General features: G+C 40.8%; 3 protein-coding genes across 7 annotated transcripts; 2 read left to right on the forward strand and 1 right to left on the reverse strand.

The window, feature by feature from the left end:
• Window positions 1-27756: 27756 nt before the first annotated feature.
• Cibar1 (CBY1 interacting BAR domain containing 1) lies at window positions 27757-50907 on the forward strand. Of its 4 annotated transcripts, none has more exons than XR_007835361.1 (9): window positions 27757-27989; window positions 28514-28748; window positions 30852-30920; window positions 31511-31612; window positions 33997-34017; window positions 35567-35671; window positions 44853-44966; window positions 49685-49758; window positions 50715-50788. XR_007835361.1 is itself a non-coding variant. In XM_051198073.1 (9 exons), the coding sequence occupies exons 1-9, from the start codon at window positions 27757-27759 to the stop codon at window positions 50793-50795; spliced, it is 1080 nt and encodes a 359-aa protein (XP_051054030.1). In that variant the 3' UTR covers window positions 50796-50907. The 4 variants fall into 4 exon arrangements, 3 of the variants coding, with proteins under 3 accessions (XP_051054030.1, XP_051054039.1, XP_051054047.1); XM_051198073.1 differs by having other exon boundaries at window positions 49639-49758; window positions 50715-50907; XM_051198082.1 differs by lacking the exon at window positions 33997-34017 and having other exon boundaries at window positions 49639-49758; window positions 50715-50907.
• Window positions 50908-55599: 4692 nt separating this feature from the next.
• Rbm12b (RNA binding motif protein 12B) lies at window positions 55600-61327 on the reverse strand. The gene is made up of 3 exons (XM_051198104.1): window positions 61279-61327; window positions 58617-58666; window positions 55600-58124 (listed from the first exon to the last, which is right to left on the reverse strand). Exon 3 carries the CDS (start codon window positions 58094-58096, stop codon window positions 55619-55621), a length of 2478 nt encoding a protein of 825 aa, XP_051054061.1. The 5' UTR covers window positions 58097-58124; window positions 58617-58666; window positions 61279-61327; the 3' UTR covers window positions 55600-55618.
• Window positions 61328-66089: 4762 nt separating this feature from the next.
• Window positions 66090-106818, forward strand: Tmem67 (transmembrane protein 67). Of its 2 annotated transcripts, XM_051198108.1 has the most exons (28): window positions 66090-66312; window positions 67721-67809; window positions 69336-69429; window positions 72659-72758; window positions 74745-74814; window positions 74906-74980; window positions 76931-76993; window positions 80256-80407; window positions 80528-80636; window positions 81362-81439; window positions 82401-82466; window positions 84087-84243; window positions 84738-84861; window positions 86001-86106; window positions 89090-89146; window positions 90257-90355; window positions 92680-92778; window positions 92979-93065; window positions 94028-94127; window positions 94218-94357; window positions 95884-96024; window positions 99666-99746; window positions 100227-100343; window positions 102149-102265; window positions 102370-102474; window positions 103089-103191; window positions 105526-105668; window positions 106507-106818. In XM_051198108.1, the coding sequence occupies exons 1-28, from the start codon at window positions 66090-66092 to the stop codon at window positions 106585-106587; spliced, it is 2976 nt and encodes a 991-aa protein (XP_051054065.1). In that variant the 3' UTR covers window positions 106588-106818. The 2 variants fall into 2 exon arrangements, with proteins under 2 accessions (XP_051054065.1, XP_051054068.1); XM_051198111.1 differs by lacking the exons at window positions 94028-94127; window positions 94218-94357.
• The last annotated feature ends 37361 nt before the right edge of the window (window positions 106819-144179 follow it).

Consider the following 144179-nt stretch of genomic DNA (forward strand, 5'->3'; position numbering starts at 1 on the left):
GGGGCTCATTGAGGGCAGGAGGACCAGGGAGGGTAATGATGCAGAGCTAACCTGAGCAGAATGCAATGATAGAGCTGTAAGGCCAGGACCTAATGGAAACCATTGTCTTCCAACCAAAAGTCACCGAGATTACAAAATTATTCTAAAGACTTCTCTTTGTCTCTTCTTCTGTTGCTTTGCCTTGTCCAGCCTTGATATGGTGACTTTTGCTTTATCTCATCGTATTTCCTTTTGCTGTTTGGCTGTTATCTCTTTTCCAATGAGAGACAGAAAGGGAATGGATCAAGAGGACAGGGGTGATGGAGATGAGCTAGGAGGGAGAAACTTTAATTACAATAAATTTTTAAAACAAGAAAAGAAAAAATGAGATTGTAACTTGGAAAAAAAAGTAGGAAGAAAAAAATGTACATATCCTGGCATCTTAAAATAATATAAAAGCAAAGTGGGAAGATATTAGCAATGTTGATATTTAGATCAAGACTCAGACTGAGATTATGTAAAGTAAACCATAAAGATATAAAGTAGTAAAATAAATTTATGACATTAGAGCAATCATTTTAATTGTTTATATTAGCACGAAAGAAATGACTGTTAATCTAAAGAATAAGGAAGACATAAATTGAACATTATTTAGGGACATTATTTACTATAACTAAACAGGTTTTGTGGGTTGGTTTTTTGTTTTGTTTTGTTTTGTTTTGTTTTTATAAGTCATCCTTTATGAACAACTTCTGTTCAAAACCAATCTTTTGCTGCCCCCTACCTGTGAAAAGTCCTTATTATTTTCAGTGAATTTGCCTTCAAAGGGAAAGATTACTATACACCAGATATTTAAAAACTGAAGAATCTGGGGAACTTATCACATCCTGCAAACAACATAGTGCTAATTAAGAACCTATACTTATAGATTGGACCACCTGGGTTCAAATCCAATCCCAAGTACAGGTGTGTCTAGTCAACTTAGATAACACATTTGTTTTCATTTCTTAATCTATTTAAAGATGATAAGACGAATAATCCTCATCTCACAGAGCTGACCTTGGCTTTAAATGGGTTCATCATTAAGTGACTGAAGTTTGGATGCCGTAAGTGAGAGGATTTGACGCTGTCCCTCTGACACCAGCAGTCCTGGATTCTTCCACGCTGCTCGGTTTTTCTGTTTGCTCTTTATAACACTTTACAATTTCTAGAACACTAGAAGTGGATGAGTTGCCTACATTTGTCTATCATTCTCTTCCCGTATCTCATCACTAAAAAGAGTACAGAGATTTTTGGTTTTATTCGTTAATGTATGGTGGGCATCAGGTTAGATCTGGCACACAGGAGATACTTAGCAAACATTTTCTATCGAATGAATTTACTGCCACAATTTCCTCAACACCTACAGAACCCAACTTTAAACTCTTATGGTCCAGGACCTTCATTCAACCTCCTTTTGTGCAGATTCATCCTGCTGTTGAAAACATATGGTGCTCGAAACAACTAAGGTGCAGTTTGTGATCAAGGAGCAAATGGGGCACAAAAGCAAATCACTTAACTGTAATAAACGCTGATAGATTCCAAAATAAAATGTTGAGCACTGAAGTCAGAGGGTGCTGATCCCTTCAGGGAGTCAAAGACAAATGTGGTAGGCTGAGAGGTGTTTTCTGAGTAGCAAGTGCAGGGTGCATTGAAGTCCTGGCTTTAGCACTCTGGACAAGTCCTTTCCCATGTATCTTAGAATGTTAATTATATTCTTTCAAGTAACTCCTGCTCAGCCTCCCTCCTCCAGGCAACACATTTGTTAGTTCATAACCAGGAAAAAAATAGCTATTTGGTATACAAAATAATGCATTTTTATTGAATTTTCCAACTTTAAAATTTACTTTTTGGTGTGGTATAAAACAGTCACAGCAAAAGGAAAGAGATCATGTTTTAAAATCATGTTGAAGTGTCCTACTTTATTTCCTGTTGCTGTGATAAACACCACAAATCAAAGCAACTTTCATGGAAGAAAGGGTTTACTTCAGTTTACAGTTTACAGTTCATCAGGAAGGGGTCTCAAGGCAGAGAATGCAGGCAGAAACAAAAGCTTGGGTTCACTGGCTTTTCTCAGCTCGCCTTCTTATACAACCCATGACCACTTGCCCAAAGGTGGCACTACCCACAGTGGGCTTGGCCTCTCCAACCCAATAGTCAATCACGAAAATACCCCATAGGCATGGCCAGAGGATAATCTAATTGAGATAATAACATGAAGGAGATTGCCTCTTTCCATATATGTATAGATTTATGTCAGGTTGACAAAATTAACCAGAACAATAAGGTATTCAGAATCTGTTAGAAGAAAAAGTAGGGAGTACAACTGAACTTATAGGCATGTGTAACAACTTCCTGAATAGAACTCTGGCAGCACAGGAATCAAGACCAATTAGCAAAGAGAAATCTCATGAAACTTAAAGGTTCTATAAAGCAAAGGGCACAATCAATCAAGTGAAGAAGCCTACAGAATAGTAAAAGTGAAATCATTACCAGGTATAATCGGACAGAGTATTAGTGTCTGGAATGCACAAAATCTAAAAAACTAAACACCAATTTAAAAACATTAAAACTAGGGCATGGGATCAAACAGTTCTCAATAGAAGAAATGTAAATGGTAAGGAACAATTTTTAATGCTCAAATGGAGAAATCCAGATGGTACTAATCTAGAGCTTCACCCCTACTGGCTAGCTTTCATAGTGCTACAAAGTGCTGTGCACACTACTCAAGGAGAAAAAGTAACCAACAGTCTTATCCAAGGGAAAGGTACACTAGCTTGCCTGTCAAGATGAGTCTTTTGGTGGAAAAGTAACACAAGTACTATAGGAGTAACCAAAGACTTTCCAACTGAACTTCAGGCCATCTTCACAAGGTGAAACTCATGCCTGGTAGTGGCAGCTGAGTCAAGAAGCTATGGATGTGTAGGTCATAGGCTATGGTAGCAAAGCTATTATTATTCTGATAAATGGATGCAGTATCAACCTGCACCCTTGGTATATATTTCTTCATACCCATAGACTAGTACATCTCTCAACCCTCATTTAAGAAACGTGTTTTTCTGTGAATGGTGATTAATAATACAGAGACCCACAACTGGTCAGTAAATAGGGAATAGATGATTGAGGAGTATTCAGCCCCAAGTGGAACGCCTATATCATTCATCCCTCTTCCTAAGGCTCAATGATCCTTGTGGAGGGGGCAGTAAAAAAAAAATTGTAAAAGCTAGGCGTAGTGAATGACTGCTACAAAACTGTTTTCTCGGTGTGACAAGGGCTCTGCACACAAGAGCTCACAACAGCTGCCATTGCACACAGAAGATCTACACAAGATCAAGTTAGGGAAAACCCAACCTGGGTGGAGGAGAGACTTGTGAAGTCCCACTCCTACCTGAGGAGCTATGGGCAATTCATGGCTGCTGGAGGAGGGGATGTGTATGTTTCCTTCAGGGATATGACATCTGATTGGCTGCCCATGCTGTAGCAGATGACCCTACATGTCCCATGGGACCCAGTGAACGTAATGAGCTTTAAAAATAGTACATGAAATTGGGAGGAAAAGGTTGGATACTGGAGGAGCTGGAGGGGAGGAAGGGAGAGGCATATTTGATCAAAATTCATTATATATGTGTGTGTGCACATATATATAGATATATATGTGTGTGTGTGTGAAATTTTTGATTTATTTTTTACTTTTAAAAAGAAAAGAATGAAGCTGTAAAACATTAAAAGACATGTAGAAATATATCCTTGATTTTAATTTCAACCTCCTTAATGCAGAGGATATCAATAAGTATGCCATTGAGAATATTCTCAGGTTTATTCACAGCACAATTGTGTGTCCAAAGTTCATTTTTCTAATTGCTTTATATATTGTCTTAACTAACATTACATAACACAAATAATAGCAACTAAGGCTCACCACAATTTTTTCTACAGAGTCAGATAATAAATATTTTCTATAAAAGTAGCCATAACTCACATAGACAGATCCAGGTAAAAGTAATAATAATAAAAATGGGAGAGGTTGTGCACCAATAAAACTATATTTAAAAAAAATAGGCAGTACATGCTTGCAATCCCAGAGCCTACATCAATGTATCTTATTTTATCTTATTTTTTTCTCTATAAACAATATTAAGCAATATATGCTAGAGTAAGTTTTATGTAAGTACATGATAGTGTCTCAGTTTTAAATAAATATATTGTAATCTACTGCAATGTATCATTAATTATTTAACCTCATTCTACACAGTTAGACATTTTGATCATTTTCTCATTCTTAGTATTAGAATCATTAATGTGAAACTCATTTACATAATTCTCTATTCACATGCAAGAATATATTTTAAATATTAGAAATTAAAACATACAATCTAAATCTACATTGCCCAATAGCTCTGTAATTTATCGCCCACTGCCAATGGCCCACACTGGTATAGTAGTAAATGAGAGCTCTAATTGTATTGTTTTATAGTTATACAAGTGGACACTCACTTGGCCTAAGATCATTTACCATTGCTATCTTTACCCACTAACATGATATTTCAGCTGACTAAAGCCTTCTGCCTTTATGAACAGCCCCAAAAGTGTTTTCTGCTAACACAGCAAATTAAGAAGGAAGTTTTTTGTCAATAAAACTACTTCTATTCCTCACTTGCTCAATCACTTAGATTTCAAATTGTTTTGTATCAATCTATAAAACATATGGGATTATTTTTAGATGAACACATTACCTATTATCTAATTTTTGAAGATATCATAACTAGCTATTGATAACACAAGCCTGAAATGCGAACTATGCATATTTTCAATAAATATGCCACCATATTGCCAATTCCAAAGTTCCACAATTCTGTGTAAGAGCTATATAAAAATCTGAATTCATAGTCCTGAGGTTATGTCTCATGAACTAAGAAATCCCTCATTGGACATTTGCTGAGTAGAAGCTGGCATTGAACAATGCAAAGCAAGGAAGCTGACTGTCTAGGGCCATATTAGATCACCTGTATCCATCCAATATACACAAAGTGTATCAGAACACATGGCGGCTGCTAACTACAGATAGGTGTAGGCACCTGAGGTTGGGAAAATGGAAATCATAATGAACTATTAAATATATTGAATGCACAGCAGACTTCTAAGACTTAACAAATATACTATAATTATTTAAAGCTAAAGTTTTAGATGTGTTCATTAAATAAATTTTTTATAAAAATGACTTTATTCTTTTTTCTTTTTAATATAGCTACTACATAATTTATAAACATAAACATGGCTCATGTTGCAATTCTGGCAGACAGGGCTACTTTAGGTAGTTCGCAGCAAGAGACTAACTATATAATTTCCTTATGTGGTCTAGAGTGTTAGCTGTGAGTTAGAGACCACAAATGGGAAGTGTGATCACAAGGCTTGCAGTTTGAATGAGAATGGCCTCCATAGGCTTCTATGTTTGGATATTTGGTTCCCAACTGGTAGAATTGTTTGGGAAGAGTTAGGAGCTGTGGCCTTATTGAAAGAGATGTGTCACAGGGGATAGGATTTGAGGTTTCAAAAACTCATGTCATCCCCCATGTTTCCTATCTGCTTCCTGCTTTCAGGACAATCATGCAATCATGCCTTCACTGTGCCAACATACACTCTAACCCTCTGAAACTGTAAGCGTAATTTAATGCTTTCTTTTATGAGTTGCCTTGGTCATTGTGTTTTGATCACAGCAGTACAAAGGAATTCCTAAAGTTCACAGAAAATAGCGGGAAATGACACAGGCTTGGAGGAAAGAGCATCATTCATTTCATAAATGTGGATTAAGCATCATATACTCTCAGGAAAATACTTGCACTGAGTTTCCACAAAACCCCCTAAGGCCCCTGAATTCCAGCTGTGTCTTCCCATTCACTCTCTCTCTATCCCATTTCTGCCATGTAATTCCTCAGCTCCCACTATCACCTGCCCCCCATTCTGCCTATAAAATCTATTCATTTCCCCCCTCTAAGGGAGATACATGCATTACCCCATACAGACCTCCTTTTTCTTATAACATTTTTTTCTATTTAAATGTGAAACAAGCTTGTTTTACATGTCAATCCCAGTTCCCTCACTCTCCCCTCCTCCCCTGTCCCACTCCCAATCCTCATCCCATCCCCTTTCTGCTCCCCAGGGAGGGTAAGGCCTCCCATGGGGGATCTTCAAAGTCTGAGACCTCCTTTTTACCTAATTTCTCTGGGCCTATGGAATGGAGCTTGGTTATCATTTACTTAACAGATAATGAACAGAGTTCATACCATATTTATATTTTGGGAGTCTGGATTATCTCACTAAGGATTTTTTTTTAGTCTCATCCATTGGCCAGAAAATTTCATGATTTCATTTTTATTAACTGCTAAGTAATACTCCATTGTCTATGTGTACATTTTCTTTATCCATTCCTCTGTGAGGGACATCAAGGTTGTTTCCAGTTTTTTTACTATTGTGAATAAAACTCTAATACAAATGGTTGGGCAAGTGTCATTATGATAGGTCCTTTGGGTGTATGCCCAAAAGTGCTATACCTGGTTCTTGAGGCAGATTAATTCCCAACTTTCTGAGGAACCACCACATTGATTTCCAAAGTGGATGTACTAGTTTTCATTCCTACCAGCAATGGAGAAAAATGTTCCCCTTCTCCTACACCTTCTCCAGCATGAACTGTCACTTGGGTTATTGGTCTTAGCAATTCTAATAGGTGTAAGATAGAATCTCAGCTCAATTTGATTTGCATTTCCCAGAAGGCTAAGGCTATTGAACATTTTTTAATCTGTTTCTCAGCCATTTGAGTTTATTCTGTTGAGAATTCTTTGTTTAGGTCTATACCCCACTTTTAATTGGATTATTTGGGTTTTTGATATCTAGTTTCTTGACTTCTTTACATACTTTGTATGTTAGTCTCCTATTAGAAGTGGAGCTGGTAAAAATCTTTCTCTATTATGTAGGCTGCTGCTTTGTCTGAATGATGGTGTCCTTTGTCTTAGAGAAGCTTTTTAGTTTCATGAGGTCCCATTTGTTAGTTGATGATCTTAGTGTCTGTGCTAGTGGTGTTTTGTTCAGAAAATCATTCCCTTGTGCCCAATGCATTCAAGGGTATTCCCCACTTTCTCTTCTATCAGGGCCAGGGTAACTGGTTTTATGTAAAGGTCTTTGATACGCTTGGACTTCAGTTTTGTACAGAGTGATAAGTATGGATCTATTTGGATTCTTCTAAAAAATACAGTCATCCAATTGATCATCACCAATTGTGGAAGATGCTGTGTTTTCCCCAGTGGGTGATTCTGGCTTCTTTATCAAAATTCAGGTGTTTATATGTATGTGGATTTATGACTGGGTCTTCAATTTGATTCCATTGATCAACATGTCTACTTTCATGCCAGTACCATGTGGTTTTTATTACTGTAGTTCTGGAATTTAACTTGAAATTGAAATGGTGAGATGTCCAGCAGTTCGCTTATAGTTCAGGGTTGTTTAGGCTGTCATGGGTTTTTTTTTTTTCTCCAAATGAAATTGTTCTTTCCAGGTCTGTAAAGAATTGTGTTGGGGTTTTGATGGGGATTGTGTTGAATCTGTAAATTGTTTTTGGTAGGCTGGCCATCATTACTATGTTAATCCTACCAATCCATGAGCATGGGAAGCCTTCCCATCTGCTGGTATCTTCTTCATTTCTTTCTTCAAAGACTTGGAGTTTATATCATACAAGTTTTCACTTACTTGGTTAGAGTTACCCCAAGATATTTTATATTATTTGAGACTGTTGTGTAGATATTGCTCCTCTAATTTCTTTCTTAGTCTATTTGTCATTGTGGAATACTATTTTAAGATGTGTTACATTTGTTATGCTGTGGAACACTTGTTTTAATGATGCAAAGATATGTATTGCATTTGTTTAATTGTGTGAAGCTGTGTCGCTTTGCCTGTGTAAAATACGAGATTGGTCCAATAAAGACTCAATAGCAAGGCAGAAGAAAGGACAGGTGGGGATGACAGGCAGGGAGAGTAAATAAAGGAGAGATCTGGGAGGAAACGATCTAGGAGCAAGAGGAGGAAGGCGACTCCAGGGACCAGCCACCCATCTACACAGCAAAGCATAGAAAAAGAAATAAAGAAAGGTATGCAGAAATAGAGAAAGGTAAAAGCCCAGAAGCAAAAAGTAGATGGGATAATTTAAGGAAAGCTAAAAACAAGCCAAGATAAGGCTGGACATTTAGAACTACTAATAATATTCTCTGTGTATTCATTTGGGTGCTGGGTAGCAGGCCCTCGAAAAAGCCAAAGAGCAATGAGTAGAAAGAGTAGAAAAATAAAAATACCAAATACAATTTGTTATTTGTATATAGGAGGGCTACTGACTTTTTTTTTTTTTTTTTTTTTTTTAGTTAATCTTAGATCTAGCCACTTTGCTGAAAACGTTTATCAGCTGTAGTCGTTCACTAGTGGAATGTTTAAGGTCACTCATGTATACTATCACATCATCTGCAAATAAAGATACTTGGTTGAACTTATTCCTTTTTAATTTGTATCTCCTTGCTCTGGCTAAAACTTCAAGTACGAAGAAAGTGGACAATTTGGTCTTTTTCCTGATTATTACAGAATTGCTTTGAGTTTCTCTCCATTTAATTTGATGTTAATTATAGGCTTGCTATATATTGCTTTTATGCTTAGGAATGCCCTTTGCATCCCTGATCTTTCCAAGGCCTTTATCATGAAAGTCTGTTGGATTTTGTCAAAGGCCTTTTCTGAATCTAATGAGATTATCATGTGGCTTTTGTCTTTCTTTATGTAGTGGGTTACATTTACTGATTTTCATATATTGAACCATCACTGCATCTGTTGGGTGGTGGATGATCTTTTTGGTATGTTCTTGGATTCAATTTTCAAATATTTTATTAAGTATTTTTGATTCTATGTTCACAATGAAATTAGTCTAATATTTCCTTTATTTGTTGAGTCTATGTGGTTTTGGTATTAGGGCACCTGTGACCTCATTAAATGAGTTGAGTAATGGTCCTTTATTTTCAATTTAGTGAAATAATTTAAGGAATACTAGTATTAACTCTTCTTTGAAAGTTTAGTAAAATATTACACTAAAACCATCTCGACCTGAACTTTTTTTTTAATTGGGATACTTTTAATGACTGCTTCTATTTCACTAGGGATTATAGGTCAATTTAAGTTGGTTATCTAATCTTGGTTTAATTTTAGTAAGTAGTACATACCAAGAAAATTATCCATATTAAAAACCTGGAGTACAGGTTTTTAAAGTATGTCCTCATGACTCTGTATTTCTTCTGTGTCTGTTATGTCCCCTTTTAATTCCTGATTTTGTTAATTTGGATATTCTCTCTTCACCTTTTAGTTAGTTTGGATTCTTATTTTATTCTTATCTCCTTTGCCAATCTTGTTTGATTGTCTAAAAGAACCAACTTTTTGTTTCATTGATTCTTTTATTGTTCTCTTTGTTTCTATTTTGTTGATTCTGGCCCTGAGTTTGATTGTGTCTTACCATCTACTCCTCTTGGATGTGATTACATCTTTTAGATCTAGAGTTATCAGGTGTGCTGGTATAGATGGAAGTTTCTGTCCCACCTGGTCCTACAGTCATTTAGTCCCAAATAAATACACAGAGGCTTCTATTAATTATAAACTGTTTGTCAGATGATTCGGGCATCTTATTGGCTAGCTCTCTCTTAATTATAAACCCATTTCTATCAATCTACGTATTTCCCCATGGTCTTAGCTTACCAGAAAATGCCCAGCATCCTATCTTCCCAGTAGCTGCATGGCACCTCCCCTGAGACTCACTCTCCATTCCTCTCCTAAGAATTCTCCTAGTCTGGGAGCCCTGACTATACTTCCTGCTTGGCTGCATCCTGCCTGTTCATTGGCCAGGCTTTGTTCATCAACCAATAAAAGAAATATATTCACAGCATACAAAAGGACATCCCATATCATGCTGGTAACATACCTATTCTCTCTCTCTCTCTCTCTCTCTCTCTCTCTCTCTCTCTCTCTCTCTCTTTCTCTGTAGGAACTTGTTGCTTTGTATTTTCCTCTTAACACTGCTTTCATTGTGTCCCATAATACTGGAATGCTGTGAATTTATTTCACTGAATTCTAGAAAGGTTTTCTTTCTTTATTCCAGTCTTGACCTGCTTTTCATTCAGTAAAGAGTTGTTTAGTTTCCATGAGTTTGTAGGCTTTCTGTTGTTTCTGTTCTTGTTGATGTCTAGCTTTACTCTGTGGTAGTCTGATAGGATGCAAGGAGTTATTTCAATTTTCTTATTTTTAGACTTGCTTTGACTCCCAGTATTTAGTCAATTTTGGAGAAAATTCCATGAGATGATGAGAAGAATGTATATTCTTTTGTGTTTGGGTAAAATGTTCTTTAGATATCTGTTAGGTCCATTTGGTTCATGTTGTCTCTTAGCTCCATTATTTCTGTTTAGTTTTTGTCTGGGTGACAAGCCCATTGATGAGAATAGGGTATTGAAGTCTCCCACTATCAGTGTGTGAGGGCCAATATGTGGTTTAACTTGGGTGCCCTTGTGTTTGTGGTATAGATCTTAAGAATTGAAATGACATCTTGGTGAATGCTTCATATGATGGGTGTGAAAGTTTGACTGTAATTGGTCCCCATAATCTCATAGGGAATGCATTATTAGGAAGTATGGCTTTGTTGAAGTAGGTATAGCCTTGTTGGAAGAAGTATATCACTGTGGGGGCAGGCTCTGAAGTTTCCTATACTCAGGATACTTCCCAGTATTTCAGTTGATTTCCTGTAGCCTGCAAGATGTAGGACTCTCAGCTACTACTCCAGCACCATGTCTGTCAGCACACTGTCATGATGATAATGGACTGAACCTCTGAAATTGTAAAAGCCCCCAAATGTTTTCCTTATAAGAGTTTGCCATGGTCATGGTGTCTTATCACAGCAATAGAAAGCTCTAATTAAAACATAAGTTGGTATTAGAAGTATTGACCGTGTTTTTGTTTGGAGGATTTAGATTTGGTACTTTGGGTTATGAGAGCAGTATGGTGCTTAAAGCACCATACTAGAAGGATCATGGAAGACAGAGATGCTAAAAGTTATTTGAACTGTGGGAATGAAGAGGTTTCAGAAGAGAAGAATGTGGTGTATGGTCTTGTGATATTTTAGTGACGAAAATGGCTGCTGTTTTCATTTGTCTGAGGAGTCTGCCTGAGACTAAAGTGAGGAGTATTTAATTAATTCCACTGGCAGAAGAAATCTCAAAAAGCCCAGTATAGACTATCTCATATGGTTATTCGTGGTAACTCTAATGAAGATTTATAATGAAAAGGAGCAAGATGAGCAGGGTACATTACAAAATGCAAACTTTTGAGGCGAAAGGGAGCACCAGAAAGTGAAATGGAGCTAAGTCCTCTATTCAAGGAGATAAATGGATTAAAAAATTGAGTAAACAGAGTGATGACCCAAGGGCAAGATCCTACCCAGCTAAGTTTTCAAGTTGTGAAAAGGTGCTAAAGAAGCATTAGAGGCAGGTGTGGCAATGCCCAACTTTAATTACAGCACTGGAAAAGCAGAGGCTGGCAGATCCCTGAGTTTGAGGCCACACTGGTCAACAGAGCAAGCATCAGGACAGTTAGCCTTAGGCAGTAAATGATAGAAAGCTGGTGAAGATGTATTTGAATGAGGAGGCCATGCTCCAGCCCACGTAAGCACAACCTTGGCAGTTTCGGCCATGTGCTTCTGGCTTCAGAGTTATGGAAAGAGGAAATGGGTTATGGAATGTGCTTCCATGCCTAAAGAAAGTCCCCGAAGGCAGGCATTTGTCAGGGGTGTCCCTGAACAGAGACCTAGTTAAGAGGCTGTTGTGTGGAGCTATGAAGCCTGGATTGCATTGGAGAACCCAAGATGTTAGAGATGCCAGAGTCATGGGATACCTGGTTCCAGCGAGTGGAACCAGCCCAAGGCAGAGAATGTGTTGTAGTCAACAAAGATGAATGTAACTGGAGATCTGAAGAGTGTTTTGACATCAGACATGAAGATGTAGAGTTTGGAGTTTGTCCAGCTGGTTTTCAGTCTTGCTTTGCTCCAGTATTTCCTTCACTACATTTTAGAATGGCAATGTGTAACCTGTGCCATTATATGTTGCAAGTATGTGATCTACTTTTGATTTTACAGGGGATTACAGTTAGGAGATTGCATGAATCTCAGAAGAGACTGGACTTTGAGCTTTCACACATTGTTGAGACTGCGGGGGCTTTTGAAGTTGGACTAAATGCACGTTGCATTATGATATTGTTACAAGTTTACAGGGCCCAGGGAATTGAATGTGGTAGTTTGATGTAATTGGCCCTTCATAATCTCATAGGGAGTGGCACTATTAGGAAGTGTGGCTTTGTTGGAGGAAGTGTGTTACTGTGGGGGTGGGCTTTGAGGTTTCCTATGCCCAGGATACTGCCCAGTGTCCCAGTCGACTTCTTGTTGCCTTAAAGATGTAGGACTCTCGGCTACTCCTCCAGAACCATGTCTGCCTGCATGCCACCATGCTCTCTGTCGTCATGATAATGGACTGATCCTCTGACACTGTAAGCCGCCAGCTCAATTAAATGTTTTCCTTATAAGAGTTGCCACAGTCATGGTGTCTCTTCACAGTGATAGAAAGCCCTAACTAAGATAATGGGTATGTAGTGTTCTTTCCTATCTCTTTCAGTTAGTTTGGGTTTGAAGTTTATTTTGTTGGATATTAAAATGGCTAAACCAGCTTGCTTCTTTTTTTTAATTATATAATTTTTAATTTAAATTAGAAACAAGCTTGTTTTACATATCAATCCCAGTTCCTTCACCCTCCCATTCTCCTCTGTTCCCACTTGCTTCTGAAGTACATTTACTTGGAGTATCTTCTCCATTATGTGGAGGTGATGTTGCAGAAGAATGGATCCTATTTGTGCATCCATTCTCTTAGTCTGTGTCCTTTTATTTGGGTGTTGGGACTATTAATATAGAGGGAGATTAATGACCAATGATTGTTAACTCCTGTTATTTTGTCATTGTTGCAGCAGCAGCTGCTGCTGCTGCTGCTGCTGCTGTATATGTGAGTGTATAAGTGTGTAAGTGTGTGTGTTTTCCATCTTTTTGATTTTGCTAGTGTGAGTCTGTTTCCTGTGTTTTCATGAGTGTAGTTGACCCTCTTAGGTTGGAGTTTTCCTTATGATATCTTCATAGGGCTGAATTTGTGGGTGTATATTGTTTGAATTTGACTATATCATGGAATGTCTTATTTTTCCAAACTATGGTGATTGAAAGTTTTGCTGGGTACAGCAGTCTGGGCTGGCATCTATGGTCTCTGAAGCACATATATCTATGCCCTTCTGACCTCAAGAATCTCCACTGGAAATTCAGCTTTAGTTCTAATATGTCTGTCTTTATAAGTTACTTGGTCTTTTCCCTTGCATCTTTTCATATTCTTTCTTAGTTCTGTGTGTTTAGTGTGTTGATTAATATGTACTGAGGGGACTTTATTTTCTGGTTCAGATTTTTTGGTGTTCTGTAAGTTTCTCATACCTTCATAAGCATCTCCTTCTTTAGGTTAGGAAATTTTTCCTCGTTGATTTTGTTGAAAATATTTTCTGGCCTTTGGGTTAGGATTCTTCTCCTTTCTCTATTCTTACCATTATTAGGTTTGGTCTTCACATAGTGTTCCAGATCCCCTGGATGCTTCATGACAGGAATTATTTTAGATTTAACATTTTCTTTGACTGATGTACCATGTCTTCTATCCAATATTGCATGCTTGAGAGTCTCTTCTCCATATCTCGTGTTCTACTGGCGATGCCTGTTTCTATAGCTCCTGTCCTAGCTCCCAGTGTTTCCATTTCCAGAATCCCCTCAGTTCGTGTTTTTTTTTTCATTGCTTCTATTTCCCTTTCTTTCAACTCTATTTTTTCCTTGGCTTTCTCTAAGGGGTATATTTATTTCTTCCAGTTTTTTACTTGTGTTTTATTTGCTTTCTTTGAGGGATTTATTCATTTCCTCTTTAAGGGCCCCTGCCATCTTCAAATAGTTGGTTTTAAATTATTTTCCTTGTATTATAGCAATGTTTGAGGATTCGGGGCCTGCTGTGGTAGGATAGCTTCACTTTATTAAAGACATATTGTCATGGCTATTTTAATTGTGTTTTTATGCTGGCATCTATATATGGGTTTGGGACATTGTAAGTCTAGGTGCTGATTTCTGGGTTTGTCTTTGTTGGGTGGGTGATTTGTTCATTGGTTTCTTTTTCATCCCTGGATTTTTGGAGAGTGTGATGGCTCTGTTGCCTGTTTTCCTAGCCTATTTGGCTGTTGTTTTCACAGGGAATCCCTGGTGGTGTTGGCGGGTAGTAATACTGGGTTGATTTGGGAAGGAAGGTCATTGGAGAAGGTCCTTGTGATCCCTTGGGATAGAGTTAGAGAGGAAAGGGAGACCACAACAGATTTCCTGCTGCAGTGCTGGGAATGATGACTGGGGTTGTATCTCAGGAACAAAGATGTGTGGGTCTGCCTTCAGTCTACTTTTCTCTGGGATGAGTAGCCCTTGGGTTATCAGGGAGTGCCTGCTGGGGCCAGGATCTGGAACAAATCAACCACTGTGGGGAGGAAGGTAATGAACAGAAGATCTGTGGGATCCACAGGAGATGAGAGCAGAGGGGCAGGGAAAGCTGCCAAGAATGTTCTACTGCAGAGCTAGAGATGAGCTGGGAGACTGAGTCTGAGGAGACAGAGAGAGGCGAGGGTCTACAGGCAGGTGTGGCCTGTGGGTTATCATGGAGTGCCCTACCAAATGGTATATTTTAAAGAATGATTGCCTTCACTACCATTTAAAGACCTTTTTAAACATATTTGTTTTGTTTACCTTTTTTTATTTAAATTTGAAACAATGTTGTTTTACATGTCAGTCCCAGTTCCCTCACCCTCCCATCCTCCCTTATCTCCCCCACCAAACAGCAGCCCATCCACTTTCTACTCCCCAGGGAGGATGAGGCCTCCCATGGGGGGGGGGGTCTTCAAAGTCTGTCATATCATTTGGAGCAGGGCCTAAGCCCTCCCCTGTATGTCTAGGCTGAGAAAGCTAGCTGACCAAAGCAGAGAGAGCAAGCCAGTAAGCATCATTCCATTGTGCTTTATGTTTCAAGTTTCACCTTGTCTTCCTTTTAGTGATGGACTATAACCTATGACTATAGGCTAAAATGAACCTTATTCTCTCCAACTTGTTTTTTAATATGGTGCTGATCAAAGCAAAAGAGAAATAAACTAGAATCAAACAGATTAAACCACGGGCAATATCTTAAAGAATGGATGATATTCATAAAAGAAAGGCTACAGAGAAACTAATATTCTCCTAATATTCTCTCCTCACACAAACACTGATGGGAATACAAACCTGGTTTTTTGTTTGTTTGTTTGTTTGTTTGTTTTTTGAGAACAATTCAGTACTACAAAGCTATACCTTAGATCTTTTAGACTAGCAATTTAATGTCCCACCAGGAGCATATGAGTGTCCACACTCAGAACAAATTAATGTAGGTCCTGTCTGTAGGCCAGGTCCCCCAGGTTAATAGAGAAGAAACATGTGCTGATGCCTGGATCCATGGGAACAAGAAAGGACACCTCATTTCAAAACCTCAAAGGCAACAGTATGGAATAAATCATGAGCCTTTCCCAAGACTCCCTCAGCTAAAGAACTAGAGAAGAAACAAATGCTTCTCTAACCTCATTAAAGGTAGCAATGAAGAAGAGAAACTTATTGGAGAAGATATTTCCTTTGTAAGAGTCAGTCAGCCATGACTAAGAATGACTTGGAGTGCAAGCCCATCCAGAAAATTTCATTGTCTATATTTGGAGTCAGAGGCTTCATTCTGGAATAGCAACAGGAGCTCAGTTGCCACATCAAAGTCAGTAATGCCCTCATGAACAGATTTAACTGGCCTGGAAGGGAGAGACAAAAGGTAGAAGAGGCATGAGTTGTGGACTTCCAGCCTCAGAGCATGGAAAAGTTGTTGCCATACTAAAGTAAGAACAACTATCACTCAGGGGAGACACACATTGAGTTTATCAACATTCCCTCCTAGGACATGGGGAATCATCAGGCCTTCATCTGAAATGCCAACCATTTAGACACACATACCCAGCACCATGTAACCTGACCCATCTGTGAATGGTGTGAGGGTAATGCTATATAGGAGTATATAATATATAGTGTATAGTAGGTCAAAGTTTGACTGGGGATGGGAACTCCAACAGTGTAGCTTTCATGAGTTGTCACCTATGTTGGGGTGGGCTTTGGAGGAATGCAGCTAGTTTTGAGTAACCTGTATTCATTTAGGTAAATACCCTCACTGTCTTACTTTATTAGTCAGAGTTCTCTAAAGTTAACAGAATATATATATATATATATATATATATATATATATATTGTGTGTGTGTGTGTGTGTGTGTGTGTTATGTATGTAAGGTGATTTATTTATTAAAATGACTAATGGCTTTGGTTCAGCTAATCCAACACTGGTTGTCTATATATGGAAGGTCCAAGAATCCAGTAATTGTTCAGAGGCTGGATGTCCCAGCTGACCTTCAGCATACACCAGAATCCAGAATAAGAAGGCACTAATGCCAGTGAAGGAATAGATTTTCCAATGAGATGAGAGCAAGAAGGCAAAGAGCAAACACTTTCTTCTTCCATGTCTTTATTTAGGCAGAAGATGTGGCCCGGGTTAGAGGTGTGTCTAACTCCCTCAAAAGATCTGAATTAAAGATGTGACTCCCCACCTCAAAGATCCAGATTAGTAATAGATCTTCCCTCTTCAAATTAAGCAAAAATCCCTCAGAGGTGCACCCCTCCACTTGTGGGGTTTTAGTTACTTCTAGATGCAGTCAACTTGACAACCAAGAATAGTCACCATGTTCACACATGTTGTATAGATGGAAGTTTCTGTCCCACCTGGTCCTGTAGCCATTTAGTCCCAAATAAACACACTGAGGCTTATATTAGTTATAAACTGTTTGGCTGATGGCTCAGGCTTCTTATTGGCTAGCACTCTCTTAATTATTAACCCATTTCTATTAATCTGTGTATCTCCATGTGGCCTTGGCTCACTGGTGATGCCCAGATCTCTTGATTCATCAGCAACTACATGGTGTCTCCATGGAAATTCACTCTCTTTTTGTTCCTCTTCCCAGAATCCTCATAGTCAAGTAGCCCTGCCTATCCTTCCTGCCTGGCTACATCCTGCCTGTCTGTTGGCGAAAACAGCTTTCTTTATCAACAAATGAGAGAAACATACATTCACAGAATACATAAGGACATTCCCCATCAGTTTTCCTGTAAGTGAGAACAATAAACTCATTGTTTTATCAAACTGAACTTGGACAGAATCATTTCTTTGATCTGCCATTGGACTCTGTCTAGTTGAAGAGGTGTTCATTCATATCATCTCAAGAAACACAATGGTTACCTCTAAGAACTCTTGATAGTCCTAGAAAAGAACTCCAAGTAAATGTAAAATTCCCTACACAACAGAGAAGTCCATGGGTTATAAAGCCTTCCAAGGACTCGGCATACCATTGCCCATGCCAAGCCACATGCCCCTATTTATTAATAGAACCAAATTCTTACTCTGATAATTAAAGTTCTCTGTTAGATCACAGACTCTAGTGTTGCCTGAATCTTGGTGTGGCCACAGAGTCAACATTTGACTGTTGACATGTAAGCCAGTTGTTCCGTGAGACATATTTAAAGTCCTTAAAGGGGAATAGGCCTTTACAGAAAAGCTCTAAAAAGCAAACTATACTGTTTTTATTATTTTCTGTGAGTTGCATACATGCTTATAGGGTGTTTTGGTCATATTCCAATCATACACTCCCCTACTCCTCACACTAACTCTGCCCATATCCACCACTGCAACCTCTCCTAACTTCCTGTATTTTAAAAGCTTTTTTTTTTTTTTTTTAAACTCTTCCACTATTCCAAAAATTGCCAGGAACCAAAAAGATCTGTATGTAGTGGCTGAAGTGAAATTCTGTCGCAACGTCTGAAAGAAGTTTTCTTTCTGTAAAGTTTTGTGGAGCCTCTACAAACCACCACACAGCCCACCGCTTCACAATCTCTTCTGAGAGACAAAATTGAACAATGACTCTTCCTCCCATCTACACCTGGCAAAGTCGGCATTCCTAAAGTCAGCTGTGCAATGGGGAAGAACAGGGTCAAGAAAAACATTAAATCTGGTAACTATAGCAACAGCAGTGTATTTCTAAGTAAGCAGAACAGGGGAAACCACTAGAAAAGAAGGGGGGCAATAATTCACTAAATTATTTTGGCACAAATACCTTACATTGTACATAAAAACACATTCAAATTAGGACCTACAATTGAAAACTCCTGTTCTATAAAACGTATTACAAACAACATAAAAATACAAGCTGTATGGATACTCTGGAGAAAATCAAGGCAACTCGTGAGGAGATGGGTATGCTAAATAAACCAAATTGATCAGTATACAAGGTACACATGTTCAAAGCATGGCCCTGTACCCATAAGTATGTAAAACTATGTATTAGTCTAAAATAAAATAAGATGAGGGATACCGAGGTGGCTCAGCTGTGGAGAACTTGCCCAGCATGTTTGAGGCTCTGGGTCAGGCACCAGCACCACACTAACCAGGCATGGTGGTACCATGTGACCCAGCACTCAGGAGGTAGAAGCAGGGGGCTCAGAAGTTCAAGCTCATCCTTGGCTATACAGGGAGCTCGAGTCAAACAGGAGCTAGAGAAAACCTTTAAAAAAAAGCGAAGCGAAGGGGGGGAGAGACAAGTAAGTAAACATAAGTCTATGTAAAAATCAAAAGTTAAGAATGGCATTTAAAAGAACCGTTTTGAAATATTTAAGATTCTTGTCTTATTTCTACGAATATTTAAGATTCTGGTCTTATTTCTAAGAACATATGCTCCTCCTCTCTAGTGACTTTAGAGGAATCTTTTTGAGACCAATAAGAAATACATGAAGCCACAAATGTTCTAGAAATGTACATATTGTTTAACCAAGAGTGCAAGGAAAAATGAGGAGTTAGGAATAAAAGTGTAAGGACTGCTATTACTTAGACCAAACAGAAGCAGTGAGGTGAATTGCATACAGTGAAACCATATGAAAGTCAACACAGGAAAAGGAGGGGAAGGGCTTCCTAATAAACAAAAGTAAATTCCAGAAGCAAATGCCATTAAACATACCACAGAAATGCACTTACCTGCTTGAAATATAAAGAAGCAAATAAAAATTTCATACACACACACACATATTCATATATATACACACATACACAAGTACACACGTATATATATTCACATACACACACATATTCACACACATATATATGTTCACAATCATGCACACACACACATATTCATATATATACACACATACACAAGTACACACGTATATATATTAACACACACACATATATATGTTCACAATCATGCACACACACACACATGTATGTATGTATATTAATGCACACGTTTATTCACATTCTAGCAAGTGCTCCGAGTCTGAAAAGCATAGCCACCACTCATTATACCTAATTCCTGTGTTCTCAGGGTGAACAACACAGCCTTGGAGTCTGCAAAGATGGATGCAGTCCACCAACAAGCCTGGCAGAGACACAAACTGTTCATGAATCACCCAATTCCTAGGACCAGGGCTACGGAGAAGTGGAGGCATTACATGGTGTTTGCATTTTCTGTTTTTATTTTTCATTTTCGTCAAAAGTATAACTTCCCTAGTAATAAAAAAAGGAACAAGTAAAGGGAATTTTAAAGAAAATAATTGACATTACATTCTCTGAAAACAAATCTCTTTTTGTATGATACTATTACATCTACACTGAGAACAATGTTTCTGAAAAGTATTTGACTATTTGAATTCCTTCCAGAATATAGATCTAGACACAATCTGACAAATGAAAGAACTCCCAACTCAATGGCTGGCACCTAGAAGCAGAGTGTTCATTCAAATCTGAAGAAATACTGAAATTTCTTTAGGCTGACCCTGTCTGTAAAACCACATAAACTTCTCAAGTATAAGCAGTGCACTATGCCAAACAGATCACTTTAGAATTTTAGTCTTTAGGTCAAAAGTATGAGAGCAAAGAGAGTTATGATTGAATCAAGGTTTTCACCCATGATGCTGTGTTTTCAAAAAGCTAAGTCCAGGCTGGAGAGATGGCTTAGTGATGAACACTGGCTCCTGATTCCATTCCCAGTACCCACACAGCAGCTCACAACTGTCTGTAATTCCAGTTCCAGCCTCTTCTGGCCTCTATGGGCACCAAATATGCGTGTGATACACAGGCATCCTTGCAAGCAAAATACCAGACACATAAAACTAAATAAAACTAAGAAAAATAATGCTGATTATCTGGTCTCACTGGCCATTTACCAAGAGGAAAAATAGATACCTTCAAGCTCCTTCCTCAACATGTTCACTATTCCCAAAGCAATCTCAGAGTGGATGACTCCATAAGGAATTTAGAGGGTTTATTTTGCTTTAAAATGGATCTCAGATTCTTTGTAGAACTGGGAGACTCCACATCTTGAGAAGAGACGGTGCAAAGTGAGCCTGTCCTACATTGTAGTCACTGAAGGCAGCGTCACTCATTTTACAAACTCCAAACAAGTCTCTCTCGGTTTCAAACAATTTAATCCATTCAGAGTGTTACATCTACAAGTAATATAGTTTGGTATTGGCACAACAATAAACAAACAGACCGATGTAAAGGATGCCAAAAAATTGGCCAGCCTATGTCTATAAACTTGGTAGATGAGAGAAGTGGTAATGGAAATCAGTTGGGGGATGAATAATTCAATACATTAATTCGGAACAAATGGTTAGCCATATTTTTAAAAGATAAAATTACATCCCTCCCTAAATATATATATATATATACATACACATACATATATACATATATGTGACCTACAATGGAATACTCCTATCCTATAAAAGTTATGACAAACAACATGAAAAGACAAACTATGTGAATACCCCAGAGAAAATGAGGTACATATATGTTACACACAGTTCATTGTGTGCCAAGGAAAAATACAAGTAACCAGTATCTTGTCAAGAACACAACCACTGTGATTTCATCAAACAACAGAAATCTAGAAATCTACATCACACTAAGTATAATATGCAATGTTGTGTTAAAGGTGTAAGTTATAAAAGGTTTGCAAGTGATTGTTATACAGAATTTTGATGCAAAAGCTACTATATTATAAATGCATAAATGAGGCAGAAATGCAAAACACAGATGGGAGGAAAAATAGCAAAATTTTTGTGGTTTTTTTCAAGGCGGGTTTCTCTGCATAGCCTTTGCTGTCCTGGAACTCACTATGTAGACCAGGCTGACCTTGAGCACCTGCCTCCACCTCTGCCTCATAGGATCAAAGGTGTGTGCCACCACCACCCAGCATGAGATGGACCACTTTTAAGATAGATGGAATGTTGTGACTGTGAGAAGTGATCAGCATGGTGCACTCATTCAAGGAAAGGGAGGAGTTACCTTATCTGGAACTTCTGATTATTAACAGTATGAGAGACAGCTGGGAAGATGAAGTGGGAAGATAGCATGCTGTGGATAAAGCACTTGCTGTGCAAGTGTGAGGAGTGGAGTCTGGATCCCCAGGGCTCCCATAAAGCTGGGTGTTGCAATCCCAGCATTCCTACTGTGAGGTCGGAAGTGAAGACAAGAAAACCCTTCTCAAGCTCATGGGCCAGCTAACCTGGAATACACAGTTTCTAACAACAAAACCCTGATCCAAACAAAGTAGAAGGTGAAGACCAACACTAGAGGTTTTCCTGTGACTGTGTGACTATCACCCACTCTCTCTCTCTCTCTCTCTCTCTCTCTCTCTCTCTCTCTCTCTCTCACACACACACACACACACACACACACACAAACACACACACCTCTCTGCTCACTGTGTGTGCACACACTTGTGGCAGCGTTGAGGGTAAGCTTTGTTCCTGGATTCATCCAGGATTTCATGCACTTGTCATGTCAAATGTTTCATTGTAGATCTTATTTTCCTCAGTTTTTGATGCCCTTAAAAGTTGTTGAGGGGTGCTACTCAGGAATACTGTAAATATCCCTGTGCTGGGATTTATTTGATGTTTTTGCAAGATTACAGTGGAATTATCAGCCTGGAAGTCAAGCACCATAAGTGTACACCGTTCCTACTGTGGGTTGTATGGATTCTTTAATGTGTATGAGTGTCTTGCCTACATGCCTACATATGTCTATGCCCCATGTGTACATCCGGTGCATATGGAGGCAAGAATAAGACATAAGACACCCTGGGAATATAGTTACAGACAGTTGCAAGTCATGTGGGTGCTGGGAATGAAATCCATATCCTATGGATGAGCAGCCGGTGCTCTTAACTACTGAGCCACGTTCCTTATCCTATTTTCATCATGTTATAAAATGTTTATATGTGTTACATACTAATAGCACTTCCTTTCCCTGTCAGTATTGACACAGGACACCTGGTTGAGGCAGTCCATCATGTTTCTCTATATAGAAACTATATATAGTACCATACTGATTTGTATGTCCGTAAGGACAGGCAATTTTACTCAGCCTGCTTGAAGACAGTGTGTCTATATACATCATATGGGAAATTTCTATTTTCTCCACTAATCTCAATACTCACTCACTTAAGCATTGTTTTATCTTGCCATAGATTCAGAGATATTCATCTTTTGCTTTGGGTTATAATTCATAACTACTTTATTTTGTTGTTCAAACTCTTTCCAATTTAACAACTGAAAGACCTTTAATTGGTTCTTAATTCTTTTGCCATACGCCATTCTGTACTTTTAACAAACATTCAAATGATTAATATACAAATAAAAGAATGATAGTAACTATGCTAATAATGTTCACACTATTAGACACAAAGGCCTCAGTGATAAGTAAAATTGCCAACTAACAACACAACAAACTCCATAATATTATTTAAAAGTTCTATTATACTTAAAATTTTTTAAATGTTAATAGTTTTTTTTACAGTATTTGTTCACTTGTTGTATTTCTGAGAATGGAACCCAGAGCCTTACATGTGTTTTTATTTTTTAATTAAAATACAATTACATCACCCACCTCCATTTTCCTCCCTCCAATCATTCTATGTATTTCTATGTATCCCTACCTCCACCCCCACATGCCTTGGCCTCTGGCCTATTTTTCATTGATAAATACGATGTAATAGGAGCTACCTTTATGGAGTGCTTACAGAGCAGATATCATGGCAAGCACTTAACAGTGCATGTTTCTAGTAATCTTCACAACAATCCCATGGCGAAGCTGTAAGAATGCAAGGCCATCCACTGTTCTCAAAGCATGGTCCCTGGGAGCTTATGTGGAGGTTCTAGTAGGGAATACAACTCCTCATACAGCCTTGACTGGAAAGCAGCCTTCCTCTGTGCTGTGTCAGGGAGGAAGGAGGGAGGGACCAGACAGACAAGTGAAGAGAAATGAATGTTCCACCTGCCTACTCAGGCAGGTCAACTGAATCAGCCTTGGATCAGTGAATGATAGAAACCCAGTCAGCCTCACATCCAAACTGTGGTCCCTGCCCCAGAATGGTCAGAGTCACCCTAAAGTGCACACTCTTGGCCTCACCACAGACCACTTTAATCACAAATTCTGGTGCTTGAGAATTTTAACATTCATTCCAGGAGAGTCAGGCAAACGCCAATGCTTGTGAGCAAGGTGAAACCAGAACTGAATTCCTTGTCACTGAACTGGGAGCTCATCAACTTCCTTGCACTTGATTACTTAAGCACGCCCCTACCCACTGTTCTTAGAAGAAAGCCAGTTTCAGGTCATTTCTATTTAAAACTCATCATGAAGGAGTATCCAGTATCCCTCTTCCTTCTTGCCTGGTCATATTGAACCAAATAAATTTATGTACTAAACTCGCCACCAGAGGGAGTCCCTATATCCTTTCTTAGAACAAGCCATGTGGAAATTACTATCTTGTAATTACATTTTAAAATAAATAAACTTTTTAAGGTATTGGGTAAAGGCTGCTTCTAGACAACCAAGATGATTAAAAAAAAAAAAAATGCCTGGTGCCAAGGGTGAGAAACCTCCTTACGAGTCATTGATCAATAAAATTCCAGAGACAATACCAAACAACATACAGGTTTTTTTGTTTTTGCCATTCCTCTTGGCTTCCCCCATAATGAGAGGATAAGATCTTATTGCCATAAGTAGCTGCACAGTAGACAGAAATCAAGCTGGAACTGAGCTGGAAGATTCCTCTGTGCCACTTAGCTTTCCTAGCCCCGGGGGCACTGAAGAGGCAACCGGAGGATAAAAGCATCAAAGGTCTTACCCAACCGTTACCCATTAGAACCACGAGCCCAGCCTTCCAGGCAAGGGATGCTCACTGTACACAGTGGCGGTATTGTCATGGAACTACCAGCTGCTCTCTGATCAGATTTAAGTTCCATTCCAGAGAAGGGAATCCATGCCTGGTACTATAAATGCCTGGTGGATGAGTTCATAGGACCCAGAGAGGAATTGAATACTGCTGTTTAGTTAAATTGATATGGTATCAGATTGCTTTCCATATATTGATGCTTTAGCCAGAGACAAATGCTACCCTCAGCCTAATCAGAGAAGCATCTATTGTCAGTGAATGCTGATGAGTACAACTTGCTTCACAAGATTCTGAGAAAAAAGGACAGATAAGTTGTCAGCCCTCATCAAGACATTTATACTGTCCACCTAAAGCTCAGTGAACACTGCAGAAGAGGGTATGCAAAGAATATGAGATCTACATAATAAGGAGAAGGACCGCAACATACTAACATATACAACTATTACAATCGTGAAGTCACAAAGAACGGGCCTGTCAAGAATCGGGCATGGATGGAGAAGCTCAGGAGACCCTACCTCCAGCTGCTGAACTACGTGACAAATTCTGGAAGAGAAGGAGTCACTGCCTGGATCACCTACCCACTGGTGAGCCTACCATGTTTTAGTGGATACTTTCAAAGCAACAGTCACACAGAAGACCCTAGTTAAACTGGATATATCAATCACAAAACAAAGCCAAAAGTCAGGAATATTTATATATGTATGTATGTCTCTGGTATGTTTAGCCTGCCGCATTGACATTAAAGCAATTTGCTTAACCCACTGTACAAGGACCCATGTTTGGGAAGTTATAATTATATATATAATTAACCCACTGTTGGCAGTTAAATAAGATCTAATTGGTCATTAAACATTTGTGTTCATTTGTTTTTCTTTGGTGAGAGGAATCAGGAGGATGGGCATCAGGGTCTGGCGCCTACTCTCCTGATATTGTTCACTCATAAAGTAGGAGCAGGGAAGTGAGAGACAAAACTTGGGTTAACAATGTAGTAACATTTTTAAATCACAAAAATTCTAAGTTAAAGTCTATTATCGCCTCTGAAATCCAAAACGGGGGATTAAACAATAGTTTTAATAATAATCCATTTGTGGGTATGTTCTGTCCTACCACCTTACTTAAAATGCTTGCATTTAGGAATAGAAAGTCCAGGATATGGAAAATGACTATTTCTCCATAATAGTGCTTATTAATAATAGTATGACCTAATTAACCATGTCCCCATTGGGTCCCTCTTCAGTCCTACTATATAAAATGGGACTCATTAAATGTTTTACAAAATAATGTTATGCTAGCACACATTAAGGTGCAAACCAAGCCTCTGCATCATGTACTACTGAAGGGCACACTCAAACCATATCCACACCACAGCATCTAATGAGATTATGCAGCTAGCAGACTCGAAGCCTGGAGAGAGGCAGAAAAGAGTCCAGTTGAACAGAACCAAAGAACTACCATCCATCCCATTCCTGAACTATCTAATAGGTCTTTGCAAAGCACTTAGTTTCATCACAGTTTCATAACTGTTATGAAGTAGCACTTTTCTGGGTTGTGTCTGGGTTGGTGAGGTAGTTGGAATGTAACTGCCCCCATAAGCTCATAGGGAGTGGCACTATTAGGAGGTGTGGCCTTGATGGAGGAAGTGTGTCATTGTGGAGGCCCGCTTTGAGGTCTCCTGTGCTCAAACCACTCCCAGTGTCTCAGTCTACTTCCTGCTGGCTGCAGATGAAGATGTAGGACTCTCTGCTCCAGTACCACATCTGCCTGCATGCTGCCAGGTCCCACCATGATGATAAGGCTCTAAACCTCTGAAACTATCAGCCACCCCATTAAATGTTGTCCTTTATAAGAGTCGTTGCGGTCATGGTATCTCTTCACAGCAGTAGAAACCCTACGACATTTGGCTAGCTTTATCCCTCCCCCAAGGCTGTGAGCTCTGTAAGAGCAAAGACTCTTCTGACCTTTGGTTAGGACTCTATTCTCAGAGACGATGGGCATTTGGCAGCTGGCTTCTGCATAAATACAACAGAGGAGGGAGGCATTTACAACATGAGAGAGCAGGGGTCTCTAAACAGAGGTAGTTACAGGAATTACAAGGTGAGAGGATGGGGGATTTAAAGCTAAAGTTACACCAGAGTGGGGCATCCATGTGTGCTAAATAACCCTTCACACAGTTGTAGAGGGCTCTGATGAGCACAGGACAAAAATCACAACGCAAAATCAGGACTATGCTGGTCAAGTATGGGAGAAACCCAGTGAAGCAGATAAAGCTTGAATTTGGACCCTGAATTCATTGGAAAAAGAAATTTCTCTTTCTCTCTCTGTCTTTCTCTTCCCTCCCCTTTATTAACTCCCCCCACCCACCCACCACACACACACACACACACACACACACACACACACACACACACACACTTGTCTAGGCCATGGGTGTTCAGAAGTCCGTGTGTCTTCAAAGCAGGGTCTTTGATTCAGGTCCACACCCTTGCTTCTTTCTTTGACTTATTCTCTGGGTCTAACATAATCTGCTGGGGGGGGGGTGTGTGAATCTAAAGATGAGGCAGTAAGAATTGTTTGTTTTGCTATCTAAATTCACTTTGACTGTCTTTTTGTTAGTCTGGTTTATTTTGTTGTTGTTGTTTTGTTTTGTTTTTGGTCAATTTGACACAAGCTAGAGTTATCCTAGAAGAGGGCCCTGGATTCAGGCAATGCCCCCATTAGATTGGCCTGTAGACAAACTTGTAAGGTTTCCTTGGTTGATGATTGAAGTGGAAGGGCCCAGCCCACTGTGGACAGTGCCACCCCTGTTCCCGGGCTCCTGGGGTGTGTAAGAAAGCCAACTGAACCAGACAGCAAGCAGAGCTCTTCCATGGCCTCTGCTGATTCAGTCCCTGCCTGCAGGTTCCAGCCGGCCCTGAGTTCCTCCATAAACTGTCGGGATATGTCAGCCAAAGAAACCCTTTCGTCCCCAACTTGTTTCTAGTCATGATCTTAACACAGCAATGGAAATCTAGCCCACTCAGCTGCTCAGCTTCTGGGAGAGGCCACATTGTCACCTTCAGCAGAGAGGGGCAGGGACAAGCATGGCATTAAGTCGTCACGTCCAGAAGCAGATCCCCGACGCCATTCACCTTTGCTTTCACGCCCCCCTTCCGGTTACTGGTGGGTTGCTTTTCTGCTTTGCTTGCCGCGGCCCGGGAGGGCTAGAGAGCAGCACGGAAGGAGGATGCTCTGCGGTCCCTCAGCCCAATGCCCTCCGGTCTCCCTTGCCCTGCTCTTGACCGCAGGGGCGCGCGCCGCGTTGCCACGGAAACGCTGGGCAGGCGCGGCGGCGCGCACTGCGCGCTCTCGCCTCCCGGTGGAAGTGGCGGCGGCTCCTGTGCCCGCGCGCCCTGGCGGCCCGGAGCCGCGCTCGTTGGGCTCCCACCCCGGGTCTCCGGCGGGGAGCAAGGCAAGATGTTGAGGCGCAACCTGGAAGACCGGTAACCGCCCGGGGCCCGGTCCTGCAGGCCGCCCGAGGGAGAGGGTCGGGTGGGCCAGGGGAGCCGGGCCCCGGGCTCGATGCCGGCCGGCCGGGTGGGAGGAGGCCGCACGGATCCCCGAGCGCTCTGCACCCCGTCCCGCAGGCTTCAGCGAGTACTGGGCCCAGAGAGTCTCCGGCCGGCACATCCCACTGAGCTCGGCCGGCCCCGCCGAGGTACGGAGCCCGGGAGGCCGCTGGGCCCGGGCCAGCGCTCACAGCTGCCGCCCCTTCCCGGCGGGCCCGGCCGGGCCTAATCCCGGGCCTGCACGGTCCCAGGCGTGGGGTCCTAGAGAAGGACGGCCTCAGGGGGAATTGGGGAGGTTGGGCTTCGGGATGCCCCGGGAATATTTGCATAGGACATTAACGGGACATCATCTTAATGTCTTTAAAAACAGTCTCTCTCTCTCTCTCTCTCTCTCTCTCTCTCTCTCTCTCTCTCTCTCTCTCTCTCTCTCTCTCTCTCTCTCTCTCTCTCTCTTTTAGAGACGCTCAAACAAAACAACTGCAGGATGCTGTCACCAATGTGGAGAAGCATTTTGGAGAGCTTTGCCAAATCTTTGCTGCTTATGTACGAAAAACTGCCAGGCTTCGAGACAAAGCTGACCTCCTGGTCAATGAAATCAACGCATATGCCTCTACGGAGACCCCAAATTTAAAGCAGGGTCTGAAAAACTTTGCTGATGAGTTTGCCAAACTTCAAGATTACCGCCAAGCAGAGGTATGAAGTGCAGTCATGGTGGCATTATTATAAGCCGAAGAAGTAATGTGTAGGAATTGTGGAGACCTTTGCATGGTAACTTATCATAACAGCGGCAAATGCACACTTGATGAAGCATTTCCTGGCCGTGAGCCCACTACAGGGAAGCTTTCTATGAACTCACAGCTTTCAAACTAAACTTTGGGTGTGTTTCAAGTCTTGAAATTCCCGATGTATTTGCCAACTTTGGTTACAGAGGCCAAGTGTCCAGAAAAGGTGGCAAATACAGCATTGGTAGGGAAGGAAAGCACCTGCATGCCCGGGGCGCATCGCGTGCGTTAAAGATGAGAACCCTGAAAATGACAAAAATGAACAAAGTACTAATTACTGGGCAGCAGAGAGCTGATATTCCCTTGGTTTGAAAGTTGAACAATCCGAAAGCTGTGGTTTATAAACGGAAGCAACCCAAGTGATATATCTGAAACTTGGCTGTGTGGTTGCTTTGAGTGGCCCGAGTCTTGCTTGCCTTTGTGGGTTCTTTCTTAAAAAGCAAAACCAACAAAAAAACCCACATGTGCTCTTCCACATACTTCTTTTAAATGCTAGTTAACTTATGAAATTTGCCAAGTTCAAACTCCATTGCTCTTTTACTTTTTTAAACAAGTGCCACTGTTCTTTGTTTAAAGCCTAAAACAAATTTCAGTTACCAACCATTTTTGAACCTATCGTGATTCTGCATACAAAATTTGAGTCACTCTGGAATACTGTAAGGAAAATGTTGAGTTCTTGGCATACATTTCTTTTACAACAAGCAATACTCAAATTACACAAGGTTTAATGTTTCAGAAGTAATGTTTAATTCATTGATAATGCTAAGGTCCCAGTTTGCCAGTACTTTTCCCTTTCTAGAAAGGTTTTGTGCTACATACCAAATAGCAAAGTGAATTGATTTGCATCTGCTCTGCTCTGTTTCCCTGCTTACCAAATGGTGGAGATGCTAATGAACATGACAAAGGTAGGCAAGGGAGAGAAATGGACACCTCAGAACAGGTCTGAATAATCCCCACTGTGCCTGCTACTGGCAATGGTGTAAACTGCCCTGAGTACTCAGAACTCTGATTTTAGAATTCTGAATGTTTAAATTACTGATGCGAACTTACTTTTTACAGTTTACATTTCCTAAAATCTTTTAAAATGAAACATCCGTATAGCATCACTTTCAGAAACTAAAGAATACATATGAAATGAAATTTCATTGATTAGGTATGAAATGGAATGGCATTGATTAGGTAAACGTGTATTATTTTTAAAAAGCATTTTATTTGCTGTAAATATGCTTGTTTTAAACAATAGATGTCATCTACTTGCCCACCCTGACAAAGTTTCGATTCCTCATCATTTTTGTGTGTATGTATGTGTAGAAAAGATACTTTTTCAGTCTCTTTTACTAGTGTTAGTAAGAGAATTGCTATTATTTTTTTTATGAAAATTTAAGTAAGTATGAGAAAATGTTTAATTCTAGATAAAAAGAGGTCTGCTTGGCAGATCAGCATCGCTAAGCCCACTTACCTTGTTCTCTAGGCTTTGATACGTCATAAATGGCTGTCTTAAAAAATGCAGCTAATACAGTAATCCCTAAGCTGTTTGCTTTTGAAAGTCATGTTTCTTTAGTGTTCCTAGTAACACTGTATCTTTCTGAAAAGTTGAGCTATAGGAATTAGGAGACAGATATCTGACAGTATCTGCTTGAACACCTGATGAAACCGGTAACAGTCCTAAAACTATAGATGTCTTAAAACATCCTGGACACTGCAGCTGTAAGGGAAACACTGCTTATTCCCGGATGAGCACTTTGAAGTGCCAGGCACATTCCTGTCAGGCTATGTCCCAGGTGCTTGTGACTGAGGCTATTGCCTTGTGGTTTATGCTTTTAATGTTTGAGTTTAGATTCTGAGTATTAGCAGTAGCCAGATGATTATTACCTGTTATAAAAATGTCAGAGGGTATCATCTTAAATTTCAAAAGTATTCATCTCTACAGTATTTATTTCAGGTTAAACAGTACTGTTTAAATTTTGATATTTCTATGTTTCTTTTCAGTTATATTTTATATAATTTTCAATAGGTTGAAAGGCTTGAAGCCAAAGTAGTTGAACCTTTGAAAGCTTATGGAACCATTGTAAAATTGAAACGGGTAAGTAAATCCATCTTCTTATCTATTTGATAGTCTGACAAGGTATGAATTTTTGTCTTTTTATAATGAATACAAAATAACATGTAGTTATTCTTTTTACATACTTTGGAAAATTTTTGGAACTTTAAAAATAATATAGCACATTTATCAAACATCCTAAGTATTCTAATATTCTACTATAGCAGTAAAAGTCATTATTATGGAAAAATTTCAAAATAATGTAATGGATGTATTTATATATTTTTGTTTTAAAGTTGGTGCCTTGTATCTTTAAAATCTGACAAACTTTAAAATCAAATTGGAGTAAAATTTACAAACACTAAAATTCTTATTTTTTGGTGTTTGTTTTTCATAAATATATATTCTCTTAGAAGCATCACCTCAACAAAAATTATAGTCATGTTTGTATGATTTATTTTTCATTCATATTTTGTCTTCCTTTGAGAACACATCAATGAAATACGTGCTCCCGTGTGCACACACATAGTACTCATAGTGCCTAGATAAACAGGAAGTAGTCTTCTATTCTTAACATAAAGTGTTTGGTTCTTAAGTTAGAAAGCTTATTAACAAAAAATGCTTATTTACAGGATGATCTCAAAGCAACATTAACAGCAAGGAATCGAGAAGCCAAACAGTTATCACAGTTAGAAAGGACACGCCAACGAAACCCATCTGATCGACATGTAATTGTATCCTTTGGATTTTGATCTTTAAAAAAAAAAAAAACATAGTTTATAAGGTGTACAGTACAAAAGTAAATTGAAATTATATATCTCCAGGTCTAAGTGTGTGGAGAATTCTCATATCCATTTAGGAACTCTCACAATAGAAACTAGACAGCTGAAAACTAGTTATACTTCCTGACTCAATGCCTTTCAGTTTTCAGATAGACTATCCCCCAATCTACTTAGAAATGTAAATGTTTGGGGGCTAAATTAAAAAGTAAACACTAATGTCTCAGTGCCCTACCTGCCATATTTCTAAGGAAGAAAGGAAAATTCCCACCATGGCCTACATCAAATTAAAAAAGGAAAATTACATGAAACCATAGCTATAACTTTCAGTCAACCCTTCAGGAGATTTGAGTATAATTAAAGTTATTGCAAGACACTACAGTGTCTAAATAGGAGTTTTTGCTGTAAAACAATTACTTCCTGAACTAGGATGTGTCTCATTTGTGACAAACTAAAACATAAATTGGTAGCACTAGCATCTCCCCGCTGCCTTTCCCCACCCTACCAAACCTGGTCCCTGTGCCTCTTTCTACTCACACTGCTAGGCTGAACACCACATGAGGAGTGGCTCTTGGTGGGCACCGGAGGATGAAGAACACTTCTGTTTCTGAAGATAGTCCCTGGTAGTGAGTTAGGGCTGCACTAGCCTGGTCCATCTTCCTCTGGACCAAAAGTACTTAAGCCCAACCTTGTACTTTAAACAAGAAGCAGCAGAGAGGCGGTTAAGTGGGCTGGTGCAGAACATTTGCTGGACATTAATTGCAGCTTAAGATTTCCAACTGGAGTCTGTTTTAAGTAAGCTGGACAAACCAGAGAAAGCTAATCCATGCCTGACAACTCTGTCAGAGACTAGGGAAGCACTAAGGAAGGAATCAAATTTGTTTTGGTCTTAGGGAACAGTCTCTAAACACAAGTAAAAATACAGGGTCTGGAATCCTGCATGGTTGTTGATTGAATCATAACCATTCATATTGATCTTTAACACAAAAATGAATATACTGCTAAGTCCCACTATGCTGGCCTGTACATGCTCTGTTAACATTGCTGTAGAGGAAGGAGGTAGTCCTTATGGCACACCTAAAACAAGATGGGAAAAGAACAGTATAAGTTAGTTCCAGGTGAATTGTTCTGCCCTCTAGATAGATCTACTTAAGAATTCTGACAACCTGGAACTGCAATGACAGTATACATGTAAATGTGTCCAGTATAAAAATAAAAATGTCCGGTCAAGAGCACCATAGTATTTTTACCAGGTAGACCCTTACAACTCAACTATTTACTTAGAAGTAGGATAAAGTTCAATATGTAAAAAGACCCCTTTTGTGACTATAATTCTAAAATCTACCTCCCCACCCCAAGGCCCCAGATGACTTCTGAACAGGCTGTGACACAGTTTGAATTCTTGGCCAAGTCTACTGGATACACTGGTGACTATTCATGGAATTGGATCTTAACATTTCCTACTTGAGATCGGTTCAGTGTAGAATTTTGAGCAATTTTCAGGGAATATAGTAATTATCACAAATGTATATTTTTCTTTGCTAAAGAGTGACTGTGGTGAGTTCTGTGCTTAGGAAGAGGATTTCAGAGTTTAGAAATTGTATGAACATTGCTAGAAGTTGGAATACAAAGACCCCAGCCATGGCTTCTGCTTCCCTATGCTTTCTTTAATCTCTGCAGAGATTCCCTGTTTTAATGAGAGGGGCAAAGACAAGATACAAAATAAAAGTCACAAGAACTGTATGTCATAGACAAAATAAAAGTCACAAGAACTGCATGTCACATACAAAATAAAAGTCACAAGAACTGCATGTCACAAACAAAATAAAAGTCACAAGAACTGCATGTCACATACAAAATAAAAGTCACAAGAACTGTATGTCATAGACAAAATAAAAGTCACAAGAACTGCATGTTACATACAAAATAAAAGGCACAAGAATTGCATGTCACATACAATAATCTTTAGGAATCAGCCTCTGAGTATTCTCAGGAAAAAAAAGATCAGAGATCAAATACCTGACAGCAGCTGTTTTCAGGGCAGCCCTTCAAAGGGTGTCTACTTTACATTTGAATTTTCTGTTAAAAAAAAAAAAAGCCCAGAAACATATAGAAATATTGTTAAATAGTTTTGAATGCTAGTTAGTATTAAATTGGCAGTCTTTATTTTTTAAAAACTATACTTTATATGGTAAATATAAACAAATATAGATACAAATTGATATACCTTTAATTGCTTATCTTCAAAGTTTAAGAGCAATTATATAAAGTTATATGATTTTATTTAAAAATGTTCAATTCTCTTTGAAATGTACTTTTTCCTATATGAAAATTTTCAGTCGCAGGTGGGCAATAAAATGGTGTGTCAAGAAATGGATCCTGAGAGTAAACCCTTTTACTTGTTTCAATTTATAGATTTTTTTAAAAGAAAGCAATAGCTAAATGTCGGAATATTATCACATCTCAAAACTTTGATTACAAATGCCAATATATGACGTTAGAGAAAACACAATTTTAGTATAATGCACAAAAGCTTACTAGAAATAATTTAATCATAAAATTGAGGTATGTCTTTGTAGTTGTTAGTATTGCTTAACATTTAAAGTATAGGAACAACTGTTGTCCTAAAGGAAAAGATGCTTAAAGAGAAATAACATAATTCAATTGGAATTTTCTGCACTTACCAGTACCATTGCCTCAGTATATACCTGAATTCTTGATAGGCAACCAGAGTGACATAGGAAACAGCTTTTTCAAACTCTCTGGAGCTGCAATTCATAAGTAAATACAATATGTAGATAGTAGCCATGATCATTTGTTTTACAACACAGTTCTAGAAAGTACAGATGTGTCACCATGTATAAAGCAAAACATTAAAATCTGCCACTTAATATTATTAGTTACATTATATATAATATATAATGACCATAAACGAAACCAAAGCAATGTAATGTTGTTAGCTTGTAAGAGTGTAATTGATCTGATTAGGCTGAGCTTGATGTTACATGCCTGTAATGCCATCATTTCGAAGGTAAAAGGAGGATCAGAAGTTCAAGGTTATCTTCCACCAGATAGTAACCTTATAGCCAGCATAGACCATGTTATATATATTCCCAAACTATACAGATACAGGTACAGGTACAGATACAGGCAGAGATACAGTGACACACACCTGTAATCACAGCTGTCAGGAGGCAGAGGCTGGAGAACTTGAGTTTCTGATCAGCCTGTTCAGAGGATCCTAGGACAGCCCAGGCTCTACAGGAAGACTGTAATGCATTTAGGGAACTCTGAGAAGACCCTTGAGTCTCACTAGTTTCAAGTGCTTGTATTTTGTAATAATAATTAAAAAAATGGTTCTGTGTCATGAAAATTGCTATAGATGTAGGTCTTTATACTGTGTTCTTAGTCCTTCACAAAGATTTATTTATTTAGTTCATTTAATCTATAAAATAGTCTCATGAGATAATCTTTATTTTACAGATAATACAATGTGAGAGCATTGGAAATACTAACAAATTATGTCTTTTCTTTGGGGATGAGGGTGAAGGAGAGAGGAATTTAAAAAAAAAAAAAAGGATAACGTGATGAATGGCACAGACTGACATAAAGGAAGGTAGCAGAAAACAAAATACTTCTAGAGTACTCAATCCAAGGGCTGCAGGGAAAAATAGCTTTAAAGGCAGCATTTTTGTTTTGAGATTAAATGTCACTTAACAAACTTAAAATTCTATATTGTGCATCATGTCTAATAGAGTTCTTTCATTGTGTGTGGCAAAAGGTAAATGTGAACAGTTTATACTCTTAGGCCCTAAAAGCTAACACCTGAATTGTAACTTTTACCACAAAATTCAGCTACATGGATTCTGATTCAGATTGTTCCTTTTGTTGGGGGATTGATTTTTTTAGGCAGAAACTGAATTGCAGAGAGCCACAATTGATGCGACCCGAACAAGTCGTCATTTGGAGGAAACTATTGACAATTTTGAAAAGCAGAAAATAAAGGACATAAAGGTAATTAACTTAATACAGAATGTTTTCTAATGTTGTTTAAAGTTAGGGAAGAAGTAATGTACTGATTTTTAGCCCAGAATCCTTAAGTTTAAAAAAATTTTAGACCAAGATATAGCAATTGTTACTATTATAGGGGATATGTGTGTATACACACACACACACACACACACACACACACACACACACACACACACATTCTGACTGCAGTTTCCTCCCCCCACCCCTTCACCTCTCCTCCTAGTCACTTCCCCCAACCCCCATCCATTCCTCCTCCATTCCTCTTCAAAAAAGGGCAGGCCTCCCATGGATATCAGCCAGCCATGGCATAACAAGTTGCAGTGAGACTAGACACAGTCTCTCCTATTAAGGCCGAAAGACGAACCCAGTAGGAGGAAGGGGTCCCCAAAACAGGCAGAGTCAGAGACAGCCCGTGCTCCCACTGTTAGAGGAGTCTGAAGAAAATCAAGCTACACAGCTGTAACATACATGCAGAGGGCCTAGGTCAGTCCCATGTGGGCTCCCTGGTTGTCAGTTCAGTCTCTGTGACCCCCATGAGCCCAGGTTAGTTGATTCTGAGGTTTCTTGTGATGTCCTTGACCCCTCTGGCTCCTACAATCCTTCCTCCTCCTCTTCTGTAAGATTCCCCAAGCTCAGACTAATGTTTGGCTATGGGTCTCCATTTGTTCCCTTCAGTTGCTGAGTGAAACCTCTCTGATAATTAGGCTAGACACCAATCTATGAATATAGCAGAATATCATTAAGAATCATTTCATTGACTTTTTTGTGGGGGGGCAGTTGTCATTGGTTCTATCCTAGGTCTGTAGGCTCTCCAGCCTCTGGGTCCTGGCAATCCAGGCAGAGTCAGGGATGGGCTCACTCATATGGCAGAGGTATAAGACTAGACCAGTCATTGGCTACCTACTCCCACAATCTCTGGACCACCCTTTCCTTACTTAGCAGGCTTCATAGACAGAACAGACTGTAGGTTGAAGGTTATGTGGCTGTGCTGGTGTCCCAATTCCTCCACTGGAAGTCTTGCCTGGTCACAGGAAATGGCCAGTTCAGACTCCTTATTGTCCATTGCCAGAAGTCCTAGCTAGGGTCACCCCCATAGATTTCTGGGAATTGCATTGCACTAGGCTTCTAGTTTTTCCCAGAGATGTCCCCCACATTCCAATTGTCTCTCCTGTTACTCTTTCCCTCCGTCCTCCCCAATCTGATCCTTCCTATTCCCATTCCTGCCCCTCATCAAGACCCCTCCCTCCAGCCACCTGCAATATCTATTCTGTTTTGTCTTCATGGTGAGATTTATGAATCCCCCTTGAGCCCTGCTTATTACATAGTTTCTCTGGATCTATGGATTGTAGCAGGGTTGTCCTTTACTCTATGGTTAATATTTACCTGTATATAAGTACATACCATGCTTGTCTTTCTGTCACTCTATAAACATAGTTGAGCAATTGCCCTTGTGATATACCAGGAATGGTATAGCTGGGTATTGAAGTAGAGCAATTCCCAATTCTCTGAGAAACTGCCATATTGATTCCCAAAGTGACTTACAAGTTTGCACTCCCACCAGCAATGGAGGAGTTTCCCCCTTACTCCACATCCTTGAAAGCATGAGCTGTCACTTGTGTTAATGATCTTAGCCATTATGACAGATATAAGATGGAATCTCAAAGTAGTTTTAATTTGCATTTGTCTGATCACTAAGGATGTAGAACATTTCTTTATTTGTTGGTCATTTGAGATTCCCCTGTTGAAAATTCCCTGTTTAGATCTGTACCCCGGTTTTAAATTGGACAATTTGGTTTGGTGATGTCTATTTTCTTGAGTTCTTTGCATATTTTGGAGATCAGCCCTCTGTTAGGTGTGGGGTTGAAAATCTTTTCCCATTATATAGGCTGCTGTTTTGTCCACTGGATAGTATAATTTGCCTTATAGAACTTTTTCAGTTTAATGAGGTCCCATTTACTGTCAGTCTTAGTGTCTGTGCTACTGGTGTTCTATTCAAAAAGTTTTCTCCTGTGCCAATGCATTAAAGGCTATTCCCTACCTTCTCTTCTTTCAGGATTAGTGTATCTGGTTTTATATTGAAGTCTTTGAACCACTTGGACTTGAATTTCATGAGGGGTGCTAAATATGGATCTATTTGATTCTTCTACATGCCAACTTCCAGTTAGGCCAGTACCATTTGCTCAAGATGCTTCCTTTTTATATTTCCAGCTTCTTTATTTAAAAAAAAAAAATTAGATATCCATAGAAGTGTGGATGTATGTCTGGGTCTTCAATTCTACTCCATTGATCAATCTTTCTGTTTTAATGCCAATAACGTGGTTTTTATTACTATGGCTCTATAGTAGAGCTTGATTGAAGTCAGGGATGGTGATGCCTCCAAAAATTCATTTATTATACAGGATTGTTTTGGCTAGCCTGGGTTTTTTGTTTTTCCATATGAAGATATGAAGTTGAGTATTGTTCTTTCAAGGTCTGTAAGGAATTGTGTTGGAATTTTGATGGGGATTGCATTGAATCTGTAGATTGTTTCTAATAAAATGACCGTTTTTACTATGTTAATCCTACCCATCCAAGAGCATGGGAGATCTTTGTATCTTCTTATATCTTCTTCAGTTTTTCTTCTAAGACTTGAAGTTCTTGTCAGATGTCTTTCACTTGCTTGGTTAGAGTTACACCAAGATATATTATTTGTAGCTATTGTGAAAGATGTTGTTTCCCTGATTTTTTTTCTCACCGCATTTATCATTTCTATATGGGAGTGCTACTAATTTTTATTTTTTATTTTTATTTTTTTTAATTTTGTATCCAGCCTGTTCCCTGAAGATGTTTATCAGCTGTAGGAGTTCCCAGGTAGAATTTTTGGGACCACGTACATATCATCTGCAAATATCAATACTTTGGCTTCTTTCTAATTTGTATTCCTTTATCTCCTTTTGTTGCCATGCTGCTCTAGCTAGAACTTTGAGTACTATATTGAATAGATATAGAGAGAGTGGACAGCCTGTCTTGTTCCTTATTTTAGTGGAATTGCTTTGAGTTTATCTCCATTTAGTTTGATGCTTGCAGTCAGCTTGCTGAATATTCCTTTTATTATGTTTAGGTATGTCCCTTATATCACTGATCTCTCTAATACTTTTTTTAAGTTTGTTTATATGGTGGATCACATTGATAGATTTTCGTATGTTGAACCATCCCTGAATCTCTGGGATATCTTTTTGATGTATTCTCGGATTTGGTCTGTGAGCATTTTATTAAATATTTTTGCATCAATGTTCATGAGGGAAATTGGTCTGTAATTCTTTTTCTTTGTTGACTCTTTGTGCGGTTTGGATATCAGGGTGATTGTGGCCTAAAATGAATTTGAAAATGTTCCTTCTGTTTCTATATTCTGGAATAATTTGCAGAGTACTGGTATTAGCTCTTCGAAGGTTTGTACAATTCTGCGCTGAAACCATCTGGCCCCGGCCTTTTTTGGTTGGGAGACTTTTGGTGGCTGCTTCTATTTTACTAGGAGTTATAGGGCTATTTAAATGATCTGATCTTTATTGAACTTTGGTAAGTAATATTTATTGAGAAAATTGTCTATTTCTCTTATATTTTCCAATTTTATGGAATACAGGTTTTTGAAGTAAAACCCAATGAGTCTTTGGATTTTCTTGGTGTCTGTTGTTATGTCCCCTTTTCATTTCTGATGTTGAGTATTCTCTCTGTGTGTCATTTAGTTTGGATAAGGTTTTGTCTATGTTGATTTTCTCAAAGTACAAACTCCTTGTTTCATTGATTCACTGTATTGTTGCCTTTGGTTCTGTTTTATTAATTTGAGCCCTGGATTTAATTATTTCCTACCATCTACTCCTCTTGGGTATGTGTGCTCTTTTTGTTCTGGAGCTTCCAGGTGTGTTTTTAAGTTGATAGTATGAGATCTAATTTCTTTATGAAGGCACTTAGTGCTATGAACTTTCCTCTTAGCACTGCTTTCACTGTGTCCCATAGGCTTGGGTATGGTACACATTCATTTTCATGGGATTCTAGAAAGTCTTTAGTTTCTTTCTTCATTTCTTCTTTGACCCAGTGGTGATTCAGTAGAGAGTTGTCCAGTTTCAATGAGTTTGTAGGCTTTCTGTTGTTTCTGTTGTTGTTGAAATCCAGCTTTAGTTCATAATGATCTGGTAAGGTATAGGAAGTTATTTCAAATATCTTGTGACCACGTATATGGTCAGTTTTGCAGAAGGTTCCATGAGGTGCTAAGAAGACAGTATATTCTTTTATTTGGATGAAATGTTCTCTAGATGTCTATTAAGTTCATTTGAGCCATGTCTGTTAGTTCCAGTATTTCTTTTGTCTGGACAATCTGTCCATTGGTGAGAGTGGAGTATTGAAGTGTCCCAAAATTAATGTGTGTGGTTTGATGTGTGATTTAAGCTTTATTAATGTTTCTTTTACAAATATGGGTACCCTTGCATTTGGAGCACAGATGTTCAGAACTGAAAGATCATTTTGGTGGATTTTTTCCTTTGGTGAGTATGAAATGTCTTTCCCTATCTCTTTGGATTAACTTTGATAGATATTAAATAGCTACACCAACTTGCTTCTTGGGTCCATTTACTTGGAAAATCTTTTTCTAACCCTTTACTCTAAGGTAATGGCTATCCTTACCTAGATTTTCCATCCCCAGGGTTCTCTGAGTTTGTTTTCTTTATTGCTTCTATTTCCGTTTTCAGGTATTGAACAGTTTTATTCATTTCCTTCACGTGTTTGTATTTTCCTGGATTTCTTTAAAGTATTTATCCATTAAGGACCTCTATTGTCTTCATAAGACTGGATTTAAGATCATTTTCTTGTGCTTCAGCTGTGTTAGAACTTCCCAGGTGGCTGTAGTTGAGTAGCCAGGTTCTGGTGGTGCCATATAGCCCTGGCTGGTGTCGATTGTGTTCTTACACTGGCCTCTAGCCATCTGGATTTGGAGTTATTAGAGGTTTAGGCGCTGGTTTCTGAGTTTATCTTTGTTAGTTGGATGTTTTTTCCCTTGGTTTCTGTTTCTTCTCTGGTCATCTTGCTTGAGTGGCCCAGGGTCTAGTGATCAGTAAGTTTTCAGATCCAGCAGAGTGTCTCCCCTGAGGATTTTGTGACCTGCATAATCTCTGGAGTTCTGTGTGCCAACTCACTTATGAGGTTCCAAGTACCTGTGTGGCCTCTGGGGTTCTGAGTACCCCCTTGGTCTAATATGTTGTGGCCTCCACTGGAGTTGTGGGATATGGAGCCCAGGGGAAGGGGTGCTGCTGGAGGCTGTTGTGTTGTGTGTACTTAAAGGAGTGTTTGCAGGCAGTCGGTGGCATCTTACCCGCAGTCCCTAGTGCCAGCATGGCCTCCAACAAAGCAGAAGTCTTCTGGAGAATCAAGGGACTGTATTCTTAACAAGCTAACATGTATTTATGTATCAGACACCATTCCCCCACACCTTAAACAAAGTATTTCATTTACACCAACTTTACCTTAAAAAAAAATAAGCAAATATACATAGTAACTTACTCAATGAACTCCAACCAAAAATATAAACTGTAAACCAGTTGTGTTTTTAAACCTGTGATTTCCATTATAGTAGACTGCTATTAATTATTATAGTAGACTGGCATTAAATTAACAGCTGTTATTTTCAAAACTTTAAAAAGATTAAGAAAGCAGACTGAGCAAACATGATGAGCAAGCCAGTAAGTAGCTCCCCTCCCATCAGCTCCTGCCTTGAGCTCCTGTCCTGACTTCCTTCAGTGATGGACTCAAGTGTAAGCAAATAAAGCCCTCCCCCCCCCCCCCCCGCTTGCTTTTTGTCATAGCGTTTCATCACGGCAATAGTGCCCCTAATTAGGACAGTAACATAAATGGTATCAGTGATGAAGTGTTTGGTTCCAAGTGTCCATAACTGCCTTTACTGTGTGACAGACCTGCAGATTTGACTTTTCTGCAGGTCTTTGAGGACAGTGCTTTAGGTGTGTTTGAAAGGTCTTAACTATTGCTCAATGATCATTTTACATGCTATTAAAAAGGAAGGAGTCTGGACTCATTGACCATTTTCCTATGTCAGCTGCTATTTTTGCTACATTGTCAATAAAATAAAAGATACCTGACACATAGTTCATTCATCTCTGAAAGCAATGCATTTGAATATTTCCTGGGCATAGCTTTGAAACATTTCAGAGCCTCTAAACTAAATCACAGGCTCTACACTGTGCTATGTAAAAACAGGTTATTTCTCAGAGTATCCAAAGAGGATGTCCTAAAATAACATCTTTTCCAAGTGGAGAGAATATGGGAGGTATGGAGTTCTACAACTTCTGACATTCTTTGTAAAATTTAGGGTTAAGAGTTCTAAGAAAATTAGCATTGACCTGAACAAGGAGAGAAGGAAGGATGATTCCCTTCGCTGCTAACCCTTCCTTACACCTGCAAATGTTTTTCACGTGAAGCCTGTGACCTTTGGGTTCACTTTTGTCTCCCACCTTTATGCATGCTACCTCAACAGGTGTTATAAATGTCCTGCTCATACTGAATACAAAATTGAGGCAAAGGAAGTGAGTGCATATTTCCTAGCTTCAGTGACCAGTTCCAGGGATTTCTGAAATAGATGAAGGCTGCACAGTGTGTCCGAGTTCCTCTCCATGTCTGCAATACTGTGTCCCTCGAAAAACGCCTCTCGGTGTTCACAGGGAGAAAAGAAAATCACTTTGGAAAAGTAGTTAGTACACAACTCACTGCTTTTTAAGGTGTGTGCAGCCATCACCAGTTCTGGAACATTTTTATCACCTCAACTTTGTCCACTTTAGCTTTACCTCGCTGCCCTGCTTACAGGCCTAAGAAACCACCATTCTAGACATTCCACCATGAAAGGAATGATTTTTCTGTTTTATTTCACTTAGCATGTTTATAGGTTTATCCATGTTGTAGTCTGCAGCAGTCTTTCATTGGTTTTGGCCAAATAAATGTGATTGTACGATACTATTTTGTTTATCCATTAGTCAGTTAATGGCTACTTCAATTGCTCCTACCATTTGGCTGTTTAATTTAAACATTCCTATACATGTTCTTGTGTAGAAATACATATATGAATTTGCTAGATCATACAGTAACTGTTAACTATTTGCATAATTGCCAAACTGTTCCAAAGCAGCAAAATATATAATTTCCTATGTATATTTAAGAAATATACATAAATTACTAGATCATGCAGTAACTGTTTAACTACTTGAGGAAATGCCAGACTGTTCCAAGATGGCTTTCTCACTGTACACCCTTCCTAGCATTGTATGATGGTACCTAATTCTTTTGACTCCTTACTACTTCCTTTTTACAATTTTTATTGTAGCCATACTGGTGTGTGTAAAGTAGCATCTTACTATAGTTTTGATAATCGTCAATAACTTTTTTGTTTTGGAGACAGGGTCTCTCCTTGTAGCCCTGACTGTCCTAGAACTCACTCTGTAGATCAGACTGGCCTCAGACTCACAGAGATCCACCTGCATCTGTCTCCCAAGTACTTGTTTTAAAGGTATACACAACTACCTACTTGGAAAAATGCCCATTCTGGCCTTTGTCCATATTTCAATGGGTTATTTTTACTATTAGGGTGTAAAGGTTCTTTTGTTTGTTTTTTGTCATATTCTGAATACAAGTTGCTTACTAAATTGCTTTCTTGATGGTATTATATGAACACAGATTTTTCAATTTTAGTGACATCTATTCAGTTTCTTCTGTTGCTTTGGTCTAGTGTCATGGCTAAGAATCCATTGCCAAATTGGGTGGTGATTTCTCTCAGCTTTCCTTTAAGTTTTGTCATTTCCTTTCATGTAAAGTCTGTGATGCACTTACATTTACATTGTCTGAACTCAGGGTTAAATTCCATCCCTTTTGTATATCCCTTTGTTAAAAATGTCTCATTTTTCTGGAGTCTTACTGATGTGATCATGTTCTTAGACAGTAGAACAATGTCATAATTCTTCTGTGGGTTTTTTGTTTGTTTTTTTTTTTTTTTTTTTTTTTTTTTACCCTAACTTAGGGAAACTAGCAATTAAGGGATTGGTTCCTAGTCAGAAGCCATTCAAGCTTGTAAGGTATCCCTGTGTATCTCTGGAGATGCTCAGTATGAAATTCCAAGTGGTATCTAAACACAGTGCTTTTCATTGATACTCAGTTGTACATACAAGATAGCCCTTCATGACCTACATCCTAGAGTAACAATTATTGCTGGTCATAGTTTCATGTCTCATCTCAGAAAGAAGCCAGTCTTCTATAGTTTAAAATATATGCTTCAACAGATGCAGTGAACTACAGCTAAGCACTGGGCTGAGCTACTAGAGTTGAAGAGAGGGAGGAGGGATCATATGAGCAAGGAGGGGGTCAAAATTGTGATGGGGAAAACCACAGAGACAGTTGACTTAAGCTAGTGGGAGCTCATGGACTCTGGACTGACAGCTGGGGAGCCTGCATGGAACCCAACTAGGTCTATGAATGTGAGTGACAGTTACGTGGTTTGATCTGCTGGGGTGCCCCTGACAGTGGAACCAGGTGCATTGCTTGTTTTTTGGAGCCCATTTCCTATGGTGGGATACCTTGCTCAACCTTGATACAGGGGAGAGGGGTTTGGTCCTGCCTCATCTTGGTATGCCAGACTTTGTTGACTCCCCAATAGAGAGACCTTACCCCCTCTGAGGAGTGGATGGAAGTCAGAAAGGAGAAGTGTGGGGGCAGGAGAATGGGATGGAGGGGAACTAGGATCAGTATGTAAAATGAAAAACAAAAAATAAAAAATGCTTCAAAATTTTAACACGATTATTTATAGAACATAGTACTGGAGTATATAGTCGTAAACATTTTAGTCATCTGTTTTTTATCCAAATGTCAATTATCATGTAAAAAGAGAATTTTTTTTTAAAAAAAAAAGTAAATAGTGATTAGGGCAATATTTTGCATAATTAATTTTTTGCCATAAAAAGTCTTGACATATTATTTATTTCAGTTATGGTTTGTCCTGCACAAAAACTGACATCTTGTTCTTTCATAAAATACTAAGACTATATAATGGGAATATAAAATTCTATGGTTCTATAATAAACTCTTAAATACATAAAAACAATTTAAATGACTTTTAAATTGCAATCTTTGTGTTTTTCAGAACATATTTTCTGAGTTTATCACGATTGAAATGTTATTTCATGGCAAAGCTTTAGAGGTCTTCACTACTGCATACCAAAACATACAAAAGATCGATGAGGATGAAGATCTAGAGGTAGGCCTGCGTCTAGACTCGGTTCTTCCTTTAGTGTGGGAATGCTTGAGAGCTTCAGTGTGTATGGGTAATACTCTCAAATGTGTAACCCTAATAACTGACCTTCTGTGTTTTTTCATTAATACTTTAGCAAATGACTGTCACTCTTCAAGTACTCAAACTCACATTTAATCTTCACCCTTTCCATGTTTTCTTCTTTAAAAGATTATCAGACTTTTGCACAACTATAAAATAGTAGCAAATATTTATGTAACCATTGCTTTGAATAGATCTGTATATTTAACTATGCTAATTGATCCACCAACTTTAATGAAGAATACCTGCTTTCCTCACTCTAAGAATAAGGAAAGACTGAAATAGAGTCAGGAAGTTTCCCAGAGGATGATAGCTAGTTTAGTAGCACAGGTGGGAGCCAACTCTAAAAGTCTACCACAACGCTGGTCTTATGCTTTGTACTCAAGGCTACAGCTAGCGTTGAAGGTAGGCGACTTGCACGCACCGTTTCCTGCAAGAAAAACACTGCATGGCAGGTTCAAGTGATCTCTGTACTTTTCCTGCAAAACTTGAGTCCCCTTTACAAGTACCGGTCTCCTTTTTCTAACATTTCTGACTTGCGAACTGACCCTCAAGTTCAGTTCTTTGGTCCTTAAAATGTGTTTCCTCATTCCAGAGGCCCTAGATGTCACAGGACACCCTTTATAACTTATCACTGCTCTCAGTCAGCTAGCTAAGTAGGTTGTGTAGAAGAAATAGATGAAAAACTAAAGGTTCAAGGTTGTATAGTAGATGTACTTTTGAACAACTTTCTTCACATTCCAGTGGAATAGTACTGAATAAATTAACTTCTTTACATATCTTCATGACAAAATAAAAATCATGCCTCTTGCTCCTAAGATGTCCAAGCAGCAACTGGTTTGTTCAGCACCTGTATGCCAAGCACCATTCTAAGTACCAGGACCATGAATAAGAAATAGTCTACATTGTCAAAGCTAATTATAATCTACCAGTGATATGAAGGAGGCACAAATTCTATATAGCCATTAAAATTCTATAATACATCCAATCCTGTACCATGCGGTGTATGTGTGTGTGGGGGGGGGGGGAGAGGGAGGAAAGGAAAGTTCCACAGTCTTAAAGCCAGAGGAGCTCGAGATGGAGATGCCTAGCAAAAACCTTATGATGGCATAGAATACAAAGGTCCTTGGGCTATTGTGAATGAAGAACAATGTACTTTAAATATTTAGCATGGAATGAATGGAAACATAGCCCTCAACCTCTGTTATACCATTTAGCATCTGTGACTCTGGACCAGGAGAAGTATATGCACATAAAACCTGATGGTTTCTTGGAAACAAGAAAAATGCAGAGGGACATAACTTTTTCTTCATAGTCACACTTCTTGATTTATTCCAGCAGCAGTGAACGTTTTGTACTTACTACAAACTATTGCACATAAATAGTATTCTGTGGTTCATTTCTCCTTCAAAATTAATTTGTGTGCTTTCATTTGAGAGGATATCCAGACCTTGCAATTTCTCTCAATCTTGGACATTGCCAATATATATTTCTGTAAATCTGTTTTTATAGCAAAAGGGTTCATCTTAATACTTGTCTAAACTTTAATCTCAAGGGTCCTGTGTCATGTTATTTTTCTTATTTTTTTAAATTTCATTTTACATTCCAACCACAGTTCTCCCTCCCACCCCGCCCACACTCCCAACCACTCCTCCCAAAGGTTAAGGGCTCCCATGAGGAGTCAACAAAATCTGGCACATTAAGTTGGGGCAGGACCAAGACTTTCCCCCTGCATTAAGTCTGAGCATGGTATCCTACCATAGGGAGTGGGCTCCCAACAAGCTAGCTCATGAACCGGGATAGATCCTAATTCTGCTGCTAGGGGCCCCTCAGATCAGCTTTTCACAACTGTCTTCCATAGTTGAGTCCCACAGAGGCCCCATAGCTGTCAGTCCAGAGTTCATGCATTTCCACGAGTTTGGTTCAGCTGTGTCTGTAGATTTCCCCTCCATGATCTTGACCTCCCTTGCTCATGTATTCCCTCCTCCCTCTCCTCGACTGGATTCCTGAAGCTCTGCCTGGTGCTTGGCTGTGGATCTTTGCATCTGGTTCCATCAATTCGTGTTATTTTTCTTTGCTAGAGAAGTTTATAGTGTTCAAACAAAAATATATCATCCCTCTCAATACTAGGTGACCTTGAACCACCCATCTGTTATACCTAGATGTCATCAATGTAAAATCTGCTAACTTAATTATTCTTCAACTATCCTAAAATAATAGTTCTTACATGCTAAATTGTCTCCCTTGATTCCATTTGTATTCTGCAGTATTGGAAGAGCAGCAGTTCTCACTCAACCTGTGGGTCATGACCCCTTTGGGGATGTGTGACTCTTTCACAGGGGTCACCTAATACCATGGGAAAACACAGAGATTTACATTTGTAACAGCAAAATTGCAGTTATGAAGTTGCAACAAATATAATTTTTTGAGACAGGGTTTCTTTTTATAACAGTCCCAGATATCCTGGAACTTGTTTTGTAGACCAGGCTAGTCTCGAACTCACCTGCCTCTGCCTCTGCCTCTGCCTCCCAAGTGCTGGGAGTAAAGGCATGCACCACCACCTCCTGGCTACAACAAAATCATTTTATGGTTGGGGTCACCACAATGAAGAATGGTTAAGGGTTGCAGTATTAGGAAGGTCGAGAACCCCCAGCTTACAGGAATGTAAGGGACAGTCTTTAGTTTGGTTCTTTACGTCCACAAAATGGGGATTATGTCGGTGTTAGCATTCATTAGGCAAAAGTGAATTTAATTAACACCATTTATTTGGAAGAATGGCAGAGATAAAACAGGGTTTCTTTCAGTAGAAACTTAAGGTTGTTTGTAGAGTGATTTGATCAAACTTAGTAACATAACAATTATGCTTGAGAATAATAGGAGCTGCTGGCTACCGAATAAGAAAAAGATAACATTTGACTTGGCTCCAAGGATTGTAAATTAGCAGAGATGCCCTGCTGATGAACCAGCAATAAAGAGGCACAGTATAATGTACATTCGTCACATAAGTTAGTTCTGCTAGTTTGAGTGACATGAGGCCTCTGATGATCACTCTAAAGTCAACAGTTGACTCTGGTAGGTAAGAGCCACAGAAAAGGATTTTTGGTTAAGAATATTTAGTCTGCAGTAATAGGTTAAATAGGCTGTGAAGAAAGGTACATAGTCAGTATGTAGAAGTACTTCAGGTAAGAAATTAAATATAATGCCCATGCTGCTAGGTATAAAGCCTTTCATTATAAAACAGTCTACACCCAATACAGTAGGACTAGGTTTATGTAGCTATCTTAATATTAAAAATCAAAATCCCTTACAAACCATGCCAAGTGGTTAGCAGCCACACAAAGCCAGAGGCCTTTTTTGGACATGGAACATTTCCTTCATCTCAGAATATGTTATTGGATACTATTAGTTTATAATAAAAAGTTTATGCACTATATAGCAAATTCACTAGTTGATAAGACATTAAATTAAGTGACTGCACTGAAGATGTAGCAGTAGGAGAGATGCACATTTTCTGGGTGAGCTGGTAAGACATTAAATTAAGTGACTGCACTAAAGATGTAGCAGTAGGAGAGATGCACATTTTCTGGGTGAGCTGGCTGTAAACAGATGAAGCAGTACAAGAGGAAAGCTAGCAGTGACTGGCATGGATGAGGAAGAGCTGGGGTCAGGGAAGATAGACTTAAGGGTTCCGATGAGCAGTGCTGTGGGATGCTTTCCAATTCTAATGGGGAGGTGAAATACAGTAAGTGATCAGTTTTTTAAAAGTTATACTTTGAAGAAAAAAAGAACTGAAGTAGATGCATGTTTCTAGAGCACTGGTTCTCAACCTGTGGGTGGCAACCCCTTTGAGGGTCAAACGACCTGTCACAGGGTCACCCTTAAGACCATTGCAAAACACAGATACCAGTGATTCATGACAGTAGCAAAAGTATAGTTATGAAGTAGCAACAAAAATAATTTCAATAATTTCATGTTTGGAGGGATCACCACACTATATTAAAGGGCTGCTGCAGTAGGAAGGTTGAAAACCACCTTTTAGAGGGAACCCGTGGAAACCAAAAATCTTTGTAAATTTGTAGTTTTGACAGTAAAAGAAAAATGCACATTGAGAAACAATTAGGATGACATTTTAATTTTTTTTAATAAAGAGTTTGGACAGAGGTTTTTGAAAGTCACACTGATCTTGACTCTTCATCTAGAAATATGGGGTAAGCATAAGAGAGGGAGGCTTGAAAAACACTTGACAATATTTGAGAGCACTGAGAAGTTCAGATTCTATTGATGCTGGTGTTCATGTTAGTGTTAGGGCGGCTGCAGTGCAAACTGCACGGTGACACTCGCGCTGTGGGAAAGAGCCAGCATAATTGTGTACCACACTAGCTTTCAGTTGCTGCAACCAAATGATCTTATGATTACTGAACATCTTTTATCAACTTGCATGATCCTAGTAGAATTTTTTTTTTTACCCTTTTCTAACTTGACTAGATCTATAATTTTTTCCTCCAGAGCTTACAATAACTCAAATTTAAGAATGTAAGCTGGTTATCTAGATGTTCATTTTGCATCTACTTTATAATGTTGTTTTACATTGCAATAGGTTTTCCGAAATTCTCTGTATCTACCAGATTATCCATCTCGTTTAGATATTGTAAGAGCAAATTCAAAGTCACCTCTTCAGAGATCAGTGTCAGCTAAGTGCACATCTGGAACTGGACAGGTGAGCTAAAAAATACTAATAGAATGTGAGTTGATGCCTTTGGAACATGTTGCGTACTAAGTAGAAAGGCTTCTCCTGTGATGTGACCCCATGCAATTCATTGTCTCTGGCCATAGTTCTTCCTCTAAACACGATGAGAAGAGCCTATGGGCACATGCTACTTACTCTGAGGCAGAGCAGTGAAGGAACAGATGGGAGACACACAACAGTGCTAAGACACATTTTCTGTGTCTAGTATCAACACAAATTCTAAATATACCCAAAAGTGGCTTTGTCTAAGCATAACTCATGGACAACAGCTATGACTGTAACTGTAATGTACCTCAGAATTTTATAATGGAATAAAGCAATCTCAAAAGACAATTTTAAGTAAAATTACTAAAAGACAGACGTCCTGACATTGGATTCTGTGCATTATTTCTGCTTTGCATTATCTCTTCCTCCAGCCAAATTATATCTCTATTATTTTTTTCCTTGACACATGTATTCCATCTAAAATCCTATTTAGAACTTAATACTTAGACTTAACCTTACTAACTTGAGGTCAGGTACCTGGGGGTTGGGTAGGATACTGTCTGTATGGAACATCTGTCAGTAGCATACATATCCATAGTGTGACCCCCTCTGGTGTGCAGACATTGCAGTGTTCCTGGATGGCACCAATCACCCTCAGAGGGGTTTCGGTAAGATAGCTAAGGGCGAGTCAGAGGTACACCGCTGAGCTGGTTCTCAGCTCACTCCACAGTGATGGTATTTTATGTCTCTGAAGCATCTGCTGGAGTCAAATATGCTTAACCTCATATATACTGATAAATAAAGACTGCAGCCTTAAAATTCACAGGGAACTTAGCCATTTTCTAAAATAGTTGTTCTATATTACCTTTCCTATAAGGACACGTAAAAAGATGCCAAATGTGTAAAAACTTTTTAAAATCTTTTTCATGTGTTGTTAACAGATAGCCAACTCTCGAACAAGAAAAGACCAAGTAGAAGATGAAGATGATGAAGAGTTAGATGTGACAGAAGATGAAAATTAATTTTAAGAAAACTTCACATTTCCATTTTCATGTTAAGTGAAATCCAGGATCACTTTATACTCACTTGACAGGTTAAACTTCAAAATGAAATACTACTATGAAATTGGGGGGGGGGGGGCGGGGGCTAAAGGCAATTAGGCTCACCAAAAGAAAAAAAGTTTTTTTAATGTTCCATACCAGACCTTTGTTATTGTGTTTGTTTTTTTCAAGACAGGGTTTCTCTGTGTAGCCCTGGCTGTCCTGGCACTCACTCTGTAGATCAGGCTGTCCTGAAACTCACAGATATCCTCCTGCCTCTGCCTCCCAAGTGCTGGGATTAAAGGCATGTGCCACCACACCCGGCTCATACCACTCTTTCAACATCCTATTTTGGTAGTGTATTTTTTTTCTGTATATGTTCTATTAAACAACAACAACAAAAGTTATGTATATCAAAGCATTTCAGATTTAATTCAGTATATATATATATATATATATATATATACATATTAAAGATGCAAAAGGAATCAGATAACAAAAGATTGAATAATTCCTTTCAGTTTCTTTAGGTTAAAACTTTAGATTTTGAGTACCAGAAGAGCTCATTTAATAATAATATGCCATAATGCCTTAAGTAAAAAGATTGCTTCTCTTGCTTTTATTATAACCTTATGTTTCATCATTTGGTGCGTAAATTTAGTTTCTTCAGCAAAAATGTAGCTAAGTAAAAGGTATGGAATGCCGACATCAGGTTTTATAAGTGTACAGCTTAAAGGCTGCATCCAACCTTACTGGTTTACAACAAACTAACTCTAAAGCACTATTCACTCTACTTGTGTAAATCACTGACACTTGGAGGGCAAGTGATTTGTTAGAAATGTTCCTCCCTCATCATAGAATGCCATGATCCACTAAACACACTATCAGGCCACCACAGTCAATAAACATGTACATAATTTATTCCTAAATCTACAGACTTTCATTATGTCTGACATTTCTTTTTCTTTTGTTTAAAAAAAAAAAAAGAAAAACACTTTTATGAACCTCAAAGCAATTATTCAAAACAAAAAAATTTAAAGTATTTCTCCCTGAGAATACTTTTAAGATTACTTTGGTACTTTTTCTCACAATACTTTAAAGCCCTGGGTTAGTTAAGGAAGGGAGATTATTACTTGATTTTAATATTTTTGCTCAGTATTCAAATTTGATATTGAGCTGAGAGGAGAAACAGCTGTGGTATTTCAGTTGCTGTCAGTGAATCGTAACTTCTCTCAAGCAGCAACTGCCTCAAGTCATGCCTAATACAGCAAACAGTTGTGGTTCTACAGCTGCTGTTCCTACTTCAGAGAATGTTCTAAGAACAAGAGCTCAGTGTGGGAACAAGCCTGCTGTTCCACTTTAGATGGCAGAGACTGGGGATTGGTTGTCCAAGGTCATCCTTGGCTTCATCCGAGTTCAGGACCAGCATGGACTACAGGAGACTACAAAACATGGTTAAGATTACTTGTATATGCCTAGTGGTGGTGCACACCTTTAATCCTAGCTCTAGGGAGGCAGAGGCAGGTGGATCTCTGTGAGTTTCAGGCCAGCCTGGTCAGTAGAGTGAGTTCTAGGACAGCCAGGGCTGTTACACAAAGAAACCTTGTTTCAAACAAACGACAAAAAAAATGTTATATACATGTATATATATAAAAACAAAAGGAATTATTAGACATTTTACTATTTGTGGGCAACGAGGCAAACACAAAGCTATTATATAACTAACACAACCAGTTAGGATATCACTACATTTAAGAAAGTGAAAACTGGGCTAGGGTTTAGCACTAGCCTATCATGCTTAATGAGGTCCTGGGTTCAATTCCCAGCACAACTAAAAACAACAAAACCTCAACATGGTAAATAGCCCATCATTTGGCATCTCTAATAAAAATTAAGCATTGATAATCTTAATAGGTAATAAGGATCAAAAGCCACTGCTTTGTAATAATATTCTCATCTCCAGGATGGTTTGACATATCTTACAGGATTAAGTTTCCTTTCTAGGGATGTTTTCCTATTTTTATATACATTCTCAACAACAACAAAAAGTATAACTTGAATGTAAAACAACACATGTTAAGAGAACACCAACACATTCCCAGTGTACCTACTGTTGATAGATAGAAATCTGGCCATGGAATTACTGAAGCTGAACGATCAAAGCATGAAGCAATAGACCTTCATGTGTCTGAAACTATCGTGTACAGTTCCCTAGGCTTTGCAAACAAGGAAAAATACTCTGACTTGGTGTAAGTATTAGCTACTACCATGGCCAACTGAAGTTAAATCAACATGTTACTCAAGACAGTATTAGAAAGAGATGTGCAAAAACAGCTCCCTTACTACTGTTTAGGAAGCAAGTTTTCTAAAGCAAATGTTTATAATAAAGCTCACAAAATATTAAACCTGGGGCTGAGCAATATGGCTCAGTCAGTGAGGTGTTTGCTGCACAACTAAAACCAGAAAGTGCTGAGGAAGCACATACAGGAAGATTGGAGGGGGGGGGGGGAGAGTAGTGCTGGCCAGTCAGTCTAGCAAGTTCAGTGAGAGGCCTTGCCTCACCAAAAAAAAACGTTGAAGTGTTTAAACAAGACACCATCAAACTCTAGCCTCATACAGACACACCAGTAAATATATACTAAGCCTTATATACTAAGCCTGGTGACTGAGATAAAATGGCCACAGTACTTAACTTGAAAATCAAGGCATGGGAGAAGTGATGGCCCAGCAGTTAAGAGCACTCCCCTCAGCTCCACGGACACATGGCCCACACACATACATGCAGAGCACTCACACACAGAATACAAACTAAAGCAAGTCAAGACATAGAGCTGTGTTTCCCAGCTGGCCTCTTCCCACCTCTACCATTCCACCCCAGCCCAACTTGTGTAGCAATTACACACTCAATAGTCTTTCATTTTAAGCTATATCTTAGGTGTATCACTATGTATTGATCTGGGAAGTATTTACAGTCTGACACATCTGATCAAATGAACCATCTATGTGGTCATTGTCCTTGGCTTAGGTAGTCAAATTTTTCATTCTATCTGTAAAAGCTTTTTGGTTTTAAGACTCAAAATGTGTGGGTTTTTTTTTTTTTTAACAAAATTTATCAATTTGTTCTATTTAATTATTAACTATTTAAAACAAAAACTTATGCAGACTTCTCTTTGATTTCTTTAAATCACTGAATGTTAATTCAAGATACTGAAAGTATTCTACACTACATTACGGAATTTTATTCACAACTACTTAGTGTGGGAAATGTCTGGATGAAGAAAGTAGGTAAAACTTATTAGTTTCATATAAACTATAAAAATCATCAATCAAATTAGATAAAATGAAGAACTTTGAATTGGAAACACACACACACACACACACACACATATATATTCCCAAGAGAAACTATAAATTCTTAAGTCATTTTTCTCTTTAATTTAGCTAACAATGTTTAAGTATCATACTTTAAATGCAACTTTAAAAACAAAGAAAATGTAATTTGCTCATTAAATATTTCATCATAACTTTACTAAAGTTAAAAATACCACGTAATAAAGTGACACAGCAAAAATATTTATGGACATGGTATAATTAGAAGTCTGCTTATAGGGGTTGAAATTGGTTCCTTAGTGTTACTTGAAGCAGCTTGCTTGCCCTCTCTAAACTTCATTTCTCATTTGTGAAATAGGGATAATAGAGATCATACGTTAAAGGACTTATTGCCTAATAAATTATGTGTCCCTTGTCAGCTACTTCTATTATTATGGGTAAGGAAAATCTAATTGATAGAAGCAAAATATAAACACTGAGTATCAAAGTCAAAATTCATGCTCAGAAATCTTGTATTTAGTGAGTTTGCAAATAAATACAATGCTTTGAAGCTAAAAAAGGAAACCAAATAAGCCACCAGTAACTTGTTCCTAGAAAAACAATATTCATTTGTCATATTCCCAGCCAGAGAGTCCCCCTTTAGCCCTAAACAAATTATTTTACTGTCTTCTGAACATTTTGTGTTAATCTTAGCAATCTAGTTAGGATAAGCCCTAGGCCCCCCAGTTCTCAGGATAAAGTGATGTTGAAGAAATCATAGACCTGTGCATTATTATTATTATTATTACACATTATGTGGTCCTGCTCACCATATAGTTTTAATAGAACTGTTGAGAAATTTTATAATACCCAGCTGCAATGCTGTCTTTGTTCTTGTTGTACAAACACAAGCTAATAAGTATTTCAGTTGCATCTTTATTTTATAAAACTTTTCAGAGTTGTGAATACAAATGTTGGGAATTTCCTAAGCCTTTCACATAAGTAAATTTCAAGTTCACAGTGTGTTCATTTTCTGAACTATTTAGAGTTAATAGGAGACCTTAACAATATCTCAAACAAAAGGGAATTCTGCAGGCAGGTAGCAATTAAAGTGCCAAACCTGATAAGTCTGTCAGTCATCCACCATTTCCTTACACAGTCTGAGTAAAAGATGGTGAAAACAAAATTAAAGATAGATTTACCTTCCCCAAACATAACTTCCACATTTCACAAGACTGGGCTTTATCCATAACATCAATGAAACTAAGAAATTCAGGAAATTTGTTTCCTCTCCCCTATCAAAGAAAAAAAGAGCATATGAAATTTTAAATTAGAGAGAAAAAGAATATCCATTTGTAAGCAAAGGAAATCCAGATTTACACAACACACTCTGTCTATTCACAGGTTAAAATCAAAATGTTTAATTAGATAATTAAAAATAAACTTTTAAGAAAGCTATATTTTTGCTGCATCAACTATGGACTTAGAAAGGCTCTCTAAAGCAAAATGAGTTTAACTTTGCGGGGACCAACTGGTCTACCATTTAGTTCTTTAATAGCAGCTATAGCTTCATTATAATTTACCATAGCAATAATGGCTTCTCCTATTGGTAACCCTTGCTCATTGTACTGTATTGAAACTGAGTCAGGTATGACTTTATAACCATGGAAAAAGTCTAAAATTTCATTAGCATTAGCTTTAAATGGAAGATTCATGATCTTAACAGGAGTTATTCTACCTGAACCACAATGTAATTTTACATCAGGCATAAATCTTCCCTCAGGAACACATCCCATATTATGCTTTCCAAAATCAAACTTGCCACCTTCCAAGTAACCAAAGTTCATAAAAGGACGATGACCTCTGAAATCAGGTGAGGTCCAAAAATCCTCCCCAGGAGATCTAAAACTATCAGGAAATCCAAGGTTCTCCTCTGGTATTGCCCTGAGGTCTTCCCTAGAGAGCTGCCTAAAATCCTCATCAGTAGGATATCTCAAATCTTCTTCGGTCCTGAAGTCCTCATCAAAATGGTGCCTATAGTCTTCATCTGCCATATGTCTGAAATACTCCTCTCGGGAAAGCCGGAAATGTTCTTGGGGTGGCCTCCTGAAGTGCTCCTGAGGTGGCTGTCTGAAGTCCTCCTCCCAAGGGTATCTGAAATCATCCTCTGGTAGCTGCCTAAAATCTTTCTCACGAGAGTACCTGAAGTCATCTTCTGGTGACCATCGCCATTCCTCCAGAGGCCGTCTCCAGTCTTCCTCTCTTGAGCACCTGATGTGTTCCTCCCGGGGTTGTCTATAGTCTTCTAGGGAGTGATGGAAGTCTTCCGGAGGGTGCCTGCCAGACTCTTGGAAATACCTGTGGGGATACCTTAAGTCTTCTGCCTGGTAACCAATGCTTTCAGACCGGCCCAGTGAACATACTGGCGAGTCTTTTAAGTCAAACAGACGGGAACGGTCATCTCTATTGTGTGACTGGGAACGGGCTTGTGTTTTCTCATTGCACATAAAGGAAAAATTGACACCAAACTCCTGCATTTGTACCTCGGATATAAGTCTTAACAACACCTCTGTCCCTAGGAATCTTGTGCGGTTTAAGCGTTCAGCTTTCATGGCCTGTTCTTCCGATTTAAATCTCACCAGTACTTCTCCCAAACCAACTCCCTTGTCATCATAAAGCAAGGAAATGTCATCCTCAACAAGGGAAAAGTCTGCAAAGAACTGCTGCACTTCAACTTTTGTGACATCAAATGGAAAGTTTCTTATATATATGTACAGTTTCTGACCAGAGTAACCTTCTTCAAATAACTTTTGTGAAACATGTCCAGGCCTTCCTTTCTCTACTGACCCTGGTCTCTTCTTTTCATAGCATTCAATGAATTTCACCATTTGCTTTCTAGAGATTGGATCAATAAAAACTGGACGATATTGTAAAACAGTCTTATGCAAACCAAGAGCAGTATTATAGTCTTTTAGATTCTTGAACATCACAAAGGCATACCGTGTTCTCCGTTCATCTTTATATAAAAACTTAATCTGTTCATTAGTCAGATCAGTATCTTTAAAGAAATTTCTTAAATCTCTTTTGTCAATACTTAAGGACAGATTTTTTAAGTGAAGATAAAATCCAAGAGGAGAGCGAGAACGTGTTCTTCTAGGAGATCTTGAATGAGTCCGTTTTCGAAAATGTCTATCATTCATCCCTCTTGATGGAGAATGTTCTTCAGCTCTCAAACAAGAAACATCACCACCCTTAGCTGCATTACCACCAAATTCAATCCACTGTTGTTCTGAGCCCTGCATTACTTCTATAAATCTTGAACCCATGAAACTTCTATGGCATTTAAGACCTCCTGAAGCATCAATACATGACGCAAATTTTACTACAGCATCACCATTATTTCGGCCATCATGATGTTTTAAGAAAATCACTCCATCCACACACAAACCAGAGAAAAAGACACGTACATCATCTTCATTTACTAAGTAAGGCAAACCTCGTAGAAACAAGTAAGGGTTCTCAGCCTTTGATGGCCTGGTCTTTCTTGGCCTTACATCAAGTCCTGTACCATTAGCATGAAACCCAGCATCTTGATTAATTGAAGAACCATATCCAGAATAACTCTCCTCTTCCTTCATAGCATCAATAAAATGATACAGGTTGCTAAGCCCTGATGCCCCTGATCCTGGTCGCCCTCTTCCTCCACGAGCAGTTCTTTTCATTTCTATGGTCTTCTGCATTTCTGCCTTGCTACTAAGAAAAAGCTCTACAGATGAATCCTTGATAAACCCTCCTGAACGACTTATGGCACGTCTCGCATCTTCATCGGTTGCAAAAATAATAAAAGCCTCCCCAACTTTCCCTCCAATTATATGCACTCCTCCATCAGGAATAGTCAAGCCCTTGAAGAAGTGACGGATATCCACAGGCCCCGCAATAAAAGGAAGCCCCAGTAAACGGATGACTACAGCCATGCTGAGCTCAAACCACAGCAATAATGACCTGCAGACAAAAAGGTACACATAATAGCAAATCTTATTTTTGCAGTACCTTAGCACAAACTAGCTTAATAATTACCTGGCTCCTGCTTCCTTCAGCATTAATAAATGGAAGCAAGATACTAGTTCACACACACAAAAGAAAAAAAAACTGATTTTATCTAATTCTTGAAACAAATATGCTATAAACATACAAATAAAGCAACTGCCCTAAAGTAATCCTTTTCAATTGGAACATTAAAAATATCAACTCTTCCTTTGTAAGTCTGCCAAATGCTGTTTCACAACAGACCAAACTACTTTCAGGTTGTTTAGAAATGTGTCTCCTACTGGCCTGTCTGTTACTGACCACAATAAAGTTTACATATTCAGAAAAGCCCGTGTACAATTTCTGCTCCGGATACTCAGCTGCCACATACAAACAGAAGCAATGAGTACAAAGATGCACTAATCCCTGTCACATTTTGGTGCAAAGCCTTAAACTCTGGTGTCTTACCTTTTCCTTTTATTTCTTGAAGACCTGTTAATTCTGTAAAAGCAACTTAACTGTGGAAAGAAAACGAAATATAATTAATCTCTAAACTCTGTAATTGATCTCAATGCCTGACATCCATTTCAGAATTACCTCTCAGAGTGAAAAATGTAAAGCACTATGGGAACTTTATTATATTTCTTTAACAAACGAAGAAGTATAATGCCAGGCAGACAACTGGGAAGTATTAGAAAATAAAAACATATGCAGAAAATTATACTACTCCATTGGAATTAATGTATAAATATACCAAAGCTCACTGAATTCTATCATTAAGTCCACGTTTATCACAGGCTGATAAGTTGAGCATGTACTTTTAAAAAATCTGTTTTATAAGTTAAACATCAATTTAAAAATCAAATATTTAAAGACTTTCCATCACTTCACCTAAAGATGACCCAAACATGTAATTCAGACTTATATCCAACTCCCTTGCCAGTCTCCACCCTTTCAAAACATAATACTAAGTCAAACAAAGCAACAATTCAAAATGACATAATAAATAAATGCCAACACTATAAAACTATCAATTGTTATGCAATAAATCCAAGTCAACGGCTACCATTTGAATACAAATTCCTCATATACAAATACAGAAACAAATGCTGAAATAAAATCAATGGCACTACTTATCCAATATCCTTACAACAGTAGAATATTAAAATTCATCTCAAACACACATACACACAAACCAAAAAAACAAAAAACTGTATCAACTTTAGAATTTTATTATGTGAACAGCCACTTCAAAATACTACCCTACATACTTACATTATAGAAACAATAATAATATAGAGAAGTAAACAATATAAAGACTAATTAGAAATATTGGGATTGCCAATATTCAGTACTAAAAACAAAACTCAACTTAGTACTGAAGGAACTTGTATATAGAGCTTTCACAAACAATATTTACCAAATAACTTTTAAAATGTGCCAAATTAATCATTTTACTTAATATTAATGTGCAAATAAAATTTTGTTCCCTTAAACCTAAGTAGCACTGTGCATATTCCTTTAAGTTTGAATGGTTAATCAATAAAACCAATGTCACACACCACATTTTAAATTGAGATTTACTATTAGAATCTTTGTAGTACAAAAAAAAAGAAAAAAATGTAAGCCTAACTTCAACAATATCCACACCCAACACTTCAACAAAATCTATAAATGGCTCCTTGAAACACCTGTTAACATTCAAATTCCAAGACTCCCATATAAACTGACTTGGCTGATTTGAGCAAATGATAAGAACTACTTTGTCTGACCATAAACTTGTTAAATTCAAAGGGGTTGGACCTTGAGGAAATAAATTTAGCTACAAGTCCATGAATTTGGAGAATTTCATGGAAATAAGTAGACATCAAATTCAAAATGCCTCTAACAACACATCCTAGCTTCAAAGCCACCTTATCTAAGTGTCTTAAATAAGCCATCTTCATTAAGCAGTTTCACAAGCACAAAGCTATTGAATTCTAATGCAAGAGGCCTAAAGTTTGTTCTAATTTGCCAAATAAAAATTAATGCTTAAATTTCTTTGCCCTTGCCATAGTAGAACAATGTCATCATTTATCCATAGGCAGTAATATCTAGAACATAGCTAAGAGACTCCAAGTATGTCTTACAATAATCTATTTCCTTAAAATCTCCACAAGAGTATGCTGATACATTAGATTGCACCAAAATCAAAACACAAATTATCCTGTTCTAGTTTTGAATGCCACTGGGCACAAATCGAAACACTCACTAACCCTGGTTTAGTTATGAATGCCAAAGTGAATAGTGAGGGTGTTAATGTCAGGCCACAATGAACTTCTAGGACAAGGAAGCCAATTCCTAAAAATCCATTTAATGATAACACATTTTAAACAACTTTGCTAATTTTACCATGCCATCCTTCCATTTAAATCACCATCTTAATTAATCTTAAGTGTGTGCATCTTTTAATCAAGATTCAGAGAAAAAAGGCAGACTGAACTTAAGAGCTCCAATTTCAGATCCACTCGATTTTAACTATCAAATAAAGGCATTTTCCAGACATGGTAAAGGAGACAGTTTACTAATGTCCCCAACCATGTGTTGCTGCCCAGTTATGAAAAACATTCAAACTCTAAACTTGAATTTTCCTGCAGGAAATTTACCCCAGTCTACAAGTCTGATAAAAATCTGCCTTTTATAATGCAGATGTCAAAATAATAAAAAATAAATAAATAGCATGACCACATAGAGCCCGGGTCAGGAACTGTTAAGTGAAGTCGAATCCACAAGGCACAAACTTCTCACGTCATCCATCATCATCAATGGGGAATACTCCGAAGGCATCGATTTCACAGCCTTTGTCCACGCTCCCGAGCATCAGTTTCCTTCTTTTACCGCCACTTGCTATGTCGGATCCAACACTGTCGCCAGAGTGTGAGCCCAAATTGGCTTTCAAATTAACTAGGACCGCCCAACCAACGTGCCCTAGCGTTCGGCGGTCCCAGGAGCGAAAGCTCCACCCCAGCTCGCCCTAGCGGCCGGCTCCCCGCCTCGCTGATGCGCTCGGCGCCCCCGCAGCCCGAGGACACCGGCCTGCGGAGCTCTCCCGCGCCGCCACGAGCGTGGACATGGCAAAGAAAAGAGATACCTAGGCGATGCTCCGAGATCTTCGCGGTCAAGATCCCAGCAAGCGCACACACCGTCTCGGGGAGGCTGACGGGAGGGAGTGATGGAGTGGGGTCAGCGGGCTCTAACCGAACCCGCCGCGCTCGCTCCCGGCCCCGCCTGCCTGGCCTTCGCCTCGCGCCCTCCCGCCCGCCCGCCCGCCCCGAGGACAAGTGCTTGGCACCGCGCACTGAGCGCGCACACACCACACAGACAGGGGCTGTCGCAGCCGCCGCCACCGAGCCGGCCGAGCCCCCAGGCGGCCCCAAGAAGATGGCGCCCACACTGCCCTCCCGTCGGTCGGGACAAACCGACGTACAGCTTGTCTGCCCATGCGCTCTCCAGGCACACCCCGCAGCCCGGGTGCCGGGCCAGCGCATGCGCACACGTCCCGTGCCGTTTGCAGCGCTAAGCGGTGCCCGGCGAGTGTGAACTTGTGCTCATCCCCTGTTCCTAACCAATCCCAATCCGGGAGCCCGGGCCTGCCCCCCACCCCCCGAAATTCCCATCTGCAGGAGACAACTGCAAAAATACACAAACCTAACAGGTTTCTTTTTCTTTTCGGGTTCAGGGAAAAGATGGAAGGAGGAAGCTGGGGAGCTCTTTGTCCTTCTTTTGCTGCAGTTTCTGTTAGACGGGAGGGGGCAAGGGGAGCAATTCCACGACTGCCTGATCGAAGCAAGCTGGATTTAGAAGTCTCCAGCTGGCTGTCTCCCCTAGGGCTTTCAGAGAGCAGCCCCTCACTGGCTTTTGAGATCCCTTTTATGAGGAAGGGTTAGGGTTGATAGAAAACAGCTGTCGGGGTAATTGACTGTTAGCACCTGGACAGAAGAGTAGGAACTGGGGCTCGAGGCTGCCGGTGGAGAGATAAATGCAAGAATATGTCATGTGGAAGGTGTTGGGAATAAAGAATAATGTGGTAGGTTCCCTGTTCTGGGGTGGGTAATGGACAGCAGGCAGATGGGGAAACAGACCTATAGACCTGACTCATTGAAAGTTTTATCGAGGGGGAGGTAAGAAAAAAGGTAAAGACACAGAAACAGAGAGGAAAGAAGAAGGAGATAGGAAAACTCCTGTCTGCCCCAAGGGAACAGTGGGAAAGAGAGATGTGGGCAGGGGTCTTCCTTCCATCCTTCCTTCCATCCTTCCTTCTTTCCTTCCCTTCCTTCCTTCCCTTCTTCCTTTCTTCCTCCCTTCCCTTCTTCCTTCCTTCCTTCCCTCCCTCCCCCTCTCCTTCCTTTCTTTTTCTGACACAAAGTTTCTCTGTAGCTTTGGAGCTTCTGGAACTCACTCTGTAGACCAGGCTGGCCTAAATCCGCCTGCCTCTGCCTCAAGAGTGCTTGGATTAAAGGCATGTGCCACTTCCACCAGCTGGGTCTGTCTTTTAAAGGGTCCTTTACACCTGCATGCAGACTAGTAGCCATGGAACCCTGGGCTGACCAGGGTACTTCCTGAGTGCATTCTTCCAGGTGAAGGGGGAAGGCCAGTATAATGTCTGAATCATTACAGAAGGGAAGTCACCAAGGTGTCAGGCAAAAGGGCAACCATATATCACCATATATCACTGGTTCAGGAGTTTAGTAAGACAAGGGGGAGGGCATACAACTTGAGGTCACAAGTTCAGCTTAGGTTGAAAACCTGGTTTGCAGGATACATTGGGTTTAGGAAACAGAAGTAAGGTGTGGAGACTTAATAACAATGTATAACAATGTGGCTCCTGTTTTGCTTTCACTTTCGACAGGTGTAAGCTCCTTAACATTCCGGAAAGCCACAGAAATATTCCATTTACAGCTGTAGATGGTGCACACATACTATGTCAATGGCCAAGAGTGATGGGAGATGTCATTCTGTAAAAATGTTTCTCTTATTGGTTAATGAATAAAGCACTGTTGGCCAATAGGAAAGCAAGATAGGCGGGACTAGGAGAAGGAGGATTCCGGAAGTGGTAGGGGGAGTTCCAAGATGGAGGATGGAGAGAGACGAACGCCACTTCCTCTCTTGGATAGGAGGAGGCCACGTGGAAATACTTAAATTAATAGAAATGGATTAATACTTAAGACAGAGCTAGCGGACAAGAAACTAGTAACTGGCCAACAGAATTATATCTTAATACAGCGTCTCTGTGTGTATTATTTGGGGCTGGCTCGGTAGTGGGACCTGAACAGCAGGGAAAACTATTCCTAACACAAGGGCTTAGTAAATAATGCTTAATCAATCTACTAGGCATCTGTAATGTTGGCAAGTACCTTTATAAATTTGCTTTCATCTGGAATTTCTGAAACAGTGGATAGAGCACTTCTCAAAATTGAGAAATGAAAAGTATAATCACAAGTATGTTCTGTGATGCCTGCTCTGTATTTGGTTTTTCTTAATCACTTGAAAATAACAAGATGTACTTATGGGTGATTGCAAAGCCCTCTAAAAAAATGAACACTTTTAAATCTTAGAAGAAAATGATGTCCTAAATAATGTGTAGTAAGAAATGAGAGGTACTGTAAGAATTGAATAAAAAATGTTTCTGGACCATCTTCGGATTGCTATTCTAAAATGGAAATGAAAAGTTTCTACACCCCAATAACCCTCTCCATCTGCACAGCAATCCAAATCAAACCAAATCAAAAAGTCCACGTTTAAAGAATACAAGGCTCCCAGATGACCTTCCAGCACCCCCCCCCCACCAGAGAGGAAACCAGAAAACCAGGAGCCTGTTTTCCGGGGGATAGTTTAAATACTCTTTATTAGTAGTATTGAGCATCTTGTGGGGAGGGATCACCATTTGGTGGGCTTTCTGAGATGCAGCAAAGTTTGGGGGGAGACAGGGGAGGGGGCTTGGGTGGAATTTCCACCATAACATCCCAGACTCTTTGGGTATATATATGGGTGCCAGCGACTGGGGTCAAGCTTCCACAGTAACAGGGAATAGTAACAGAATGTGCCTCTTAGATTTGAGAGAAACAAGGACAATGTAAAATGGTATTAAAAGTGCTGGTGACTTCCTTGAAATGTCAAGTTGATCCAAACAGAAGCAGAGGCTGGCATGAGAGGCATGATTCTTGCCTTGGGATCATTTAGTCCCAGCTTTGGCCCATAGTTGTGGGCTCATGACTCGGATCTCAAAAGCCCACTAACATTTACTGAGGTTTTCTGTTCCAAGCCATGTGCATTATCTCATTTTAGTCTCAGGACTTTGTTCAAATGGAAATAGTATTATTTTCTTATTTATATGTATCTGGAAATGGGACATAGGGAATTACATACCATAAAAACGGTTTTATTTCTGTGAAGAGACACTGTGACCACAGCAAGTCTTATAAAGGAAAACTGGCTTGCAGTTCAGAGATTATTGTCATGGCTGGAAGCATTGTGCATGCACACAGACATGGTGCTGGAGAAGGAGCTAAGAATTCTGCATCCTTATCTGAAGGCAGCAGAAGTGAATGCCACACCAGATGTGGCTTGAGACCTCAAATTCCACCTACCCCCCCCCCACAGTGACTATGCCCTCCAACAAGGCCACATCTCCCTATAGGTCTATGGGGGCCATATTCTTTAAAACCACCACAGTAATATAAAAGATAAATCCAGGAAATGAGCCCTAGTGATTTCCTTCAGGGACTACTACAAATGGGGTTCTGAAATGTTCAGGCATAGTCCCGTAGAACAGGTGTATACAATTGTGAATCCAAGTGGCAGTGTTTACTGAAAAGAAACACTGACAAAGCAAAGTTGCCACCAATTCTATGTCCTTTCTACACAAAATCAGATTGTTAGAGAACCTGCTAAGAATGGAAATAGAATAAGAATACCTTGTCTCAAAACATGATCCCAGTCGATGGTGAGATGGCTCAAAGGGCAAAAGTACTTTTAGAGAAGTCCAATGACCTCAGTTCAAGTCACAGAAACCAAGTACATGAAAGAAGAGAACCAAGAAATTGTCTTCTGACCTCCATGTGTGTGTGTGTACTGTGGCTTGTGTGGGGCCTGCGCGCGCGCGCGCGCGCGCACACACACGTAAATGTGTGAACATGAGTCTTTTAGAAAGACATGTAAGTATGTAGAAAATGGCCTTTTTAGGGAAGAGAAAGGAAACCATAGAAGGGTAAAGGGGACAGAGGTGACAATAGATGAGGGGTTGCTATTCTCAGTTAAGGCTACTTGTAGTGATCTTCAACCTCATTTATAAAAATCTCAGCCAAGATTTAATGAGGGTTTACTTCACCTGGACAAGAATGCTCATGGACTCCAAACACACTTGACAGGCATTGCCAGCCTCCAACCACCTCCCTCCTTGCCCTGGACAGACAATCCCCCTTCAGTTCACACAGGCTTGTGTGTCATATTTCCTGTTGTGAAAAATTATACTGCCTGGATAAATTCTCGTGTGTGTGTGTGTGTGTGTGTGTGTGTGTGTGTGTGTGTGTGTGTGTGAGTGTGTGTGTGTGTGTGATTGTCACCTTCTTTAAACAATACTTAACCACATATTTTCTGTTGCTGTAGTATTTTCTCCTGACATCCTAAATTAACTGTGTTCCAGAATACATTTTAAACTGTTTACATTATTATCACATATGATTAATACATGTATTAATAAAATACATTAAAAATACATTTGAAATAGCCGCTCCTACTTTAGTCTGTGCCAGACCAATCTTTTCCCGGTTGCGTGGTAACCTAGCAACCAGGAGGGGTAAAAGAGAATGCCTGAGCCGTGTTGTCCAATCAGCTTAACCGACTCACACGTCACCGCGGAGGCTGCCGGCGAGCCGGCGCCTGCGTACGGCGAGTGCGGGTACCATGGTGACGCGTGCAGGGCCTGCGGTGGCCATGGCGGTCAAATGGAGCCCTGCAGCCCGGGCTGGCACCGCGTTCCTTCTCTTGGTCCTCTGCGGACGCTCACGGGCCCAGAGCTTCTCCTTCCCTTTCCGGCGGCCGGAGGCGTGCAGCCCCAATCAGTACTTCGACATCTCTACGCTCTCCTGTGAGCCCTGTGGCGCCAACCAGAGGCGGGATGCCCTAGGTGAGGCGCTTTGGGGTGGATGGACCCTGAGCAACACCACACACTCTTGACACCCCGATATTTTGTTAGAAGAGTATTTCCGAAAATTCACAGCCGCCATGCCTAAGAAAGGGGTTTCTGGGAGGATTGCATTGGCCACTAATAATGGGATCGGGAACCCTGGCCCCACAACCCTACCTTAACCAGCAACTCATTTCCAAGGGTCATTTCCTGGAAGGGAATCCTTAGGGTAGCGCCTGGAAAACCTCCTAACAAAAGCAGAATAGAAATAGTAAAGAAGTAACCCTGGTGACTGACAAGAAATAAAGGGAGGAAATGTGTATTTCTCGTATGATCTTACTCCCCAAGAAATTGAGAGTTAGAGGCGACCGTACCTATGATCAGATTCTGTACATTGTACACATAAGGAAATTGAAACCCATATGTGACAGCTGTATGATGTTCACTGGAAGCTAAGAGAACTCTTGTCTCTTTTCCCTCAATCTCTACCTGTGCATCTATTAGATTTCCTTAGGACCTCTCCCTTTTATTGGTGATCGTTATTGTTTGTTCCTGATGTCTTTTTTGACTGAGGTTACTTTTTCTCCTAAATTGCATCAATTGGTCTAGTTCTCACTGAAACTACTCAGAGTAAGACGTTTTCTGTTTACTGAAGTCTAAATGCTTTGAGTCTGAGTTTGGTTGACTGTCATCTTTAGATCTCTCTTTGGTCGTTGAGCAGTGCAGATCAGAGTGTCGGGAGAAGTATGAGAGAAACTATGCTCTGAGTTGTATATGCTCCACGTTTGTAAAGGAAGGTGTGTGTTGTACATAGACTCCTATGGGTGCTGTTTTTACTTAGGGTCCTTAGAGCTTAATTATATGAGCAAGTTGAATAGTAAAACAATATTTACTGTCTTTCTAAACAAAGAGTAACAGTGATACATTGGATGAAAATAATTTTTTAGTAACATACTGACAAAATTTATTAAACACACACATATGGTTTAGTGACAAGAAGATAGTTTTCTTAGTTTAATAATTACAATTTAAATAGCAACCAAATACCAGACATATTTCTAAGTCTTGACCCTATTAGGTAGGTACTGTTATTTTCTCTGTTTTACTAAGCAAGAAGCCAAGGTGTAAAGTTCATGGGCCCATCCAATGTGTATATATACACAAATACACACACACACACACACACACACACACACACACACACGCAGACGATACCTGGGCTGGCCTCCCAGTCCCTGTGTGGGCAAGGATAACCTTGAATCCTGCCTGATCTTCCTGCCTCTTCATCCTAGGTGTTGGGGTTACAGGCATACAGCACTACTCCTAGCTTTAAGATCTCAGAACCTGTTAAGTTTCCCTGTCTCGAAGTTTCATTTACTAAGAACAAAATTGTCTGTTTTCCTTTCAGGAACTTCATGTGTATGTCTACCAGGATATCATATGATCTCTAATTACGGAGGACCATCCATTATTTGTAAAAAGTGTCCAGAAAACATGGTATGAAGAACTGATTTCAAAATAGCTTTTGTGAAAACAGTAATAAATATCTTTCTCTCTCAAACTTCAATATAATCTTCCCCATTTCTCTACAGACTTTAAAGTTAGTAAGCTACCTTTGGTTTTTTGTTTGTTTGGATTTTTTGTTTTGTTTTGGCTTTTGTTTTGTTTTGTTTTGTTTTGTTTTGTTTTTCGAGACAGGGTTTCTCTATATAGCATTGGCTGTCCTGGAACTCGCTCTGTAGATCAGGATGCTTCAAACTCACAAAGATCTGCTGCCTCTGCCTCCCGAGTGCTAGGACTAAAGGCGAGTGCCACCAACACCATGCTTTAAGCTTCCGTTGTTATTGTACTTTTTTTTTTTTTTGAGAGAGAGATCAATAAAATACATGAAAACTTGTTATGAAAGTATTTGAATCAGATATCCCCCAAGTCCAAAGCTGTAAAAAATTGTTCCCATTTTCCTCATAGAGTAACTCAGGTCAGCATTACATACGTAGAACAATTCAGGATGAACACTCTGATATAGATGACTGAGGCGTATAGGGTCAGTGGTCCGACAGGATGATGGATAGTCATAATGCTTATGCAATGCCAGGTGCATCAATAAAAATTTAAATATATGTTGCAGTTTGGTTAGTCTCTTCGTTACATACTGATTTTGGGAAATTTAATCAGTTAGTACTTGTTGCATGGCCTAATTTTCAATTAATACAATTATGTTTTCCTTTCTAATCATTTTAGGAGTCTTTGTAATAGTTCTGAGTTTTATTATAATGTTCTTATTTTAGTCTGAGAATCTGTTAGCATTAGCAGTTACCCTCTGAATTATTTGTTCTGAGGATCTGATTGCCATATTTATATTTAGTTCATGTTTTGGGAGTTCTAGTTGCAGCTGAATGATTGATGATGAAAGCTGTGAACCGAATATAGTTTTGGGGGCAAGTTTATTTTCCAGTGATATTATCGAAGCTATTGTAGTTTTTCGTGTTACACAGCAGGCCAAATGTAAAACATCTATTAAGAAGGTCAGTCTCTTCAACAAAGTCTAATTTGTGTCATTATTTATTTTGACATTAGTCTATTGATTTCAGGCATAACTGTATCTTTAATAATGTTATTCCAGGTTTGTCCTAAACTATGTGACATGAGAAGGTTAAGTCTTCATGATGTCAAACCTTACTCAAACCTTTGTTAGTCCATTGTACTAGACCAGTATTTCATTGAATTCTCTTGAATGAAATTAATAACTACATAATTGACATTTCATAAACCCACTTGGAATTATAACTTAAAATTTAAAAGCCAATAAACTGGAATATTTTAACATTAGAACATTGTGGAACAGGTAAGAGTAAAACTGATAACTGGCTTTTATCTATTAAATTCTCTTGAATTTTGTTGTATTTTCTATTTGTCAATGCAAAGCTGACAAATAATTTTAAATTTATATGATCAATTAAGAAAGTTGATTAAGAAGACAATCTCCTGTTTTTTTGTTTTTTTTTTTTTTTTTTTAACTTTAGAAAGGAGTTACCAAAGATGGCTGGGACTGTATTTCTTGCCCTAGTGGCTTAACTGCTGAAGGAAAATGCCACTGTCCCACTGGTCATATATTAGGTAAGAATAGTATTTATAAAATAGTGGTGATGAATTTTTATTTGTGTGTATTTTATAAAGGACCTTGATTTAAATGGCTTTGTAGTCGTGTAAAAATTGTTGGAGTACAAAATTTTATGATGCTTGACACAACAGACATTGACAAGAAAATTTTCAAGAATTCTTCCTGATTCAACATTAGATGTATATTTCCTTAATAAAACATGATATCTACATCGCAACTCAAGAACCAATGTAACTCTTTTTTAATTTTTAAATTACATTTATTTATTTATGTGTGTGTGCATGTGCAAATAAGCATTTAGATGTGCACCTGTATAGTGCATGCCTGTGTATGCACATATGTGCTGTGTGGTGCATGCCTGTATGGAGGGCAGAGGACCACCTGCAGGAGTCAGCTCTCTGCTTCCACCATGGGGACCACAGATTGTACTGCAAGCCATCTTGCTTGCCCCTAGTTTTGTTTGTTTGTTTGTTTGTTTTCCTTTGAGGCAAGGTCTCTAGATAGCCCTGGTGGTCACAGAATTAGTTTGTAGATCTAGATCCAGCCGGCCTTGGACTCACAGAGATCTTCCTGCTTCTGCTTCCCAAGGGCTAGGTTTAAAGGTGTGCATCACCAGGCACGACACTGATTCCTCAGAGGGAAAAGTAGTAAGCATGTCTGGATAAGGATAGATACTGTTGTACTCAAGTAAAAGTCAAAAGTATTCTTAGGAAAGAAAAGTTTTTTGGAAAGTCATTACCTGAGTATAAAGTCACTGTGTATTTGGAAAACCCAAGGAAATCATTATCATTAAAAGTTCCTATAAACACAAAGGTTCTCAAGTTACAAAATCAACATTCAGGAGTTACCTTCTATGTAAAAAGGCAAGTGATTGGACAATGTGATATAAGAAAATAGAAAATGAAACACACTTTAGAAATGTATGAGATAAATTCATTGAAGATGTATGTAAATGAGTTTTAAAAGAAGGCTTTTTAGTTATCATTTTTGTTTGTTTGTTTGTTTGTTTTTAAAGAAAAAACACCTCAGAGCCAGCAAGCTGTAAATCTTGGCTGCTGCCTGGAGGAGGATTGAGGGAGGAAGGGGAAAGCCATGCTGGGCCCTGCTGCTGAGTTAAGCTGACTCGAGGTCAGCCATGTGACTCAGGCCATCATCAGAAAAAAGATAAAGGCGAGGCTGCCGGTCAGATGAATACCGTTGCAGCTTTGGAGGGCCTGCCAAAAACATGCTTTAATAATGAAAATATATCTTCATATTTGGTTGAGAAGATTAAATATAAAAACTGTCAGCTGTCTTACCAGCCTATATATTAAGTAAAGGTGTTAATAATAAATCTGCCAGGGTTTATTTGTCCCAAATGACACACAGATTCGCAAACTTATAAACAAAATACATGAAAATTCTGAAAGGAAACTGTGCTGTCAGATATTGTGTGTGTTTTATGCTTTTAACAACAGCATGTATGGAACTTAAGACACAATCAAAATGAGTCCAATCATTTGGTATGCACCAACCAATTTGCTATGAAAAAGCGCCATCAGTAAAGATGGGACTGATTAACTGGTGGTGTTAGAAAACAGTGAGTTGGATTGCTACCTCAATCCTTAAACTCCAAGTAAGCCCAGTATTTAAATATTTATTGTAAAGCATGAAAATTCTTAAAGATAAACATATATTCTTTGTATGTAAAGTCTTTCTCAGTACAGAAAAACAACAACTCCAAAGCCACAGAAGGGAAAATTGATAAAATTGATTGTATAAAAAATTAAACTTTCATAAAATAAAAGTCCCAAAAAAGAAGGGCTGAAGAGATGACTCAGTGGGTTAAGTACTTTCAGCCAAACCTGAATATAGTTCCCCAGGACCCGTGTGAAAGCCAAGTGTGTACGCACATCTATAATGCCAGCAGCAAGAGTGGTGTGTGTGTGTGTGTGTGTGTGTGTTAGCAACAGATTGGTCTCAGAATCTTGAAGTGTGCGCTCCAGATTTGGGAAGAGACTTTGTCTCAAACTGTAGATTGAGCATTATAGAGGAAGACATCCATTTGATCTTTGTTCTCCACACACCCATGCATGGTCGCACTTCCCCACATACACACACAGAAGTACCTAAAATAAAGCTGAAAACTAAAGACGTTTTCTTAATGCAGACAACAGTTAGAGGTCCAAGTTCTTCAGTACATATAAGGAGTAAGATACATAATATTTTTACTTTTTGTTAAATTTGTTGGTTGACAATGTCATATATATGTAATGTATTATAATTACACGCATCCTCTACCCTCTTTTATCTCTCTTGTAAATCCTCCCTTTCTGCATATAAATCAGATGTATAACATCCTGTTTGTTTTGAGGCAGTGTCTCATGTACGCCAGGCTGGCAGAGTCACTGTGCAGTCAGAGATGTCCTGAGTCCCTGATGCCCCTGCCCACTTCCCAAGTGCTGGGATGACGATAGGCATGTGCTGCCTTGCCTGTGGCTTATAATTGTGTTGTTCCTGTTGTTTTGTTTTTCAAGATAGGGTTTCTCTGTAGCTTTGGAGCTTCTCCTGGAACTCGCTTTGTAGACCAGGCTGACCTTGAACTCACAGAGATCCACCTGCCTCTGCCTCCCAAGTGTGCCACTACCACCTGGCTTTAATTTTTAAAACAGTAAAAAAAAAAAAAAAATCACAAAAGTCAGCGACTAAATTCATTATACCTTGAAAAGAGTTAATCATGAGTATATATTACTATTCTGCTATTTTAGACATATCAGTTCTTCTCTAACAAATACCATATAACCAAACACAATAACCATCTTTAATGAAGATTGTTGTGTTCTGGTGCAAGTGCTTCTGTAGGTTTTGTGTCTAAAATTCAAATTTAGTGCTGGGTGGGGTATGTGAGTTTGGAGGTTATTGAAAGCCCTCCCATTTATGGAAACTGGTCATCAATCCATGAAACAAATATTTTTCCTCATCCCAGTATGACAGGAAAGATGTTAAAATTTTTGTTTAGGAAAAATGTTGATTGACTGTTATAATCCCTTAGGAAACTGATATCTATATGTTTTCCTTTGAAGTGGGGAAGATTTTCCTTGCATATTTTATATTTACATGCTTGACATGCCTTCCAAGCAAATGATGTTGCTATGAGAATTATTATACTACTAATAATTATACATTTATGTGAATATTTCAGAGCATATAGTACAGCATTCACCGTTTTGCTTGTATTTTGCACAGTGGAAAGAAATGTCAGTGGGACTTTGTTATCTCAAGCCACTTGCGAGCTTTGTGATGAAAATGAAAACTCATTCACAAAAGCAGACGCTTTAGGCAGCAGGTAAGTAGGACACTGAGAACTGACTTCCCTGGTGTCATCCTGTTTTTATGTTCCATCTGTGTGTCCCAAAAAAGAATATTAGAGGACATTAAAGGATCTGAGACCCAGACCCATGAAAAATTGTGTTCAAGTCCTCAGCCTTTTACTAGTCTGACTTTAGGTAGTCACAGTCCCCTGTATTTAGAATGGAAAAACGCTCTTCACTTAAGGATAAATATGCAAGACTCAGCATAGTGCTGTAGTCACTGCTTAGCAAAAGGCAGCTATTTTTGTTCCTTATTATGTAACTTGTATGTAAGCTATAGAATAGTATGTATAGAATATGGTTTGAAAATTGTTTTATATTACAGTGTTACATAGAAGGGTGTCTTGCTTTACCATGATAACTGTTAGAAAAGAAAGCATTTAATTTGGGGCTTGCTTACAGTTTAAGATGCTTAGCCCATGGTCATCATAGTGGGAAGCAGACAGGCATGGCATTGGAGTAGGAGCTGACAGCCTTACATCCTGATCTTCAGGCAACAGGCAGCGAGAGATACTGGGCCTGCCCTGGGTCTTTGACCCCTACAAGCCCACCCCAGTGACACACCTCCTCCAACAAGGACACACCTCCTCCAACAAGGACACACCTCCTTATCCTTCTCAAACAGTTCCATTTCCTGATGACCAAGCATTCAAGTATATGAACCTATTGGGGCCATTCTCATTTAAACAAGCACAAGGACATATTAATAAACATTGTCATAACTCAGGTACACTGACTGGTAGCCCAATTTTGTATTGCTTCTGTTCCCTTCTATTTGCCGCATGCACATAAATTCATAAGCACATCCCTTTCTCCACATGTTCCTCTGGTTTAAACACATTATACTTACTCCATTATACATATACCAATGCCTCTTGGCACAGTTTTTCTCTTTATTTTTAAGTTTTTTCATATACATGTTGAAATAATTTTAATGGAAATATATTTATACACAAAAGGCAGCCATTTTAAGCACACAAAGTAAAACACTATACAAACTTATTTTCTGATTCACAAAAGTGTATACAGTGATTGTGCATTATTTGTATATATAACTGTACATTTTTTAAAATGTGCGTATAATAAAATATAAAGACAAATACATTTACTCTTGTTAATCATTTGTTCAGTCACTGAAGTGTGTGGCTGAGATTATTATGAATAGAAGATAATGAGATGTGCTATCACCCAAAAGGGGAGTATCAGATTCATTACTCTTGTTAATCATTTGTTCAGTCAGGGGAGTATCAGATTCATTCAATGTAATGAACACTAACCTCACATTGTATAAAAGGAGATCAAGAGAGACATCTGGATTTCCCTCAAACGTGGCAGTACCTGTGTACTCTGCTCCTGTCCACGAATAGGGTTAGAAGAAGTTGTATAATAAGTCAGAGCTTGTAAACACTGGAGAGAGGCAATGAGATCACCCCTTAGCCTCTGCTGTCTGATGACAAATATATCAGCAATGAGGAAATCCTAAGAAAGAGGCTGTGGGTGGATGTGTGGAGACTTTCGATACAGCATGCTCTGTGGTCATCCAAGCACCCCTGGCTGTAGCAGTGCATTGTGGGAAAAAAAAATTAAAAATGAAGAGAAACGCATGCCTGTGCTCTCAGCTTACCCTGAAAAGTATTTGATATACCTACGTGTACACATTGATTTAGTACCATTTACATGAGTTTGTTTGGCTCTGATATGAATGGTTTTATAATCTTCACTGTACTCATGCGATACATTTTCATGTATATAGTTAAGAAAATAGCCCCTGTGATTAGCCAATTTCATTTTTACTTTGCTATAATGATGTAAAACTCTTTAAAGGCAGACTAATGTTTCAAGCTTATATAGTCAATTACTGAGTTGACTTGTTGTGTGCTAATGTGTCATTTAGGGAAGATAAGTTCTCAGTTAAGTTGCACTCATTAACATTTAAAAGTTTTTTTTATTGTGTTGACCAGGTGTGTCCGCTGTGAACCAACGTTCGTGAATACCAGCAGATCTTGTACATGTTCAGAGCCTCACGTTTTAGTAAGGAAAATCAAGGGGATGAAGTACACATTTTTAATTCAGTAGATAATAATGCCTTTCTGTAATCAGATTTTTTCTCTTATTTGTGAAGGCAGGTGGATTATGCTTCAGCAACACAGGCAATTTTCGACAACGTGTGATTTCCACGGCACGTTATGGAGAGCTTGTGAGTGTTTCGGGTTCTTTTTCTTTTCCCCCTGTTTGATTGAGAAAGGTTGTCCTGCATTTCTTCCTTCGATTAATTTCAGACAAACTGAGAAAGCTTTATGTATAAAGGACTTTAAAATACAAATAAGTAAAACCATGAGTCTGACATCTCATCAGTATATTTAAAAGTGTGTTCTTTCTCTATACCTTATCTCATCCCTTTAATTTACATGGATTTCATTTTCATAATTAAAACTGAAATCTCATCTCTCAGGAGATAGAAGCAGGTGGAATTCTGTGAGTTCGAGGCCAGCCTGATCTATAGAATGAGTTCCAGGATGGACAGCCAGAGCTATGGGGGGGGGGGGGGGAACAAAACAAAAAAAGAAATAAGTTTTCAAAAGGTGTCTTTTTCCTGAAATTTCCAGCTTTTAGCGGTTATGTCCCTTTTTTGTTTTCCAGCATGAGATAGGCCCTTAGTCTGTTCTTTCCTTGTCAGTTCAGGTTCCAAGACTTCCCATGTGTGGGATAACCCCAGCCTGCATCTGTCCTGTGTCTCATCACAGTCAGTGTGTGCTTGCTAGAAAACCATTAAAGAAAAAATGGCACCATCAACTCAGTGCTTTATGTCCTGTCAGTGTACGGTGTCTGTGTGTCTGCCCCATCCTGTCAGAGAGCATGCAGTGTCTGTCTGCCTGTCCCATCGCTGATACTGTCAATTTTGAACACCTGCCATGATGTTACCATGAGAACCTTAAACTCACCATTTCCTCCCTTGTAATTGAAGAGTGCTTTTTTGAAGGGAACTTCTCCCATCCAAGGACTGTCTGAGCCCGACCCTGCAATAGCTTCTGAGATAAGGTGCAGTCAGGATGGTCTGGCCATAGATGGTGTGAGGAGAATGTCAAAGGTTATACTTCACTGACTCTTAACATACCATCTAATCTCTTCCTGATTCTTTCCTTTAACAGCCTTCCACGTTTATTCATTGACTCCATCATAAAGAACACTTGTGCGTGTGTGACTATGTATGTGTGAGTCTAACTGTGCATGTGTGTGCTTTCTTCTTCCTTATTCTATGCATCTATTCTTCTTGCTAAAGCAGAAAATTTTGCTTGTTGAAGAAATGAGGACAGTGCCTCGTGATTGTGATTTAATGTGTCTGATGGTGGTAACTCACTCCTGTGTTCTCAGTGTCTCAGCTTTCGACCAGAGGTTTATACCTATAGCTCTGAGAATTCCCTTATGAAAGCAGGTTTGATAACGCTCTTCTATCAGCCTGGCACTTAAAAGTGGAGGCAAGAGGATCAGGAACTCGAGGTCACAGTTGGCAATGTAGTGAGTTTGAGACCAGTCTGGGCTCCATGAAACCAGGCTCAATAAAACAAACAAACAAACAAACACCATGTATGCCCACCCTGGCCTCCGGGTGTTTCTGTATTCCTTTGGATAAATCAAGTGCCTTTTGGTTTTAGGTCATTCCAAAGGTTATTCTGATGCCCTTCGTTGTACACAAAGCACCATTTTGGAGATATCAGATATTACTCTGTAGATCATAACTTTCCCATTGTGTAGCAATTATTCTCATTTTTTTAGCGCTCATTTATTTGATACACTTACAGTAATCTAATAAGTCAGCAAACATTAACCACTCAGTACTCAATCAGCCACTATCATTTTCCTCTTTATCATTTTGCTTTTTGTTTCAGTGAAGTTAGCATCTGTATTTTAGAAGTGTGTACGTATTTTATCATCCTTTGTCTAAATGTCATTATTTTGTCACACAGCTTTACTTGTATAGAAATCACAGATCAGCATTTTAAAAATTCCAATAGACTCCATTTTTCTAATAACAATAAAAATGGCATTATTCGTTTCTCAGTTAACATATGTATTAATGTCTTCCTAACACGTAGGAGTAAGGAATCCTATTTTGAATTTAAACCTATCTTCATCTTTCTGTTTATAGGGCATGTTATTAAACTCAGAATGGTTTGCCAAGTATTTGCAGGCAGCAGCAGCTGCATGCTGGGTAAGTTTAAATGCTTTCAAAATTATTTCACATTGATAAATTATAGTATCTCTTTTTAAACTTAGATAAAAGTTTTCTAAGTAGATACATTTCTTTAGTCATATTCTATAAGAAGAATAAAGTATTTCTATTGAATTGAAATAGAGCATATAAACCTTATGTAGTTTACACATAGCAATTGTCTCCAGGGTTATTTGATGGTTGCCTTAGTTGCTGTTCCGTTGCTGTGACAAAATACCAGGACCACAGCAACTTATAAAAGAGAGCTTTGAATTGGACTGACAGTTCAGAAGGTTAGAGTCCCTGGAGGCAGAGTGGGTATGGTGGCCGGGACAGCTCACATCTTAATCCACAAGCAGGAGAGGGAGAGACGCCACTGGGTATGACAAGGAGTCTTTTGAAACCTCAAGGCATCCCCAGTGCCACACCCCCTCCTAGCCCTTCCCAAGCAGGGTCCCACTGGGCCCGAGTATTCAGACTTATGCACCTGGGGTGATCCCCATTCAAGGCGCAACAGCTGTAATTTCCTGTCTGGAGAAACTGAGTGTCACTTAGGATGTATCTTATGGTGACATGGTATGTGCCGGGCCTGTTTTCAGCTTTAATATTCAGAAAACAGAAAATGTCCCTCGTGTAAGTAATCAGAATGTACTTATCATCCCTCTTTACATTGGTCTAAATAAATGCCAGGTTGTTAATAGTGTATGACAGCAATCAATCAGAATAAGGAACAAAAAGAGTAAATGTGTATCTGTGTGTATGCTGGGTGTTTTAGCTTTTTGTTCATTTGGTTTTAGTTGTTTTGTTATTGTTGTTGTTTCTAAGATAGGATCTCATTATGAAGCCTAGGCTAGTCTGAAACTCACTCTCTATGTAAACCAGACTGGTCCAAACTCACAGAGATCCGCCTGTCTCTGCCTCCTGAGTACTGAGGTTAAATCTGCACCAGCATGCCTCACCTGCACTGTGTTACCTAGAGTGGTAAAGGCATACCAGTCTCTAGAGTGGTATTTAGCAAATACTGGAAGCAGCGCTAGTAAGCCGTGTAAATACGAAGGAGAAGTGCTCTAGGAGGAGACCGCCACTGCAGTAAAGACCATGGAGCTGAGAATCGACTCTCTGTCTCACTCATGCTTAGTCCGCTGAAAGTAGGGGGGGGGGCGAGCAGAGTGAGCGGGGGGATTGGAAGGGGAGACAAAAGTGTAGTGAATGGCTCCCGGGAGCCAGAAGGGTTTCTGCACAGAAGGACATAATCTGGTTTCAGGGTTTGAAGATATTGCTGTGGCATGAGGCATAGATTTTTGGGGCAACACCGGGAGCAATGAGATCACTTAGAGCCCTGTTAAAGTAAATTGAGCGAGGGACAGCATAGGCGTGGGTGGAGTTGTAGAGGTAAGATGCACATTGAGCTTCTGCCTCTTAGTGCATGCTGAGCAGCAAGACTCACTGACAAGTTAGATATGAGAGGGGAAAAGGCAAGTTCTTTCTAAAGTTTCTTACTTGAATAACAAAGTGAAGTTGCCTTTTCTAAACAGGGAAAACTGGGAGAGGAAGTTGAAAGAGTAAACTCAACTGATTTGATTCTGGTGTTCATAAAAACAAATTACTTAAGCAAAGTGGAACAAATTCTATTTTACAATCCCTGAGAAATCGCCATCCTGCTTTCCACAGTGGTTGCACAAGTTTGCACTCCCACCAACAATGGAGGAGTGTTCCCCGTTCTCCACATCCTCTCCAGCATAGGCTGTCATTGGTGTTTTTGATTTTATCCATTCTGATAGGTATAAAGATGGAATCTCAGAGTGGTTTTGATTTGCATTTCCCTAATTGCTAAGGATGTTGAGCATTTCCTTAAGTGTCTTTCTGCCATTTGAGATTGTTCTTTTCAGAATTCTCTGTTTAGATCTGTACCCTATTTTTTAATTAGATTATTTGGGATGCACATTCACACCACAAGGACATTTGCTCAGCTATGTTCATAGCAACATTATTCATAATAGCCAGAATTTGGAAACAACCTATATGCCCCCTCAACTGAGGAATGGATGTAGAACATGTGATACATTTACACTACTCAGCAGTAAGAAACAATGACATTTTAAAATTCACAGGCAAATGGACAGAACTAGAAAACAAACAAACAAACAAACAAACAAAAACATCCTGAGTGGGGTAACTCAGACCTAGAAAGGCAAATACAGTATATACTCACTCATAAGTGGATACCAGACATAGAGCAAAAGACACCCAGCCTGCAATCCCCAAGCCCAGAGAAGCTAGAACCCTCTTATAGAAACAGATAGAAGCAGATGCAGAAATCCACAACTAACCAATGGGCCAAGCACCTGCAGTACAATTAAAGTGAGGGAGGAGTCAAGACCATGATGGGTAAACCCACAGATTCACCTGACCTGAGCTAGTGAGAGATCACTGACTCAGGTCTGACAAAAGGGGAACCTGCATAAGACCAAACTAGACTCCCTTAATATAGGTGACAATGGTGTGACTGGGACAATATATGAGGCCACTGGCAGTGGGTCCAAGACCTAACACTAATGCACAACTGACTCAGTGGAGCCCATTCTATATGGAGAGATACCTTGCCCAGCCTAGACACAGGGGTGTGGGGATGGAGAGGTGCCTTGGTCCTGCCTCAACTAGATGATGGGACAGACTTAGTAGTCTTCCTAGGGGAGGCCTTACCCTCAAGGAGCAGATGGGAGGGGGAGGGGGGCAGCAGGAGGAGAGGAGGGTGGGGGAACTGGGATTGGAACATAAAAAGTAAATTAATAAAAAACTTTAAAAAGTAAGACACACAAAAATATGCAAAATATAACTATCTAATAGTTATTATTTTTAATATCATACTCTATACTTGTACTTCTTTCATATAGTCATGCTAACATTTTGCCCAAAGTTTATAATTACAGTATTCTTATTATTCATCTTCATGTATTAAGAGTTTATTTTCTGGGACTGAGAAGATGGCTTAGCAGTTAAGAGCACTGGCTATTCTTGCAAAGGACCCAGGTTCAGTTCCAAGCACCCACATGGTGGCTCACGACTGTGTAATTCCAGTCCCCGGGGAAACTGAAGCCCTCTTCCGGCCTCTGCTGGCATGGTGCACACAGATGCACATGCAGGCAAAGTCCACAGACACATAATTCAAAGTGTTTGAAAGTGTCTCGTCTACTTCATCGTCCGCATCGGTCTTCTGTCCCCTTTGGTCTACACGGCTGATGCTGCCCTCTTCCTCCTGCAGATGCATGCTAACCTGACATCTTGCCAAGCGCTTGGAAATATGTGTGTGATGAACATGAACTCTTACGACTCCACCTTTGACGCGTGCCGCCTGTTTCACTACATCTTTGAAAGCACTGCTGGTTTGAGCAGTATCCATTCTATCCCATTCTGGTAAGGAAGGCTGTGTGGATTGGTGAAATGTTCTGAATGAACTCCGTGCAGTTATTTTCGCAAATATTAGTAATATGAACTATTTCTTCCCGTTATTAAGACCAATCTAACTGTTCATAGGAGACAGAACCTTCCTTGGTTGTTTTATGGAGATCAGCCAGGATTGGCACCTCAAGTTCTCAGTACTACCCCTCTTCCTACAAACTTCAGTTTTAAAGGACAAAACCAGGTACAGTCTCCATACCGCCGGAGGGATGACTACACGTGATCTACTAACTTTAGGAGAGGAAATACTGACTGGGATATAGCTCAGTGGCGATGTGCTTATTTGACACCCACAATCCCCCAGGCCCCAGTGTCAGAAAAAAGAGGCAGTTACTGGTCACACTTCTTAATTTCCAAGGTTACTGTTAAAAGTGTACGTATTCAATTATATAAATATCACCTGCTATAGAAACTGCGTAGTGTAGAGTTGGGCTGTCTCACTCTGGGTATCTGGACTGTGTGGATATGGCTGCACTTGGAGGGCTGAGGTGAATGGCGCCATCACCAAATGCACACTCATCTCCTCGTATATGCCCTCACCTTTAAGACAGCGTACAGAAATGGCCCGGGGCTCTGCAGCATTTCATGGCACCCCACAGCTCCTCATTCTTACCTCTAAGCGTTGAACTTTCCAGAATGAGGTGCTATATATTCCCTCCACACTCATCTCATGTAATGAATTTGAGAGAGGCGTCTGCACTCACCTTCTTAGTTCTGAAGTGTGCGTGTGCAAAACACCAGCCCTGTCTTATGGTGTGTTTAAATGTGTAGATAGCGGGGTTCATTTACATTCAAATAAATGTAGCTGAATTTAATTTTTCAACAAAACAGTGTTAACATTGAAAAGATAGCAATAAAAATATTCTCCATATTATTTTCCTCTTGTTTCCCTTTAATCAAAACATAAAGCTGAAGTTTGTTGCTGCTTCCTATGATATAAGAGGGAATTTTATCAAATGGCAAACTCTGGAAGGTGGTGTTTTACAGGTAAGCGTGATCCTAGCTAAAGTATTACTAATGTACTTTACTTCTTGTCTGAGGCAAGGACAAAAGGGACAGACTGGAGAATTGCTTGAAGAGAATCTGTTTATGGCGAGTGTGAGGTAGTGTGAGGGTGTTCCTCATGCTTTAAATTAGAATTTTAAAATTGCATTTGTGTGAGTGTGTGTGCACTTATGCGTGAGTGTGTGAGTGTGTATTGAGTACACGAGTGTGTGAGTGTATGTGTGTGCATGCATGTGAATGTGTGTATGAGTGTATGTGTGTGCATGCATGTGAGTGTGTGTGTGTATGCATGTGCATGCATGTGAGTGTGTGTGTATACGTGTGCATGCATGTGAGTGTGTGTGTATGTGTGTACATGCATGTGAGTGTGTGTAAGTATATGCGTATGTGAGGGTCAGTGTGTGTGAGTGTATGTGTGTGCACGCACATGAGTGTGTGTGAGGGTGTGTGTGAGTGTATGTGTGTGCACGCATGCATGTGTGTGTGTGTGTGTTCATGTACACCTGTAGTGTACATGAGAAGGATAGAGGACAGCTGTAGGAGTCAGTTCTCTTCTATCATGTTGGTCCTTGTTGGGACGGAAGCTTGGTGGCAAATGCCTTTACCTGCTTAGCCATCTTGCCAGCTCCAAGTTGCAATTTCTTTAAAGTGCTTGTTTGTTTTTGGTTTTTGAGACAGGATTTTTCTGTGTAGCCCTGCCTGTCCTGAAACTCACTTTGTAGACCAGGCCAGGCTCAAACTCACAGAGATCCACCTGTCTCTCCCTCCTGAGTGCTGGGATTAAAGGTATATACAGCCACCACCCACAATCCCTTAACTTTTTGTGGCCATCACACATTAAATTAGTAGAAAATAGAACATATGTTCACACGGGAGTCAGGGAACTTTTCAGCAAAAAAATCATTTGAAAGAGATACTCATCAATTTTATTCTTCTTCTGAAGCTTTGTCCAGATACAGAGAAAAGACTAGATGCAGCTTATTCTTTCGGAACAACCTACCAGCAAAACGTGAGTGTGTCTGTATTTTCACTTTGTTCTCCAGTGACTGGAATGGAAGGTGAATATTTTTTTAATCAGAAATTCTTTTCATGGTAATGAACAATTTCATTAATTAATATATCTTGTATTATCTGGACACAGAAAAGATACACTGGCATCTACAGAGTTTTAAATATTCTATAATACTAGATTTTTATAGTCAAGTGTTTATCTGCATCTAGGCTTATGTGTCTTAAGCATAATGCTGCTCTTGAACACTTTATAATAAAGTTAGTGACTACTAAAAATGTAATTCCCTTTTCATTTTACATCCCAATAAAATAACAATATTTTCTTCCCTTTCTCTTAGCCTCTCTCTCTCTGTCTCTCTCTCTCTCTCTCCTTTCCCCTCCCTCTCTCTCTCCACACTTCCTTGCTCCTTCCTGTTATGACTTAACACACTTTGATGTTGCTGTATGGAACAGAGGAATACTGTGAGCCATGAACATTTGAAAGCTCCTCGGTAGCATATAAAAATGTTTCTTAACTCATATGAGCATACACAAAGAACAGAACCACAGTGAACGGTGCCATCATGAGCAACTGATCTGAAGAAGATTAACATTTTTATGGATCAATTTTGGATAGTTGTACTAGAGATGGTTTTTGTTTCATTTCTTATATTTTCCAAATTTTCTACCATAAACATGAACTTATTTTTATGATAAGAAATGACTTATAAGGTGTTTTGTCATCCTCTCTTTATGACAACATGAGCTACAATGAGCGGGGGGAATCCACAGGTATTAAGTTATCTGGTGATGTGCAGCATCCCATTCTGTCCTAAAACAAGAGTCTGAGGGGCTTAGTACCTGTGCTTCAATGGGGCTCAGTGGTATTAGGCGATTCCGCCAATTGCTGCATCAGGTAAATGTTCTGCTAGAGCTAAAGCCATGATTACTACAGTGTAACTGGTTGCCACTCATAAACCTAGTTCACAGAGCTCAGTAAACACAATAACTAGGTAGACAGAGAATAGCAGAGACTGTCCATGTGTTATAGTGTAGATACGCATAAGACACTGGTTCTAGGGGAAACACAGAAAGACCCAAGAGTCAACGATGTTCACGTTGTCTAACTTACATGAGTTAGATGAGCACAGTAAGAAAGGAATTAATGCCACATGAACAAGGTTGGGAAGACAGAGTGGGCCGGCATATACACAGTAAGGACTGTAATGGATTTAATGAGTGGATGAGCATAGAGTGGTAGGGACACTGAGAGATGAACTGAGCCTTCCTGAGGGAAGCCAGTCATATGCATCATTGTACATCAGACAAAAGATGCGCCCTTCATTCTGTAGAACAAAGTAGTTTTTAGGCCTCTCCTTTGATATGCACGTAGTATAAAAAGTAGTAGCCGATCTTCTCATGTTATAGATTAAAAACTGAAGTTCTTTGCTGATTAGATTTTTTTTTTTTTTTTTGAGTGAGCCTTTAGGAATTCATGTTTTGGAAGTCTCTTGGAAGTGCATGCAAATAATAAAGTTTAAAGATACTTCCCAAAATTAAAAAGAAATATTTAATGATAACATATTCTTTCTAATTTAATTTTGAGTTGTGATACTTTTATTTTCATTTAACTTCCTAGTGTGAAATCTCTCTTTCTAAAATCCTGGCTGACTTTCCCAGTCCTATATTTTATGATGTTTACCTCGAATATACTGGCAATGATCAACACCATTATATTTGGGCTGTTCCCGTATTAAACCTAAATCTTCAACACAATAAGATGTTTGTGAACCAAGGTAAGACTTTCTACTCTGTTCTCTCACAGCTGAACTCAATAGATGTAAACAAATATGATAACCTTATAAGCCGGTGATGCTGACAATGTGGATCCTCTTAGTGTATGATTTTATACAGTATGCCCCGAGGCACAATCAAGCGGTAGGATGGCTGCTGTGTTTAGGCCTTTTTTTATAAATTTGATTTTCAGAACTGGAAGAATCATACCCTTGATGAGAGGACATCCTGAGAAAAATGAGAAGGACTGAAAATTGACTTTTTCTTTACTGTTCTTGACCCTCTTTGGGGACAAGCTAATCTCTTTTGTTGTTACGCATGATATAAAATAGGGCCCAGGCTGGGAGAAGAGAAGACTGACAATTTCTTACAGGTGTAGCTCTTTGTGGCCATTTTACTTAAAACAAAACACTAGGTTTTAATCTTGATTTTTTTTTCAGGGTTGTGAGTTTGAAAGTGGTTTTCCTAATGTCCTTTTCCCTTTTTATAATAAAAGACAGTAGCTCCAGCAAGTGGCTTCTTACCCGGCGCATTTTCTTAGTGGATGCTGTCAGTGGACGAGAAAATGACCTGGGAAGTCAGCCAAGAGTCATTCGGATTGCCACCCAGATATCACTGAGGTAAACAGGTCCCTGAAGACTAACTTAGACTTGGGAGTATGTGAGGCAGTGCCTTAAGGAGAGTATTTACCAGGGGCCTATCAGCCGGAAGCAAGAACTGAGCTGAATAACTCACTTTCCTTAGATATGTCTAGGTTGGCACAGGCCAGTAAAGGTTAAGGGATACAGGGGTCACTGATATCAAAAGGGCCTCAGGAGATTGCCCAGATTCATGTTCTAGGTCACTTTGCGAATTACTGTAGGTTGAAAGAGGAAGGAAGTTGATTCCTGTACCTGAAAAGGGTACTCTAGTAAGAGCTGAGGGATGAGGGTGGGCTCAGCCTCCTCATCCCCATTTCTTTTCACAGGTATCCCTCTAGATTGACCCAGGTCAGCAGCATCTCCCTTTTTCTCAAATAGCCTACCGTAGAGTGGTACCATGCAGCCTGGAACTGAGCGGCACCCCCTCCACCCCCGACTCCAGTATTTTATAATTATGCTCTGAAAACATTAGTTTATTAGTTTTTCACATTGAGAACTTCATTTGCTCATTAGTTCATCACTATTTGTTTGGATTCTCATGACGAGTGTGTGAGTTGGCCACTGTGAGAATCCCCTCTCATACATCATGCTGACATCCACATGTACTACGTTTTCACATCTGCTCAGTCTGCCAGTGAATTCCTAATAAAATCAAACCTAATTAGGGTAGACTTGTTCTTGGGGAAGCCATGCTGGCATTTTTCTTTTTGGGTTCACTAACTATAGGGTACTAATATATTGTACTTGCCAAATTGTGCATAAGCCAGAACTAGATGTCTCAGGTATTTTAGTAAAACTTCATCTTTCTTATCTAAAGAGCCCCACTTGTCTGTCATGTAGTACAGCTCGTTCAGCTGCCCCTTGACGACTGGTCACAGGGTGTCAGTGATGTCGTTTGCATGTCAAGGCTGACATCAGCAGCGCTCCAAACTTATCTGATGCAGTGTATTTTACTGTTAAAGCTTTTAACCAAAGAAGATGAGCTATGTTTAACCCTTCGTTTGAGTTAGCCTTCACTAGCCCTTCTGATTGAGTCTAAAAGATAAAGATAGCCTGTACAAAATTCAAAAAAAAATATGCTTAAATATTTATAATTTTAGTTTATTTTCTTTTAATAGCATACGTCTTGTACCCAACACAAAAAATGGAAATATATATACTCCGTTACTTAGCATTGCCTACAGTGACATTGATTTCAAAAATGCTAACAGCCAGTCTGTAAAGGTGAGTTTTGTACTAGTCAGTGCCCTTGTAATTATGAATATTAATATAATGCTGATGTAGCATATAATGGTCAAAAGGTAATGTTTTTAAAGTTTTAAGCAAATCTTTTTCTTCATATACTTAAATCTTAATTAGGGGTATCTAATAAGAGAAAGAAGCTGGGCTCTTCAGGAACTTGAATATTAAAGGACTCGAATGAGTGGCATTTTTATTAATTTTAGTTATGTGTGCTGTGTAGTGGGGGCGAGGCAAGTGTATGCATGTGAGTGCAGGTTCCCATGGAAGTCAGAGCCATCTGATCCCCTGGAACTGAGCTGGAATTGAGGATGGCTCTTTCAACCTGGGAACTGGGAATTGAACTCCACTTGGGTCCTGTGCAGGAGCGCTGTGCAGTCTTGACCACTGAGCCACTCTTCCAGCCCCAGGTGAAGATTTCACTGGAAGGAACAGCAGTGGCTAAGTGTCCCTGCTGTCTCTCCTGTTACTCGTGAGACGCATAGCATCTGGATCTGGCTTTTTTTTTTTTTTGCCTTCCTTGGTTAAACCAGGCACTCAGAAATCACAGTGGTTCTAAGTGCGCTCATCACTGGATGAAGACGCTTCAGCAGGCCCGAAGATTAAAAATCATCTGCTTCAGAACTAGTAGTGCAAAGATGACTACAGAATGGACCTGCGGCCTCGGTTCACTGGAGAGCTGAAGGCTTTCTGGTCTGAGAGGGCCCACCTAGGAGGGAGAAAGAGCTCAGGCATCCAAAAGGCAGGTGTACGAAAGACTAAGCCTGGAAAATCCTGGCCAGACAAGGCCAGTGCCATTCCAGCTGTCCCTCAGAGCATTCCTGCTTGGAGGAGGGACAGATGAGAGAGGGACACCAGTGAAGCAGGACATCCTAGATGCTTTCTTTTCTCCTGAAGATTAATTGGTATGGTACCTGTCCCCTGGAAACACGAGAGGCAGGAGACAAACTTTCCTTACCTCCAGGACTCACTCAGAACCTAATTTCTGCCATCATGCTCTTTGTTATTGTCTTAATCTTCTTGGCTAGCTGGTCCTGCTCTTCCTGTTTGCTCCCTGCTGTGACCAGGCTTTCACTGAACAAAAGAGGGACACAATATAACCTAAAAGATGTCTTGTTCTCATCTGTAGTACTTAATACAGTTAGGTAAGATCAACATCCATTCACAGCGTCTACATACACTGTAACGAGAGAAGAAAATCCAGAAACATGCTGGATAACAACAGAAAATGCTGCCTGGCTTAAAACTTCCTACTAAGTTACTTATTTTAATGCAAACACTCTTCTTTAGATATTATTCTTGTCCACAGTTTGCAAACTAAGAGCTGAGAACCTGAAATATAAGGAATAAAGGCAGAGCAGCAGCAGCACCTACTGGTAGCTCAGTGGGTAAAAGTGCTTGGCAGAAGCCTGACGGCAGGGGTTCAGTCCTGGGAGCTCCCAGTAGGGGGAAGGAGAGACCTGACTGCACAAAGCTGCCCTCTGACCTTCACACATGTGCCATGCAGTGCCTGTGCATTCACGCGCGCGCGCGCGCACGCACACACACACACACAGTTTTAAAATAAAAGAAGAAAAAAAACATTGGGAGCTATGAACTACCTTGATTTGATGGCATTCACCTTAAATTTATTGAAAGTGTAAAAATACAGTGCTTTGACCTTTCTAAGATACATTTTAATTAGGATGTAATTAAGTCGTTTTTAATTTCTTATGACAGCCATTACGAAAGTTCTGCATGAGTTTTAAGTGTCTACCATCTCTCTGACCCCCAGCAGCTAACTAAGTTTACTTCTTGCTTTACCCACACAAACGCCTTGGAACTCCTCCTGGATAACTAAGAAGGGACTCTGATTTGTTTCCTGTCCTGTTCTTGTCTGTTCCTCCCCTCCCCAGTGACCCTGGCCTGTGTGACATGTGACACCCTCCTCCTCACTGACCCTGGGCCTGTGTGACATGTGACACCCTCCTCCTCACTGACCCTGGGCCTGTGTGACACCCTCCTCCTCACTGACCCTGGGCCTGTGTGACATGTGACACCCTCCTCCTCACTGACCCTGGGCCTGTGTGACATGTGACACCCTCCTCCTCACTGACCCTGGCGTGTGTGACATGTGACACCCTCCTCCTCACTGACCCTGGGCCTGTGTGACATGTGACACCCTCCTCCTCACTGACCCTGGGCCTGTGTGACATGTGACACCCTCCTCCTCACTGACCCTGGGCCTGTGTGACATTTCCTGTGCTTGTAGAACTCTTGGGGTGCTTCACTGAAGCAGCTAACAGCAGGTCAGATCCACCCTTAATATTGCCCACTCCGCAGTTTGCCCCGGCTCACTTCCTTCCGTTTTCCAACCATTTGAATCTTTAGTGGTTTTCCCTCCAAATCGTGACATTTTTCTTCTCTGAAAATCTTGGAGGTCAGCCATCTTGACCTTGGCGTTGCTACATCTGATAGTGTACTTCTAACTCCTTCACCCTTCCCCAAACTCACTGTCCCGTGGCCATGGCAACTGCCTCTCCCACCTCCCATGCCTTTTCTGATTTTTTCTATTGTGCCTCAATACTATGCTGTCCCCAGGATTCCTGTTTGGACCTTTGAGCATCTGCCTTCTTAGGATATGGTTGTTTAGCTAGTTGATAATTGTTGATACAAAGATAATCATAATTTTTCAGAGACAAAAATCTATCTGAAAATGAAATATGATTAGTTTGACTTGAACTACTGTCAGTGACCTTAATTCCTAATAAACCCTCTGTCCTTTATGCATGTTCAAGAGAGAGATTTAATGCAGCATAAATGTCCTCATAAAAGCATATCTCTCTGTGAATAAAAAGCCAACATCCATAAAAGTGATTGTTAAAAAGATGGTGTTTACGGCAAAATCTAGCTACAAGTTTATCATTATGAAAGTAGGTTTATGGTGTCTAATTTTAGTATGACTGATCTGTTTTCTTTTAAATACCAGATTTCCTTCTCAGTCAAATATGAGATGAATCAAGGAGACGCATTTGTCCAGACAGATGTGAGTACCTTTTGCCTTGTTAAAATATTCATGCTATACCTTTAATTTTAAAATTGTCAGATGTAAATATAGTTGTGAAAATAGATATGCCATGTACTCTTACCCTGGCTTCCCATAGTACAGTGATGGCAACAGGAAATTAATGTTGATGTATGTAATCCTGTCAGTTAACCTGCATTATGTTTGGGTATTCCTCCATCTTTTTTTCAGATCTACACTGCTTTCAGCTGTCATATCTTCTGTGTGTCCTCTTCATGGTCATGATCCTTTGCGAGCATTTGTTAGTTAGCTTTTTTGGACATCAATTTGGGTTTTTTTGGTTTTTTTGTTTTTTTTTTTTTTTTTTTTTTTTTTTTTTTTGAAGTTTCCCATGGTTAAATTGAGTTTTGTAGTTTTAGTAGCGATGCCACAGGAGTGCATCAAGCCCTTCTCAATGCACGGGTCAGGTGTGTGTGTGTGTGTGTGTGTGTGTGTGTGTTTCTACCTTATTTTTAAGACAGTGTCTTCAGCTGAACTCACAGAGTTGGCGTGACTCTCTGGCCAGCAAGCTACAGGGATCCTCAGCCTCTACCCCTGCATCACTGGAACCACAGGCACATGCCCCATACTTTTTATGTGGCTGCTACATGGGTTCTGGGGACCCACAATAATGCCCTTGAGATGGTGCAGCAAGCGCTTGCTGACAGAGCGGTCTCCACAGCTGCTGCCCTCTGATGCTGGTGCCCACTGGTGATGCTTGCCTATAGACAGTATCACTGTGGTATTGGCTGGATGGCTTTTTATTTCCTTCATTTCTTTTGAATTTATAGATTGGAACTTTATTATAAGGCAGAACTTTCCTTTTGCCCTCCTTAACATTTATTCAATTATTTACTTAAGTCAACATACTCTCATTGATATTTAGTTTAGGTGATTTTATAAATCCATTACTATTCATTTTCTTGCACGGTTTTCCCCAAATTTAGCCACTGAAATTTCTTACAGCTTATCTCCATGTCTTTTCAACTGCTCCCCATCAACTTCTGAGCAACGTCACTTTCTATTTACAGTGGGTTTTAGGTGCAGTGAGAGCAACTATGCAAGTTCTAAAATGTTTGTTTTCTTTTCTAGATTGCGCTGGGCGTGTTGGGAGGGCTGGCTGTACTGTCATCTCTTTTGAAGACGGCAGGATGGAAGAGGCGCATTGGGAGCCCCATGATTGATTTACAGGTACATTGTTTCCCATAAGATATAGCTGGAAGATGAGTAAGAAGGTTGCCTTCGATTTTTCGGGAGTATAAGCTAAGAAAGTTATTTTGAGGTCACAGAACGTAGAATTTGGCTTTCTTCCCAGGGTCCCAAGGTCTGTCCACATTCCCACCTCCATTTTTATTTTTGTCTTTGTCAATGCTTGGTATCTTTAAACATTAACATATTTGTATCAGAGAGTGGCATATGTTAAGATGTCGTTGTTGACTTTATTTTTCTTTATATTTTTTTGTTATTCATATACTTTAAAAGTTTTATTTTATGTGTATGGTGTTTTGCTTGCATGTATACCTGTGAACTAAATACTTCCCTGTGCCCACAGACGCCAGAAGGGGCAGCAGATCTCCTGGAACTGGAGTTAGGGATGGTTGTGAGATGCCATGTGGATGCTGGGAATCGAGCATCTGGAAGAACAGTTGAGAAAGTTTTCTCAACCGCTAAACCATTTCTCCAGCCATTTCTATACTTTTTAAATGTTTAGGGTCCCTTTTAGGTGAACTATTAAGATCTCTTGTTCATTTTTCTACTAGGTTCCTTGCTTTTCTTATTTATATGAAAGAGCTTTTTTTTTTTTTCAAAATATTAATCTCCTTCTGGTTTTTCGTGTTGGAATCTTTTGTGCAAATTTATGAGCTACGTATTATTCATACCTTTAACATTCAATATATATTTAGCATTTAACATCTGGTTAATTTCCACAGTCACAAGAATTTTATGTGTGTTATATATATTATGTTCTTTTTGTTCAGGAAAACTTGCCCATCTCAATACCAAAAAAGATTTTACTTCATTAACTTTATAGTTTACTACTCATTTATTTTGAAATTAAAAAAATTTACCTAATAGTATTTGAATATTTACTGTGCACAGGCACATTTTTTAAGCTTTATATGTATGGTTTACTTAATCTTCATATAGCTCTATGTAGTTGGACATTATTTTTATTCCCATTTTATATATGATAAAAGTGAAATAGAGCTTAAATTTTCTGCTTTTTTTGGCAATAATTCAACAACCATGTTATCTCTGCTTTTCAAATCAAGAGCGTGAGAACAGTCCTGTAGTAATTTGTTTAGTCAGGGTGTCTCCTGACTCCAAAGCCATAGTGTTAAGGAGTAAGAGCCAAGGGCTTGTGCTCCTGTTTAAGAAGACCTTCCACTGAGGTAAACTTTAAACTGTTCATGCCACAGTGGCCACCAGGGTTCGGTTGTAGACTGCCAGGTACTGGGGAACATGACAGTAACGACTACAACAGATCCTGCCCTCAGAGCTCAAGAGGGGGAACAAGGACATTTGACAAAAGGGTAACAGTCGCTCTCCACAAAGCATTGGAGATGGAGCTGTCGAGTGGACAGCTGAGCGAGAGGTGGAAACTAGCATCTGAGCCGAGGAGCGAGTTGACTCTGGCCAATACTGTGAAGGATCTTGTGGGTCAAGAATTTAGTGAGTAGTCGTTGTACATTTTTAAGGGAAAAAGGTGACTTAATCTAATTTACATTTGAGAAAGCTCACTCTAGGGTCCAGAGATGTGTAGTTCAGTATATGCACAACACATAAAAATACCATATAATCATAACTGTGAAAATACAGAAGATAGATTTGGGTAGAGATTCCCAATGAAGGAAACTTGGAAGTAGTTTCCACTTCCTCTTAAAGTGGAAGAGAGATTCAGCAGTCACACAGTGGACCTTTGTAACTGGTAGGCTGTGGGTGTGAATGGCCAGTTATTAATAGTATTAGAGAGGCCCGGTGATTAAAAATGTACGCTCCTGCAGAGGACCCAACCTCAGTTCCCAGCATCCACACAGGGCAACTCACAGCCACCAGTACCTCAGTGACTCCACTTGCAGGGGACCTGACACCCTCTTCTGTGCTCTGCAAAATTCTAAAATAATAAAAATAAACAAATAAGAAGTAGTAATATTCATGGGCCAATAAAACAGCTCAGTGAAGTAAGGGCACTTGCCACACAAGCCATCAGACCTGGCCTCTGTTCCTGAAACCCACATAAAGGTAGAAGAGAACCAACTCCATAAAATTGTCCTCTGACTTCTAATTGCATCCCATGGTAGTCAATATTCGTGCACCCAGATCATGCAAACACACGGTAAGAAGAAAGTATTTTTATACTTTAAGTTCTTAAATAAAGTAGTACTTTCATTATTCTCATTTTATATATGATGAAAGTGAAGTAACATTTTCTGCTCAACTTTTCAGCAGAAATAAATGTAATAAGCAGGTAATAAATGGAATCTTTAATGGTTGTAATTATTTTTAAATTGCAGACAGTTATGAAATTCTTGGTGTACTATGCTGGCGATCTGGCCAATGTGTTTTTTATCGTCACAGTGGGAACCGGTCTCTATTGGCTTATTTTCTTCAAAGTGAGTGAACTCCTAAATGTAACCTAAATGCTTATATCTGAATAACTGGCAAGCTGATTTAATAGCAGAACACTTCTGGGGACATTTCTGTTCACGTTCAGGGCAGCTGCTAAGCTCCCCGCCCCCGTGTGTCATTTACTAAGGGTTGCCACTGTTTGCCACACTTATGCTTTCTTTGGTTGATGCACCGTGTCTTTTAGGCACAGAAGTCTGTCTCTGTTTTGCTGCCGATGCCAGTTCAGGAAGAACGTTTCGTTACTTATGTGGGGTGTGCCTTCGCTATGAAGGTACGTTTCAAAGGGCAGCTTGCTCAATTTCAAAGGCTTGCTAAGAAGCTCCTGAGTCTTTTAAGTTCAGATGCATTCATGATTTGTGATGAAATTTTTACATAGGAAATGTGCCTTCCTTTATCACATCTCATTTAAAGCTACACCTTAAGTCGTTTACTCAAAGAAGTTATAAATATGCCTGAGCAATCATGAATTGCAACTAATTTGATAAAATGATATTTTAATGTTTAACTTTTCCTTTAAAATCTGACAATGTGTTCACAATGGGACAAGATACCTTCCATGGTGGATTTTTGACTCTTTGTTAATGGACAGTAAAAGCCAACTCTGAGGAAATGCTGGAATTGTAGAAGCTGTTATTAGTCTGTGTTCCTCATCTTTCTGTGGCTACCACCCCTGCGTGGGTGCTCATCCATGCAGCTGCCAGCTCTTCACATGGCCTAGCCCCACTCACTGTGGGGAGTGAGCACCTGCTGCACCCACTGAGGACAGGTACCGTCCTCTGCCTAGATTTCCCCCTTTGATCAGTAATGCCCCGGGGATGAGGACTGAGTTTAAACCGTCCACTCCTGCAAAGGAGAGAGATGTGTTTCCACAGCACTCTGCTTCCATCTCAGTTTGAGATGGAAAAGACACATGGGCGTCTCCTCGTTCACGAGGATTTGCAGCTCACCTTACTCCTTACAAACTCAGATAATGAACAGAGCCTAGAGAGCCCAGGGAGCCATTTGAGCAAGGGCCCCATAAGGGAAGGGAAGAAGGACAGCCCTCTTCATGTTCCTATGGAAAGCACAGAAGGAAAAAGGATTAGTAGGTGTGTGACAGTTCTGTACTCTTGGTGATTCAGAGTATATGATGAATGCTTGTGATTACGCTGTGCTTTGAAAAGAATTGTGTACATTTGTAATTAGTCTTAAATACTGATACTTTTCAGGTGTTTTGTTGTATGTTATTTTTAGGCTCTACAATTTTTGCATAAATTCATATCCCAGATTACCATAGATATTTTCTTTATTGATTGGGAGCGGCCTAAAGGAAAAGTTCTTAAAGCTGTTGAAGGTAACGGAAGTCAGTGTTTGTACCAAAATTCTTCTGCTGCCTTGCAGAGCAAGGGGGAAAAGCCTTCACTCATTTCTTCTCCCTCCCCAGGTGAGGGCGGTGTCCGGAGTGCCACTGTTCCTGTGAGCATATGGAGGACATACTTTGTAGCAAATGAATGGAATGAGATTCAGACTGTGCGAAAAATTAATCCTCTCTTTCAAGTGCTTGCCACACTCTTCTTTTTGGAGGTATAACCTGTGTGATATAGTCATGTGATACAACTGAATGCGGCTTCTTATTAGCTCCTCACAAGTGTTACTATAACCTCAGCATTGTCCTGTGGTGAAATATTGTCAACACAGTATAAGGGAATGTCTTTTACTTTTCCCTTTTATCCTCCCTATAAAGCAAACGAAAGCAAAAACGTAACTAAGTTGTGAAGAAACACGTGGAAGGTTTATCATCTGAACCCCTCCCCCGTCACCACCATACCCCTCTTCCCTGCATCCCCCCCCTCACCCTACACACACACACACACACACACACACACACACACACACCCCACTTCTGTTTGTGTCTCCATGAACTCTGGGATTTTAAGGAGTAGCTTTTGTATGAGTGGTCTGTGGCACAGTTCCCTGATGAGCTTGTATACCCATGTACAGTATCCTTACAGATTACTATTGGTAGCTTTTAGGTAATGTATGTCTTCAAATATCTCCCTTCTGTATGATCCATATTCCCACCCCTGCCTTAGAAGCAACCGCTACTGTCTGCTTGCTACATCCCCACTGCTTGGGAATCGAGGTGTAAGGGAATCGAGGTCAAGGCCTGCCTGGGCTTCAGAGTAAGTTCAAGGCTAGCCTGAACAACTTAGCAAGACCTTGTCTCCAAGTAGTTATAGGAAGGAGTCTAGGGTGGTGGCGCACAGGAGACTGTAGCTCAGTAACAGAGCAGTTACTCAGCATCCATGAACCCCTAAGTTATTCTCCAGCATATCTCCTGTACACAAATTATATGCTTTTAGTGTGCAGCATGGTTTACAATATACATATATATTGTGGAATGGCTGGATTTAGAAACCAATCAACACTTCTATTCCCTCATATACTTACTTTTTGGCAAAGCAGTGTTGGTTTTTAATACTGTTTGATGAAGCCAGGTGTGGCAATACAGGACACCCCCAACTCACTGAAGGTGGAGGCTGGAGGACCAAGAATTCAAGGTCATGTACATAGAAAGTTCCAACCTAGCCTAGGCTAAGGTTGCTTCAAACCCCAAAGAAGTTAAAAGGATTTGAATGTCTGATGAACTTGAAAAGGTATTATATGTTTCTGCAGTTAACTTTGCAAGCACTAGAGTAAATACAATTGTATAGACACCTTACTGTAAAAATTCTCAGAGCCTTTGTTTTATAAGGAGAAGAGACATGGCAGTCAGTGTGATGTACCCATCAAATACCCATGGAACTTACTGAACTATGGCTTCATTTCACACAAGGAAGTATATTCCTTGGAATGTATTTTGGAATGTATTGTTTTGAAATACAGAAAGTACTTAATGTAGCCCCCTGGCACATGTTAAATATTCACAAGTTGCTAGTTTAACTTATTGGTAGCTTTAAGTTTTTAATTTGTGTCCAGGTTTTCCTATTGTTTGCAAGCTTGGGTATTTTGGTTTTTCAAGGTGAATAGAGGTGAGTATTTCATTTGCAGTCTGGAAGAGTTGTCTTTGCCTATGTTTGTTTAAATTCCCATTTCTCCTTTTCCTTCAGGTTGTGGGGTTCAAACACTTAGCATTAATGGATCCCTCCTCTAGCCTTTCTAGAAACATGTCTGACTACATAGCTCCTTACAGCCGCATTTTGAGATATGCTGTGGCTACTGCTATCTGGCTGGTGATTGGAATGATACAGGTAACAAGAGATTGTGCTGTGACATTGCCCGTTTATAAACCTGCTTTTGTACTAATGTCTCTCTAATGCTGCGTTCTACAGCATTAGACAAAGGCAATAATAACAGCTATTTATAGTGTATCGTAGTCCAGGCACGAAAATCAATAATTGCCTTACACACATTAACTGCGCAGTCTGTTCTTCACCCTTTGGGGATGGGTTAAGTAGTGTTCTCACATTACGAGACAGAAACTCGAGGCTCTGGAGGAGTAATTGGTTGGGTAAAAAAAAAAAAAAAAATCACAGTTGCCAGTGCTGAGATTTGAACCCAGGCAGTTTGGTTTCAGAGTTCACTCTGGAGGGTCTTTCGTAGATACAGACCCAAGGCAGACTAGTTTATATGTAACTAAGGGGTCAGATGTGCTACTATACTTTGGGTACTTTCTTTTTCTTGCTCTTTGCATTTATTTAGACCGCGTTTTCTTTACCTATGTCGGTTTAAATTATAATTTTCCTTTGGAATGGATTCAAGTGGCATTCCATCACCTGAGAATCGACTTTACCCCGGAGCTGGGAATTGAACACAGGGCCTTACCTGTACCAGGCGCATGCTCTGCCACTTGAACTGTGCCTGTTCCCAGCCTGAGAACTGACTTTTGGAATGTACACCTTTCTTGCATGGGTGACAGTGTTCAAACTTGAAGCTACAGAGCTGGGCTAATGAGAGTTAGTGAATGACCACTGGGAGAGAAGGACACACAAAGATGGAATTTGAAACATTGCCCATTTCATTACGTGTAACAACAAAGCAAAGCAGGAGTGTTGGGGGAAGTCATTCCCTTCCCTTCCACCCCTTCTCATGACAAAAAAGAGAAGCAGTCAGCAGCACAGGTGAAGAGGAGGCTTGGAGTTGTCATCAGGACCCGGGGGGTGGGGGGTGGTGGCTGGAGCCTCCATCCCTGAGTTCATCTCCTGGTCCATAAGTCTGGCTTTTCTGTCCCTTTTTTAAGTCTTGGGGCTGGAGAAATGACTCTGTTAAGAGTGTGCTACTCTTGTTCTGTTACTGTGACATACAGCAATGACAAAAACTACTGGGGGAGGAAAGGATGTATTGGATTTATGAATGGCATTGCCCAAGGTAGCTAGACTCCCCTACATCAATTAATAGTCAAGACAGTCCCCAACAGACATGCCTGAAGGAGGGCCAGTCTGTCTGCAACTGAGAAGTCCCCCAACTGCAACTCCCTTCTCAGGTGACAAGGCCATATCAAGTTAGTGATTGAAAGCAATTAGAACAGCACTGGGTACTCTTACAGGGGTCCACATTTGGTTCCAAACATGCAAATTGTGTGGCTCGCAACCTATGTAACAGCAGCTCTAGAGGATCCAGTGGCCTCTCTGACCTCTGTAGACACCTGTCTGCATATGTACATGCATGCATGTATGTATGTATGTATGTATGTATGTATGTATGTGTGTGTGTATACACCAGCAGACACACACACTTAAAGTAAAATCTTTTTTAAAGAAGAGTCTTGTATTCAGTATCTTTGGGAATCGAACTTAGTCATGTGTCCACACCTACCTGTGCTGATGCCCTTCGGTTAGGCCTGTGTGTCCTGCCCAAAGGACAGGTCTGTAGCTAAGAAGCACAGGGGAGGGGCTTAGGACAGGGCTGGCAGTCTTGTCACCACCTAACCTCATTCTGTGCTCCCGCTTTGCCTCAGAAAGCGCTCCTCAGATCCCTTCTCACATAGCCTGTGCCTCCCTGTGCTGTTACAGCTTTACCCGTGCATCTCACCTCTGCGGCGGACAGTAGTCAGGCTGTAGTGTCCGCCTCTCTCACACGCCTAAACCTCGACTGTTGGTACCGTCGTGAGCTTTAAGAATGTGTGTGTGTGTGTGTGTGTGTGCGTGCGTGTATATCTGTGCATCTGTGTGCATGTTCTTGTACGTGTGTGTCTGTGTGTATATGTAAGTATGTGTGTATATGCTCGTGCATGTGTGTACGTGTGTTTGTGTGTGCGTTTGTGTGTGTGTGCATGTGATTGTGTCTGTGTGTATGTGTGTGCATGTGCTCGTGCATGTGTGTGCGTGTTTGTGTGTGCATGTGTGTTTGTGTGTGTGCATGTGTTTGTGTCTATGTGTGTGTATGTGTGTGCATGTGCTCGTGCATGTGTGTACGTGTGTTTGTGTGTGCATGTGTGTGTTTGTGTGTGTGTGCATGTGTTCGTGTCTATGTGTGTGTATGTGTGTGCATGTGTGTATGTGTGCATGTGTGTATGTCTGTATGTGTCTGCATGTTTGTGCATGTGTGTGTCTATGTGTGTATGTAAGTGTGTACATGTGCTTGTGCTTGTGTGTACATGTGTGTGTTTGTGTGTACTCATGCATGTGCGTGTGCTCATGCATGTGTGTCTGTGTGTATGTGTGTGTGTGCTTGCATGTGTGTGTGTGCATGTGTGCGTATTGTTGCTATTGTTGTCACTACTGTTTGGTCATTTGGTGCAGTTTAAGGACATACTATAAATGGGCTGCTCTAGAGTCTCTAATCAGTTCTTGGACTTAAGCATGGCGTATATAATGGACATTGTGTTGAGTCCATAGGAAAGCTCTAGCACAAGCTGACTAGGGAGTGTGAAGAATGCTGTGAAGATATTTATAGGAATATGAGATCATCAGTCAACAGAGTGGAATAGAGGTCGGCATAGGGGCAGTGGGGGGCAGCTCTAAATAGTGCAGTTAGGAAATGTGTTCCTCCGAAACATATCTAGAAAGGTCTGTAATTGAAACTTGAATTTACAATGTCCTTTCCTAGTATTTGCTATTAAATCTATATAATTAGACACTTAAAAGCATTTCAGTAGTTATTATCAATAGTTAAAATTTAATGCTAAAATGTTTTTAGATGTTATTCTGTTCAAGATTAATTTGAAATCCATGATGTTCTTAAATGGCTTCTGTACTTCAAAACATGAGCAAAGTTACAAATCTAGTCATTTGTCTTGGCAACCAGTACATTGATTTATTCAAATGTGTGAGCGGGTTATGTACATACATGTTTGTATAAGTGTGTGCACATGTACATGTAGTTGTACATGTGTGTACATGTGTGTAAGCCAGATATCAACATGCAGTGTCTCCTTCAGTTAGTCCACTGTACTCTTGGAGGGTCTCGCAGTGAGTCAGGGTCCCACCCGTCTCCACCCCTCATGCTAAGGTTTGCTGCGGCCTTCACACCAGGCTCTGAGGTTACCTGCGGCCTCCACACAAGGCTTCTGGTGTGGCTGCTGGGGATCCAAACTCAGGTCCTCAGGCATGTGCAGCAAGCCCTTATATACTGAGTCCTCTTTCCAACACTAATCTATACTAAATTTGTAAGACTCCTCCTGCCTTTATCTTTCCTGGTTTCATTAGCAAGATAAGTTTTTAAAATTCAAAATGGACTCCCTCAGTAACTCTTAATGTAATTCTAAATCGCCCTTCCTTTGAGGATAGAGTCAGACTGATAAGTGGGATTTTATCCCATGGGAACCTTTGGAGGCCACTGCATTCTCTTTGGAGCTTCATTTTGCCCCCAAACACTGCATCATGGTTATTAAAGAAGATGGCGCTCCTGAAGGCAGACGCTCACAGGCTCACAGGCTAACTTACTGTTGCAGGTTTTCTTCTTCGCTGCCTTTTATGAGCGATTCATAGAAGACAAAATCCGGCAGTTCGTTGATCTCTGCTCCATGAGTAATGTGAGTACCTTCTGACACCATTTGCAGCTGTTATTTCCGCACTCTGAAAAGACAGCTGTGTTTAGAGCAGCATTTCACATGCATCCATGCGGTTCACAAAGCAGGCCTATAGCAGCTTAACAAGTTGGTTTGTGATGGTTGGATTATTAACCTAATTTTCAGCCAGCTATTAATCAAAGAGTAGTTAAGACATTCCACAAGTTAATACTCTTGCCTTAGAATTTCTCTTCTTTATCCACAGTCCTTAATTATGAATAATGAATGATTCATTCATCGTACAGTCTTCCTTTCTTAGAAAACAGCTCCGGTCTTGTTTCCATCTAGTAAAATAAACCTTTATCATCTTCACTACCTTGCTTTCTATTTCATGTACTTCCTGAGAATTTAGTGCTTATTATTTTGGGGAAAGGGGAGCAGTTTTAATCAAAACGTACTGTTGTAGTTTTCTGGATGAGCCTCTGATTGCTTCTCTTTCTGTAGGTGTCTGTGTTTCTGCTGTCCCATAGATGTTTTGGGTATTACATTCATGGGAGGTCAGTCCATGGACATGCAGACACCAACATGGAAGAGATGAATATGAATCTCAAAAGAGAAACGGTAAGAAAGCATTCTACATCTTCTCTATTTTAAAATGGAGACTTGAAATGCTTGCAGCTGACTTCAAAGGAGCCAGGGACACCCGCTCGTGACCCTGAGTATTAATAGTCACACTTCGCTTCGTCCTGTAGTTTCTGTGTGAACTACACTTCAGAGTAATCAAATAGAGCAGGAAGGTTCCTCCTCAGCAGGGAAGAAACTGGGTGTTTATGTTAGGAAGTCAGCATTTTACAATGATTACAGATGAGTGAGATTGTGCTGCGTGTAGTGGATGTTAAAACAAGTGCCCGCCAGGGGCACTGCTAATGAAGGGTCAGGGTACCATACTCGGGACACACTGACTCCTCCTCAGTGAGTTACAAATGAGGCAAGCCGACATTGTACACTTCCTGACAGGAAGTGAAAAAGGAGCCTGCTGTACCCAGGTCTCTAGATCTAATCACAGTTTTATAGGAAATAACGAAGACTACAAGAACAACTTCAACAGCACTGAAGGAAGTCCTTAGCAGATCCAGTGCATAATGCCAGGGAACAAATGACTTGAGCGCTTTCAAACAAACCACCGGCGTGAGTGGAAAGAAGAGGAAATGGTGTGTGTGAGAGATGCTGTGGACTGAGGGAAGCCTCAGAAGCAAAGCAATGAAGCTCAAGATGCCGACTTTGGATCCTGGTTCAGTCTTTGGAAAAAATCTGATTTCATGGTTGTGACGTTAACGTTTATTAAGCAAAAAATGACAATGGTGGTTGTTTTATTAAGTCCTGTTTTTTTTCTATTGTATACCCTGATAACTTCCCAAAACAAAAAACAAAACAAAACAAAAAAATCTAGGAACACTTGAGAAGAAAGCCTTAGGGGCTCCTGAATTTGGAGAACTCTCTTAGCGCTTACAAATTAAACCATAAGCCCCTGAGGGGAAAAAAATATGCCCAACTAAGGAATTAAGCACAACAAATAGAAAGCCATAAGAATCGAGTAGAAATTGATTTTACTTTAGTAACATAGTACATACATATCAGTCATAAATAAAAGCAAATTTGGGTAAAGTGTTTATGACAAATGTGATAGCACTATTGATATCCAAAACCATGGCTTTCCCTCTTCGACTTACTGTACCTTTTTGAATCTAATGGCAATAACACTAAAGAATGGGCCCTCATAAAAACAGTTGTTATCAGGAAAAGCTTTTACAAATGGAAAATGTTTTGAGTAATATATGCCAGGAACCTCCCAGGACTTCCTAGTCTCTGACTGGTTATATGGATTTAACTCAAGAAAAATTCAAAAGATGAATAACTAATTAGATTTTTTTTCTTTTATTTTTTGGGGTTTTTTGAGACAGGGTTTCTCTGTGTAATATTCCTAGCTGTCCTGGAACTCACTCTGCAGACCAGGCTGGCCTTGAACTCACAGAGATCCACCTGCCTCTGCCTCTGCCTCCCGAGTGTTGGGATTAAAGGCATGCACCATCACCACCTAGGTAGACTGTAGATTTTTAACACAAGGAGAAAACATGTAAGAGTTGGAGATTACTATGTAAGTCGGTTTATCTTCATAGTAAAATCTCTGAAGTAGGTGCTCGAGTATTTTCTATTAGAATGGGAGGCCAGGGTGGTGCCATGGAAGGCTGAGGTGTGTGGTTCGTAGGCCCACGATGACTGTCATGGCAGACAGTGAGGACAGTATGAGCAAAATTGCACGAGGTTAATCAGTCCTGTGACATGTGATACTGACTAGAGAGAAGTGACATGCTTTTCTTTTTTCGAGAAGGCCTTTCATAATCATTTCTGTCCTTCAACTTTTTCAGGAAAATTTGTGCAGCCAAAGAGGTTTGGTGCCCAACACAGATGGTCAGACTTTTCAGATTGCAGTTTCTGATCAGATGAGACAACACTATGACAGGATTCATGAAACTCTAACACGGGTTTGTATAAAGGACTGTTCACATGTAGCTTACAATACTTAAGGTCATTTAAATTCCAAAGCATAAAGTGTGTTATATTTGTACACTTCTCTTTTTCATATTAGAGAAATGGGCCTGCCAGACTACTGAGTTCATCAGCCAGCACCTTTGAACAAAGTATAAAAGCATACCACGCAATGAATAAGTTTCTTGGCTCCTTCATTGATCATGTATGTATGTGTACTAATGTCTGTATGTAAGCAAGATCATGTATGTGTACTAATGTCTTTGTGTAAGCAAAGGTCATCTGCTTTTGAAAAGTTAAATGGGAATTCAGTTATGTTTTCAATCAGCAAAGTCAGGGAACCTCTTACTGTTTTTGTTTTCTGTCTCATTAATACTTGGGAATAATATTTTTTTAAAAATGTATAGTCACTATCAATTTATGGTTTAGAGATAAAGCTAGATATTGTAAAAGAAAGATGTGAATCCAATGTGCCCAGTAGCAAATGATGATTCTCTTAAATATGCCTGTACTAGAATTTTATATCACCAAAATGTTTTTATTACTCATTGGCATTCTTACACTGTGATTGTATTCTTAAAAGCATCTTATAAATCAATTTTCAGTATATCTATCCTTAAATATATCCACAGAATTTAAGATTTAAAACTTTTCTAAAAATATTTTTTATTATAAAGACTAGTGCCATGATTCATTTTACAGAAGTTTTTCTTTGTACATTATTCATTCCTCATTTTCTTCTTTTTCTAGTTTTGCATTAACTGGACATTTATTGTTTGTTTCATTACACTTTTTTACGTGGCTGTCTTCTCAAACCAGGTTCATAAGGAAATGGATTACTTTATAAAAGACAAGCTGCTGCTCGAGAGGGTCCTGGGGATAGAATTCATGGAGCCCATGGAGAAGAGCATCTTCTACAACGGTGACCCCTGTGGCCTTGATGGACCCGAGCCCCATTTGGGGGGGGGGGGTGACGGTGCTTGAGATAGGTTTTTTCATTGATTTTAGTAATTTTATGTAGAAGCAATGAGGACTTTGTTAACTCAGCCTCATAGAACTATAGTCATTTCTATGTTCCGTTTTATTTTGAAATATAACAAAAATATCAGATATATAAAAGGCTGAATGAAAGCAAAAAGGCCAAGTTTCAGAATTAATGGTATCTCAGATAGTAAAACAAACACAGCATATTCATTTAATGCTACTCTGGGGCACCAGAGTTTAAAAAAAAAAAAAAAAGAAAAGAAATGAGCCAGTCTTTGAGAATAAAGATTCAGACTCTTCTGTCCTTAGGTTTAAAAGCCAACTTGACACTTGCTAACTTTGTGAAGTTTAAAATGCTGCGTAACCTTCAACTTTTGAAGTCCCCTTTTGTCTAAAGTTAGTATGGCCTTTGAAAGGTTTTTCAGAATAATCATGTATAAAGACCCTAAAGCAGAGAATGAGTAGGTGCCAGGAGAGGGGTGTGGGTAGGTCCTGAGGGAGGGGTGTGGGTAGGGGCCGGGGGAGGGGCGAGGGAGGGCTGTCTAAAAGTACAATTGTTTCCACACGTTCGTCCTGTTCCTTTTTCTTTCTTTCTTCTGTTTCCATTCCTTTTTCTGCCTTCCATTTCTCTGCTCAGCCCTCACCAGGAGAGGACAATAAGTTTAAGGCAGTAGGAGTGGACACAAAGAAGGCGAGGGTTTACCAGAGATGTTAGGAGAAAAGGGCACTAGGAAAGGAAACTCAGACAAAGCCAGGCATGGTACATCCTACCATTCCATCAACTCAGAAGGCTGAGGCAAGACCTCAGGTTCCAGGTCAGCCTGATGAGAGCTCATCAGTAAAGAAGAAAGGAGGCGAGGAGTTGGTTGGGTGTGCATGAGGGCCTGAGTTTGGACCAGCAGTACCTGTTAAAAGCTGGGCCATGACCACATTGCATGTCTGCAATCTCACTGCTACAGCGGGGTGATGGGGCATAGGGGTATGGGGCTTACTAGCTGCCAGCCTAGCTCTAACTTCAATGAGAGACCCTGTCCCAAAGGTGTAAGGCAGAGAGTGGAACACCTGATGTCTTCCTCCAGCATCCACATGCATCGTAGTCATGCACAGGCATATGTACTCCCACATACATGTGCATATAACACACACATGCATGCACACACATGCACGCATGCACACATGCACATGCACACAGACACACACACACCACTACTTTCTTCATCATCACCACTACCCACAACAAATTAAAAAGAAGAGGAAAGGAAGACAAAAAGTATCCAGGTTTCCAGCTATGATTCCAACTTAGTGAATGATAGCGATGCTCTTCCCTACTCAGGGAATGCAGATGAGGAAAGAGAATGAGACTGTGTTGTATCTGAAGGTAACTTCAGACATCTAGGAAGAGATGTCTATTAAGGAACTCTAAGGGAGAAGCTTTTGGGAGAAAGAAGGTGTACAGTTAGCTAGGGGGCCATCCTATGGTGCCATTGCTAGAAGAGATAGCAGTCACCAGGCAAATATGTAAGCTTAGGGTGTTTTGTTTTGCTTATATATAAGCATTGCATGCCTACACATATGTAGAGAAGTGCGTAAGGGTATTGCTGACAGGTCAGTGGATTTCACAAACAGAATCATCCTTGTTCCAGCACCTGGAACATGGTGGAATGGTCCCAGTACCCTGATGCCGCCACCTTGTATAAGACAGACTCCTCACTGGACTTCTGTGGAGGTGCTGGTCATTCTCTGAGCCCCCTACAAATTGATGATAGCATTTGCTTATGTCTACTTGATTTTTTGTTTGTTTTCATGGTAAAGGGGTCTGTGCCACTTATCGGGTCTTTTAAAAGGATGCTCAGATCCCACAAAGGACAGAATTGTATGTTTTGTGCAGAGGACAAAACTAGGAAACCGAGACAGAAGTTCTAGAACACTTGTGCTATGCCTTGCTGGCTTTAACTTTTGTTCTTTATCTTGGACAATATTTCTAAGATTAATTTAGTCTTTGGTTCTATAATCAGAGAAAGAGAATTCACTAACTGCTCTTTAGAAGGCATTCATAGTGTACTACCAGCAATTATCAATGTTTGCTTTGATATTAAAACTGCTGCTCCTGAGTTTTTCTGAGTTCTTCGACTAACATTTGAGTCTGGCAAATCTTAATACCTTAATCTTAATCACATGAGCCGTAAAGCATAGGATATTTAATCTACTGTCACCAAAGGCTGGCACAGGTCTGTGCTGTCACTGTCTGACACATCTACGTGGTTTTTTGTAGACGAAGGCCATTCTTTCAGCAGTGTTCTGTATTATGGAAATGAGGCCACGCTCCTTATCTTTGATCTGTTGTTCTTCTGTGTTGTGGACTTGGCTTGCCAGAATTTCGTCTTAGCATCCTTCCTCACATACCTGCAACAAGAGGTAAATCTAAATGCATTTAGAAGAAATGGGTTTCTTCTAAAGCACAAGTGTTGCAAGTGTAGATGTTTACCTTCTTAACAGAATGTGTGAGCCTCTATGTACAGTAGGGTTGGGGGAATGTTTAGGATATGACTAACCCTACCAAAGAAATGAAAAAAAGCATTTAGCAGAGCACACTCTGCACTCTGTCCCTGGGACAATAAATGCTAGGATCCAGGGAAGGGTGCAAGTTCCTTGAGCAACCAGGAAGATAGGGAAGATACTTTACTGCCGCTCTCACACATACCAAAAGTGAGCACTGATTTTTATACGAGTCCCATCCAAACAATGGGAGGTGCCATTCGGGGGTGTACACCAGTTCATACAGCCTCACCTGTGTGCACAGTGAGTACCTGTGTGGTAAAACATCTGAAGTGGACATTTCAACAAATGCCAACTGTGCTTGAAATTATCATTAGCACCTAAAGACCCTCCTGCATAAAAGAAGGCATGAGTTAATACATGGTTTATCCCTGAATAGAGACCCAGAATCATGAACAACAACAACAAAAAAAATCCTTAAGTATTTAAAGGCATATTCTCTTTTTAAATTTATTTTTAATTAAAATTAAAACCAAAGGTATATTCTTGTGAGCCTGAGCGGTACATATTAATTCATAAATGCATTTCCTAATGTTTTATAGTTTTAAAATGATTGCATCAAGTAATTAAAATATCTCACTCATGACAAGAAATGGTTGAGAAAATTAACTAATTTAATTTAAATATTTTAAATTTATAAGCATATTTAATTTTTAAAGAGTATTTAATTTCCTTCTCATCTGTTTTATTTTTCCAGATTTTTCGATTTATCCGCAATACAGTAGGACAAAAGAATTTGGCAACCAAAACACTAGTGGATGAAAGATTTCTCATCTAATCTGTGACTGCAAAACTTGTGGTACAGCCGTGATGTCAAGTTATATTTTTTAAAACTTGTGATACATATTATTCTTTCATTTTTTTTATCTACAGAAAAACTTATTTTTATAGCTCGTTTTTAAAATAAGAGATATAGTTAAAGATACTGTTTTCCCATTGTATGTTGTATTTAATTTACTAAAAAGTACTATTTCCCCATTATGTATTGTGTTTAATTTACATTAACGCTGACATAGAAAAAGATGAAAGGAAGAAAGGAGGGAGGGGGAAGGAAGGAGGGAAGGAGGGAGGAAGGGAGGAAGGAGAGAAGAGGAAGAAGGGAGGAGGGAGGGAGGAGAGAGGGAGGAGAGAGGGGGAGGGAGGGAAGGGAGGAAGGAGGGAGGGAGGGAAGGGAGGAAGGAGGGAGGGAGGGAAGGGAGGAAGGAGGGAGGGAGGGAGGAAGGGAGGGAGGGAGGAAGGAGGGAAGGAGGGAGGAAGGGAGGAAGGAGAGAGGGAGGAGGGAGGGAGGGAAGAGAGGGAGGAGGGAGGGAGGGAAGGGAGGAAGGAGGGAGGGAGGGAAGGGAGGAAGGAGGGAGGGAGGGAAGGGAGGGCGGGAAACAGGAGCCAGGTGCTGCTTGCCATGCTCAGGCCTTGATGGTAAGCTAGTCTCCATCTCTGTCACCCTTTCAGAACTGATCTGCCTACATTTCCCACAGTTACAATTCTGTTTGAGTCTAGGTTCAAAGCTACTATTCAGTATTTGCTTGTTTTGTTTATGATTATGGTTAAATAAATAGATATTTTCAAATGTACTTAAATTTTTGGTTTGTGTTGTTGCTGACTCAGCATGCTTCCTTCTGGTAAGTCGCCTCTTTGTCAGCACGCAGGGCTCTATTAGACATGGGATGATTTGGTACAAATCCAGTCAGTCCATCATGAACCTCTCGTCATTACATTTATAAGCTGGGTGACTTTTTTCTCAATATAGGATTTTCCCACACATTTTAATAAAGAGTGCTCTTTCAAAGTGTTGCTTTTAAGTTATGAGTAAATACTATAAATACCAGACTATAACTATATCATGTTATATTGACCAATTTATTGAAAGCAAATTTAGGATTCATATGTCAATAGCTTAAATTTTTTGGTTTGTTTTGCTTTCTTTTTCTTTTTGGACATAGGGTTTCTCTGTGAGGTCCTGGCTATCCTGGCACTCACTCTGTAGACCTGGCTGGCCTGGAACTCAGAGATCCACCTGCCTCTGCCTCCCAAGTGCTTGGATTAAAGATGACACCACCATCACCTGGCCTAGTAACTTATTGTTTAATAAGGGAAAAATTGAATTCAAAATACCATTGAAGTAACATGGTGGTGGCTCATGCATTAATCCCAGCACGCAGAAGGCAGAGACAGGCAAGTTCGAGGCCAGCCTGGTCTACAAAGTGAGTTCCAGGACAGCCAGGGCTGCACAGAGAAACCCTGTGATCAAAAACAAACAAACAAACAAACAAAACAACAAAAAAGCCCTAAGCCATATAGTTAAAATCCACTGGGAATTAATTTTGTGTGTATTTAGTGCCTTGGTGCAATCCTGTGCTCCTGTCTCACAGTGTGGAAGCCATTGGTCTCCGCCCCACGTTAAGTCCCTGGAGACCCTGGCTGGGTCTTCTACCCCGTCCCTTCACACTGAAGCAGGCCCTGGAGGGGCTCCTGGGAGCTGTGGTGTACTTTGTATCATCCTTAGAAATGGGCAGTCCCCAAAATACCTGTGTAAACAGGCTGCTGCTATTGGAGGAGGCCACACTGGGGACCTGAATTCACCATGACTTTTAACTCAAACACTTTTAAGCAGGAAGCTGGTGCCTTTTTCCTGTGTGTATATATTGACCAGTATCTTCTCGGGCAGAGTAAATGGAAGTCAGAGCAGTAAGCAGAATGGCTTAATGAAGATGTACCCGGTTTACCAGAAGCAGCTGTGGATTCAAACGAGGGTTTTCCCTCACCCCCTCACTGTGAAAAACACTACATCTTTACCAGAAAGACTATCCTTTCCTCACCACGTGGGGTGTCCCAAAGATTTGGATATTAAGATACTGACTTACATTAAAATATGCTTACAACAGGGGCCTGGGGTGTAACTCAATGGTAGTTAGGGTTCTCTAGGGAAACAGGACTTACATACAGAATGTGTGTGTGTGTGTGTGTGTGTGTGTGTGTGTGTGTGTGTGTGTGTGTGTGTTGAATATAGAGAAAGGGTTATTAACATGTTTTACAGCAAGTCCAGCTTGTCCAGAAATGGTCCAAGAACCCGGTAGTTGTTCATTACACAAGTCTGGATGTCTTAGCTGGTCTTCAGCGAAGAATCAGCTCTAATGCTAGTAAATACATGGGCTTGCTAGTGGGACTGAGAGCCTAAGCAAGCAGGCAAGGGAGTGCCAGGCTCCTTGCTCCTTTCTGTAGCTGCCCGCCTAACATGTGGTCCAGATTAAAGGCGGATCTTCCTACCTCAAGATACAGGTTAGAAGGGGGTCTTCACACTTCAAATGATTTAGTTAGGAAAAAGCCCTCACAGGTGTGCACAACCCTGTAGGCTTCATTTATTCCAGATGTAGTCAAGTTGACAATCAAGACGAGGCATCACACCTAACATGCATGACATCCCGGGTCTGGTCCCCAGCACTACACACACAAAGCAAAATCTTAAAATAGCATCTGAATGTTGAAGCTCTTAATTTTAGCAATAATAGTTATTATTAGCTTAAAGTCTCTCGAAATGCATGTTCCGTCTTGCTAATGAATGAATCCTGTGACACTGAAACTCAGATTAATGGTCTCGGTGACTGTGATGAAGATGATGAAGATGTTGAGCCTTCGCCAGCCAGTGCGGCCTCACCCCAAGGCTCCAGCAGTGGGGCTCATGGCACAAGGTGAAGGGTAGCAAGAAAGAAGCTCTCACCATCCAGTGCTGGAGATCTGGCTCATGATACAGAGCAGAGCAAAGGAGGGGGTGTGGGATACTCTATCATTGATAACAAGGATTTCTTTCATTCGCTCATTCATTCATTCATTCATTCACAAAAACACCTCTCCTTACTTCCTAAGCCTTCATAAGGTTCTTATCACTGATAGAGGGAGGGGGGATATTAACCAGTAGGTACAGTTGTAGCCACAGGGATATAACTTAAAACGTATTAACTATGCCTCTGGATCATCGGGGCTTCAGCCTCCTACAAGGCATGTTTGGGATGAGAGTTTAAGATAGACCAAAGTCAAGTACATCCAAAACAAGAAGCTAGTATATTCATATGAAGCATGTAGTTATTTGGGGTGGCACAGGTAATTTGAATAGAATACACATCTTCTGTATTTTTTTTTTATTATGCTCTGATGTTTTAGCATCTTAATCTTTCTTGTTGGGAGATTCTGCTCCTTCTGCAGCCAATGCTTAGAACTAGTGAGGTTAGGTAGAAGTGTGCCTGGAGTACAATATACCAACTAATTCATCCTTAGCCCCTCCTCAAGGGGTAACTGTCCTCTGCCTTGATCATCCCAGGGCCACAGAACAAGATGATCACCCAGCTGGCTTAGAACTCTGAAATCACTCAAGCTGCTTTCCCAAACCAATCATCCTGCCTTGGGTTGCCTTTTTCTTAGATCCCCCCCCCACTGTGTTCTTCTGACTGGTACTTTCATTCAACCCTACACTGCACCTTCTGTTTCTAGAAAGTGATAGAATGTTCAAGTATTACTGTATTAGTTAGGGTTTCTATTGCTGTGAAGAGACACCATGACCACAGCAATTCTTATAAAGGAAAACATTCAATTCAGGTGGCTTATAGTTTCAGAGATTTAATCCATTACCATCATGGTAGAGCATGGCATCATGCAGGCAGACATGGTGCTGGAGAAGGATCTGAGAGTCCTACATCTTGATCCAAAGGTAATAAGAAGTGAATTGTGTCACTGGTCACAGCTTGAGCATAGGAGACCTCAAAGCCCACCTCCATAATGACACACTTCCTCCAACAAGCCCATACCTACTCCAACCAAGCCACACCTCCAATAGTGCCATTCCCTGTGAGGTTATGGGGACCAATTACATTCACACTACCACAGCTACCCTCACAGCTCTTGGCTGTCTATCACACAAGGGAACACAGAACAGTCCATTTGGGGGGGGTGGGAAGAAGATGGGATTGAAAAGCATTGTCATGTCATTAAAAATCCCCACACCAAGCTGAATCTCAATCTCGTAGAGCTTAGCCAAGCTAAGTTTCCTAGCTGCTTTGGATATGAACTGTGACCTGTGTGCTGAAATCTTGGTTCTCTGGCATTGATGCTAATGAGAGGTGACGGGATCATGCAAGTCTTAACTTCTCAGTGGCTTCACCCACTGAATTCATATGAGTGGGTTATCAGGAGGGTCTTTAGGAGTGTGCCCCTGAAGGGTCCTCAGCCTCTTCCTGTCTCAGCTTTCCGGCTGCCCTGAGGTGAACAGCTTTATAGCATAGCATGCCTCCCAAACAGTCATTCCAGTCAACTGTGAAATAGCATCTCAGAAATTGGACTCAATCCATCTTTCCTCTGAGTTTTCAGATATTTTTGCATGGTGACTGAAACTACCACACTTTTCCTACATTCAAGTAGACATATTGAGCCCTCTAAGTCTGAGATCCAAGGATTTAGCTATGTGGGCCCTATCTGAACACATAGAAGAGTTTCCCTTCACCTTATTTCCTAAACAATACAGTCTATCAACTATGTATGACACTTGCATTGTAGTAGGCATTATATGTAAGCTAATGCAGATTTGAAGTGTACGGGAAGATGAGTCGGTTACATGCAGATAACCGTAAGTGTACAGAAAAGGATTCCCCAATGTTAGTGAACCCAGAGTGCAGAATAAAGCCAGAAGGTACCTCCAGGCTGCCACCAATATGGCAACAGTTTCTAAAGTTTACCATGTATTGTCAGAGCTCTGTAGAACAAATGAACTTTCATATTATTTCCACTACACAAAGTCATCGTAATCTGACCATTGTGAAATTTAGAGGCACGAAGACTTCCCCAGAGACAACAGCAGGTGGCAGGAGAGAGCGCGGGAGTTTTTTTTTTTTTTTTGTTTTGTTTTGTTTTTGTTTTCGGGATGGGGCGGGGCTTTTCTTAAAAAAAAAAAAAGGAAAAAGAAAAATTCCGTTGATGGTGTGCTCACTGAACTAGAGTCTACAGAAACCGTCCTCCTTCGGCCCTCAGCTTCATCATCCTGCCATCCCTCCTCACTTCCGCTGGCTCTGTTCTTACTGCCCTGGAGCGCTGGAAAGCTCAGCTAGCAAACACACTGTCAGTGCTTTGTGAACGCAGGTTTTGAATTGGATGCTAACACCGTCATCTTCCACCGAGGAAGAGAGCCACAGCACAAGCTTGATCTCAGAATGCAGAAAAGCTCATTACCTAATGATTACGGAAACCCCTTCAACTCGTTTTAATGTAATACCAATTAGCCCAGTTCATTTACAATTGTGTACCCTGTGCTTCTGAATGCCAGTAACTGTGCTAGGAAACTGTGGGAAAGGGAAGACCGGGACACGTTACTAGAGTCAGTACAGTGTTCATTTTGTTAATTCTGTAACATTACCAGGATTTTGTGCCTCGCAGAAGTATCTCTTGGTGCTGGGTAACCCAAGCCTGATGAAAATCACTTCACAGGACTCAGGTTGTCATCCAGGCTGCTTGTCTTCATGACTCCATTTCTTACCTTCGCCAGCTTCTAAAGGATGCTTGCGCCCCGTGGCTCTTGCTCCATCATCTGAAGGCCGCCACAGAGTTTCCTCAGATCTCTCTCCTGACCCTCTTGCCTCTCTTTTGCTTATAAGGATTCCCGAGGCCATATTGCACCCACTGGATATTTCAGGCAATTTCCCCATATCAGCATTCTTCATCCCATTTGCAAAGTCACTTTTGGAACGTATTCACTGGTTCTGGGTTTAGGGTGTAGGCCATTTGGGTTTTGTTTGTTTGTTTTTGTTTTTAAGGGAAGGGATATTCTGTCCACCAGAAGTGAAATCTATGGAGTACAAGGATGAAAATATGAAATTAGAATTCCGGAAGAGTCTGAGTGGTCTGGGAAGGGGTATGAAAAACCTACTTTAATTCAGACAAAAGATGGGCAGAAGGGAGGGATTGTGGATTACAAAGAAGGTTGAAGGTTTCTGTGTAGTGGAAGCAATGTGTAAAAAGGCCTGCAGAGGCTCAGATGGACCATTTGACACTGAGTGACATCAGAGAAAAGATTTGCTCAGAATCAAGCAGAAAAGTCAAAGCAAGAAAAAAAAAAAAAAAAAAAACCCTCAGTGTTTTTATCCACCTAATCGGTGCCTTTGGCCTCCCCCTTTGCCACAGAGTGAGACTTCATTTGAGATTGAATTTTGTAGCCAGTTAAACATGGTTCAATGCACCGAGTAGTTAATCTTTTTCTGGAGCCTCCCTCAAAGCCATCACTGCATCGCTGTAACAGATGAGAGAGACCCAAGGCAGATCTCAACGCCCACACCACTGAGCAGATCCTTTCCTTTAGGAAAGGTCTCCTTCCGGCTGGGGTCAGAATAGTTTAATATTCAGTGTCAGTGGCTTGGTCATACTCTACCTCTCCTCTTTTTTTTCTAATGCCCTAAATTGAGTTACAGGCCAGACAAAGGAGGGATGATACAGAAGATACAAAAGAGGTTCATTATAACCCACAACATGAAACTAAATCTGCAGAAGAAAAGACTGCCAGACATTCATTCCAACGTGCTGAAGGCTGTCCATCAAGACTTCCAGGCACAGTCAATCAAGAAGCAGCAAAACCTCTTCATGGACAAACTTCCTACACAGGACCTTGACCTGTTATTCTTACACACAGCCGATGTAGGCTCAGGCTCAACCATGTGTGCCTCTTCTCCCCAAAACATGATACAACAACACCCTGCACCTTAGATCCAGAGGACATCCCGCCTGCCCCCTGGCCCCACTGCTGGTGGCTCGATGACATGGTATCATTTGTCACAGTTCAATCAACCTTTTATTTCAGAGACTTCTTAGTCTTGAAGCTTGATTTAACAATTTGCCATTCATTGTGCTCCAAAAAAATAGTTATTGTTATTACCTTCCACAATGGCATAACAAAAACAGTAAGTTATATTTACTGTGTTCCTTACAGGACTCAGTTAAACTGCCTGGCTTCAAGAAACACTGTTTAATTCAGGAACATTCATCCAGTCCCAAGACAGCAACAACTAGAACTTTCTTGAATGGTGCTTTTAAGAGTTATATTTATCACCCCATAAAACCACATTTACGTACTGAGAAGGCAAACAAAATTCCCTTTTATTATAACTATCACTCTACACTAAATTTATGTTTCATTGGTTATTTTATGGCTATTTACCTTTTGACATACCATTATCTCTTAAAATTATGCACACATTACATCCTTGTCTGTTTTATGGGACTTAAGACTCATCTTAAAGTTTTAGGTGGTTAGTAAATTCACATTTTGCTTTGCTTTTATTACATGTAGTTAACTACATTTACAGTTTACGGGATGTTCAATTAGCAGTCAGGATACTACTCCACTGTAATGCATTTCCTAGTAGGAACCGGGTTCTGTTTTGTAGAATATACTTAAAGACACAGTTTCTAGAGACGTTTCACTCCATTCAAGAACAGACAAATAGGAATGGAGAGTCGGTTCAGAGGTTAAGAGCTGCTCTTCCAGAGGTCCTGAGTTCAATTGCCAAGCAACCAAATGGTGGCTACAACCATCTAGAATGAGATCTAGTGCCCTCTTCTGGCATTCAGGCACACATGCAGGCAGAACACTACACATAGTGAATAAATGAATCTTAAAAAAGAAAAGAGAAACAGACAAATAGTTTTCCTTCTCACTCCAGGGATTGGCATCTTGATTCCTTGCCAAATGGAACAAGCTGCCTTCTTGAAGCTCTCTCGCCCTAGCCTTCCCTCAAAATCATGTCTATCCTGTTATTTCTCCATATAGCTCTGTGTTTCACATTTCTTGTCCCCATGCTTTTGCGCTCTTAACCCATGCTTATTGTCTGTCCATGGGCTCCCTCTGGGCCTGGCCTTGTCCAAGCCCTGCCAAGGACTTCTGCCTACATGGGACCATAGTTGGTTGCCTCTTCAGTTTCTCTACAGTTTCCAGAAGAAATTCTTGGTGATTTTCAAAACAAAACAAAACAAAACAAACAACAACAAAAAAAAAAAACTTTGAACCTTCCAAAGGCTCCCAATAGCATGGCATCCAGTATCTCTTCTCTCATTTTCTTCCTTTCTTTCTCCCAGATTCATCAGGACCTATCTCCTTATGACGTCATAAGCCACACCCAGTCTCTGCAGATTGGAGGGAAGGGGGGTCTCAGGCAGGAATTGAATTTTCCTAATAAAGGCAAGTTCTCCTAAGGAGGAATTCTTATACCAGTAACATGCACACGTGCGTGTGTGTGTGCGTGCGTGTGTGTGTGCGTGTGTGTGTGTGCGTGCGTGTGTGTGTGTGCGTGCGTGTGTGTGTGCGTGTGTGTGTGCGTGTGTGCGTGCGTGTGTGTGTGCGTGTGCGTGCGCGTGCGTGCGTGTGTGTGTGCGTGTGCGTGTGTGTGTGTGTGTGTGTGTGTTCAGGGTACCAGCATGCTAAGTGCTCAGTCACAGAGCCCTTTCCTCAGGCCTTGTACTATTCGAGTATTTTCTGCATCTTATTATAAATCCTATACACAAAGGACAATTGCTCACACATTTCCATTAATAATCAAAAAGTCCTGGCTTCACAGAAACAATTCGTACTTATTATTTAAACTTAGCTTTAGAAGTGAACATGTTGGAAAAGTGCCACAGAGTGCCAACTCAACTCCTCTTTAATTCTTTGTAAAATTTGCCAATGGAGAATAAACTACAAGGAAATGGGGGATAAAGGACATACCTCAAAGCTGCCTTTGTTTAAAAGCACACTGTTGTTCCCTAGATTGTGTATTGTTGAAGGTGGGGTTGAAGGGTCTACACTGTAGGAAAGTAATAATATTGTAATATTCTGCTGTACTCATAGATTGGTGTCTAACCCAGTTGTCATCAGAGAAGCTTCATCCAGCAACTGATGGAAGCAGATGAAGACACCCACAGCCAAATGTCAGGTGGAGCTCTGGAAAACAGCAGATGGGAGGGAGGATTGAAGGAGCCAGAGGGGTGGAGGACACCAGGAGAACACAGCCCACAGAATCAACTAAGCAGGGCTCACAGGGGCTCACAGGGGCTCACAGAGGCTGAAGTGACAGCCACAGAGCCTGCATGGGTCTGGTCTGCATTAGGTCCTCTGCACATATGTTATGGTTGTTAGTTTGGTGTTCTTGTCAGACTCCTAACTGTAGGCGTGGGGTTGTCTTTAACTCTTTTGCCTGTTCTTGGGACCCTTTTCCTCCTACTGGGTTGCTTTATCCAGCCTTGATATGAGGGTCTGTGCCTTGTCTTATTGGAACTTGTTATGCCACATTCGGCTGATATCCCTGGGCAGCCTGCTTTTTTTCTGAAGGGAAATGGAGGAACAGTGGATCTGGGGGAGGGGGGACTTGGAGAAGTACGGGGAGGGGAACTGCAGTCAGGGTGTATTTTATGAGGAAAGAATAATTTTAAAAATAATAATAAAGTGTAGGAAAGGACTAATGGCATCATACAGTCACAGCCTCCCCTCCTGTGCCACTAAAATATCTCTCTATGCTTTATATAAGTGCCTCTCTGCAGAGCCCTTTCTTTCCAGAATAGCTTCTGTGTGGCTCATCAAAAGTCCCTTCCAGATATGCCGTAACAGAAAACCAGCTTTGTTTCTTCGGGCCTTTCTTTGTAAACCCCATAGGATTAAAGTTATTAGTATTCAAAGACTGGTCTCCACTTTATTTTTAGGATACCGTCTATTTTACAAACAGGGAGCAAATGCCCTAAGTCATTAGACTTATTGAGCCTATGCAGTGGCCACTCAGCCCCTCTCATTTGTGAGTCAGATAACGGAGGCGGGAAACAGTGCTGTGGGAGACCCAAGATCACCAGCAAGCCCCTCGCTGGAAAGTTCCCTCAGGACTGATGTAAGTTAGGTTGTTTACCCTACTTGACTAATGCCGCCATTGTGGCTTAGAATTCCTCCAACCATGGCTTAGACTCCACAGTGGTTCTCAATCTTCCTAATGCTGCCATCACTCTTTAATACAGTTTCTCATATCATGGCGACCCCAGCCATACAAGTATTTCGTTGATACTCCATGCCTATAATTTTGCTGCTGTTGTGAATCGTAGTGCAAATGTCTTGCGATGCAGGATATCTGATATGTGACCCACCCCAAAGGGTTGAGATCCATCGGTTGAGAACCACTGGCTTGGAGGGGCTGAGTCATATGCAAATAACATGATTATACACACAAATCTATTCACATATATTAGCTTCCCTGGTAAGGTTTGTTTGGAAATAGGGAAAGTTATGCTGTATTATCAAACGATAGAGCCTTCTTTGGTGCTAAAGAAATTATCATTCAGATCATTAGAGGCAAAAAAAAAAAATCAGATTCTGGAATCCTGCCCAAGCTGTTGTACAAAGTCAGGTGATTTCTTCCAAACAACCCATGTCTTTTCTACCTCATTAGGACAATTAGCGACTCTTAACCCTTAGGACACTGTTTTCTGCCTCTAAATATAGTTCTTATACATTTAAATGTCCTTCAATTTACAAAATAGTATATATTCCTTATAGAAGTTTTAGGGAATGCAGAAAAGTATAAATAAAAAAGAAAAATGCCATGAATTTTTAGGTACTCAAGATTACATTGTGGTTTAGCATATTTCCCACATTTCTTTATATTATATATAATATATGCCTTTATTTACTTTTTGCATAATGGGATTATGTCATGCATATGTTGTTTTGTGGCTTCCTTTTCAAAACACTGAAGGAAAAGCATATTCCACACAACTAAATATCCTTCAGAAATTGATTTTTAAACAAATTACTATCTGTAAGAATATTTTTTATTTCTTTTTTATGTTACATATTTTTCCATAAGAACAAAGGCTCTATAAGGCTGTGATTTAAAGCCCAGACTGGATAGCATAACAAGACCATGGTCGTTAGGAGTTCTGTTTGATTTGGGGTTTATTTTAAAGCAAGTAAATATTGGTTTCTCCCTGAAGAGTAAACAGTAGGGCCAACCCCCACTTATGGCCTTGAAAGCATTGGGATGACCTTTGAGAGGTAAGGTCAAGTTCAATAGTTCCTTACTATTCCATCGTTGCAACTCTAGGCACCACAGGCAGAGAATAAGTTCTTGAGGCAAATCAACAATCATCCAGCAGTTTGTCTGTCTGCTTCCCCCGCTTACCTTCCTTCTTAGAGCTTCCAAACCATCATGGTCTTTTTCTGGGGGGGGGGGGACTCTCTTGTCTCAGCCGCTCCCCTCCTCTTTTACCTGCAAACTTTGAGGAGATACCGCAGACCCGCTGTAACCGGGTTGTGGGTCCTTCTCTGTCACCACGGTTTCCTTTATGGATGCATCAGACTTAACCTGCTCCATGTGCCCCTCAGAACGAGACAGATACCGTGCCCCCTTAATTTGCTCACGAGCTTATATCTCTAGCATGATAACTATATGTGGTATACACTTTATATATGATTAACTTAATATTGAATGATTAATTGATTTTGGTAGACGTTATATCACATATGAGAATGAAGATTGTATACAAAGGGTTTTGTCTGTTTTCTGTTGTATAATATCTAATTGCAGTGTCTAGAATTCAATTAGTCCCTTAAGAGTCTCAATCCACAGCTTGTCTGTCTATGGATATGTATGTCTGTTTACATGCCTTGTTTTGTATGTATATAGTAATAAGTTTACTGTGTACTTTTTTATTTCCTGCATCTCTCATTTAAATATATACATATATTGCATAAGTATCTATTCATGTTAGCAAATACTAAACAATTCCAACCCACCTTTCAACATTATGCCTTTTCCCTGTTTGCTACTTAAAATTCTTGATTTTATACTAATCATTTAAAAGAGCAGTAGTACCCTCCATGAGAATGAAATCTCCGTTTGTTGCATTTACACGTGGTGCTCAGAAGGTGGCGCAAGAGAGTCTGCTTGGAATTCTGGAACCTGCCTACTCAGCTGGGTTACCTTGGCCCCTGACCTCCTTTCTTACCTTCTGCCTTTGTAACCCTCTTACCTCCCTCATTTTCTCACCATCCAAGTTCTTCTTCAAATTCTGAGATGTCCCATTGACTTCGGTTGTCCTATAATGGAGCTGGGGAAAGGATGCAGGAAAGTGGTCCTTTCTAAAATAATGCTTTCCCAAAAGAGTCTGTGCGTCTCTTCTCTGGTGTTTACTGCGGCACACACTATTTGGAGAGCAGTAGCCCCAAGTATATGCTGTCCTTTAGTTAAGAAATGCTAGTTCGGTCAATTCACACACTTTTTTCAGTGTGTGTGTGTGTGTGTGTGTGTGTGTGTGTGTGTGTGTGTGAACACGCACTCGCATGTGTGTTGTATGGTATTTGCATGCATGTGTGTGCCTGTGTGTGGCAGCTAGTGTCTTCCTCAGTCAATCCCCACCTTGTTTTTTAAGACAGACACTCACTGAGCTGGGAACTTACTGAATTATACTGGGCAGGCTTACAAGCATCGTGGACTGACCCTCCTGTCCCCTCAGGGCTGGGATTACACCCACATGAGCCACACTTGGCTCCTTCTCCTCTCTTTTCCTCTCATATAGTGCATCCCAGCTGCAGCTTCCCCTTCACCCCTCCTCCCAATGCCCCACCCCACCCCATACCCACAGTTCTGTTTCCCCGCAGAAAAGAGCAGTCCTCCTGGGGAAATCAGCCAAACTTGGCATAACGAGTTACAATAAGACTAGGCACATACCCTCATATCAAGGCTGGACGAGGCAACCATACAGGAGGAAAAGGGTCCCAAAGCTGTCAAGGTGAGGCTCACAACCCAGACCACACTTGGATCCTTATGTGAGTGTCCACATGAGCTCAGACCTCATGCTTGTCTTGCAAGCATGTTACCAACCGAGCTATCTTCCTAGTCCCTAGTCTACAACCATTTAATGAGTTTGTTTCCTTTTTTAAATTCTGAGAACTACCATTTAATTAAAACTTTAGACCTCTATCAATTCTATATTTAGGAGAATCTTCTACAAAGATTGAAAAGACTTAACATATTTTTTAAAAGATGTATTTTTAAATGTGGTGACACATATAATCGAATTGCCTTCTGTAAAGCTTGTACCAAATGTCATCCCTAACAATGATATCCAGTAGTGTCATTCAACATCAAGAATATTTTGCCTAGGTAGGCAGTTAGTAGTATCTCACCTAAAGTGTATGTTTTTAAGTTATAGGTAGGTGAGACGTGGTATGACCTTAGGTGTTTTAACAATTAGTCATTTCAAAGTGCATCTTTGTCTTAATAAAATAATAGCAATTTAAAATATTTTATTTTATTAATTCTGAGATCATCAGAGACAAGGAGACATCAGGGTCTTAAATTCTTAGAACCACATACCACAGACATTTGGGAGTGAAAAGACACACTGGCATTATTATTGTTTTAGAGGCAAAAATACTTTAGGCTCAATGAAAGCCATGTCAGTTGAATCAAACAGAAAATAAGATTAGCTTATAGCTGAAAAGGGCACTGTGTTTTTCAATTTAATCAATGTTTTGTGATATACACTTCACAATAAGTGGCTCACAGTCACATACACACACACACACACACACACACACACACACACACACACACACACACTACAAAATCAGAAAAGATTTCCTTCAGGGAACTAATGAACAAAACTAAAGTGGGAGGTTAACAAATCACTTTGGTAAAAAGCAGATCATTAATTTTGAAATATTTGTAAGATGTAGTTAAATGAGTAAAGGATGTTGGTGACATCCAAGCTTATAGAAATGTTGTATAATGGTATAATGGAAAAGGGTATGAAAATGTCTTCCATCGGTGTGATGGTAATATGCTTTCACATTGTGATGAAAATTCTAAAACTCACAGTCATCCCTTTATCTGAACCGGCTGTGTAATGGGAGCTGTGGGGTGTGTGCCATGCGATGCCTCCTTGTGGTCCTGAGAACTTACAGAGCTGGGGATCCACTGCCACTAGGTTGGGAAGGAATAGCCTACACAATCATCGATTATTCAATACAAGCTTATTCTAAGCCAGGCACTATGGAGGATCTACTGATATCTAGGACAGGGTCTCTACATCCTGGCAGAGGTCAGCTATCGGACAAGAAGGACAAAGAAATAACACACAACAGTGAGGAGGAGAGCTGTGATCATCTTCTTGGAACCACTGTTGGTCAGTTCTTGGGTATTGAGAGCACCAAAAAAGCTATGAGCAGAGGACACAGAGAGAGCAGATGCAAGAGCTTTGCCTGGAGACGCACCCTGGCCTGGCACTGAGGTCTGATAGCTATCCCCAGATGAGTCAGGGCTGGCAAGCTGGAGCAAGAAAGAGTCTCAAGGACAAACGTGAAGTCATAGTGGGAGGAGTCAAGCAGAGGCAGTGCAGAGATATGAGAAATGAGCAAAAGGCAGACTGGAAGCATGTGCAGGGAGAGCAATTCACATCTGCTGTGGGCAGGGGCATTCTTGGAGGCCATTGACCAGTCTCAGAAGAAATTCTATGCTGATCTTAAGAACTTTAGTGTCTGACCATGTGTCTAACGATAGAGGCAGATACATACATACATACAGTGTTGTGGGGAGACCTGGTCATCAACTGATATTTTTAAGGCTTCATAACAGACTGGGATCTGGCCTGCCTGTAGGTAGAAGATGGAAAGGAAATGGTGTGAATGAACCATGTAACGAGTACGGTTTTTTCCGCCTGCCGCCACCCGGTCTTGTCCTGCCACCGCGCAAGCCCCAATTAACACAGAGACTCTGTATTTGATATTATACTGTTGGCCAGGTACTAGTTTCTTATCGGCTAGCTCTGCCTTAGTTATTAACCCATTTGTGTTAATCTATGTATTTCCACGTGGTCTTCTTACTCGGAGCCGGCTGACGCACACTGCTCTCTCCGGGCTCTGCATCTTGACTCCTCCTTCCTACTTCCTATTTCCTCCTTGTCTCCTAGTCCCGCCTATCTTGCTTTCCTATTGGCTAACAGTGCTTTATTATTAACCAGTATGAGAAACATATTTACAGAATGACATCTCCCATCAGAACCACTTAGTTAGGGTTCCTGGTGCTGCGATGAAATATCATGACCAAAAGCAACTTGAGGAGGAAACAGTTTATTTGGCTTACATATCTTGAGTCTATTGAGGAAAGCCAAGGCAGGAACTCAAACACAGAGGCAGGAGCTGCTTCGTGGCTTGCTCCTCATGGCTTGTTCAGCCTGCTTTGGTATAGAACCTAAGACCACCAGCTCAGGTGTGGCACCGCCTACAATGGGCTGGGTCCTCTCCATCAACCAGTAATTAGGAAAATGCTTTACAGCAGTGGTTCTCAACCTTCCTGATGCTGACCCCCTTTAATACAGTTCCTCAGGTTGTGGTGACCCCCAACCATAAAATTATTTCATTGTGGCTTCATAACTGTAACTTTGCTACTGTTATCAACAGAAATGTAAATACCTGATATGCAGGATATCTGATATACAGCACCCATAGAAATCATGACCCACAAGCTGAGAACCACTGCTCTACAGGCTTGCCTACATTTTCTCATTTGAGGGTCCCTGCTCTTAGATGACTCCAGCTAGTGTCAAGTTGACATTCAGCCAACACAACGAGACTGTTAAATTGGTACCAGCATCCAACAGTACTGAGCATGTCAATACAAGCAAAGAACAGGGAGCATGACATGCCCTTGATTGTTTAAGGCCCATGACAGCTCTGGTGGGGACACTCTAGTGTTAGCTTTACGCTGCAGATTAAGGAGCTCAGGCTGGGTGTGTGCTCATAGCTGATCTAAGGTTTCACACTAGAATGTGAGTTCCAACTCAAGCAGTCTGGGAAGTCCATAAAGAAGGTGTAAGGCACAACTGTAATGATCTCCTCTGGACTGATGATTTGGAATCCTCCTGAAGGACATGGTGATACATGCTTGGCTCTGAGGCTCAGTGTCATGGGCACATACAGCATCTTCAGAATTGGGCTCAAATTTCAGCACTCTATCTTTACAAGACTCCTTGGTCAATGTAATAATTTAAGCCTCTGTTTCCTGTTCTAAATTAGAATAATGGCAATGTCTTCTTGTTAGAATGTTATAAAATTTACTAGCCAACATCCCATGGTCAGGGAGCTCACAGGCTCTGGGGAGTGAGCCTACTACTACTACTATTCTGCTAACGCATGCTATCAACCGTTCATCTAAATTCCATTCTCTGTACTCATAGACTAGTGCGGCTCTCAGGCCTCATCAGAGACATAATTAATGCAGAAACACACACCTGGTCCAAGTACAGAAAACAAGTGTCAGTCCGTGGAGTGCTCCGCCATGTGATATTCCCATGTTACAACGGGATCACACCCTTTCTCCACAGTGTCTCAGGGAACACTGGAGAAGAGGGGACAGGGGGATTGCGAGAGCCAAAAGTTGAGGAGGACCAGAGCCAGGCAGTTTATTCTGAACAAACTAAACCTCTATAATCACAAACTCACAGCACTGTGATTGCCTGTATGAAATGTGCTCAAGATTAAGCCAGTTGACATTCTAGGACAGAGCTGGGGAGGGGATCGTGAGCCCGCACTCCTATCTGAGGAACTATGAAGAGTGGATAACTTCTAGGGAAGGGAGAGTCAGAGTGGCCCAGGCAGGCTGGCCACATTCCACGGGCGGCCTGGCACACACTGACTTGCTAGGCTATTTTTAAAAAGACAACAAGTAGGGGTGGGGTGGGAAGGTGGGGTGGATGGGGGAGGAGTTAGGGACAGGAGTGGAAGGTGAATATGATCAAAATACATTAAGTGAAATCCTCAAAAATCACCAAAATATCGTATTAAAAAGAAAACAAAATAGTGCGAGAATGTACAAGAAAGCAGTCTGTTAACTACAAATTTGCAACTAAATAGCAACTATTATAATTTCTGTAGTTTAAGGAATGGTCAGGGCAGCCATGGGAAAGATTGCTGTCTGAGCTGCTTGGTGTCTTTGAGGGTGGATGAAGATGAATGACCAGATCCCACAGCAAGGCAGGGGCAGTGGGGATACAGGAGGAGTTAATTAAGAGATAATTAGGCCAGCTTACACACAGGACTGGCTAGAGGTGGAGAAAGTAGAGAGATGACAGAGGTCAGTATGGTTCACAGTCTTATGCTAAGTCATCGGAAGATGATGACATCATCAGTTAAGATGGAAGTGTAGGCAGGGTGAAGTGCTCTGTTCCAGGAATACTCCGAGGAGGTGTCTATGAGACATCCAGCAAGTGAAGATGGTGGAGTGTGGGTGGGACTGTGGGGGGGGGGGGCTCAGGAAGTGATGCGCTGTAGATTCAGATAAGGACACCACTGGGCGTTTGTGAGACTAAAACTAGGCGTTGATGTGGTATTCTTATGCAACCTAAGGAGGCAATATGAAACCTGTAAGGCCATGGGGGTCTCCCACTCTCAAACAAAAATAAATTCCCATGTCAAAATGCTATTTTCAAGGCACATCAAAATGAAGTTTTTCTGGTTGAATCCGGAGTGAGTAGCCTGGGGTCCACTTTGCAGGATAGCCTCTGGATGGGCCACCTTGGAGCCAGTTTCAGAGCTACCTGCCATCTTGGATAAGAAGCAAAGAGGAGAAAGGGTTAACAACCACACTGCAGCTGGGCTGGAGGAATGTGGTTACAGGGTCCTAAGGAAGGTCACAGACATGGAAGGGAACCTTAGCTGGGTGTTTTGTTTGCTCTTTAACACTGTCTTGAAGCTCGAATTCTTTAGGAAGTCATAAGCAGTTCCAATGCCTTTCCAGCTACTCTTACAGCCTGACACCAGTCTGAAAAGCCCAGAAACCGCATGGCCATTCAAAGTCAGCTGAGTGCTCAGACGAACATTGATCTGCAAGTCGGTGCACACTGGTGTTCCTGCTTATCAGCAAAGGGTTGTCATGGACACATCTGCTGGCTCACTAGTGTGGTAACAGCCACCTTCATCAAAGTTCTCACAAAGGGGGTTACATGGTCTGTGTTAATATCCACTCAAACAGTTAGTCAATGAAAATTACCTCAAGTATTTAAATTGTAAACTATATAAGAAGTTGAATTGATTAAACTTTGTCTCAAGTCTGATTATCATTTCCACACAGTGAAGATTTAAATCCCACATCCACCTATGGACAGACACGTTCAATTAGCCATTAAGAAAGAACTACATACAGTCTAGGGAGGTGATCATGGGTAAAATGCTTACTATGGAAGTGTTTGTACTTGAGTTTGGACCCACAGCACCCATGTAAAAGCTAGGCACAGTGGCACACATCTGGAAATCCAGCCCCAGGGATGTAGAGATTGTGTGTGGGTCCCTGGAGCTCCTTAGTGTAACTGAATGATGGGGAGTGATAATGGAAGACGCTCATTACCAGTCACTGACTACCACACACACACACACACACACACACACACACACACACACACACACGGAGAGAGAGAGGCAGACAGACAGAGACAGACAGAGACAGAGACACAGAGAGAGGAACTCATCATGAGAAACAATAAGAACAAGAAAGAGCAGTAACAAGTAATGCATTGATAGCTACTACTAAAAACATAGACATAGACACCCAAACTTTAGTGATTTAAGATAACAAAATGTTGTTTCTCACTTTCCCCAAGTTCACAGTCACATGCATATGATTGATAGGCATGTGGCCACTTGTTTTGTGACTGCAAGTCTCTTTAGAGGACTATTTGGATCCTGTGCCACCCAGTGAGCAGAGTGGGGGAGAGAGAGACACACAGAACTTTGACTGGGTCAGAGGAGAGGAAAACCTCATTCTGAACAGACTCCTCCAACAGAGCAAGTCACAGGCTACCCCAGTGTGCACAGGTTCTGGGAAGGACAGTCCGGCCGAGTGCCCGGGACAGTGCAAGTCTACAGGCTGGACAGCTAGCGGTACTGCAGGGGAAAGCAGACAAGACTTGTGAAAGCCAGGGGAAATGCCTATCCTGTGTGTATTCCTTGATTAGTCTTCTAATTCGTTCTGTATCCTAATGCCTAAGCAAGGTGACATTGACTATCCCTATCCTTGTCACAGATTTCAGTCAGTTTCTAGACAGGAATGAATTACTGCACATTCAGATAGAAAGACCAAAGCATAAGGATAAGCTTCAATTCTTAAAATACCACTTTAAACATTTTCTTTCAACCGTGAAGTAAAATGTGTACATATTTGATACAGCAGTCCACTGTTGTATAAACTTTCCTTTACAAAGTTCATATGAAAACTTCTTCATTCTCATCCAAAATAATAAAAAAAAGAGTTTTCAAAAAGCTAGGCACATACCCACTGAGTCATAGAATAATTGGAATTCTGACAGAAAGATAACTGTAAAAAAGGAACACCACTCGGCTTTATTTAAACCCCACAAAGTAGGTAAGTGTTTTATGGGTCATGGATTTTCTAACAGAAGGCATTATGTAATGTGAGGTTCAGCTTTGAATTCGTATCTCCTTTGTTCCTCCTGCACACCATGTACGTGCCCCTTGGTTTCATCCTGAGGTCTGGGAGGCTGTTGGACCAGACCTCCTGAAAAGAAAGGTTATTTGACACCATGCATAGGGAAAAGCTTTGATGAATCACAGAATTAAAGTGTTCAGTTCCTGGCAGGGGAGAGCTTCCAACCAGTGTGTTGAAAGGAAAATGATTGTATTATCACATGCCTCGAGATAGAGCCACAGATCTCGTTGGCTGGCTTTTTGCAGACAGGGGCAGGTCACTGGGCCGGTGTCTATTAGACAACATTTGGGGACCAGCAGACAAAGATGTTTCATGCCTCAAAGAACAAGGAAGAAGAGGAGGAAGAAGAAGAGAAGGAGAAGGGGAAGAAGAAGAGAAGGAGAAGAAGCCAGTAAGCTTGCGTTCTATAAAAAATGGAAGGATTGATTGACCCAGCAAACGTGTTCAGATAGTTCCCAGGGACTGTGACTCAGTAACCCCACCCAAAAATAGACAGCTGTGACAATCTATCTGTTATATGACTAACTGGGTTTTTCGTTCTATAACTTGCTTATGCAGATACCCAAAGATTGTTTGAGTTGCCTTCACCACTTAACTTGGCAGAACAGAACAGGGTTTGCTTGCTTGTGTAGATATTGAAGGTCTGTGTGTAGTCCCTCCTTTAAGGTCCTTTTCCACACCCCTGTTTCATGGCAATCTCAAATATGGCATAGAGATTGTTCATCCCATCAGCTAATCAATAAATCTTCTAATAATAATTAGATTGAGCTATGGTCTTTTCCCATGGGTCACAAAATCCATAACATCCTCAAAACTCTAAAAAGAAAACTGTTTTATGACCTAGGGTTCTGTTCTGGTTATTTAACCCAAGCCAATGAAACCAGTATATAAAGAGTTGTCTGTACCTTGCCTTATATCCAGCATAGTCACAATAGCCAAGATATAGTGTCAAGAACATGTTCAGGAATGAATTAAGAAATGGTGTGTGTGTGTGTGTGTGTGTGTGTGTGTGTGTGTGTGTGTGCTCACACAATCCAAAATCGTTGAGTTTATAGAGTTAGAAAGTAGAATGCAAATTCCTTCAGATAGAGTGAAGGACCCAGAGGTCAAAGGTGACAAATTCCTGTTAGGATCAATTGTATGCTTGGATGGGGGTAGAGAGATGGCTCTGCAAGTAAAGGCAATAACTGCCAATCCTGGCAACATGAGTCTGATCCCTGGTACCCACATGGTGGAAGGAGATAACCGATTCCCCAAGTTACATTATCCTCTGACTGCCATTTGTTCATATGGCCTGAGCGCCTGCACACACACACACACATACATACACACACACACACACACACACACACAGAGAGAGAGAGAGAGAGACAGAGACAGAACAAATGTTCAGCCTTCTCATGACCAAAATTATCAATGTGAAAGTAATGCATTTGTTAATTCTCTCAATTTATCCATTCCACAGTATACACACATTTTGAAACCTGTATAATAAATATATACTTTTAAAAAGAGCAAGTGGCTTGAAATGAGCCAAGCTGAGAAACACAGGTAGAGCAGAAAGCACACTGGCTTGAGAGCTAGTGCACTTAGTTTATCTGCTTTGCCACAAGCCCGCTGAAAAGCAAATTGCTTAAACTCACTGAATCTCAACTTCTTTATCCACAAGAGGAAAAGGTTATGATAGATCAGGACAACTGAATTTAACTGTTTGTTCTAAACATCTGGGAAGTTTATGACTTCCAGAGTTTGGACCACAACCCACAGCAACTGCATCAGGATGTCTGGGGATTGGACTCAGGTGAAAACTTTGTATCATTCCAAGGTGATTCTAAAGTCAGCAACCTCCGCACCAAATGGCACATAGAGGCTTTATGGACCTAAGTGTCTTTGATTCTAGTAGATGGTGCTGACAATTGCATTGACATATTCAAAAATCCATTTGGGTATTCTGTGTGACATGAAGTAGCCTATTATCATCATTCACTGATTTAAATAGTCAAATTTATGTTGTATGATCATTACAATTGACCCAGGAACTGTGCTGAGGATCTGAACTGGGCAGATATGGTCTCTTCCTTATATAACTACTATTGTAGCAGAAGAGCTAAATGAACTAATGGTGGCATTTCTTTGATGGACAGTGTTAGGGTCAGAGAGGAGCACACATAAGGAGCACTATTTGTAAACCTCAAATGTATTACTCAAAGTCTATAAATAAAATTGAAAACATCATCAGTCGGCTTGGTATTCTATCTCACCTAGGTTGCTAGTTCAACTTTCATCAAACAGAAAATCTAGTGGTGTGAAAGTTTCTAATTTGAATTTTGTCATTCAAACAGTCCAGTGTGGTCCTGAAATTGCCATCCTACTGGAAGGCCCCTTTGGAGATGTCACAGTGCTTACAGAAGATGTAATCTCTTTCATTTACAATCTCCTTTAATTCAGAATCTCAATGAGCTTCTCTTCAAAATTCAACTAGTGATGCATGTCATTCCACTCAGATAAGAAATGAACTGCATTCTGGTGTTTTAAGACCTTAGAGAAATGATCAGCACTGTGATTTACATAGAAATAATCAGACATAGTTCAAAAGCAAGAGAAAATTTCACTATAAGAGTATCTTTCAGGTTGGGTAATTTTTACTGAGACAGAATTTGATCTAAAGAGCCAAAACAGCCATAGACATGGCTCAGCAGGCAAAGGTGCTCGCCACTAGGACTGATGCTTTGTGTTTCGACCCTAGGATCTGCAGGCGGAGGAAGAGAATCACTACAAGTTGTCCTCTGATCCTTACAAATACACCGTGGCATGCAAGCATGCACACCAGTGCAGGAGTGCATGTGTTCACACACACACACACACACAAGCACGCACACACACACACCACACACATGCATACACACGTGCACACACACGCATGCACACACACGTACGCACACACACACCACACAATCACACACACACATACCACACACACACACACACACGCACGCACACATACACACCACACACACACCACACAATCACACACACATGTGCATACACAAGCATGAGCATGGACAAATTAATAAAGCTAAGGGGTTAAAGCCACATGACCGTAGGTAAGCCAAATGAATTCCATTTTGTCTTTTAGAAAATAATGGAACATGGTTAAAGTCATGGTGGATACACAGGAACCCTTGAAGGGATTTATAATGCAATAGTTCCTATGAGTAGCCTAGCAACCAGGAAGTGGACAGAGAATTTCCAGACAATGTGCTAGCATTCCAGCACAAGAATCAGTGCTGCATTAATGTCTCATCTTATGGCTAACACGTGAGGAATATGCTGGCAAATGGCAATACTCCCCAGCATGGGAAAAACACAACTTTCAGTAACTCTCTTCCCCCATTCACCCAGAAGCACGGGCCGCTTGGCACTTTGTCTCACAGAACAATCCTGTGGACTAGGTAAATGAAGGAGGACCGTGTGAGGTCTGTGGTATCTAGGTCTCTGTGACTTCCCACAAAAGAAAACACTCACCCTGCTTTTCTGCTGTTTAAACAATATGAATGTTTAGCATGTGGAGCACTGCTATCAGTTCATGTAGGTCTGCCCTGTACTTCCTGGGCTGTATCTCTCAGGCATGCTGAATTCCCCTCAGAGCCTCTGGGATCAGCTGCTCACTCTGTGTGTGAAAGCACAAAGCTCTTTGCACTTTTCAATGTCTTATCATCATGTCAAGGTCAACATTCCTGTCTTATCATCATGCCAAGGTCAACATTCCGAATGGATTGTGACAACCTCCTTGGGTGGTGGTGGCTCATACCTTTCCTTTAATCCCAGCACTCGGGAGGCAGAGGCAGGTGGATCTCTGTGAGTTCGAGGCCAGCCTGGTCTACAGAGTGAGTGCCAGGACAGCTAAGGCTGTTCCAGAGCAGAAACCCTGTCTCAGAATCAAAACAAAACAAAACAAAACAAAAAAAAAAAAAAAACAGAAAACCACAACCTCCTTGTGGTGCCTACCTGTCTCCTAGACCATCAGCTCTCGTACTGTACTCAGTGTTTGTTGGTTCCTGGTTCTGTGAGCACCCTTCTCCTCCTCCTCCTCCTCCTCCTTCTCCTGTTCCTCTTCCTCCTCCTTCTCCTCCTCCTCCTCCTCCTTCTCCTCCTCCTCCTCCTCCTTCTCCTCCTCCTCCTCCTTCTCCTCCTCCTCCTCCTCCTTCTCCTCCTCCTCCTCCTCCTTCTCCTCCTCCTCCTCCTTCTGTTCCCCTTCCTCCTCCTGCTCCTCTTCCTCCTCCTTCTCCTCCTCCTCCTTCTCCTCCTCCTCCTCCTGCTCCTCCTCCTCCTTCTCCTCCTCCTTCTCCTTCTCCTCCTCCTCCTGCTCCTCCTCCTCCTTCTCCTCCTCCTTCTCCTCCTCCTCCTTCTCCTCCTCCTCCTTCTGTTCCCCTTCCTCCTCCTGCTCCTCCTCCTCCTCCTTCTCCTCCTCCTCTGTCTTGTTGGGAATGTGAAACTGTCCTGGACTTTTCCTCTCTTTAAGGCTTTACTCCCATGATCTGGTAGGTTGCTAGCCCTTCACTTTCTGTCCCAACCTTTTCTATCTTCTTTAGACCCTGTTTACAGTTTCACTTCTGGGTAATGATAAAGCCTCATCTAAGTCCCCTTTGCCACTGATGTCACCTCTATACTCCAGACTGACTTCTGTTGTCAAGAAGTTGCCCTCAATTGGCACTCTGGGTCAATACTTGTGAAGTCAGGAAGTGCCACGCTTCTCTGTAGGCACACTCTGCTGAGCATAAGCATGTTGGTGAGAGCGACAGCAACTGCTGGTATCGCCAAGCGGTTATGAGCCAGGCTTGGAGCAAACACAACAGCTCTGCAGAGTAGATGCTAATATCCCTCTGTATGGATGAGGAAACAATGGATGTGTGCGTGTTTTAATGACTTGTTCATGACTTGCAGTTGGGATAAGGCCTCTTCAAGTGCATTCTTCTCCCTAGTGCAAGCATTAGGCTACGCTGCTTTCAGAAAGCATTTCTGATTTTGATCTAATATCCATGGAACCTTCTGTCCTAAACTTACTGATTAGTGTTCTGTAATAGGTACTTTCTACTTAGGAAGGGCCAATTGCTGCCTCTCACATAGCTCATGCTAACTCTCTCCTCCCTACCTTCTCTCCAGTAGAGTCCTTACCCTAGGAATGTTTTCACTCTTAACTGCTGTTGATATAAATGTCACCAATTCTTGGAAATCTGGAGGATGTTCAGTCTTCAATACAGAATACTGCCCAACCAGGGGATGAGTATTCCTACTTCTAATATCCGTGGTCACTGGGCTGGAGAGCTGCCTCGGTGGTTAAGAGTGCTGGGCTGGTCTCACTGAGAACTTGAGCTCATTTCCCAGCATCTACAGGATCACAAGCATCTGTAACCCCAGTTCCAGGGAATCTGATGCTCTGTTCTGGCCCCCAAAGGCACTGCACATGCATGGTGAACACACATACATGGAGGTAAAGCATCCATACACATAACATTAAAATAAATCTTGACAAATATTTTTTTAATGGTGTCATCAGTACTCTGTAACTTAGTTCCATCTCTCCAGTTGGACATGAAATTGGAGCAGGTTGAAAAGATTTTGTAATTGCTCCACAGACCCACAGAGCTATGCTAGTATTCTAATCCGGGGCTGTGGGATGCGAGATGCTACTTGTCTTCTCTGAAACCGAGTTTCCTCATCTGTAAAAGATAAGAGTCCTTGTTCTGGCAAAGTTGTTACACCAATTTTATAAGATAGGGACACATAAAGCCTGTTCTGGGGCCAGCCCTCCCTGGGCTTCCGAAGTGCCTGTGAGTTTCCCTTCCTCTTTGAGGGCAGGGCTATGACTCACACTTAAAGAACTATAACAAGGGTGTAGCATGTGTTTTTACTGTTTTTACTTGTATAACAGGGTATTGACTTACTTGGAAAGATTTTGAGAAGAGAAGAGAAAAATATTCCAAGAATCCAGAGCCGCTTTCAGTGCACAGGAAGGAAAGAGGGTAGAGAGTAAGAGTGGTTTGTGTAACAGCCGTGGCAATCTCTGCAATAACGCAGAGATTCAGGCAGACATCTGTGCATGCATCTTCCTGGCAGGCAAGAGCTGGAAGCCACCCAAGCATCTGCTGATGGATGATGGGTAAATACAATGTCGAGTGTGCATAGAGCAGGCTGCCATTCAGCCCTCACCAGACAAGAAACCCTAATCCATAGGACAAGAGGGACAAATCTTGACAACATTATGCCTCATGCAAGAAGTCACCAACAAAATGATGGGTGACATTATGTGTGTGTGTGTGTGTGTGTGCACGCGTGCACGTGTGTATATATGTGTGTATATATACATATATACATATACATATATACATATACATATACATACACACACACACACACACACACATATATATATATATATATATATATATATAGAGAGAGAGAGAGAGAGAGAGTCACCAGGGGGCCTCAAGTAGATGAACCCCCAAAGGAGGGAAGGAGAATGGCACTTACCAAGCACCAAGGATGGGAAGTAAAGGGAGCCACTGTTTCCTGGTAGCAAAGTTTATTTGGGGATGAAAGATGGTATTGACTTCACAACACTTTGAGAGTGTTTAACATTCCTGACCTATGTCAGCAGGATAAAACCGTGTGCATGTTTTGTCCTAATAAGCAAAAACCTTGAAGAGAAGAAAAAGACAAAGAGAATGAGGCTCTTCTAAAATTTCACCCAGAGGCAAAAGCATACCCTCCTCCCCACCCTAAACAGATTCCCGGGGCACGAAGGACACAACTAGAGTGGCCTTTGTCATTGCATCATCAGAGTCCTACTAGGGAGGCAGAAACCCAACACAACTGCCTTAAACTAGTTAGCTGAGACAATTAAACAAGGCAGTGGTTTTCAAACTTTAACAAGGATCAAAATCATTTACTCAGTTCATAGGAACAGGTGGGGACCCTGCTCCCAAGTTCCCGGTTCAGCAGGATTGAGGTGGGGCCTGAGAAGTTTCTAGCTATTGCTGTAGTGTCAACCAGGTGCACCAAAGGTGGATTTTCCCCAGGATCACTGATGTCTGCCTGAAGAGGAGTCTCAGACATGCACGATGTGTGCTTAGTGTGCTACATGCCAGCACTCTGGGAACACAGTCCCATCTAGGTGTGTGCTATGTAGATTGGCTGGTGGGTGTGGTGGCTCCATCTTCCCTGGAATCAATTCCGTTTCCTGAGGGGGAAGGGGATGGGGAAGAAGACAGTGGAGAGACAGTCCACCCCAGAAGGGCTACTCGAGGTAAGGGAGAGGACACATCACAAGTCTATGCTAAGGATTAGAAATGGCACTTAAGCCATTGAACAGGACTGGCATGATAGTTCAGAAGGAAAAAGGGGTCGCGTCGTTTCCTGACAAAAGCCACTTAAGGGACAAAGGGTTTAGTACAGTTCCAGAACAGTCCATCCATGGGGGAAAGTCGGGGCTAGTCACATAGCAACCGGAGACAAGAGAGCCATGAATTCATGCATGCCTGCCAGTGTTTGAACTGCTCCTTCCTTTTTACTGGGTCCAGGGCCCAGCACTTGAATGGCTCCACCCACATTTATGAATTCCCACAGGCCAACCCAACCTAGGTGAATCCTCACTGAGATTCCCTTTCCTGGTGATGTTACGTTGTGTCAAGTTGACAAAACTCGACACATGTACAAGCCTGATGACTGGCATTTGATCCTTGAAATTCATGGTAGGAAAGAACCAATTTCAGAAAGTAGTCTTTCACCTTTACTTACAATCTGTGGCACACCCATGCAGCCCCCACACCCTGACACACACACACTCACACACTCACACTCACACACACACACACACACACTCTCTCACACATACACACACACTCTCACATATACACACACACTCTCTCTCTCACACACACACACTGACACAAATACACACACCCTGACACACACACCCTGATACATACATCCCCCCACACACATACACACATACCCTCACACACACACACACACACACACACACACACACACACACCCCTACCTCCTGATACATACACACACACTCTGACATTCACACACCCTGACACGTACACATACATACATCATACACTCACACAGTAAAAGACATTTTTGAAACCCTGTGAATTCCAAATGATTATAAGCACAGGTTAATGCTGTTGGTTTGTGGATGGTCCCTCAGGCAAACATTTGAAAGGTGCCTGGGCCCATATACGTTAAAGACAGAAGATTGAGTGTTGCTCAATCCTTGCATGCTGCCCTTTAGAAACCCCTCCAACCAGGCTCTACCCTTTCTCCCTTTCCTCTTCTCATGCACCTCACCTAGCTTGCTGCAGTCTTTAATCTTTCGTGTTTTTGTTGATCTGCTCTGCTGGGGTGGCAGCTCCGTGAAAGCAGAAATCTGTCTTCTGGATTCAGGATCGGTACCTAGGAAAGTCCCGATGGATGTTCATTGCAGGAATGAGAACTCACTGCCTGACTCTGTGCCATCGCTTAAGTCAATCCTTCACTCTAAATTATTTGATATAGTTTCTCACTTTCCAAGTTTAACCTAGGCTTCAGCTCTGTCTTAGGCCAGTTTTCCCTTGCTGATACCACAAGATAACAGATAGGGTGCATTTTTAAAGAAAAGAAGTATATTGTAACTTATGGTGGTGGCTTCCTCCCTGGCAGCATCCCCAAGCAATGACAGGTGTCATGTACCCAGAAACAGTTGTGTGTGTGTGTGTGTGTGTGTGTGTGTGGTGTGTGTGTCTGTGTGTTCTGATTCCCCCCCCCCTCTCTCTCTCCAAAACCACTAATAGTTAACAATGGGGATTCTACTCAGTTGCTTTCTCCTAACCCTAGACTCTTCCCAGAGGCCTGATTCATCAGCATCCTCTCCTCCTCACTAATGACCTGCAATGCAGATTACACTTTAGCTGAGTTTCGGAGAGAACATACCCCATTCAAACTACAGACATCAAAGTCATTTGACCTCTTCCCTGATTGTCAGCTGGGAGCTGCCTCAAGGGGCTGACTTCCCTTGTATGCACAGTCACATCTACACAGTCCAGAGCAAGACAAATGCAATATGCCTCAGTCTTCAAGAGCTTATCCACTGGTATTTTGTGTCTGTGTGGCCCATGGCATCCATTCACCACAATGTATCACAAATGATGCGTTCTTTCCACTTTTCCCCAACTGTTACCATCTGGAAGCCAGAGAAGTGTTATTAGGCTGCAGGCTGCAAACTGAGAGAACAACATCAGGGGTTGGGATGCCAACAGAAGCCTGTTGAATCCATCCACTGAGAAACAGTGACATAAGGAACCAGCAATTCTAGTTTGCTCTTTGTTAGCAGAGGAACAAAGACTATAGTTGGACTGTAGTTGGATATCATGTAGACATCGTTCCTCATAACGACAGAGTAGAAAGTAATACAGCTTGCCTGTGTCCTAACTGGCCCACTTATTTTTGAGTGTGTATGTATGTGCATCTGCACAAGTGCATGTTCATATTTGTCTGTGAATGTGGCTGCACACACACCCATATGTATGTATGTATGTAGGCCAGAGCATAACCTCAAGTGTAGGGCCCTGCGTGGACCCCAGGGGCACCTTGAGCAAGCCTGAAGCTGTTGGCTGGAACATCTTGTCCCAGAGTTGTCATTGGTCCTCTTTCTGTTTTGCTACCACACATCTGCTGGGAAGGAACCAAGCCTGAAAACTCACACTCTTGACCCTGGGTTGTTTTCCACCGTGCTGTGAGTCAGTTTATAAGCCCGCTCCTTCCCCTCACTAAACAGCATTCCGGGCCTGTTGCACAAATGACCCGTTGTCTTGTCTCTTATTTGAATCTCTAGGCCTTCACCTAATTAGTGGAACAGATTGTAGCACGGGGCGGGGGAGGGGGAGGTATACATCTACCTACCTATCTACATACCTTCCTACCTATCTATTAGACAGGGTTTCTCACTGGACTAGAACTTGCTAAGTAGATAAGTCTGGCTAGCTAGTGAGCTCCATGAATCTGCCTGCCTCCATCTCCCCAGAACTGGGATTATACACACTTTTAAAAATTTTGTTTTGTTTCTTATGTGGGTTCTGGGAATTGAACTCAGGCCCTCATGCTTGCAAAGCAAGTGCTTTACTGTAGTGGGATATTCCCTTTGTCTCCTTCTGTGGCACTGACCACACCCATTGGGGGTGGAGCCAGGGGCCGAAGTTACCTGGGGAACTAATTGGAGGAAGCGCAGGAGAGTGCTCTCTTGCTAGCTGCCAGGAGGACTTCCGGAGAAATGCTTGGAAGCAGGAACCTGTTGGTGTTCGCCTGTCTATGTTGTGAGTTATTTCTCCCTGGATAAACATCTGTTCGGCCTAATTGTTTATCCTGGTCCTTATTAAACCGCTCTACTTTACTGGCTGAACTGCCTCCCCAGCCTTACTCCCATAATTTCCATAGTGGTCTTGCTCTCCTAATCCACCGCTAATGATAAAACCTCCCTTCAGAAACCCTCATTTAAGAGTCTGAAGTCTGTGTTCGGCAGCAAGGGGAATTTGAGCAAAGACGACCCAAATCCACCTTTCTGATGGCAGGGAAGCAAGGCAATCGCCACAGAGCTAGTCAACAACCCAGATTAGCTATGGCAAGCCTGCCAGGCAGCCTCCGCACAACCTCCTACCCTGGGTCTACCTACAGCAGGACAAGCTCAGTGGGGCCACTTCCTAGACACTTGGCAGCTCATGCTGTCACGAAGACTGAGATTTGCAGCTTCTTCACCCAGCTAAGCTCTCCGCACAGCCTGAATACTGGGTTTCTTTTTCTGGCTCTACCTAGACAAACCATCTGGCCTGACAAGTTCTCTGAATCTCTCCCTCGGAAGAAACTCTCTATGTTCATGAAATTGCAGATTTGTTTTTATCACTCTAAGGAAATAGGACAACCCAACCCCACAATAAGCCACATTTACAGACAAGAGCATCAGGCCTGAGATTTTATTGTGGCAACCCACAAAGCTAGCTATTCTAATGATAAAGAAACTCTCGGGTTTATTGTCTGGATTCTACTTACCCAGAACCTGACAACAAATGTCTGGGAAGAGTCAGAGAGGAATCTGATCCCTCAGTGGGGGACATCCTTCTCACTGTGGGCTGTTTCCAAAGGCCTGCTCAAAGCTACTCTCCAGAAGCTGCTGCCTATGAGAGCCCTCCTGCCCCTGGACACTTCGAGAAGTCTACAGGCACTGATTCTTGGTGCAGCAGCTGGTATTTCAGGAGCCTCTGCTTCCTGAGTAACCCTTTGTCTAACCCTAAATCCAACTCTGGGCTCTTTGAGAAGGAAAATCACATTAGTATCAGCAATATAATCGTCACTGTGTATAACACAGCTCAGCTTCTCCATTAAAATAAACTGATAGATTATTATCATAAGTAAAAAGAAATCCTTCAACGTTTGAGACTTATTGATGATGGAGCCATCATGCTGACAGATGACAGCATCTTTACACAAGGACAACATTTTAATAATGGATATTCAATACCTAATGTGATCTGCATTCTATATCAGCACTGATCTGAGGAAGTAGCTGTCAACGACTTCCTGCATTCATTTCTTTGAAATGTGGTAAGTTATTCTTTAAGCAATCAGAGAATAGTTTTGCCTTATTAAAAACAATAATGTGGTCCGAAGCCAAGCCTAGAAACAACATTAAGGGAGCCACAAGCTTCAGACCTGGAAGCAGTGTCAGAGGGTGGCCTCAGCTTCAGGCCCAGGAGAGGAGTGATTGCCAGGTGAGACAACAGCAACAGTTTCCAGCAGAAGCTTCCAGAAACGATCTCAAAAAGTTCCTCTGGGAAAGGACACCTGTGGCCTTTATCCTTTGCAGCTCTTAAAATTCTTTCTTTATTTTGTGTGTTTACTCAGTGTACAAAAATCCATCAATGTAATTCACCACATAAACAAACTAAAAGAAAAAAACCACATGATCATCTCACTAGACGCTTAAAAAGTCTTTGATAAAATTCAACATCCCTCATGATAAAGGTTTTGGAGAGGTCAGCGATACAAGGAACATACCTAAATATACAGTAACCCAACAGCCACCATCAAACTAAACTGAGAGAAACTCAAAGCAATCCCACTGAAATCAGGGAACAAGACCAGGCTGTCCACACTCTCCATATCTATTCAACATAGTATTTGAAATTCTAGCTAGAGCAATAAGACTGCAAAAGGAGATCAAGGGGATATAAATTGAAAAAAAGTCAAATTTACACAGATTCAGTGCAATCCTCATCAAAATCCCAGCACCATTCTTCACAGACCTTAAAAGAACAATACTCAACTTCATATGGAAAAACAAAAAACCCAGGATAGCCAAAACAATCCTGTACAATAAAGGATCATCTGGGAGCTTCATCTACTGCCCTAGTCACACCATTGTCGTCAATATTAAAGGAGTCTAGTTTGGCCTTATGCAAGTTCCCCATTTGTCAGATCGATCACTAGTTTGGCTCAACTGATTCTGTGGGTTTCTCCATCATGGATTTGACTCCTTTGTTCACATTATCATTCCTCCCTCACTTCAATTGTATTCCAGGAGCTTGGCTCAGTGGTTAATTCTGGATTTGTGCATCTGCTTCCATATGTTTCTGGAAGGGGGTTCAAGCTTCTCTGGGGTTGGGGATTGTAGGCTGGGTATCTTTTGCTTTATGTCTGCTATCCATTTATGAGTGAGTACATATTATATGTGTCTTTCTGGTTTTCGGTTACCTCACTTAGGATGTTTTTTTCTAGTTCTGTCCATTTGCCTGCGAATTTTGGGATGCCATTGTTTCTTACTGCTGAATAGTACTCCATTGTGTAAATATACCACATTTTCTTTATCCATTTTTGAGGTGAGGAGCATCTCAACTGATAAACAGTTTTTTCCATTTTATATTTTTGTTGTCTACTCATCTCTTCCCTAATCAGTACAGGTGGAGCTTCTGCTTCATTGGCTCTCTCTCTGCAATGGGTATAGTTGGAGGCTGTGGCTCAGTTGATCGCTCCTTCAGGCACAAGCAGAGCAAAGCTTCCGGTAAATGCTCCTCCTGGTGGAAGTGGACCCAAGGCTCAGGTGGGAGCTCCTTTGGTGCAGGTGGGGCTACAGCTCCATTGTATGCAGCTGAGCTCTAACCATCCACCAGCCCACACCCTGGCTCTCAGAGGTCTGTGCTGACAAAGGCCAGCACTGGTACACCTCAGACCAGTGAAGGCATGAAGAACCAGAGAAAGAGTGAACATCTTGACAATAGCTGTACTGTAGGACTCGGGAAGGTGTCTTGACAAAGAAAGAACCTGGCTTCTGCCTTTTAAGTAAGTTACAAAGCTGCAAACAGCATTTTAACGGGTACTCTGCTGAGTTTTGATATTTTCTGTCCCTCTGTATGTTTAAATACTGCCTATCTGTTTTCCTAACCACATCAGCCATAAACTTCTCCTTTATACTTTGTTATTACATTAGGAGCCATCGCCTGAAGTTCATCTAAGGTGAACAGAAAGTACACTTGTTCCTTGATTGTAAGAACACAGTCGGATCATTATTCTCATTTGGTATAAACTCAGACTCTTTTGCCTCAGCTGGGGTGTAAATGCGAGAAGGGACTTCCAGTTTGAGAATTTCAAGTGCTGTGGAGGCCATTTTATACCCAGTTTACATCGGTGAACAGGCTTGACCCTAAAGAATCCAGCTAGTCATAAGCCAGAACGGTGGACACTCCAGGCCGCCTATTGGAGCCACTCACTGCTAGAGAGCATGGAGCTTCATGAAGGACAAGCAGGAAATTAGTTCACTTAGCTTAGTAGGGAAATTACAGTACAACACAAAATAAATAAAAATAAAACTGAGAAAGAAAAAGTAAGATGAGGAACTGTATTTTAAGTGAGAATTTTAATAGAGGTATAGGCTCCCATTTCTCCATTTCCTGACTGGTAAGGTCACAGTCATTCTTGACCATTACCCTTTTATTTATTTACTTATTAAAATTGTATGCATGTGATTTATGTGTGAGTGAGAATGGGTATTGTGTGCGTGTGTGTAAACACAGGCATGTGTATGCTGACTCGAATGTGTGGCGTTAAAAACCTTGGGTACTGATTCTCCTCTTCCACCTAGCTTTGCTTTTCTCCTGTGTAAGCTGAGCTAGCTGGCCCAGGAGCATCTGGGAATCCTCCTGTCTCTAAGCCCATTTCCTCCATGGAGCCCTGCAATTGCCATGTTTACGCTACTCCACTCAACTTGAACACAGGGTCTGGAAATTTAGGCTCAGGACCTTACATGTGCTCTTTTATCATCTCCCTGCCACCCCCTCCCCCACTCCCACCCCCACCCCCACCATTGCCTTTCAAAGACTTCTCTCTCAAGTCCTTGGGAAGGAGATGCCTGGGTTGAAAAGCCATCAAGGGGCTTACATAACCTTTTAAAAGGTTTATAAATATCTCAGGGGAGGAAAGAAAGCGATGGCCCCAAAGCAGTTGCATTAACAATAGCTACATGGCAAGTTGTCCTGGGAAGTCCTCTTAACTGAGGAGGCCTAGGCATCGCTGATGCTGAGAACATGTGTGGGATGAAGTTGCCCCTGCTTGTCTGTAAAGAGCAATATTCCCTTCTGTCTTAGCGGCTTTCTCATGACATGTGTGCATTCGACTTTAGTGTTGTTCGGTAACAAAGCTGTTTCCTCTCTCCTTCACTCTTGAGAAGAGCTGTTCTGAGGGTAGGAGGTTTTGTTTCTAATTCTATTTCACCAACACAAGGCATCCGCTGCAAGTGAGAAGTGCTCCCACCACTGACACCCACATGCTCTCCATGTAGGAGAACCTTCAGGCAAACCACATTATCTCTACAAGATTCTTTGGCAAGTAGATGGAATCGTGACCCCCCAGAAAAGATAGCCTGGAGTCGTGACCTCAAAATAGAAAGGATGTTGGAGCTAAAGCCTTTACAAAGGTGGTCAAGTTAAATCAAGTCTGTGGGATGGAGTCTTTATGCGACTGGTGTCATGAAAAGGGGAAATGTGGGCACAACGCAGACACCCACAGAAGAGAGATGGCACAAGGAGGTAGGAAGCAAAGGCAGCCTTCTGCAGGACGAGAAGGATGGCCGAGGCCAGATCCTTCCTCCACAGCCTTCAGGAGAGGAGACCACCTCGTCACACCTGGATACGGTCTCCTCTGGAACCAGAGTGCACATAATGTGTGTGGTGTGAGACACTCACTTTGTGGTACTTTGTTATGAAATATCTCACCCATTAACATGTTTATATGGAGTCAGAGCGAGGAATATTACTGCATGAATGGCATATAAAATGGTGCTGGGGTGGTCTAAGGCCCTTGCCTCACAAGAGGAATGTTCATGCTCCAAGAACGGGACAGGTGAACGCCACCACCTACCATGTTGCCTCCATCCCATCCCTGAGGCCAGAATGCTAGAGACAGCGACCCACCTGGACTTTGCAGTCCTTCTGGCCCCCACATAGCCTGCTCTGTGAACATTGTTTAGCTGTGAGATCATGCAAGGTATGAGAGGCCCTTGTGGTTATTATTAAATTTAACTGTTTATTATGAACAGGTTCTGCGGTGTCCAGGAGAGGGCATCAGGCCTCCTGGAGCTGGAGCTGGAGTTCCAGTGGGTTGTGAGGTGCCAGCCATGGGGAACTGATCTCTGGCCTTCTATGTGAGTGTGAACACGTAACTGCTGAGCCATCACTCCAACACCAGGGGTTCCATTTTTCATCTTGCCCAGCACAACTGCCACGCTGTTCTCTCCACCATATCAGAGGACCTGGCATCTGCTTACAGCCTCAGAACCTTGCAGCATCGATAGACTGGAATATTCACTTAATCATCATAAAGTCTTTTGGAAGAAGATGTTGCTGTTTATAATATACTGATGAGGAATTCATGTTGGGTTGGTGAGGCTGCAGGTTTAACTTGGTTTGTGAGCTGCCTAGTTGATTTGAACTAAAATAGAGTCATCCACCATTAACAAAAACCTGATCTTCCTACTTCATCTAAGTTCTGTGTTACAGGTACATAGCACCCACCAGTGGAATGGAATTCTTTATTGTTCTTGGCACTCCATTAAATGTTTACTTAAAAACTGAAGAGTGATTGACTTACAAGATCATTCTGTTAGTGGTCATCTTGCTTGTATTTTCACTCTTAAGGGTAGAACTTGTTCATTCATCCTTGCTGAGTGCCTAGTTCGAGGCAGTCTCTGCATTAGATAGAAGCTAAAGAGGGTAAATTGCTTGCATTAGAGACACCTTCAGTCTAGTTCTGGAAGTAGAGGCATACACATTAAACTGTAAACTATACTAACATAGAGGCATGGATGTAAGGTCAGGACAGTGACCAGAGAAATTAGTTCTGCAGGGAAAAGTTGAGTGAGATTGTCAGAGAAAACCAAGAAAATTTACAACACAAAGAAAGCCCCAGGAGGCCCCAGTGGACAGAACACAGGGTAAATCCAGAGGAATGAAGGAGAAGAGCCAAGAAAAGAGCCCTATTGTCACAGATGATGCCCTCAGTAACCATGGTCACGGCTTTTTTTTTTTTTTTACTTGCCTCTGGCATTGCACAGAAGAGTTTGTCTCCTCTTCAGTCTCCGAATGTCTCTTGCTTTGTGGCTGGCTTCATTACTTGGGCTATGCCAGACTTGACCTGAAAAGCAGCCGTTAGTGTGGGTGTAACAGACAGACATGATCAGTGTGATTTCTTTCACACTGTTCTTTCCTATGACCATCAACAAATATCTAGTTTCTGAGTGGACTGCTCAAGGGTGTACATCCTTGAGAACTATTGCAATCTAGAATGCATTTAATATGCAACATTATGCATTTGCATATAATGTGCAATATAGAATATGCAGGCAGTGTGCCCAATGACATGACTGCAAAAGATAAAAAGCGCTGTCATTGCCCCAGTACACGCTGTCTGGGGAATGACACACACAGCACAGAAAGGAGCACAGTATAAGGAGAACAGTCACCTGGCTGGGAACCTTGACTCTGTTTCTTACCAGTCATGGCCTTGAGCAAATGACGACCTCTGTCTCCTGAATCGATTTTCTTATCAGTGAATGAGGCGCTTCATAATATCTGCCCTCTACACTGCTTACAATGATGGTAATAGGTAACGTGTATTGTTAACGGGCATTTCACAAGAGAGTGCATGTCCTGTTGCTACTGTAATACAGAGGGACAGACACAAGAGCTCAGGAGGATGCGCTGGAACCCATGGACACTGTTCTCAACTGAGGCCGAGGAGGGAAATGATGTCTGGAAATGTTTCCTACAATAGAAGAATAGCCGAAGATGAGTCTTGAAGTTTTAATTTAGGAGCTGGCTTGAAGAGAATGAAGAGAAAGATGAAGATAGAGGTACTTGAGGTAGAGGCCCCTGACAATAGAAAACTAGGAGAGACCAGGAAAATGGTGAATAGGAGGTGTTGGCTGTGATGGTGTGTGTGTGAGTGTGTGCGTGTGTGTGTACATAGTGGTGGGTATCATACATTAACATATATTTGGGGGTTAGATAACAAACCTGTGGGGTTTGTTCTCTCCTTCCACCTTTACCTGGGCTCTGGAAACCATTTTCAGGTCACCAGGCTTGCATGGCAAGCAACCTTACCCACCGAGCTATCTCATTGGCCCTCTAACAGTTAATGTTGTATGTCAGTTTGACTGGGTCAATGAGTTACCCAGACATTTGGATGAACTGAGTCTGCAAGAATGTTTCCAAGTGGTGGTAACAGGTGCATCCATACATTAAGTGAAGTAAATTGTCCTCCACAGTTGGGTGATTCTAGACCTGAATAGAACAAAGAC

This window comes from Phodopus roborovskii, unplaced genomic scaffold (genome assembly GCF_943737965.1).
Source record: "Phodopus roborovskii unplaced genomic scaffold, PHOROB, whole genome shotgun sequence".
NCBI lineage: Eukaryota > Metazoa > Chordata > Mammalia > Rodentia > Cricetidae > Phodopus > Phodopus roborovskii.

What these genes read in the sequence shown, in the direction of transcription:
- Cibar1 (XM_051198073.1), top strand. Translation starts at nt 27,757, where the DNA reads ATGCCCTCCGGTCTCCCTTGCCCTGCTCTTGACCGCAGGGGCGCGCGC. An exon ending in CCATTGTAAAATTGAAACGG is followed by an intron (nt 30,921 to 31,510) that starts GTAAGTAAATCC and finishes GCTTATTTACAG; the next exon opens with GATGATCTCAAAGCAACATT. An exon ending in GCACATCTGGAACTGGACAG is followed by an intron (nt 49,759 to 50,714) that starts GTGAGCTAAAAA and finishes TGTTGTTAACAG; the next exon opens with ATAGCCAACTCTCGAACAAG.
- Rbm12b (XM_051198104.1), bottom strand. Translation starts at nt 58,096, where the DNA reads ATGGCTGTAGTCATCCGTTTACTGGGGCTTCCTTTTATTGCGGGGCCT.
- Tmem67 (XM_051198108.1), top strand. Translation starts at nt 66,090, where the DNA reads ATGGTGACGCGTGCAGGGCCTGCGGTGGCCATGGCGGTCAAATGGAGC. An exon ending in GAACAACCTACCAGCAAAAC is followed by an intron (nt 82,467 to 84,086) that starts GTGAGTGTGTCT and finishes TTAACTTCCTAG; the next exon opens with TGTGAAATCTCTCTTTCTAA. An exon ending in TAAGATGTTTGTGAACCAAG is followed by an intron (nt 84,244 to 84,737) that starts GTAAGACTTTCT and finishes TTATAATAAAAG; the next exon opens with ACAGTAGCTCCAGCAAGTGG.